Source organism: Pteronotus mesoamericanus, unplaced genomic scaffold (assembly GCF_021234165.1).
Source record: "Pteronotus mesoamericanus isolate MK-2021 breed Mesoamerican mustached bat unplaced genomic scaffold, CSHL_Meso_final contig_82, whole genome shotgun sequence".
Taxonomy (NCBI): Eukaryota; Metazoa; Chordata; class Mammalia; order Chiroptera; family Mormoopidae; genus Pteronotus; species Pteronotus mesoamericanus.
This window is the reverse complement of record NW_026555265.1, coordinates 1139284-1271980: the sequence shown is the minus strand read 5'-3', so window position 1 is coordinate 1271980 and position 132697 is coordinate 1139284. Positions and strand designations below refer to the sequence as shown.

Below are 132697 nucleotides of genomic sequence, written 5' to 3'. Positions count from 1 at the left end.
TTGTTTATTTCACAGACACATGCTCATGATTGTAGTTTTAGATGTACACATAAAATAAATTCCCATTTCCTACTAATAAATTGTTCTTGGTTTATGTGATAGAATTATGTACCACATGCCTTTGATAGTCTTTTTAAAAACATCTTGGTGGTCTACTAAGAAAATTATGGTTGTTGCCCTGACGGGTATGGCTCAGTTGGTTGAGTGTCATCCCATGAAGCAAAAGGTCATTGGTTCGATTCCTGGGCAGGGCACATGCTTGGGTTGCGGGTTCAGTCCCTGGTCAGGGAGTATATGAGAAGCAACCGATTGACCAGCATTTTTCTCTCATATCGATATTTCTCTTCCTCTCCGTAAAAATAAACAAATAAATAAAATCTTTTAAAAAAAATAAAATTATGACTCCCATGAGCCAGGATGCCTGGGTGACTTTGCAAACCATACTTCAAACACATTACACCCCTCTTCCACATGCACACACTAACACACATTTTTTTTTTGTTTTGCCTTTATCTGCATGCAATCTCCACATCCTGTTCTCTGACAAAGAATACCTGGGACTCCCCCACTCAAACAGTACATGAAGGCTTTCTGCCCTCTGTCCTGAGACCAAAAGAACTCCTTTAGTTCCTTTAGAAATCAATGAAGAAGAGAGAAACACCAGACATCGGAGAAAATTAGTTAAGAAAAAAACAGTAAGTGAAAGCTATAAGAGGGAAATATCACATTGAGAAGCAAGATGTTGGGAACACTTTAATTTACCCCAAGAAATGTTGGAAAGGTCATTAGTGATCATGCGATGTTAGCACCAAGTGCCTCAATCCATACAGAGAAAAGGGGAGGGAGCAAGATGTATTCTGTTTCTCCTTTCTTCCAGAAATTCTGCTAGATGATTTTAAATATTCTATTATTTCTCCTCAGAAACCTTAAAATCTCTTTTACAAATGATGAAACTGACACTCAGAGAGATCATATTTGATCAAATTCACCCATTTAGCAAGTGGCAGAGCCCAGATGGAAACCCAGGCCCACTGCCCACACCCACCAGGAACTCACGTACACACTTGCTGAACTGTCAGACTGCTCTGTGAGGCAGGAGTCATTACACCCATTTTTTGGATAGGGGACTGATAAGCAGAGGAGTGAGAGGGCCAGAACCAATAAGCAAAGGATAGTGATGGAGTTGAGACATGAAATGGGGTTTTCACTCCACGTTCACACAAGGGAGCACAGGTATAATTCAGTAGCCGTGAGAGAAGGCAGTGAATCTGGAGAGCAAGGGGGTGCAGTCTAACCCACTAAAGATCTTCGAATAATTAAAGGGCTTCTTCCAGACATAAGTCTGTAAAGCTATTACCATATTACCATATGGATTACCTCATTACCATTTACATTTGCAAGGTGTGCACATAGTTATAAATGAATGCTACCTGCATTCCAGCCAGAAATGTGTGGGTTGGAAAGGATAAAACATGGATCCTGTAATGAAAAATTACACCTTGTCATTGAAGTCAGTTTTAACACATAGGGAGGAAGAGGAAGGCCTTATTTAGCTTTTACATTCGACTGTGGCTGAGTCAACCCTGTCTGAACAGGCCCTGAGGTCAGTTTCCAGGTTCAAGATGAACATTCCTAAGTGAGAAGGTCCAGATGAAACCCAGATAAACGTACAAAGCAGTTACATTTTGGAGAAAGGAGGAAGAAAAGTCAGGAAAGATTTCAAAGGTGGTTCAAGTCAAAGGGCATATGAAATTCTCCTAACCAGAGTGCTACCCAGTGAAGAAAATTTCTCAGTCATTAAGCCAAAATGTTGATCTTTCTTGGCTGCCTAAAGGAGACCCTCCAGGGGCACTGAAGTCTATCCAAGTGGCTGGCCACACTTAGGAGGGACAGGCAGGCAAGAGGACAAATACAAAGTGGTTTTTCAATCTTTTCAATATTACAAACCCAGAGGATAAGGGGGCCCCTGTGAGCGGGTGGGGGAGATATAGGTTGAATGAGTCCTTGAGGAGGCTGATCCCCTCCTCCTGCACAGGCCTGCATTTCAGAAATGAAATGGGAGATTTGGGCACTTTGGTCGGGGCACGAATGCCCCTGAGTTTCTGAGAGCTAAGATGAGCCTGTAGGATGCCGCTGGGCTCCACACCATCCCAAATCTGGCTGAAATGAAACTCAGTATCCCAGGACCCAGGTATTGCTGCTGAGGAAAGGAAGCCTTTCCCTTGGTGTGAACCCTGAACAACTGCAGAGGGCAGGTAACCAGCTCCTCACTCCTCTCCCGCCACGCGGGCAGGCGGAGGCCGGGCATGCATTGACACAAATTCACAAAGATAAGGTAGCCCAGCCACCCCCCTTTCTCAAGTGTCATGTTTTTCTGTGCAGTAGAAATCACTTGCTCATTCACATATTCATTCATCCTTTGGTGACCACCTGCTAAGAAACAGGTGCTGTGTTTAGGGTTGGGTAATTGAGACAAGCATCTGAGAGGGCCCCTATTAGAGGAATTTGTCCTGTGGGCAAACACAGACATATGAACAATGTGAAATATGCTGTAATCAAGGGCATCACAGGGTATAGTGTATTGGGAGTCTCTCTGTGTCTTTTGGCTGATAGTTTTCAAACTACTATGAGATGTATCCCATGATTCCAAAATGTGAATGATCACTCCTCTAATGACTGTATAAGACCCCAGACCTGTCACCCACATCCCTCTTAGTCATGTCTCCTCCTGGCCCTAATATTCTAGAGTTTAGACACACATGAGCAATTGCTAGTCCCCGGACATGCTAGTTATTGCTAAGCCTCCACGTGTTTATGAATGCTGTACCCTCTGCCTAGAAGGCCCTTCCCTCCTTGCTGTGCCCATCAAAGTCCTAGTAACTGATCTTTCAAGGGCTGGCCCCCTCTCAGGTGTCTTCCTTGACCCTACCAGGAAGTACTCACTGCTCCTTCATTTGTACTCCCTGAACCCATTTACAGGCCTCTATTACGACACCTGTACACTGTATAATTGCTATTTGTTCCTGTGCCTTTCACTTACTTCCCACCAGACTGGGAGCTCTTCTGGGACAAGCCTTACAATGAGTACACTAGCCAGTCAACAAATGTTTATGGAAGTGGAAATGAAATGTACTGCTGTGTAAACTCCCATATGTCTTACCTTGATGAGGGCCTATTAAAAGTGATAGCCCTCCCTGGCCATGTAGCTCAGTTGGTTAGAGCATCATCCCAATATGCCAAGGTTGCTGGTTCAATTCCTGGCTAGGGTACGTATAAGAATCAATCAGTGAATGCATAAATGAGTGGAACAACAAATCGATATTTCTATCTCTCTCTCAAATGTTTCAAAAACATTTTTAAATAAAATAAATAAATAAAAGTGATAGCCCTGCCTCATCTAACAGGAGGAAAGAGACATTCATCTTCCATGGCCAAACTCTCTCATCCACCTAGTGCTGGGGGTGGGGGCAGGGGGCAGAAATACAGTATAAGAGAAGCCAATTTATAGGGGGTTTTTTAAGGCTATAATGTATATACTAAAATCTGATTGCCTAGGCAATAGAAAATATCTAGAATGATACACAATGGTTAATAGTGCAGGATTCTAGAGATTGGGCACAGGCTAGGAAGTGAGGTAGGGGATTTTATATTCCATTTCATATCTTTCTGTGATATTGAGTGTATTGTCATGAGTCTGTCACTTTTTGAATAATGAGACATGAAAGTGAATACTGTAACTGTATCTTAAATAAACCAATCAAATTAGGTTGTTGTTTTCCAAAAGATACATACTAGAATAGTCTCACTAGAATGTTCATAACAATGTCATTAATAATAGAAAAAACTAGAAACTGCCCTAATGTCCATTAACAGTAAAATGGATGAGTCAGTTGTCATATGTTCATACCATGGCATACTATACAGCAAAGAGAGTGAATGAAACACAGCTACACACTACAAACAGATGAGTCATCCAAACATAATTTTGAAGAAAAAAAGCCAGAGACAAAAGGGTAGACTGCATGATTCCATGTATACAAGGTACAGAAGCAAACAATATTGATCTGTGTTGTTAGAAACCAAGATAGTGGCTACCCTTGTGAGGAACAGGGAGGGGAAATTAGGGATGAGAAGCGGGGTTCGATAGGGTCTTTTGGAGGGGAGAGCTGGTAATGTTGTTTTATAATCCAGATGCCAGATGTACAGAAGTGCTTGCTTTATGAAAATTCAGCAAGTTCCACACTTGTGATTTGCATACTTTTCCATTAGGTATGTTAAACTTCAATAAAAAATTAAAACACACACACACACACACACACACACACAGGCCACAATTGAGATGCCTGAGCATTCCCTTATATCAAACAGATGATCCCCTTTCAGAGTCAGATGCTGACTTCTAGCCATCTAGATATCCAGCCCTGGGACAGTGGTGGCAGATGGGAGCTAAACTGTGGTCCCTCATGGTTAGGAGCCCCTGTGTCCTGCCCCCAGGCAGAGCCTACGTGCAGAGAGAAACAGACAGAGGACCTGAGAACACCTCCGCCGTGCTTTCCTGGGATGGGATGGTGTTCTCATAGTTCACATTTTTACCATGTAGTTTGGCTTCTTACTGGGAGAGAATTCAGAGAAAGATGAGGAGCAAAGATGAGGAGAGGTGTTTAGGTGGGCTCTGGTTTAAATGGAAGCTGAGTTATGCCCCAGAGGTAAGGGTCCAGAGAGAGATAATCGGTGAGGATCATGGTGTACAAAGGGCAGAAGACACCATCCGTGTGCTTGTAAACACTGTTTGGCTTCAAGGGGCAAAAGAAAGGAAGACTGTCTCTGGTCGGAAGGGCAGACAGATGCCCCATTTGACGCCTGTAGCCATGTGATGGAATCCACTGATGGAGCATTTCATCTGGGGACTCTGTTACCAGCTGGCCATGGTTGAGCTCCTCTCTGTCTAACTCAAGATAAATACAGTTTCCTCCACAGGCTTGGCAGAGCTGAAGCAGGGTGGGTGTTTACAACCTAAGTGAAGGGCTGAAAGAACTGCCCTCTTTACCACCACTCTCCAGCTGCCATGTTGAAGCAGGCCCACGAAAGAATCCACATTCCAGTCCCCACCTCCCACTCCAGGCCCTTAGCCTGCTCCTCCAGTGAAGCCGTCTGGCAATGCCAAAATGAGGCCTTTCACCACTCCAATTGGGCAAGTTCCGAGTTAGCCTGCAACTCAGACTTTGGGGGCTAAAGTCCGAACATGTCACAGCAAGCGTTAACCCCTGGCCATGCAAAACTCTCCACTAAAAGCATAGAAGGAAGCAAAAAGAGGACTCTGAATGGTCTAAATAGATTTTGCCAAGTCTACACATTCAAGTTCATTTACTTCCTCATTGGAGGGGGCCCTTTGGCTCTCAGGACCCATGGATTCTTCCTCTATGCCGATTTCAAACTCACTTGGTTTGCTGGTTTCCAATCCCGTGGTGGATCAGAGGCAGAAAATTACAGCAGACAGGAGGAGCTGCTGAAGAAACATGTTCTTAATATATCAAGAAATTCTGACTGACAACTTAATGTGGAAAAGAAGCAGGAAAACTCTAAAGATCAGACAAAGGATCCCCCCCAAAGCCCTGTAGCCTAAACTGTCTGCATGGGGGGAAAGGCAGTCCTTCATGGGCCGCCGAGGTAGAGCAGGATGCTGGCATCTGACTGGCTTGAGGAATAGGTGTCTCCGTCTTGCACGGCCAGACCAAAGGAGCCAGGAGGCTGGGGAGAGATGGCAGGGTTACCAGGGCACAGTGAAGATCCGGCTGCAGAGCTGGGCTGTGCTCTGAAGGCAATGGGAAGCCATGGGAAGTTTCCAAAGATTTCCACCCTATTGTTTTGTTTTTTTGTTGTTTTTTTTTTAAGGTTTGGGGCTTAAGGAAGAAAATGCCTCAACCGTTAGCAATCTAAACGTAACATGCACCACAAGGTTTTCTTGATAGTGGATGTTTTATGAAATCTAAGAATAGAAAGTCAGGAGAAAGAGGCTAGAGAGGACGTGCTCAAGCTCGGAAAAGGAGCCAGGAGCAGAATAAGGCCTCCCTAGGCCAGTGGGTCAGAGGGTTAAGAACATGCATTTGGTCAGTGGCCTGGTGTGCTCCTTCCTAACTGAAAACTCGGATATGTTTTTTAACCTCACTTTAACCCTCAGTTTAAACACTTGCAAATTGGGTATTATTACTACCTCTGAGAAGGATTCGGAGTATTAAATAAGACAATATATGTGAAGTGTCTAGCAGAGCCTGGCATATAGGGGATGCTCAGTAAAAGTAATTTCTTTTCTCTTTCTAAAGTGGTTTTAATGAAGACAAATTCTAGCTTCCCTAGATAATAATTCAGAAATCTGGCTGCTGTTGCTGGAGCACATTCCCAATGAAGCACTGCGATGCTCATGAGAAAGGCCGGTGCACAGCTAGAGCCCCAAAGGCAAGATGAGGGAAATCGATAGAGTGGGAGATTGCAGGAAACACATAGTAAAGTGTTTCAGAGCAAGAACTGTTCAAAATCTGCACTGGGCTCCTGACTCCAACTCTCATTAGCTGTGTGATCTTGAGCAAATTACCTAACCTCTCTGTGCCCCAGTTTCCTCATCTATAAAACAGGGATAATGATGGTATCTATATCACAGTGTTAGGAAGATCAGGTTGGTTAATAGAAGCAAGGCCCCAAAGGGCCTGGCACAATAAAGCACTCTTTCGGTGTTGGCTATTGTCATTAAGCACATGGGGTTTCCCTGGGGCTGAGGCAGCCCAGCAAAGTGGTTACTGGCCAGGCTCTGGTGAGGGCACCTTGGGGACAAGCTTCTTCTTACTGTGTGCTAGCCATGGGACCTGGAGCGATTTACATAGCCTTCCTGTACCTACATATTTTCATCTGGGAAAAGTGGCGGTGATAATAATAGTAGCTCCCTTAGAGGGCTATTGTTGGGACTGAATGTGCTAATACATATGAAGTGTTTAGAAAAGTGTCTGGCTCATATTTAGCACTTAAGTGAATGTCAGTTATTATTATTCCTTGGCTAAAGGACCCCTGAAGATGGTATGACCCCTATTTGTTTAAAAAGACATTGAATCTAAAAGACCTTCTTTTCTTTCCTCAGTTTTTAGGATATTTATTTCTGAATTTTAGAAAGGAAGGCATGCCAGCTAAATAGAATCCTTTCTCCCTTGAAGACAAGAAAAACATTTAGGTACCTTTCTGACACTGTCCTCATGTCCTTTCCTCCATAAGACATGAGAAAGGAAAAGGGTCCTCGGGGCTATGTAGCCCACACCTCAGCCTCCAGACAGAGCTGCGATCACCACAGGCACCAACGGCATTTCTAACAGAGGAACATGAGGCATTTTCCTAACAGGAGGACGAGGGAGCGATGCTGCTGCATTTCCCGCTGCCATTTTGGTGATCATCAGCTCAAAGAAGGGTTGCCTGCTTTACATTTTAACGTGCTTTGGGGATTTTAGGGGAGAACTTTCAACGTGTCTTCTAAAGGGAAACAGAAACTTTCAGACTTGGGGCAAGAGACTTGTTTTTCTCTCCTTCTATGTTGTTGCTCTGTAGACACACTGCATACTGAAGAACAAGGAGCTAGTTATCCTACTGTGATTAAATGGGTTTTACTACTGTTAGAGGACAAAGGCTAGATTGACTCTGGATGAATGCTTCCAAGGGCAGGTCTCTCTTTTTGTTATCTTTTCCAGTCCTGTTTCTCTCCTGGAGGAGAGGGAACGATACATTAGAACACGTGCTGAACAAAACCTCCAATGGCAAGGAATGTTCTTAGGGGGAAAGGCTCAATGTACTAGACAAAGAACTAAATACTGACACTTCCTCTTATGAAGGTAAAGGTAAGAAGAAGATGGGGAATGGAGTGGCACTGGGAGTAGGAAAAGTAAGTTACTAAGAAGGAAAATCAGAAGAAAAGAAGAAAGAGGCAGAAAGAGAAGACACCATAAACACTCAATAAGGAAGAAGCTGTGGGCCCAGCAGTCAGTCTAATAAGATCAGTCGTCATGAGTCATACCCACATATCTCAACACAGAGCCAAGGTGCCTGGGCCCGGGCCTGAACTCCCTGTCCAACATAAGCTCCAAAATTCTCTGAATCACAGACTCTTAGAGCTGGAGCAATCCTCTGAGTTCCTCTCTCCCACACTCTGCATTCTCTCTAAATCTTTTTGTGTAAATGCCTCCTGTGACAGGAGACTCATTACATTCACTCATCGAAGCACTCCAAACATTCCCAAATCCTTCCTGACACTACACTGAGAAAATCTGCCTCTCTGCGACTCCAATCAGTTTTGTCCTCTACTAGGCAGCTGGGGTTCAAATGATATTTTCAGGTGGTTTTCTGAGCAACAGAGGCATATGCTAAGATCTCCTGCCCTAGGGCTTTTTCAGGTTCAGCAAGCTGCAAGGCGTGTGACTATTGGCAAGTTACTTTATCTTTCTTTCTGTGCCTCAATTTCTTATCTATAAAATGCAGATAGTAATTGTAGAGACCACTTCAGCGCTGTTATTATGAGGATTAAATAAGATAACCTACAGAGAATTATATATGGCATGAACAGGTTGCATATTAAGTGCTCAGTAAACTTCAGCTGCTGAAGTTGTACAATAGATTGTGGGCTCCTCCAAGGCACAGGCTGTATCATATTCATCTCTAACTTTTTTGCCTAGTGCAGAGTGTGGCTGAATATTTGGTACCAAAAAAAAATGTTTACCAAATAACTAAATAATTAATTGGCAAGAGCTCTATTCTGATGTAAATCCTACATATGATTGTATGTTTTTGACAACCTTCTCATAAAAACCCATCTACCAACTCCTCCTGTGTCCCCCATCAAAGCCACTAATTATTGCCACTTGAACCAGAAATATCCAACTTCTCTTCTCAAGATGGGATGGGGAAACTTGGCTTGAGGCAAAATTCCTAAGAGTCACACTCCAGGCATCAAGTTCAACCCTCTGGAGAAAGTCCTACATTATATCTTTGTAGTTAGGGTTATAAAGTGTGGTTGATGTGCTATGACTTATGTGGTGAGGACATATGGCCCTGTGGGCTGCAGGTTTTCCCAAGGGCTAGAGCCTGAGACAGACTTCAGTGAAAAGGACTACCAAAGTTCTTTTGGAGAAACTAGATCAGAGAGTAGATAAGATGAGAAGGGATGGGGCAGGATGGGGAGCAGACAAGATCAGGAAAGACAGAGATAGGGCCTCCAGGATGCCAGCAACACGCTGAGAGTACAATGGGACCAGGGTAACTAACCCTTCCAGCCCACAAACAAAAATGGTGCTGAGGAATGAAAAGAAGCACTAAGGGAAAATTTCATTGGCAGTGGGGCCAGTAGCAAAATGCTCTAGTAGGACATTAGATATCGTGGAACTGCTTATTAAAAGTGCTGAGCACCTTTCCATCCACCAACTCATGCCCACCGCAGTCTCTCGCAAAGTCCATAGCTCACGCCTGGTCAGTGATGGGCCCAGGACTCAATTAGGGTATTCCAGGTTCCTTCCTTAGGTGCATACCCACCTTTCTTGGGCTATAACCACAAACCAGGTGCCTGCTTACTCGGTTTAAGATACACAAGAGTGGAAGCAGGAAATAAGGTGGGCAAATTCTGACTTCAAAAAATTTTTTTCCCTAAAAATCCACACTGTACACCTTATCATGAGTCAGGGAGCATCCCCAGAGTTCCCTACCCTGGGGACCCCTTTACTAGGGGCTCTCTCCTAACATTTGGCATCTTTCCATCCCACCACTAGCACACGGGGTGAATGGCAGGGCACACCGGCAGAACATAGCTCCCTCACAAGCCCCAGCATCCTAAGAGAGAGCACAGAGCTTCCCCGAGGTTTTCACAGGAGGGAGTACGGGAGTTGGGGAAGATGGGAGAGGATTGCTTATTTATTTGTTTCCTGGAACACCCTGTTAAGAATCTCAGCAATTGCAGTTAGTGCCCGATCGTTTGGCAAGCAGAGCAGCTTCTCATCGTTCCCAGCTGCACGAGATCTAATTCGCAAATGCACCATCTTGTATTCAACACTTAAATGGAAAACAAGCAGCCCCGCAAGGGAGGCAGGTGGTCTAACTCTGCAAGCCCTTTCCGGAGAAATTTATGTTTCTAGGTCGGTTGCCTGGTTGGTGCTGTCCCCAGAGGGGATTTCGTTGAGCGCCGACCCTCTCTCATCTCGGATCCAAAACACGCTCTGGCGAGGTTATAAACTGCAATTAAATATGGGGAGAAAACGGGATTTGGTTCGGCCTTAGGCCTTGCCAGTATAAAATAGTAACTAAAATCTGTTTGAGAGCTCAGATTTTAAAGGGAGATACTGCTTATTCTTCCCCGCTGGAAACCTGGCTAAAGGAAATTAAGGCCTCTCTTAAAGGTAACTAAGATTAGAGGGCTCGGTTTCCGTTTTCTGTTTCTGTGGGCCGAAAGCCCAGGTCGGTCAGCGAGTTTCTCTCTGGGTGGAATGATGAATTCCTCTCGCCTGAATTCTAAAATGATAACTTTGCTTGGTGCTGCAGCCGTGAACGTCTGTCGGCCAGCGGCGCAATCCTGACGGTGTCGTTGCTAGTGGGAAAAATGGGTGAATGGGTAAAGGGGGAAGAGCCGTGCTCCGATGAAAAGTTGGAAGAGCTACGAGGAGATAAGTAACCGCAGTTCCTCCGGGCCTCTGTCCCTTTAAGTGCTTCACTGACTCAGCTAAGCTTCCCCCTCAGGTCGCGTTTTTTATGAATGAAAAACGTCCTAACATTCATTATATAAACAGCCTATGCTGATTGGCCCGTGGCCCCCGGCGCATATATTATGTAAAACAGACCCCTGAGGGGTGGGGAGGGACGCCTTGTTGACCAATGTGAGCCGGAGTTGACGGGGCGGCTTGGCTGGATTTGCCCGCAGACAGGGTAAACAAGAGGAGATGGACAGCTGAGAGAGCAGTCTTGGACCAATGGAAACGCAGCTGGGCTAGGGCTGTGGGCCAATGGCGGCGGGCGGAGCAGCGGTCCGCCGGGGGCGGGCCAGCGCTCCAGCCTGGTTGGCAGCTGCGGCGCAGAGTCCAGTGGCTTGTGCGCGGAGCGGTTCACTGTCCTCAGAGCGGTTCGGCCCAGCCTTTTGCTTAGGCACCCAGGCCCGGTGCGCGCGTGCGTGAGCGCGCCTGCGCCCGGGGCCGCTGCAAGGGGAGGAGAGCCGCCGCCTCAGGTGAGGGGGCGTCGAGGGGGCAGGGGGGCATCTGAGAGGATGTCCAGAAACGGGTCCGAAGGGCCCGAGAGTTTAAGGGCTGATTCAGAATCTTCAGATGGGAGTGCACTTTTAATTTGGGCTGACCCCCCTCCAGGGGCTGATCGCCCCCTCCTCTCGCGGCCCGGTCCAGTCCGGTTCCTGGGAGGCGTCGGGCGAGGGTGGCTATAGGTTCCGAAGCGCATGAAGAGAGGTTCTCCGCACGTCGTGGGGGAGGATCTCCGAAGCGCGAAGTAAGGGGGCTCCCGGGCGGGGATGGGGAGCGCGGAGTTGCGGGGCTTTACAGTCTCTAGAGATCTGAGATCCCCGAGGGGACTTGGAGGCTCGCGAGAAGAGATGCTCGGTGGAGCTTTGCAGTGGGGAGGAGGGGGCCGAAAGCAGTTTAGGGGGGAATATTTGAGAGGTGATGCCCCCAGAGCACCAGGAGGGGTTAAGTGACATTAGGCATGTGCAGCCTGCGGGGTTGGGAGTCGGCCCGGAACTTATGCAGGCCTTGCAAGTTTCAGGTTGTGGAAAGTAGACACCCAAGCTCCCAGCGGACTGAGAGCGTCAGGCTGCACGGCGATTCTCGAGAAATCGGGGAGCATTGCCTGGAGATAGTTGGAGGAAAAAAAACGGGTGCAGAGGGGGGGATGGAGAGATGCTAGAGCCTCCCGCTGGATTAGGATTCTAACCGCATTTTCGGAGGAGAGGGGGCCTCTGGGGGGAACTGAACTCCTCGTTGAGGAGGGGTGCCAAGAAGAGATGTTTGGAAGGTCTTTTGGGGGGAGGGGGAGAAATTGGGGGCGGTTGGTTGCGCCCGGCGCCGCAGCTCGTTTTTATGAATGTGGGTGACTTTATGAATGAAGCGGGTTTCTTTCGTTGGCTCGCTGCTCCCTGCGGCTTTTTTTCCTTTCCTTTTTTTTTTTTTTTTGGTGAATGAAGCATTGAGCCTGCTTCCTAAAACGCTGGGGTGAGGGGCCTGCGTCGGAGGCTGGGCGTGCGTTGGGAGTGGGGGCGGGGGCGCATCTGAAGGAGTTTTCATGAATGGGGAAGGCTGGGAATTGGGTGGAAGTGTGTCTTGTTTTGTGAATGGGGCCCAGCGCGAGGGATCCAGTTACAGCCTCTACCTGATGTGGCGGCCGCGGCTTGCTCTCCCATTCATAAAACCGGGCCCGCTGTGCGCCGCGGGGGTGGGGCCTCTATCGCGCCGCTGCACTGTGTTAAAGTTTTCCTGGGGGCACCGGGAGGGGGGGTACAAAGGAAGTGATTTAAATTACTGGATGAGCTGGAGCCTTCCCTTCAGGCTTAAAAATATGTATATATATGTTTTGAACATGATTTTTCTAGCCCTTGAAATCTGAGGGCTGCTTTAAAGATCCTCAGTGCCTCTTTTGGATTCGCTTATGGCAGCTTCTTTCTTTTAATTTTTTTCTAAAAAACAGTTTTGCTTTTCATGGTGAAGTATTTTGCAACGTATTTCATTGCGAGACTCTGAAAATATCTCCTACTCCAATCTCCTACCCGTTGTCCTCTTCCCCCAAAAGACATTTACGGAATTTTTTAAGGCCACGATTTAATCGGACAAGTTTTTGAAAGGTACAGAAGACTTGTTTTCACGCCCCTCAACTCAGTGCTGGTGATTCTCAGACTTTGTATACTAGTTGGTGACATTTAAGAAAATGGCTTTATTCTGAGGACGACAAGTAAACAGGCTAGCGGGAGTGTTTTTCTAGGAAGTTATGAACTGTGTACAGTTTTGCTCCTCTCTCTCTTTCTCTTTGACTTTGAAAATATCTGATTACTTGGGCCAAAGTGCTGAGAGAGGAGGCTGCCTGTGAAGGGTTTCCTTGCATCCTGTTCATCAAAATTTGATACTCTACACACAGTGTGAAAAACAAATTGGATGGAATTGCCCCCTGAGAAAAAGTTCCCTACTTAAAATTTATATACAAGTTAAACAAAAGAATTATCCTTAAGCATTTTGCGTTGCTTAAAGCTGGAGTGAGTGAAATTGGTTTCCTCATTTTGTTTACTTAACTGAGTATTTTTAATACAGAGAATAAAACTGAGTGTTCAGGAAGATGGTACCTTCCTAAAATTGTTATTTTATTCCTCCCAAATTAGAAAAAATCCCCTCCTCTCTATTTTGATGCCCCAACCTCTATTTCTAGCCCTAAGACTTGACAATACTGAAACAAGTTTAATTTTTTGGCATGTTTGGGAAAAATTGACATCACTATAAGGAAAAAAACTGAATTTTCTTTTCATGCTCTTTCACTTTTAATACTTTTTAAAAAATATCTGTGGCAATGATGCATTTAAAATGTGTGCAATGGAATTTAGTTTATTTTCATAGCTAATTTATTCTTTTAGAAATTGGAGATGTCATAGGTATCTCTATAAGTTGGAGACTATTTGTTGCATTACAGATACTACACCTGTTTGGACAGAAGGTTTAGATTTTAAGAAAGACTGTAGATAAGTTATACCTCTGATTGATACATTCATGGAACTATATATAGTATTTTACCACTGACCTACAAAATACTTTTAGAAACACTATGTATGTCAGATTCTTAATTGCCAATAATTTGGAATGCTTAAACCCAGTTTTCTACTTCCTGTCACTGTACTGTCAAAATTAAATTATGTCAAAAAAAAAAAAAAGCCAAAAAACCAAAACCCTGCCACTGCAAATACCCTAGGAAAACCTTCTATTGGAGAGAACTTGAAATCACCCTTTTATAATGAAAATAAGTTCCCTCCCTTTTTTTAAAAAAAAAAAAGTCAGATAATAGCAAACCTGTATACTCTAATGAGAGAGGGAGAGAGAGAAGGATGAATAAGTAAATGGATTTGACACAAAGTAACACTATGAATCTTTGATGCCCTTAAACCCAGCCTCTGTCTGTAAAACTAACACCTTGAGTGGCCTTTAAGTACCTCAAAGAAAGTAGTGATTTGCACAGGCCCTAAAAAAAGAGCAGTATAAAATTATTTCATTTGTCTCCCCACCCTCAGTTAAAATCTCCCAAATTCATATTACAGGAGGACCCCGTACCCCCTAGAAATTACTCAATGCTGAAACCTTTCAAAGTGATATTAGAGACATTGGAAGCACCATGGATGGATTTTATGACCAGCAAGTCCCTTTTATGGTCCCAGGGGTAAGTTTACGTGGCTTTTGGTTTGTTTTGTCCTCCCTCTTCAAATTTGAGTCTTCTCCTTATTGATTTAGTGGTACCACCCCATTTCGGGACCCATTTATTGCACTTGCGTCTTCACTGTATGTTTGCCTTTTTCAGAAATCTAGATCCGAGGAGTGTAGAGGACGGCCTATGATTGACAGAAAGAGGAAGTTTTTGGACACAGATCTGGCTCATGATTCTGAAGGTAGTGAAGCTTTCCCCTCTGTGTTGTGGCTTCTTCAAATGGCTCCCAGTGAAAGCAATGCGTAGACTCTTCTCCCTAGCAGAGGAATTCTCATTCTGGTGTTTTCTGTTTTCAATTCCAGAGTTGTTTCAGGATCTCAGTCAACTCCAAGAGGCTTGGTTAGCTGAAGGCAAGTTTCTTGGCTGTCCCATTTTCCATATAAAACATTTTTACTGTGCTCTTTAATAAAACTGAAAGGTCTAAAATAAAAATCTCTTTTCCAGCACAAGTTCCTGATGATGAACAGTTTGTCCCAGATTTTCAGTCTGATAACTGTAAGTATCTTTCTGGTGGTGGATCATTTGTTCTGAAATTGTTTGTTCTTGGATTATACATGTCTAGATTGCTCTTTTCAGCTGAAGTCAGCATATTTGGACAATGGAATGCATTTTGTTTCTTTTAATAATTCAAGGTTAACAAACCATTTGTTTCATTCCTCATTGTAGTTAGTTGTAAAGTGCTTTTTATTCATTCTATTGCAGGTAAGATTTACTGAACATGATTTAACCCTGTTCGTTCCCCTGAGAATATTGCAAAGTATCAAGCTCAAAATTGTAAATTAGTTGACGTTGTATATAAGATATTGGACCAAACATCCATTAACCAGACATTATCTTACAGTGTTTTCTGTTTGTTTTACAAATTAAGTCCTTGACACAAATGATGAGCCTGACATTTTTTTTTCTTTTAAAGGTGCAGAAAATAGTTAATAGAAGATTCAGTTAATTGTGGCTTCACCTAACGTTATCCATTGCATTTCTACTTCTGAGTTGAAAAAGGGTGGTTACAGGATGATCTGATTTACTCCTATTTTGCATGTAGTTGTCAGGACTTCATCGTTCAGAGAAGAGTAAAAACTTTTAAAAATGTTCGCTAAGTGCTCCTGTCCTTGAGATAACAAATGCAATGGCAAGCTCAAAAGACAGCTAGCTCTCCAAGCTGGCAGGGTGTGGTTAGCTTTGCACTGATCTTTCAGAGCTGCCCTCAACAGGTTTTGGGAGCTTTTATGGTCCAGGCAGAGCTATCAAGGACAAAGCTGGCTGATGAAATTTGAGCAGTACAGGGCAGCTCTAGAGAGCATTAGTCACTGGTGAATGAGCAGGTTTAAGAGAGGCCTGGAGAAAATGCTGCCTCTCTTGAGAGTTGCATCATAGAGAAATTCATGTCTCTTAGTCATAGTTTATAATAGCAAGCACCTGAGCCAGGCAAGGATTCAGTTTCTCATTTTGTACCAACAAATTTTTCCCAGCTTTGTTTTATCAAGAGAGACAGACAGACGGGGACAGTAAGAGAGAGAGAAAAAAAATGCCCTGGAAGAGAAGGTGTCTTTAGTTCTCAATAAAAGCTGGGTGTTATAAATCATTAAATCAAAGATCAAAAGTACCAGCTAAACATTCTTTAATGATAGGTCTCATATTCAAGGTGCAATACCATGAAACTTTAAAGGGAGATAAACTGCAACCCACAGCTATACGGTCACCTTAACTTTGTCGCAGCTTGCTGTGGATGTTTTCTCAGGAAAGTAAATGATGTTAATTTTTGCCCTTTGATTGCTTTTAAGTGATTGGGAAGCTTGCCACTGAAAGACTAAATAAAGATAACCCAAAGTGTTCATGTGCGTGCATGCGTGCGTGCGTGTGTGTGTAAGATAAAAGGCAGGATTTTGTAATCCCACTCTGCTCTGTGTTGACAATTTGACACAGCCTTTCCAGTTCTTGCTCAGAGCAGCATAAACTGCAATCTGTTTGGGAGGTGGCTTTCTTGGCAGAGGTTCATTGAAACGCTTTTATGACACTTTGTTTGTTTTTCATCCTCACCCAAGGATATGTCCATTGGTTTTTAGACAGAGAGAGAGAAAGAAACATCCATGTGAGAAAAAAGCATTGATCGGTTGCCTCCCGTGCACACCCCAACCGGCCACCTAGGTGTGTGTCCCCTGAGCAGGAATCAAACCCGTGATCTTCTGGTGTACGGGGGACTATGCTCCAACCAACTGAGAGCCACACTGGCCAGGGCTTGTTTGTTTCTCTGAAACACAAAAGAATTAAAAGGGAGGTGAGATGACTGCTTCAAATTGATTTTGTGTGCTGAAGCAGAGATATGATCTTTAGAGAAAGATATAAGCACACAGGATTTATATTTGGAGAGATATTTATCTGCGGGAATAAGCTAAAGAAAAGAAATCAATAAATGTTTTGGCTCCTTGGAAGTAATTTCTGCTCGGCGAATAGAATGTGTTAAATTCTTTAATTAAATTGCCATATCTAAAATGGAGGTGCTTTGGGAGATACTTCTGCTTACCAAGTGTACTCTGTTTTTTACTTTGTTTGCTCTTTGCTTTAACTTCTTAAGGTTGAGCTTTTCTGTCTTTTAAGGATAAAACAGATGGTTGAGTAGCCTCAAAAAGTATTTTAATAATTCGTTCTCTGTCTCTGTTATTTCTGGAGATGGAGCTTTGAGAAGAATAGATTTAAATAGATCCACTTGCCTTAGAGGTTAGGGGAGATTATACAAATAAGGAATGATGTATCCTTCAACCATCGGTCCTTGTGGTTACCTGACTGGTTTGATTGTTGTTCAAACTGACAATGTAGACGTGTGAATGCTGGCAGAGCCCAGGGCCTGGCCCTCCCTTCTTTGTATCTCACAGCCTTGGGTTGAGGATCAGCTCCTACTCCTGTCACTTTCTGGAAGAATCTATGATTATGCCAGGGGAGGGAGAGACACTCATTCAGATTTAATGAAACCTTATAAATTGGCTTGAATCGATCAGTCCACGAACTATAAAACAAACTTGTGCTTGCCTGGTAAAGAAAACCTTTTCCCTACAGTAGCAGAAGCATTTGAAACAAATACTCTTCTGTGGCCTGCCACTTGTAATAGTCTACCTTTCCTGTATGAGAGAGAGAGAGAGAGAAAGAAATATTAAGCAATGTGGGTAATTGTTTTTATTTTAGCATGTCAGTTTTGAAGATTATGGCATACTTTTTTCAGTAAGCACTTACAAGGTCAACTTCTAGAGAGATTATATCTTGTAAGTGTTCCAGGTTTAGGTTCCTACCATAGGTATCCATCCATGAGTGTGATTTGAATAGATGAAACCATTGTTCTTATAAGTCACATAAATGCCCGGCTTACTTCTAGCTATATAGATTTCACCTCCCCTTGCAAATACTACAAACATTGATAAAGTGTCCCAATCTGGAAATTCTTTACATGTCAAATTCAAGAGAATAAAAAAGTGCAGCCTATAGCCTACAGGGATTTTGCCAGTGCCCTCCATTGTCCCTTGGTCCTGGGAAGTAGCCATGAAGATCCCAGATTGTTTGAGCTGGAACTCCCTTGCAGAGATAAGTCTTGTCCAGCCTCTTCATTTTACAGAGAGGATGATATAAGATTCAGAACTGGAGAGGCTGACTAGTGTGGTAGGGGCAAATAGAAGACGTTAGCCAAAGTGAGAAGAAATTATAAAATAATATCTTTAAAGAAACTCTCACAAAGCTACAGAGCCAGGGGTTACTGGCATGTTCAGGGGTCATCCCCCTCATTATTTCAAGTACCTTGAGACAGTCCTCAGGAGAGCTTTAGGGAGACGCTGGCTGCCCAGCTGAAAACCTTAGGTCTCTTCATTCTGTGGTCCTGAGAAACCTACTGAATATCTTGGTACTCTGAGTGTGTTCCACCTAGGACTTGAATGAGAGAGAGGAATTATAAAACAGAAAAATCATAAAACTGACATGTTTCCTAGAAGACATATTAGTGTGTGTACAGATAAGACTGTGTGTTGTATATCCTATTATAAATAAGTGTGTGCATATCTATATAAATGTATGTATAGCTAAATATGTGCGTTAACACATAGAGCCAGGGAATCTGTGTCAGTAGATAGGTGTGTACACATTTTCACAGAATTAACTACAAATCAAAACCATGAGTAAGAATGAACCTCAAAAGTCTCAGATTTGGGGTGAGGTGGGGGTTACATTCATTTTTCTGAACTGAGTGCCTGGGCCACTTTAGGGTATTACTAGATTTTAGCACATATAAATAGTTTGGTTTATTTTTTTTATTTAAATGTAGGTTCCAATTCTTTTTTAAAAATCTTATTTATTTCAATTATGATATTGTGAATGTTTACCAACATCTTGAATAACTAAAATATTTTATGCTGGGGAGAAGGCATGATAAAATCTTATTTTAAAACCATGGCCTCCATACCAAATATAATTTAGAGAATTGTTTTAAAATCCAGTAACCTTATTTTCCCCTTGAAGTGTTTTTAGATATGTGTTTCAAAAAGAATGGGTGGACTGGAGGAAGTACAAGTAATTTTCTAAGGACTGTCTAATTAACTGATGAAATTGACTTTTCATAAATACATTGCAATAGATGGCTGGGGAAATAGGATTAGCTGTTATGACAGCCCTTGAGCCTAAAACACATTGATCTTAATCCTGTTTCAATACGAGATTATTTAGTTGTATTTTTTTTCTTCTTTACAATGAATGAGGTTGATAGAGTAGAGGCAATGCCTTCCTTTTGGAGGGGACACATCATTGTAGACCCGGAGGTGGTGTAGTAAAACTCGAGGTGAACTTTACTTGCTCTGTGTTCTTCGGCCATTTCAATTTGAAAGGATCATTCTAAATTTTCTTTTTTGTTATGAAAGGTAAGAAAGAAAACAATAGGCACTTTAAAAATGATCGTGTTGAGAGAGTCTAGGCTGTCAGTTTATCCTTTTCAAGAGCCAGTAGTGGGAAGGTGGGGAGAAGAAAGAAGAGTGCTAAAGAACGCAGGGCGGTCGGGGGGTGCGGAGAGATGATTTCACTCAGGTTTACAGCTGCTGCTGAGTCTCTGTTAGCTCGCCCACTGCCTGACCACGGAGAGGGTGCTGAAGGATTTGAAATCCTTCCTGTTTTGATAGCCTACATGGTCCTTAGACCCAAGGCTCTTGAGAAACCAAGACCTAGAGATCCCATTTATCTAAAAGAGCCATATGTTTATACAAAATCTGTTTTCCTCTAACTTAAATTCAGTTAGACTCATTAAAAACAATGGATTTTCTCTGCCTCTTAGATATCTCTCTGCTCTTAGTTCTCTAATAAAACCTAGCAACCTTTCCAGTCCTTTCTGTTTGGTGAAAAAGACTTGGGATCGTCTGGTAGATCACTTAGAACAAAATCTTGACACCAGTCACGAGGTTACCATCTATCCCCTGTTTTTCACCTTTCTTCATTTTTACAAAATCAAGACAGGTAGCTTGATAAAGCTGAGAATTTGTACTATCTGCCATTTCTATCATCTAGCAGTATCACTGGTGGTGGGGTTAGATGGAGTGTGTGATTCTCTACCAAGAGACTGTTCCCGCCACGTGTGTCTCAAGTTTTAATGATGGCAAAGTACATCCAGGCTCAGGCCGACCATCCCTGTTGGGCACATGGTTGCCCTTGAGGCAGCTTGGGCCCCATCTGCGCCCTGGCACATCGCACTTCCCCACTTGGAATCCAAGGAGTGCAGTCTTGTCATGTTGCAGCTCCCAGCTCTTGGACAAGTGCCAGGCATGCTGATGCCAATACCGGATTAGGTTGCTTTTTTAAAAATTCATTTTGTGAACTCATCAAGCTCCTTTAACAGAGGCTTTGGTCATCAGCTTCTAACATTGTCGCATCCCTTTCAGAGGCTCAGCTTAAAGGAGGGGCAAAATAGTAGGCCTTAGTGTGTGTGTGTGTGTGTGTGTGTGTGTGTGTGTGTGTGTGTGTGTGTAACCCTAATGTAAGTACGCCTTTGGGCTTGGCAGCTCGATAATGGACTAGCAACTTTTCTTGGGGAGAAGAGCCCACACATAAAAAGACCCAGCACAGCAAATAAAGGAGGCTCCCCTGTGTAGAAGGAGGAAGCATCGAGGGGAAAGTTAAGGCAGAGGGTGCAAGGTGCCTAGGGAGCAGGGTAAGAGCTAGCTTCTAAAAGGCCAGGAGTTTGAAACCCATCTGCAGAACAGCCAAGAGGTAGAACCTGATTCTGTGGTCAGAAAGACTTCAGAGGGATGCTTCCCCAGTTACCGCCTGAGCTCACTGTGGGTGGGGGTGGCAGCAGCAAAAAGAAGAGGTAAGTATCAGACATTTGAAAATAGCCAAATATTTTACAAAAAGAGGAAACAACTAAAATTTATTTCATGGATTTAATTTTCACAAAGTGGTATGCTTTCCCTTGAAATAAAGTCTGGTTTTCAAACTGGCTTCATCATATCTCCCTTAGAGTGATTATAGAAGGTTTGAAAAAAATCTCCAAGAAACCAAACGAGTTTTTAGCCTTGTACTTTATTTACATTGTTCTTGGAGTAGATTTTACCCTGCATCTTCCCATTTGATATCTCATGGGCATAGAAGAGGGAATTGTAAGCCTTACAGGCTGGATGCAGATCCAGGAAAAGGAACTGTGAATCTGTTCATGAGCAGTAGCTTACCCCCTCCCCCTCTGCAGCCTGAGAATCTAGTAGTGTCTCCAGAGACCCTCTCCGTTGAGGGGGAAGCCAGGTGGCTCTCGACGTAGCAATTGGCAATGAATGCAAAAGCCAAGGAGTCTGGAAAGGCCGACTTACAGAAAAAGCTGTCCTCTAATGCAAACCAGCTCATCTCCGGGGCAGGAGAAATGCCATTGAAGTCTCTGTTCTCTCAGCTGGTAGCTACAGTCAGATTCTGAACCAGGCTGTACAAGATAAGTTTTCTTCTGCCTTTCCCCTTTTGCCAGAGGGCACTTGCGATCTCACTTCCAGCAGACTTGCACACCCCTGCAGATTTCAGCCCGAGTCTTGGCTATCTGAATCTTCAGGGAGGGCGTGGAGCAGGCAGGAGCCTGCACTGTCTGAATTTCTTACATAAACACAGCTCGCTGGGCGAGCTAGCATCCCTGCGGCGACAGCTGGGCTCTGCTCCGACTGCCCCAGCGAGCTGAGCGGCAGAGTCCCCCTCTTGTTGAATGGAGCATTCCAAATTAGTTGTGAATGGAGGGCGGGGCTCCCTTGCAGACTTTTTCAATGAATAACCAGACCCCATTGTATAGCCTGTGGAAAAACAACCAACTCAAACAACACTGGGACTGTTAGAAATATGCTTGTGATTGGCAGCTTGGAGAACCTCCAAAATTAGTTTCCTTTGGCTTCCCTGCTGCTCCCTGTGCTCCTGGCCTGGGCTTAATGGGGTTTGAGTTTTCTTTTAAGTGCTGACTTTAACCCTCCAAATGCCAGGCTGATGGCCTGGGTTTATGGGGAAGAGCTGTTTCTGACCAATCTGTCCCGCTTTCTTGGTCTCCCATTTTAGACTCTGGCTGTCTAAAGGGAGTGATAATAGGAGAGGGGTAGTTGAGCTTCCCTGGGGAGAGAGGTGTTGAGACTTGATCTGAGGATATTACCCTTTTATCTCCTGCTTCCCACGGGGCTGTGGCTTTAGCTTCCCATTGAAGCTGCTCTTCTATTGCAAGCTCCAGTCTTTACTCCAGGCCTGAAGAACGGGTGTTTGCTGCCACAATGCAGATATTTCTTGTGAAGGCTTACACTTTAACATGGGAGTGACAAAGCTGTAATTTCTCTACTCCTTGGCCTTCCCTCTTCTATGTAATTTCCCATTCTGGCCTGGTACGTGCCATTTTAAAATGACACTTCCCAGACTGGTACTCGGCTATGGGGGAGCCTCATTATGGGTGCAACCCTTCCAGTGGGTATCCTTCAAATGAACATCCCAGCAAGTACCAGAAGAACCCAGCCTCTGAGCAACTCCCAAAGCAGAGTGGCCTCACCCCAGAATGAGGCCAAGTTCTAGGGGTACACTTGTTTCAGCAGCACCCACCTAAATATCCTCCAGCATCTTGGCTAAGACCTCAGAGGCAGCCCGAACCAAAGGCGGTGTGGGCTAGGCCAGGGCCATATGGTAAGCCTAAGAAAGACAGTCAGTGAAAGAGCAAAACAAAAGGTAACCCTAATCCAGTGCAGTTTCCTCGGAGTTTTTTAAAGAGCCCTTCCTAGTGCCTACTCCTTATCCTCATAACCAAAAGGAGGCTGTTTGCATTTGTGTTTTGCTGTAAGGAGTTTTTTCCTGAAATATTTCCCTTGCTATAAATTGGCTCTTCCCTATTAAAAAAAGAAAAGGCCTGGGCAGATTGCCCTTCTGTGAGAGAGTCTGAAACCTCTCCGGAGGTAACCCTAGATATCAGCTGTGTAAGAGGATGCTGATATTTGTGCTTCTCCAGAGGGGCTGAGGAGGACTTCAGCTTACATAAACACTTTTCAGCCGAGTGCCTGGAAATGCTTTGTAATTGCCTGAAAGGGTACTTAATGAGGGTCTTTTATACTTTTCCCATAGAAAAGGTAGAATGGAAGCGGGGCATGTCTCCTACTATGTGGCTGCCCTCAGTAAAGACCAGATCCTGGAATGCCTACCCTAAGATTCCTAATCTGAATTTTGATAGAGAATAATTTAGTGGTGACAACTTCGCGGTGCTGAGGGGTACCTTGAGTCAGAACATTTCTGCCCTTCCTCAACTCCCTTTTTATTCCTTTCCTTCCCCACTGGCCATGGGATCTTAATTCTCAAGGAGTAAGGAGAAAGCAGCATAGGGCTTTACTGTTCAGTATTCTGTATTTTGATAAATGTTAAACTTAGTCCCTGCTTCCCAATTTCCATTCTGTTGAAACAAGAAACAATTTCTCTTTGGCTCTAAGTTTCTCCAAAAGCAGAGAACCGCTGCCTTATGTTTCTTTGTGTCTGTCTCAGCCATAGCACCATTCTCTGAATTCTCTGAACACAGCCAGTGCTCAGTGAATGTTGTTTTGCAACCTACCACATTCTCTGTTATGTTCCCTTCCCAGTCCCTCTTTCAACAGCCCCAACACCAGCCTCTAGCTGGTCGGGAAGTAACTCAGTAGAGAGTCTGAAGACCTGAGTTCTGCAGAGTCCTTGGGATGACCTCAGAAATAGAAAACAACTATTTTAGGGCTATTTTTCATTTTCTGATTCCTCTTTTAAGCACACACACTAGCCAAGTCTTCCTAGGCTGCATTTAGACTTTGTGTGGCTAATGCTATGTTTCCCAGTAAGAGCATCTGCTGGAGAACAAGCCAGCGTTTAGGTACCCTAGCCTAACGCTTGCTGGGTTTCTGCTTTTAGGAGGACATTAGACATAAAAAGAGTGGTTCTCGGGGGATGCCGATTTCTCCACTTTGGATTTTATCCTGTCACATTTTAAAGATGAATTTTAAATTTGAAGATACATTTTTCCACAGTGCTTAAATCCTATTTCAGATAGTGTTAACACTTCCTGTAATGCCAGTTTAAATGAGAATTATATAAATTGGGAGTAAATTACAGAAGGGATGTTAGAGAAGGTTTAGGTTTGCATTTTTTTTCCCATTCAGGAAAAATGCCCTGTTCCTCTCTTCCTGATGGTGTATTTCACAATGAGCAGCCATTTGTGGAAAGATCTACTGTGTTGGATGCAGAACCCATAGTAGAGGAATCCATCCTGTCTCTAATAAAATTCGAGGACAGAGCTCCCTTTAGACCTCTCTCTGACCTATGAAAATTAAACAAACAGTTGTCTATCATGTTGATAAAGATTTAATATTAAAATTTTTGAATAGCTAGCTGCCCCAGGAAAGTAGTTAGTATGAGTAACACTCCCATCTTCCCTTCAGCATAATCAGTCCACTCAGTCCACTTTTCACCTTACCAGTCTCTTAAGCTTGGATGTAACCAAATGCCCCAGGTGGAAAGAAGGCCTCCAAGCTGTAGGTCTAAAAAGATCTACCCTCTGGTCGTGGAGAGGGGGTGGTGCATTCAAAACCAGAAGAACCACTTATTTTTATCTTGACTGTCCTCACGGTCAGCTCTGTGCACTCGGACAAGCCTTTTACTTGGCTGTCAAATGCTTTGGTTTCTCCATAGCCCGCAGGTTCTGGGATATGACACTCAACGCAATTAGAAATACTCAGTCTGTACAAAATATTTTATGGAAGAGCCCCATATATATTCATATGCAAGCCCTACCTCCATCAGAGTTGGGCCAGTTCTTTTCTAAGCTCCTTTTCCTCCCTTTAATTTCTAGCTCTTACATTCAAGGCTTCTGGGTTTCCATTTTCAGAATTCTAAAGTAGCAATCTAAATTGTTAGGATAAACGAGTCCTTTGAAGAAAAGGGACCGCACAAATCCAAGATGTTGCAAAAATAATTCTGAAGTGTAGAGAGTGTGTACTTAAAGGAAGTAAATCTGAAACTAGTTTATCTGGTCAAAAAACAAAACCAAACCATAAACAACCTTCTCTACTACTGTTGGTAAATTATCTTCCTGAATTGATAACAGATTTTTGTTTGGAAATGACTATTTGAAAGATTTGCTGTTTTGTACCAAGAATAAGATGCAGCTCTTCTGTGATAGACACTCGCTTTTACCAGTTCGCCCTGATTTAGTGTGGGTGGGCTCCTCCTCGTAACATGACCACTTCTTTTAGGGGGAGGAGAGAAGGAAAATTAATACAAAGAATCTCCTTCTATATTAGCCAGACTTAGAAGAGAAATCTTTAAAAATCACCCCTGTCATTATTGTTAGACCTGCTAGAGGTAAAGAGAGGACAAGACCGTTATCCCAAATGCCATTTAGCAACAGTTGATGACCAAGGACATGACCAGCCGAATTCTTTACCCTGATAGACTTGCCCTTGGACCATAGGTCAGCCTGGAGGATTCTACTGCTCCTAAGGCCTACAGCAGGGCAGTCTGCCTCCCTGTGCATAGACCCATTTTTATCCTGAGCTCTTCCCATGGCCCTCTCAGCCTTTGGAGGGCGGGAGCAACCTCCAGTTCCTTGCAACTGAAGAGGTAAAAAGCCTTGAGGACCAGGTTTGTGCTTCCTATCCAAAGCGATCTCCTCACTGCCTTTTAGGACCTGGCTGTCATCCTTGAATGGGGCCACATTTTTTCCTCTCAGGAGGGAGAGTGAACAGGTAGGGGAATCCTTCAACCCACTTGAAGGGTAGGGCACCCTCCACATGCATTTCAAGTGGTCAGCCTGAGTGGTACTATCCCACCTCTTGGGTTGCAGTTGTACATTATACAGTGACCTCCCAAATAGACTTTCATGGGGGAAATTCAGCTTTTCATCTTCTGACCAATAGTATTTCAGGTGCTGATTTGATTTTGAGATACCATGTGCTAGTTCTGCCGACCAGCTGCTGCCATTGTGGAAAGAGGCAAAGAAAGGAGAAAATTTTTTGTGGGATGTTGTAATCATTTGGCTGGGACTAGCAGAAGCAAGCCTCCGTATTGCCTCCTTTCCTCCCCATAGTATGAAGCCTCTAGATGATGTAAACATTATAGTTCTGATGATATAATCCCAGCAGTGTAAAGAATGCCCCCAATAAAGCCCTGTAAAGTATAATCCCCCTTTGCCAAATCAATCCCCTTCTCACAGAGAAATTAAAATCCCTGTATAAGTGTAAAAATCATGATTTTCATCTTTTGCTTTAGCCAGAAGGGCTTTGTTTTGGGGTCTAATGGAAGCTTCAACCTGGGGACCCCTTAAGCTGGAACCACTCATGTGCTTTGGTATCTTTGGAACTGGATTTCTCCGTTGTTGACTATATCTTGTCTCATGTATTCCCCATTCCAGAGAGAGCAGTAAGGCCATAAAATACTCATACTCTAACACCAGCCCTATGGAAACAAAATTTACAAACACTTCATTCTCAAGCCAATGCGAACACTGCAGCAAGTTGTTATTGAAGCACCAATCCTATGTCAGGCAGCATTTCCCTCCGAGAAAGAGAAAATCTACAAGCCTGATATATTATCTGTGACTTTACCTAGACCCATGTAGAGTCCTTAGCAGAGATTTAAGGTTATCCGAGATAAACAGAAATAGAAGAGAGGCTTACAGAGCACAACCTCCTGGTTTTAACTTCTCCGTGGTATCCATTCTAATTTAAATTGTCTAATTTAAAACCCAGGTGGGAGAAACTCTATCAGTAACTCTAATTCCTGTATCCTGGGAGAAATTCCACTGCCTTTGCAGCGGCCCTTTAGAGATGTTTCAGATACCACTCTCTACTAATGCTATTTATACAGGGGTTTGCAAAAGTAGGTTTGTAGTTGTGAATATGCAAAGCACAGCGTTTAACCTTATATTATTATTTATTTATTCATTGCATTTATCTGTATTAATTGTCTTATTATTCTTGTTATTATTTTGTATCCTTACTAATAATTTATCTTTTAGGTAATGATGGCTGGTAATTTAACCTGCTTTTGCCTACCCCTGTGTATTGTCAAGGTCGGGCTGGGTTTTTTTCTAAGCTCCCTTTCCTCCCTTTAATTTCTAATGCTTATATCCAAGGCTTCTGGGTTTTCATGTTCAGAATACTGAAATAATCTTCTGATGACCCTGCTAACCCTGTTTTTCTACCATGCCCCTTGTGAATTGACAGAGGCCTCACTGGAGACACAGTCTCCACACTTTCCTTCAAGTACCTATCGCTTTTTAACAGGAGCTCACCAGCACTCTGCTCTTGGGCTTGTCCCAGTCACGTTCCAGCTCTTGAATTTCCAAATACTTGGTATAAACTCATCTACTCTTGTGTGCAAGGAAGATGTCTTCTCCCTTCACCTCTTACCCGACTCTACCGAGGCCTGGCTCTAGTCTCATGGTTATTATTTCGCTCTGGTATTCCCCAGTCGTTTTTATGAGGGTCATCGGGGCTAAATCTCATGCTTGGGTTGGTCCTGTTCCTGTACCAATGCAACCCTAACCCTCTTTGTTGGATCTGTCTTTTCCCTTAGCTTAGGACATAAGTTCAAAGTCTTTTTTTTTAAATGCTGATTATATTACCCCAAATTTCTAGCTCTAAATTATGAAAAATAGACTGTTTTCTTTGTCCACACACCAACTCCTAAAGCCTCTGTTCTGCTGACTGTAGATTTTCCCACTGCATAGGAGAAACCTGATTCCTGGAGCCAGATGTTCCAGGAACTAGCTTTATCAGTTGCTAATTTGGCTCTTTTGTTATTTATTGTGCAGATGATAATGACCACAAAGGAAGGACTTCTACAATTGTTAATTAATGAATTTTGCTACCTTAGGGGCCCTGAAATATACCACCAGGATGATAGTTGGTCTTTTGGTCCTTGCTGAGAAATAAGACAAGTAGGAAATAACCCGGAATAATCAATGCCATAACCCTGCCTCCACCCCCAGGCCCCACCCCCACCCCCAGTCCTCCACCACCACCACCACCGCAGCCACCACCACGAGTAATCAGATTAGTCACTGTTCTTAAATTCTGAGTACTGCTGCTGCGGCAATCCTGAAGAGATCATTTCCTATATTCACTGTTAGCCAATCCATGCCAGAACAGAAGCCTTGCTTTCTTGTAGGACTTTGCCCAGGATAACGCCCGCCATCCTTCCGTGCAGTCTGAGATTGCAGAATGAGCCTGCCCTGAAATCTGAGCCCCTGTATGTGCTTTGCTCACCCAGGTGTTGGCTGCACCGGGTGTTTGTCACATTTCCCCTGAGTTGCATGAAGAGCCTTATTTCTACACCAGAGTCCAACTACAATCCTTGATTCCCAGAATATTCTCCAATCCAATGTAATTTCTTTAACACAGTTTAGGTCTTCAGCTCCACGTTCCTTTCTGATCTCCTAGCTTGGTAAGCTAGGTTGGCCCAGTCGGAGCCCCTAGAAACTCATGTGTCATTTTTGCCAAAGGCTCAGAACACCAAAAGCCCAGGCCACCCCTTTCAAGCTTTTGGCCCTGGCTCTGCTCAGCCTTTACGGGCAGGAGGAGCCAGACCATCTGCTCTAAAGGGAAGAGCATGAAGGAGAACTCCAAGGAACAGAGCTTTAATTCTATTTAATTTTGCCAACCTTCACAGGTTGTAACGTCTTGAGGACTCTGGGGATGAAATCTAATGAGGTGTCTAGCTGTTCTGGTAATGTTCTAAACCTGCTGTGCATGTTCATAAGGAGTGGACCTTCTCCATTTTCTTTCCAAGAATGCTTTGTGGTCTTGAGTGGGACATATGTTTTAGTTCCTATTGTATGTATGTTATTATCTACATGGAATTACTGAGAGATTTTAGTTTTGTTAATATTTTGTATAATTGCTGTTGTTTTACCCAGGCAATGGTAGAGGTGACAGGGGGCAATAGTCATGGGGATAGGAGTAGTAGTTCTCCTTTGGCCTCCTCTAAGGTGTTCCCTTCTCCTTTCTAAGTGAACCAGGTCCCCCTCTATGTTCCTCCCCCCAAAATTGAGAACCACTGGCTTAAATGTTAGAGTGTAAGCAACATTTGTCCTTGTGTGATTTTAGATTCCTGGAGCTGTATAATCCAAATACATTAAAGATACAGGATAACCATGACACTGTCCTTGCAATTTGGAGATATGCCAGGAGTGACTTTCCTCATGTGTGAATGCATGGTTTTGAAGTATCTTGGAGATGGGAATGTTATATCTGCATCACCAAATTATTTTTAAACATATTGCTACATTTGCTGCATTTATCTGTGTATAGATTTTTTTCTTTCTAGACCATTTGAAAGCAAGTTCAGACATTTTGACATTTTACATCCAAATGCTTTCGTGTGCATCTCCAAAGATTAAGGACACTCCTCTACACAGCCTAAGACAATTAACTTTTATTCACTAACACTCAGAATCCCCCAGGTTTCCCCAAATGTCTTTTATAGCTGATACTGATGCTGTTTTTGACCGAGGATTCAGTTAAGAACCACACATTGCATTTGTTGTTATGCCTCTTTCATCTTCTTCAATCTATAACAGTCTGCCTAACATTTTTTTTCCAAAACATTGAGGGTTTTTTGAATTTTTTTAAAGAGGCCTGGTCAGTCGTTTTGCATTTATTGACTTCCTTAGGGTACATTTTTAAAGGATATGTAGAAATGCAAACAACCTACAGGAATGCTAATCTTAGATCTGGAAATCTCCTGTTGTCAGTTCTGTCATGTCTGATATCCATGTTATTGTGTTGACCTTGAAACACTGGTAAAAGGACAAGTGAGTCAGATGGAGACACTTGGGTCAAAGAGGCTGTGCATGTTTGAGGAGAAGGCTTTTGAGGGACTCAAAAAAATTTTTTAACACGGCTCACTGAAGAGCTGATTTTATTATTTATGGGTGATTTTTCACTATATCCAATTTCTTTAAGTGAAAGGGTTTTTAAAGATTTCATTTGTTTATTTTTAGAGAGAGGGGGGAAAAGGGAAAAAGAGAGGGAGAAGAAACGTTAATGTGAGAGAGAAACATGCATCCAATCCATTGCTTCTTGCACACCCTCAACTGGGGGCCTGGCCTGTAACCCAAGCATGTGCCCTGATAGAGAATGAAACTGGTGACCTCAGTTTGCAGGATGATGCCCAGCCCTCTAAGCCATACCAGTCAGGGTTCACTCTATTCAGTTTTTGAATATGTGCTTACAAATCTTAACTGTATCCGATATTTAAGAAAATGGTACGTTCCCCTACACCTTCTCCAGTTCTTTTAGAACTGTGCCCCCTAACTAAATTTGACAACACTTCAAATTTTTATTTTTGGTAACTGTTCCCAGGCAGAGTCAGTGTTAATCATTCAAACGGGTTTGAGCATGTCTGTTACTAGGTTTGGAAATCCAAAAGGCATCTCCTTTTCCAGATGTTCTTTTTTTCAGTTCCAGAACCACTTACTCTATCTCCCTTGAACCTCCGTGTTTCTCCGAAGAGGCTATCTTATCCTTGTCATTCACTAGGGCTGCTATAGCAATTTGCAAAGAATATTGAAATATTAGGAGAATATTTTATGCTTGAAATGAATTTCTAATCTTCTCATCCCTAGAATAAAAACATTATTTCTGACCTCTTCTGATAATATGGTACAACTTAAAAAATAAACTGCATACTATCTACCTAGCTATTTGAACTTTGTCTCAAAATGTGTCCCAAAAAGGGCCAGAGCTAAGGAAAGACTGCAGTGTGTTGGGAGGTAGGCCTTTTGGCTTTGTTGTACTCTTCAAATTGAAGAACCCGCGGGGCACTGCATCTGGTGACTTAAGCCCCTCTAATCTTCGGCAATGGGGTTCTCTGACAAGTTAGGGGTAAATCACAAAAGAAGACACAACTACCTTCCAGGTGGCTTCTTCGGTTCTGTTTTGCCGGTGTTATTTTTGTATTCGTATGTCCCACTGCTTGATCGTCTTTCCCTCTGCCATACCGCTGAACAGTATAGACAAATGTCTCGGGCTCCTTCATCCCCACGCTCTTAAACGAAACAGTACGTGTTTCTTAGTATGGAGTGAAGTAAATATGGGTGGTAATGGTCTAAGAGTCGAACAGTGAGCTAAAGCTGGCAGCAAGAGAGTGGTGAGCTTAGGGATAGACCTTCACTTAAGATTGCGGCTCCGGAATCCTGAGAGGTCTCTGACCACAACTGCATACGTTGCACATCATGTTTATTCACAAGTGCTGTGAGAGGCTTTGGAGACGTAGGCTGGCCACCTGAGACATGGCCTCATGGGCATGCCATTCTGATCAACTTCCGCATGAGACAGAACTTTCCATGTAAAGTAAGAAGAAGATCAGGGCCCTCGAGTGTGACCAAATAAGGTCCTCCCTGAGGTCAGGCCTGCACAGCTGATATGGGAAAGATGAGTCTGCACCAGATGAAGGTAGTGAAACTGAAGAAGGGAGGAGGAAAACCCCAAAACAGTCTGAAGTGCAACAGCCAACAACAAACAGTGGAAGGCAGGCAAAGCCTGGGTGTGAGGTGGGGAAATAAGGGTGGACTTAGTCTTTCTCCCCCTGAAACTTCAGTGTCACTGATTGGCAATTTCAACACTCAGGACCTGCATAAATGTATTCACAACAAAGTCTGTGACAAGTTGCAACTTTATTGATTATGAAACACCAAAGGAAAGGTTTATTAGATGAGGTGTATTTTGTCTTTCAAAATTTTTTTTTTCTTTTGATTTAAATTGTTGTTCATTGTAACATTCAACAGTGTTTTCCTTTGTTTTGATCCTTGGTGCCATAAGAATGACGTTCTCCACCAGCACTGGCATAGGGTAGCTCCCTTGGACAGATCGCACAGGCCTGTATTTGGGGGTAGGAAACAGATTTTGTCAGCAAAGGGAATAATTCTTTCTCTTGAATAGGCCAGTTTGTCTATTTTTCTTTTATTTTAAAACGATTGGATTATTTCTTTGAAAGACTGCTTCTATACCATCAAGGGAGAAAGATGAGCTAAAATTTTAGAAATCCTAGTAAGTATTAACTCAATGATACTGTTTGACCAGGACAGGGCTCCTTTAAAAAAAAAAAAGGAAGAAAGAAAGAAATCTAATTGAAATAATATATAGCAATCATAAGTGTACAGCTTGATAAATTTTCACAAACTGTATAAGCATTTAGATCCAGGCCCAGAACTTACCAGAATACAAGAAGACTCCTTGTGCCCCTTGAACAGGCACTACTACCCCCAGACTCTAGAGTAACTTCCATCCTGACTTTAAACATCATAGATTAGTCTTGTCTCCTTTTGAATGTTATATAAATGGACTCACATGGTATGTATTTGTGTCTAGCCTCTTTGGCTCAACATAATTATGAAATTCCATGTTGTTAAGTATAATTCAAATTTCATTCTCATTTCTTTGTCATGCTGAGATTTTGTTTAGGGTTACCTTGAACCTATAGATAAATTTGGGGAGAACTGATTTTTATAATATCAAGCCTTCCAACCCATAAACATGTTATATCCTTCTGTTTATTGAGAATTCCTTTAATTTTTCTTAGTGTTTTATGGTTTCCAATTTAGGTATCTTACATTTTTTATTGGATGTGTTCCTAGGTATTTGATGTTTGTTGCTATTGTAGATACATTTTTAAAATTTCACATTGTTTAAGTCACAATGTATAGAAATAGTTCTTTTTATATATTGGCCTAATGAATGATCTGGGTAAATTAGCTTACTGATTCTTATACTTTGTGGACACTTTTATTATTTTCTATGTACCCAGCCAAGCCATCTGTGAATAATAACCATGTATTTCTTCCTCCCGTCTTTTATTTATTTTACTTGAATTATTACCATGGCTAGAATCAAGCCTGATTTTTTATCAGTTTGTCAGATAGAAAAATCTCCCATGGAATTCCCTAGTAAGAAAAGCAATTATGAAGTTAGTTGATTTGTAAACATCATACTAGTGATGTTAGGGTGGTCTACAAAGCAGTACGTTGCACTTTGTATTGTGTACCCACAGATACGGACTTACAGCCTTGTCAGCCAGCCACCCTTGTCTTCCCTTTACCCCCGACAAGCAGAGAGTCTCATTTGTACTTGTGCATGGATTCTTAACATAGTTCTTGTAGTCGAATAGGGGTCCAGACAACTCACTGTAAGTGTTCTTGCCTCCTCAGTGGCATTAAGAGATATTGTCAAGAAGCAGTTTCAGGAGGGGCAGGGCATTTGGAGAAACGGTACACGTGGCAACAGTGTGGTGTCTGGCTGGTCAGTGACTGGCTGTAGGAGATACCAGGTCTACCAGAGGAGTTGTTTAAATGAGGAGAAGATTTTGGCCAGCTAGACTACAGGCCGGAGAATGAGATCTTTTAGATGGAACACTAAGACTGGAAGCAAGAATTGTAAGAAGTAAAAGCTATAGGAGTCAAGAGATGTTAGCTACCAGTGGGAGGAAGGAAGGGACCTTGGGCGTTGTGGAGGCCTAGAGATAGGGGAAGGGGTAAGTCCGTGCATGCATTCAGGTGAATCAGGTGTACCTCCAGCTAGGCAGTGCTAATTTAGTAAACATGAGGAGACAGACCCGAGAGGGGGCAAAAAGTATTCTTCCACTCCCTTTGGTGTTGTCTTCCTTTTTCATTTCTTTCTCTATTTCTTTTAATCCCTTTTCGATGTAGTGTTTTTCTCTCAGATTCCCTCTGGGAGGCAATATGACAGAATGAGTAAGAACTGTTTCAGTAGGAGTCCTGACCACTTACAGCTATGTGACCAGGACACATCACTTACCTTTTGAAGCCTTGGTTTTCCCATCTATAAAATGGAGACAGTGGAAGTAGCTTTCTTGCTGGGTTGGGAAGATCAAATTAAATGATGTGTGTAACAGCGACTCGGCACAAAGTAAATGCTGAGGGGTCTCTCTGGCTGTCGCTTTCATGGTCTTTCTACCTTTTTGTTTTCCAGAAATATTAGTTCTTATCTATTTTTCCCTTGTTCTGGAGCATTTTCTTTCAACTAGGTCGAACGTGGTGTTTTTGTTGCATTAGTTGAAAAAAGCTTTACATCCTCTATTTTTAATGTACAAAGTGGGGAAGAGAAATAGCCCCTGTTTCTGTCAATGTGGTAGATTACTGAAATGATAGCGGGGCGTTCTTGGTCCCTCTCCCTTCTAATAGCAGTAGTTCCAAGACCTTGAGCAATTCCTTTAACTCCTTTGGGCCTCAGGGTCTGTATCTGTAAAGGTAAGAGCCTAGACTAAGTGGACTGTGAGGCCCTAGTCCAACTCTAATTGTACCCTGAGAAGACGCTAAAAGTCAGATTCCTTACTGAATTATACCTGTCAAGAAGGAATGTGTCTGTTTCGCTTATCATCAAATCCCCCGCGCCTCCAGGGTGCCTGGCCCATGGAAGATGCTCAGCAAAAGAATGACTAAAATCTTGACAACAAGGAACATGGTTTATATTCAACCAGGAGTTGTTGTCACAGTTGTTGTCCTTAATTTTATGGGCTCACCTCCTATAACTCTGAACTTAAACTCAAAATTTCCAATTGTAGAAAATGTTTACCAACTCCAATGTCAACTTTTTTAGCGTTTCTTTTCAAACGTAGGAATTCAAACTTCATGAATATGTTAGGAGTTCATGATCCTTTCTCAATTTCAATTTCTGGCCATGCTGTATAGCCCTAGGTCTCTGCCATCATTTAGGAAGTGGCCTGTGTGAAGGTAAATACTCTATTTTTGAAAGCACAGTGTATAATTATACAACGTCATAGCACCATCTGCAAGGTGCTGTGCCATTTTCTTTATTTCTCAAGGCAGCATCACACTCCTCATTTTCCAAAGGAGGGAAGGGAACTCAAAGCAAGGCGCATTCTTGGGCTTCTGCATTCCCGCTTTGCTTTACATACCCATCGCTCTCTGACTGAGGCATGCCATCGGCAGCCCTTTACACATCCTCTGGCCCAGCGGTCCCTTTGGAGAGCTGAGCCCTCTTCCTTACCACTCACTGGGCCCTTAATGGCTTTCCTGTCAGTGATCTGTGAAACTTCCAATTCTCATTCCCGCTGTGTCCCATTCTCTTTTTTTCTCATTTAAATGGTTGTTCCTGGGGAAGAAATGTTTATGAGTATCATTGTGCCTAGCCTTGTAGGCTAGATGTGGTTAAGAATTAATTGGAAATACAGTTCATTTAGTCACATATTGTCTTAGTCCATTCGGGCTGCTATAACAAAATGCCATAGAGTGGGTGGCTTATAAACAACAGAAATTTATTTCTCACAGTTTTAGAGGCTGGAAGCCTGAGGTCAGTGTGCAGACATGGTCGAGTGAGGGCTCTCTCCTGGGCCTCGGACTTCTAGTTGGCGTCCTCATATGGCTCTGCCCTCTTTACCCAATTACCTCCCAAAGCTCCCCCATCACACCGGGCATCAAGATTTCAACGTATGGATTTGGGGGGGGACACAAACATTCAGAACATAGCACTCGTCAGTTATTTCTTGAATCATTCCTTATGTAGAGAACAGAAGATTCCAGGTATGAGACAATCTGGGGGTCGGAGAAGATATATAATTTAGAGCCGAAATGGTATGATACGCACTAAGAGTACTGTGTCGATTTAAAGAAATCAAGGTATCAGAAATAGCTGGCAGTTTAGATTCTCCTGCAAAATAGGTATATCTGTTCCTGAAGCCATTATAAAATTTTTCCTTTCAGGCAGCTTTGGTTTACCCTCTAGTTTCATTAGCAGAACTGGTAATTTTTCTAATAATGTGAAAATGCCAAGACATTTCTGAAACCGGAAATGAGAAAATTGAATAAAACCCTAATTGTTTACTTTCTAAACTTAAGGAAAACAGTGATTACAAATTATTTTGTTTCAATAAAGAAACGTAGAAAACTTTCAAAGACAGGGAACCTTTGTTTACATTGGGGCATAATCACCTGTACTTAGTATTTTGCCAAAACTTTTATGGCAGAATTGGTAAGAGAAGAGGCAAAGACAAAGGGGCCGTGCTGAGACCCACCAGAATTTCATTGGAGAAATGGTTTTCTGTGTCAAGTTGTCCTACTCTCCCTTCTCATTTACTAGCGTTTTAACAACAACAAGCTTAGCCATTTTCTGTGTCTCAATGTCTGAAAACATTTGATAACAATTGAGACTTGGCTGCCGTGATGTCACCATCAAAAAATCATGAGAGAGACTCTAATGACTTCTAAATATAATCTGCCAGTTCTGAACTTATTTCATGTATTCAGGAATAGCAGTTGGCATTATGTAGGAAAGAATTATGAAAACCTATCCTTTCCAGTCAGTCACTGGCAGGACTTTGCTTTATAAACTTGTCATCTGTGATAGACTCATCTATCTCATTTGTTCACTTCTGAGACCAGAAATCAGGGTTGGAGGAGGCACTGGAAAACCAGTTGCCCTGAAGATTGTTCAGTGTTATCAGACCAAAAAAGGATGATTGTTTAGCTGTAAGTCTACCTGGTTTAATCAGTAAGAATTAGCCAAGCTCCTGAAAATATTTTAGGAGTAAACATTGAGTCAAACAAAATTTTAGTGGGTTACCAGGGCACTGACTGTGGTCAGCTATTTAATGAGACCTTTTGATACACTGGAAAGTGGCTGGCACAAAAGCTTAACTCATTCTCCTCACCCACCCTCTGAGAGAGCTGGACAAAGTAGAAATTTTAACCTAGAACCAGAAGAAAACAGCCCTCTTACTGCAGCATCTTTAGAGTTTGTCCTTCTACTTTGGGTAAAATCCTCCCTCTAAAATGAGTTAGCTTCTAGGTAAGACAAAAAAGGCAAACCTGGTTTGGTTTGGTTTGGTTTGTCCACTGTAAGTCACCATGATTTGAAAAACTCTTGTCACTTTGCCCTCTCAGAATCACATATGGAATATGCAGTTTACTTCCAAACATAAAGCACCTGCTCTGTGTGCTATTTCATCAATTTAGGGAAAGTAATTGGCACCGTCTATGAAAGGATTAGTTATGAAAACCTGCCCTTCCTGGTTGGTCAGTAAAAAAGGCATACAGAAACACAAAGGTTTCCAGCATATTTCCTGCATATATGTAGCTTTTCCTAGGTTGTGGTTGGTCCTTTGTTGTGTTCCTTTGCTTTTAAACTGTTTTTTTAAAGATTTTATTTATTTATTTTTAGAGCGAGGGGAAGGAAGAGAGAGAGGAAGAGAAACACCGATATGTGAGAGAGAGATTAATCAGCTGCCCCTCTCACATCCCCAACTGGGGACCTGGCCCACAACCCAGGCCTGTGCCCTGACTGGGAGTCGAACCAGTGGCCCTTAGGTTTACAGGCCAGTAACCACTCCACTGAGCCACAGTACTCAGGGCTCCTTTGTTTTAAAACTTTTTGAAATGCCCCTAACATTGAATATCTCTTACTCAGACCTGATATTTAGAGTTGCTTGGAAAGGACTTTTAAAAAGTCATGTATTTAATTTGTAAATATGCCTCTATAATATGAAATGTATTTGCCAGAGAAATTTCAGGCCTTTGATAAGCTAATGTGTAATGTCTACCGGTAGATTTTTGGCTGTTTATTCTTTTTTGGATACAAAATTCTTCATGCCTGCAATTCTTGGTTTCCTATGACACTGCATTTGGGGGGCGGGTAGGGGGAGGACCATCACCTGCAAGATTTTTAAGGATTTTAGAGCCTGTGGGAAGCAGACCAACACCAAAAAAAATTCGGGAAAAAGACTTGGCTAATGAAAGTGTCAGATGATGGGTGATTTCTGAGTTTAAAGAACTTTTCATTGGTTTTAGATGGAAGAAGTCTCGATATTTAAGTGTTTGGCTTTCTCGGGCATGTGACTTGACATGAGTTCCAAGAACAGTCAGCTCGACACAGGGTCCGCAGAAGGAAGCATTGTGCTGCCTGCTAATCAGCTCTCCTCTCTCTGTGTTCCTCCCTCACCCCTCTTCTTGTTTCAGTGGTGCTTCATGCCCCACCTCCAACCAAGATCAAACGGGAGCTGCACAGCCCCTCCTCCGAGCTGTCATCCTGTAGCCACGAGCAGGCTCTCGGTGCTAACTATGGAGAAAAGTGCCTCTACAACTATTGGTAAGCGGAGCTGGAGAAGGCTGACCAGACAGTAGCCTTCGAGCTGTTTCAAATATTATTCAGCAAGACCCTCAGGAAAGCCCACCCCATCTCTCCCGGCGATGTCATCCTCTAGGTATAGGCCAGTTCAGATGGGGCCTTTGTGCTGAGCATAAAGTGTAAAACTGTTAAACCAGCTCTGGGGGTTGGGAGAACTGAGTTGATGGGGTACTGAGCCCCCTAAGGGGAAAAACCTTGAATACTGGGATATTTGATCTGTGGCTTCGAGGGAGGGAATATGTACTTCTTCATGTCTATCATATGTTAATGTGAACTTTAAGCACCAAAGAAGTAATCTTCAAATCAGAATATATGAAAAAGCCCTGATGCTTGTGCCCTTTACTTAAGAATATCCAGGCCCCAGGAATGAAGCTTTAATTTTAAATCATTCTTTGCTCTAGAAGTTAAACATAGATCTGCCTGAAAGGGGGGAGGAGAAGAGTTGTTAATTCAAGCAGTGTTACAGCAGAAATTTTTCTTTTACAAAGATTCTGACTAATTTCTGGGAACCCTGGAATACTTGGGAGAGGGGCTAGAAAACTCCTCCCAGCGCTTAATCCCCACCCCCTCCATCCAGCCACCTCTACACTCACATACATGGAGATTTCTGTTGGAAGGGGGAGAAAGGAAACCGGAAGCAGAGGCTAAAATTATCTTTGAGAAGAATCACTAGAAGTGTTAAATAAGTCCCTGTGACGCAGTGTGTTTGTCACTTTTCAGAGGTACAAATATTCCCTCAGGGCTGCCAGCAATTTAACTATGTTAATGCTGTCATTTCCTGGCAACCGAGGTCTGCAACATTCTGCTGGACCTGGTGACCAAGCTAATGGCTTCATTGCGGCTTAATGGTTCCTTCTCTTTTTCTGTTTACAGTGCCTATGATAGGAAGCCTCCCTCTGGGTTCAAGCCATTAACCCCTCCTACCACCCCCCTGTCACCCACCCATCAGAATTCCCTGTTTCCCCCACCTCAGACGACTCTGCCCACCTCCGTGCACCCTGCTGCCGCTGGCCCAGTACAAGGTGTGGGCCCTGCCCCCACCCCTCATTCGCTTCCAGACCCCGGACCACAGCAGCAAACCTTTGCGGTCCCCCGGCCACCACATCAGCCCCTGCAGATGCCAAAGATGATGCCTGAAAACCAGTATCCATCGGAACAGAGGTGGGTGCTGATCTGGGCTTCCTTTGTCCCCTCCCTGTTTCCTCTTGGCAGAGGGGAAGCAGTTAGTCATATTTACCAGGTATCTATAAAGTTCTCGTTCCACAGAGGCATCTTGTGTGGTAAGACTAATAATAATATGAATATCACCTATTTATATACATCACCCTGTTCCTGAGGTACTCCAAATGGTTTATAGACAGTGCGACATCCTGATGAAGCAGGAACAGCGACATAATTGGTCCGGTGCCCCCATTACAAAGCTAGAGAAAGAGTGACTTTCCCAGAATACGCAGTCTGGTGACCCTTACTCGGAGAGATTTCCTGGCTCCTCATTGGACGCCAGAATTGAACCGTGCTTCATGCCACCTGTAAATACTTCATTAACACTTTACTCACATATTACGGAAGATTGCTGAGTTTGGGGAGGTATCGTTACTCGTCTGATTTTAACACTTTAACAGTAGGAGATTAATTAAGGACCTTATTTATAACTCTCTACTTTTGAGATAGAAATCTCCTGGCTTCACTCTAGGTAGTTCTACATTTCTAATAAGGAAATTAAGGCACCAGGAGCAACTCACCCAGAGTCCCTTATTCATCAAACCAACTAATGTGTGAAGGGAACCTACTCTGCAAACACCAAACTTGGGCCCCATTCTTCTAAGCCTGTTATCTGCTGTGTCGTAAAATTTTGGATGCTTGTGGCCTTCCTATATGTAGGGTGTTTCTGAGGGCTTTTTTATTTTAAGCCTCCCTGGGATAAGGACATAGTGTAGGCACTTAGTTGTCAGTTATGTTACCAAGGGCTGCCAGATGGTGACCCTTGCGTTTCCATCCTATTTTTCTTGCTCTGCATTGGGTGGATGTGGGGGCGAGAGGCAGGAGAGGAAGGATGTTGGAGCACGCCTTCTCCAGGCCTAGTCCAACCCAAGTGCCTGCCAGTGTTTACTCAGAGGTCACGTTCTTTATTTCTAGATAAAATGCAGAAAAGCCATTAGCACTCTTAATCTGGTCCTACTCCCCTTACCCCCTTCCTGTGACCGTCACCATAAAGAACTACATAATTGGGCTGGTTAGTGTTTATTCCCTGGTGAGGCCAAATGCCACTAACACCAATGATACATAGGGCCAAAGGGGTGCGCGCTGACTGGGGGCTGGCTCACTAGTTGGCCTCCATCTGACGGAGAGCTCATCTAAGGGATGCAGCCACCACTGAGCTTCTGCCAGTTACTACCTTGTTAACAGCCTTGCACTTTTTCAGAAGAATTTGGAAATTTGGGTTTTTATGTAAAAATTCCAGGTTGCCTTTTTAAAAGTTGGCAAGTAATTCAACTTAAAAACAACAGTGACACTTTGCAGACTAAACAAGATCTCTCTGTGGGCAAAATTACCCTGTAGGCCTGCCAGTTTGCCAAGTCAGGCCTGGATGCCATTTTTATTCCAATAGTTTTTTGATTTTGTGTTTTTAAACAGCATCCTCCTGATTTTCTACAGGGATTATTAATTGAGGAGAAGGGATGGGGTGGGGCATATATTCCATATTTCAAATACTTAGTAAATTTTATATTTGTTATACCATGTGTAAAGGAAAATTACTTCATGGTAAGTCTCTTTCATTTTTATAGTCATGCACTGTTTAATCACAAATACATTCTGAGAAATTTGTTGGGCAATTCTGTCATTGTGCAAATACCATAGAGTACACTTACACAAACCTGGATGGTATGGCCTACTCCACACCTAGGCGGTATGGCGTGTAGCCTAGTGCGCCTATGCTACAAACCTGTACTGCACATTATTGTACTGAATACTATAGGCAATTGTAACATGATGGTATTTGTGTATATAACCATCTGAACCTAGAAAAGCTGCAGTAAAAATAAGATATTTCATTACCTTATTTAAAAAAAGGTGTAGCTGCCTGGGCACTTACGATGAATAGACCTTGCAGGACTGGGAGTTGCTCTGGGTGAGTCAGTGAGTGAGCGGTGAGTGACTGAAGGCCCGGGACACTGCCGTACATGACTGCGGACTTTACAGACACTCTGCACTTTAGCTACACAAAATGTATAAAACAACGTGACATTAAGTCCAAGCACAGGAGAAATGACACAATCAAGAGGCCCAGTAAACACGAGATGCATGAAGCTGCTGCTAGTGTTAACATGGCGTACTGTTCACGAAAAACTTTTTTTTTAATAAGTAGAAAGAGTACACTCTGAAGTAAGGATAAAATGTATAGTAAATATAGAAATCAGCAATAGTCACTTATTATCATTATCAGATAAACAGTGTGCATAATCGTCTGTGCTAGACTTTCACACGACTTGCAACGCGGTAGGTTTACACCAGCATCACCACAACATGTGAATAATATGTTGCACTGTGATATTACAATGGCTACAACATCACTAGATGATAGGAACTTTTCAGCATTATTATAATCTTATGTGATCACCATCTTTTGTGTGGCCACTACATTATTGACTGAAATCTTTACATGTCTTATGACTGTATTTCCCCCTCAGTCTCTGTTTCTTATATGATTATGCCAGTGGTTAACTGAACTGGGAGAAATATCCTAATTCTGCTGGAGGTTGTTTGCCCTCAGGCCGGCCTGGCAGACAGGGAGCTTTAGTCTCCACAGTGAAGTAGGTCTGTCTCCAGTGTGCACTGCCTTCTCCCAAAAGGGAGAGGTTTGATCCCAGAGATTTATGAGTTTCTGCCCTTATGTGTCCAAGGGAAAAGAGGCAGGAACTAAAAAGTAGGTTTTTCTTTTTGGAGGTTATTCCTCCCTGAAATTTGTCTGTCCATCTTGGACATCATTCCTCTTACCTCCTGCCATTCAGATGATGGGCCTGGAATAAAAACACCTCACGCACACACTGGAATGACACAGAGGTCCGTAAGAGACTTGGGGAGAAGGGTGAAGTCCTGAATCGAGAAATAAAAACAACCCCAGGGCGGTTAGGCTTATACACTAGAGCTCTGTAATCTCAAAGTTGAGAGTGTGCAGAAGTTCCTGTGGCGGCTTACTAAAAATGCAGATTTCTTGCTGCACCCCAGAGATTGATTTGGTGAGTCTGGAACAGGGCCTGGATATGTTATTGTCACACTTTGAGAAATCAGGATCCAGCCTTCTCTTTCAACCCCATCCCTACTCCAACCCACCTACTTTTTTTTTAATTAACAAGTACTCAGCACTCTGAATTTTATTCTTATTGCGCTTGTCTATTACTAATGAGATAATGTGATATCTGTGTGGTGCAAAATACATTGAAAAAACCAATGCCTTTGCTTATAGATACTGGAGAGCTCACAGAAAATAAGACAAACTGAAATCCTTGGTGTGATTTTGTAAAAGTAGTAGTAATTGTAGCCATGTATGATAACAAGCTTAATAAGCACGCATTTAATAACCTTTATGCCTGCCTTGAAAGTAGTGGGGAAGATTACTCCTGTTAGTAACTATAGTTTGTTCTTTGCTAATTTTTTATTTAAATTAGAGGGGATATTACTTGAAAAACTAACCTCCTTAATGAAAATATATGGTATTTTGAGGTATAGAAGGAAATACAGTCTCTTTTGAGCCTTTTAACAGCTCTGTAAACAAGACAGAGTGAAGAAAACCTATTTTACAGTTAAGAAAATCAGGCCTAGAGCAACTAAAGGACTTCCTAACTGTCACATAGCTGAAAGCAAGGTCTTATATTTTGAAACCAAAACATTACCTTTTGCCATCCAAATGTTTTGGTTATGAAGGGGGTGTTGAGAATGCTGCTAACATTCGCTAATGTCTACTAAAAACTAAGTGACCTTGAGAAATCATTCTAACTTTGAACTTTATCCATCTTCTTACCTCTTAAACTACCAGAATGTTAGCCATCTCTTAAACTCTAAAATCCTACTAAACTTCTTTATCACTGACTAAACCCACCTCATAACACATCTGCTTTGTTTTGCTCACTGTGTGCCTTGAGTGTAGTAAACCCTTTGAGATTTAAAAATCATGATTTAGACCCCCTCTTTAAGACCACATTTAGCGCAGTATCTTGTCTTCATTATGTTTATTGACGAAGTGATAGTCGATTGCTAAGATTATACTTCAAACAACTAAAATATAATCTAGTCAAAAGTACATTCTTAATGTTTTATACAATCTTAGTACATACTTCTTCACAACTCAAAATTTATTTTTAGAAGATAAGTACTTGTTTGCAAGCGTGATTTATATTCATGATTTCCTCCCCTCAAGGAGGGAAAAAAACATGCAATTTGGCATGTTCAGACGTGTCCCATTTATCCTTAAAGGCCACAGCTGCTGCTTGAAGAGGAGGAGTGCCTCTCGCTCAGCCATCCTGATCTCTGAAGTGTTTTCGTCATGCCATTTACCATGTTTACGTGGGCTAGGTGGTGGAACGTAGAAAATATTCTTACATTATGCCCATAATACTGGCCAGATATGTTTTTGCCGTTTACCGTACCATTTCTCATTACCTCTTGAGTCTCCACAAGTCAACTGGAGAGGCACCACTAAGAAATTTATCATCTAAAAATTTTAGAACATACTACTCTCCCACTCACTTGGTATCAAAAAACAAAAACTCAAGAAAAAACAAAATTTTTTAAAATACCACTGCTGGTGGAAAAATCCTCTGCTTCTTGGTGCACCCTGACAGCATTGATATCGTAATAGGCTATCCTACTGAAATTGATAGCCAGAATGCAGTGCCCCAGAGTCTGGAAAGAAGCATTTTCTGAGGGAGTGAATGGCCTAACCTGCTTACGTTCTCCCCCTCATTGGTTATGATCAAAGCTTCAAAGCTTAAAAGGGTGAGCTTAGTTTTTCTGAAATTGTGATTTAGTAGATCAGTCATTCTCTAAAGATACTAGATAGATTAAGAGAGTTAGTATGTTCAAGTTTTTCTCTCGGTTCTACTTCCTTTAAAATCCATCCATAATAAACTGCTGTTCATTTTTGATTTTGTAGCTTTTAGAGAGGGAAGGACTGACTGAGTCACATTTGTATCCTGGTCTGGAATGAAGTGAATGTGTCTAATGCATCTTTTCTCCATGTACGCTTGTTAATAGCATGTAATGTATGGCAGCACAAACTCACTTTGGGATCCGAAACTGAGTTTCATAGATGCTTAATGGAACCTTCTTTAACAGACTCAATAATGGACTTCTAATGGTCAGTGTGAGGGTTTTTTAGTTCTGAATCTTAAGAGAGCCTTTTTTCAGCATTTCACCATGTTTACTGTAGGTTTTTATCGTTGTTGTTACCTTTTATTCAAGGTAAAAGAAATTTCCTTTACTGAGAGTTTTTAATAGAGTTTTTAATTAAATTTGAATTTTGCCAAACACCTTTTCTCCCTCTGTTGAGATAATCAAAGGAATTTTCTCCTTTCTTTAATTTCTTACTGTGGAAAAGTAATTGATTTATATGGAACCAACCTTGTATTCTTGTGATAAACCGAACTTACCCGTTACGTATTATCTTTTGTCCATTACTGGACTTGGTTTTCCATATATATTTAGGACTTCTGCATCACTTAATTGAGAAGAATATATACGTTTTCTTGCATTGTGCTTGTTGGGTTTTAGCATTGAGGTGATACTCATTAAGTGAGAAGAGGTGTCCTCCTTTCTCTATATTCTGGAATAATTCATGTGAAACTGGCATTCGTTATTCCTTGAATTTTTGGAAGAATTTATCAGTAAAACTATTGTGGGAAGATGTTAATTACTGATTCATCATCTTCACTTTTTATAGTCTTGCTCTCAGATTTCTATTTAGTAGAGTGAATAAATTATTTTTTTTCCAGGAACTTTTCCATTTTGTGTGAGTTTTTAAATTAACTGGCATAAAGTTGTTTATAATGTTTTCTTTAAAAAGAAAACCTCTATAGCATCTGCAGTCATCCCCTTTTTCATGTTTGATATTTATCTATACCTTTTTTTTCTTTGTCTTGGCAGACAATATCATTCATCTTTACAACAAAATAACTTTGGCTTTACTCATCCTCTCTATTGGATGTTTTCTATTTCATTGATTCCTGCTAAAAAATATTTTAATTTTCTTTCAGTTTGTTTTTCTTTTTCTAACTTCTTTGGATGATTAGTTCATTAATTTATAGCTTTTTTCATTTATAATATGCATATAAACATATAACCAAATAAAACTTCTCCTAAGGCTGGATAACCATACATTTAGTTTTTCCCGGGTCACTTCTGGTTCATGTCTTGTCTAGATATAATTGCTAATAGCCTCCCCTTTTATTCCCAAAAACATCCTGGTTGGAGCAGTCAATTATTTCTCCCTGCCTAAATCCTGCTTAAGCTGTACTCCACAAGTTCTGATTTGTGGTATTTTAAAAATTCATTTCCAACTGTTTCCTATTATTTCTTTTAGTCTTGAAGTTCTTTAAAAATATATTTCTTTTTTAAAAGATTTTATTTATATATTTTTAGAGAGGGAGGAAGGAGGGAGAAAGAGAAGGAAAGAAACATCGATGTGTGGGTTGCCTCTCGCATACCCCCAAGTTGGAACCTGGCCTGAAACCGAGGCTCGTGCCCTGACTGGGAATTGAACCGTTACCCCTTTGGTTCACAGGACGGCACTGAGTCCACTGAGCAACACCAGCCAGAGCTAAAAATATACTTCTTAATTTCCAAACACACGAGAGTTTTCTAGTTGTACTATATGATCTTTATTTAAATGTCATCAAGGGAGTATTTAAAAACAATAATAGAAATAATTGTAGAAACAGTATAGGCCAGTGGCTCTGGAGTTGGACAAACAGACCTGGGATTGAATCCCAGCTCTGATACTTCCTATATGGATGGCCTCAGGCAGGCAGTTAACTTCTCGAAGTGTTTGTTGATTTCTTCGTCTTTGGCTGAAAATGGAAAATGGTAGATACCACATAGTGTCATTGGGTGGATTTAATGAAATCATATTGGCACAGGGAAGGTACTTATTGAATGTTAACTTCTATGGCAGTTTTGCTTTAAAAAAATATATTTCATAAAGCAAACTAAAGAAATCTTCCTAAAATGATAAATACCACAATTTTAGTATTTGCAAGTTTTGAAAATGTAAAAAGCACTCTTTAATCCTAATGATGTTTCTTTATCATCAGTCTTATTAATGTTGTAAATATAAAATTAATACTTTCACTATTTTATATTGGGGGCGTCTCATATTTACATCACCTTCCTTCTTCCTTATTTGATCTTGAGAAATCAGACAAGTTTCTAGGCCTTTAAAGTTTTATTACTGAGTGTTTTATCGCCGTTTAGATGGGCCAGTTTGAGTCTAAGCCGGGCTGGTAGGCCTCGCAGAGCCCTGAGAGCTGTTTCAGAGCTCGCTGGTGTACTTTTAGGGACGGAGTTTGGGTTCTGTTTTGCAGTGGTGTCTGGCTCTTGGTATATGGCTGGAAACATAAACATTAATGTACAGTTGGGTAGCACATTGCCACCCAGCATATAAATCAGCATTCTCAAGCCCTGGCCAGGTGTCTTAGTTTACTGAAGCATGTCCTGTACATCAAAAAGTTGTAGGTTCGATCCCTGGTCAGGGCGTGTACCAATCGATGATTCTTCCTTATATCAATGTTTCTCTTTTCTCAATCTCTCCCTCTTCCCCCTGCCCCGTCCCACCCTCCTCCTCTTTCTCTAAAGTCAATAAATGTATCCTCAGCTGAGGATTAAAAATATATATAAATAATAATAAATAAATCAGCATTCTCTTTCTGAGAAAGGGAACTGGATATTGGGTAGGCAACTAGTGGACTCTTACATTTTGTGTGTGTGGCGGTATTCTCCCACAGTTCCTTAAGACCTTTTCTTACATTTGCCTACCTTCTGAATTAGGCTTGTCGTGGGCTGGGGGAGGGGGAGGTACAGTTGATGGTGATGTTTGAAGGTAATGTGTATCAAGAACCTAACAGAGCCTGGGCCCTGTTCCATGCGTTATTTTATGTAATCTTTACAACAGACTTTTAGGCAGGTATGCTGGTTGTCCTTATTTTAGTGACCAGGAAACTGAGGCTCAGAGCAGTTACATAACTCACCCAAAGTCACACAGCTAGTAAGTGGTAAAGACTGGATTTCAGCCTACGATGTTCTGACTTCACAGCCAGAGCCTCTTACCCAGCTACGCTGCATCTCTATTTTCTGTCTGCTCTTAACCTTAACAGAAATATTAAGTACTTGGTTGTTGGTGTCTTAGCTGATCTTACGTATCCTCTCTCAGCTGGCCTCCGAACCGCCACTGCTTCACCTGGCACCCACAGCCACTGTGCAGCCGTCATGGAATCCGCCCTTTTCTCCTCTTTTCCTCTAAGCATTGTGTTTACTCTGTGTGTTGGCAGCAGAAACCGAAAAGGAAATGCAGAAAAAGCATCTAACGGTTTTCATAACGTAAACCAAATGTTGGTAGCGTGGGTGAGCTCTTGGGAGGAAAGGCGCTATATAAATCTGACAAATAAATAAATAACTGGTTCTTTAAATAAACTGGCACTGAAAAAGCCTTAATCTGTAATGTATTGAATTTAGGCTCCCTCGGTAGCCAGAAGTCTCCCGTTGCTCATCAACTGTGAGTTCACTATGGCCGGAGTTCTGTTGGGAAATGAGTGTGAGGGTGGGGGTTAGACAGTCGGGGGATGGGGAGGAGGTTTGTTAGGAACCAGGCTGCTCTTCCAGTGAAAACGATTGCCTGCCTTAGTAAACAAGAGGCATCTTTGTCATAACTGTATTGTGTATACAACACATTCTTAGACACTTCAAAAGGACTGTGGCAGGGGAAGGGAGTTCAAATGAAGGTCAGTGAGTAAAGTTCACAGAATGTATTTTGAGGAGAAGAACTAAATTACTTTACTAATCTCTGCAAATAAAAGCCATTATCAGCAGCAAGCTCTGAGAGAATCTTTCTTCCCAATATGCTGGTTTTGTGACCTACCCTTAAGATCCCCTTCGCCACTTCCGCACTCCCTCAAAACAAGCCAAGGCAGAACAATCCCAATTATAGAATCTGTCTGCGGATCCCAGGCCCCTAAGTTTCATGAGTCCTCAAAGTGACACTGAGAGGGGGGAACGGGGGTGTTGGCCGGTGCCCATATGGAAGTGCCTTTTCCTGGAGGGGCTGGACCAGGACAACTCTAGAGTTTCATTCTGGAAGGTGAGATGATGAGCACTGAACGGAAGTGGAGTGATTGGACCTGCCAGCTGCGGGGGCTCTGGTTACAGAGCTGAGTGGTCTGTGCCATCTCAGAGCTGTCAAAGGAAGTGATGTGTGGAGGTCACCTTTGAAGGTGCTAAGATGGTGGCAGAGGGGAAAGTTAGAGAACGGGACCCTTACTACCATTCCTTCCTGCTAGTATAAGGTTTGGGTACTTTATAAAAATAAAGCCTTAAGAGTATCTTCATCTTTCTTTTCGACCCACTTCAAAATTTTCTTCAAAAATTCAGGTTTGCTGCATGCTGCTGGTGCCTATATTCTAAATGTCAAGTCTGCCCCCAAGTTTGAGATTTACACTTCTTCAAAGACTACAACTTTTCCCTTAAATAACAGCATCCTAGAAAATCTCATTCCTATAAAGTTCCACTGTAATGCATTCAGTGAAAGGCTCTCAACCCACTCAGCCTTACATAGTTTAAAAAACGTATTTAATATATTGGCCAGGTAGATTCTGATGGTTTTAGTGTCTGGGATAAAAGGATAAATATATGTAAAGTTGTTTTGGTGATCTTTATGTTGTAAAGCAATCTTAGGGTCCTACTTCTGATAGAGGAGTAAAGACTCAGAGTGAGCCATGCTGTACCTTGCTCTAAACAGTGCTTTATCTACACCCAATCTCTTCAGTCTAAGATTTTAAATCTCAACATCCTAGAAATCTGTTGGCCACCTGTTGCCACAGACTGATTCAAATCAAACTATTAATAGGGTTCAAGCTAAAAGTAGAGAGTAAGTCCTTAACTATTACAGGATTATATTGTTGATTTAAAAAACATACTGAAATTAGCTGTTCTAAAATCCTTTATTTTTTTTTCCCTGAACCTTGGCTTGTATTTTCTACCTCAGGGCATATATTTACAAATGCTCTTCTATATACACGCAGATGAGTGCCTTATGCATACTTCATGAATTGAAGTCACACATAGAGGGTTACCATCTCTAACTCCTGCACCCACCTTCCTGATGTCTACCCCAGTCCATCAGTGATAGCAGCTGCGTCAGAAACCACACTTTTGTAGACATGATTCTATTTCATCATTCCAATCACATTTGTATGGATAATACATCCCCACGTTACAGAGGAGAAACTGAAACCAAAAAAATTTGCCCTCCATGACTCAGGACCTCAGGCTCTCCCCATACCACACTGCCTTCCCCGCAGGGCAGGGGCAGTGGTGCTCATCTGGATTTCTCCGACAGCTAAAGGATGTTAATGGTACTCGTTAAATAACAATATCAAAAGGCTTTTATTGTTCTGTCTTATGATAAAAATAATGCATATTTATGAAACCGTTGATGAACAAAGCAAGAAAATTACCAAAAATCATCACCACCCAAAGAAAAGCAGTGTGAACATTTAGGTGCAAATCTTTCCAGGATTTTATGTAACATCATAAATATTTGTGTTTTTTATTTTTGCAAAAATGTGACGGTGTTTATACTCTTTCACATTTCACAGTCTGCTTTAATATATCAAAAATACCTTTGCAGGTCCTTACATATTTGTATATTGCATCATATCTGATGATTCCTTTCAACTCAATGGCTATATTACCACATTCTTAGCCAGTTCCCTTGTTAGGCATTTGTACTGGCGACCATCTTGGTAGTTTTATCGAATCATACCTGTGATTTCAATTTTTTTATGTGCCACAGACTTATTAAGTGCCCGCGTGTCCTCTCTCTATGGTTACTAGTGAAGCTAAACGTTTTGTTTGTGACTGTCAGTGTTCCTTCTTTTGTGGTTTTTCTCAATTTATGTCCTTTACCCATGTTTTCTGTTGGGGTGTCATCTTTTATTGATTTTTTTAAAGCCCTCTGCGTCAACAGTATTAACAATGCTATATTTATTAGAGAATTTTTTTCCCAATTAGTTTAATTTTGGGGTTTGTTTCTGGTATTTTCTGACTGTTAACAGATTTTTCCCCATTTCTTGTTTCTCTGTTGGTTTTGTTTCTGTTGTTTTTTGATTTATAGATATTTATACAGTGAGGTATGTCATAGTTATCTTGATTTCTGCTGTTGGTACGATGTATAAAAAGGTTTTTTTTTCCTCCAGGGTTATATGTTTTCATATATATTCACTTTACTGTCATGGTTTCATATTAAATCTTTATTCCATATGAAATTTATTTAAGCATATGGTATAAGAGAAGTTCAGCCTTTCCCCCACTAATTTGAAATGCCTACCCTAACAAATAGTAAATTTTGGAATATATTTAACAGTTTTTTACTTTCCATTTAATTCTTTTAGCATGACTATCTTTCATTTCTTGTATTCTTATTTTAATTATTGTGGCTTTATAATATTTGTCAATATTGAATAGATCATTCTTTTCAAAAATTATATAATCTTTTAAATAAAGTTTAAGATCATTTTTTCAAGTTGGTTGGGAAGGCATTGCTTTTATAAAATAATTTATACTGAATCAACAGCTCCAAAGTCCTAAATATTTTTTTAAATTAGACTTCTCTCTTATTCCTTAGAAAACAGGTTTCCATTTTATTCATAAATGACATACACATTTCCTAATTATTCCTAAGGACTTTTTATTTTTGATATTGTATGTGAGATTTTTTAAAACTACATTTTCTAATTGGTTAATTTGTACTCCTTGGTCTTCGAAAATTTTATCTACCAGTGAGAGAATGGATGCAGTAGTGAACACATTCACATGTGTATATGAGGGCCATTTGCAAGTAATCGCTTTTATATATTCAGCTATATAATCTGACCCAATATACAGGTAGACCGTGTATGAAATAAACAGGCATGGAAAATAAGAGGCTCCCTTGTCATTGCTCTGATTGTTTTTTGCCTGTCGCTGACTCAAGGCGTGGGTGAAATGTGTGATATAATTTTGGAAAGAGGGTAAAATATTCAGAAATAAGTATTTTTTTTAAAAAAGAAATAAGTATTAATACTTTCATTAATCTGAACATCTAATCCTTAATATTAAATTATAGTAGGTATTAGTGATGTTCTTAATTAAACAATATAACTATTTTCTTCTTGCAGATTTCAGAGACAGCTGTCTGAACCCTGCCACCCCTTCCCTCCTCAGTCAGGAGTTCCTGGAGATAATCGCCCCAGTTACCACCGGCAAATGTCGGAACCTATTGTCCCTGCAGCTCCCCCACCCCCTCAGGGATTCAAACAAGAATACCATGACCCACTCTATGAACACGGGGTCCCAGGCATGCCGGGCCCCCCAGCACATGGATTTCAGTCACCAATGGGAATCAAGCAGGAGCCCCGAGATTACTGCGTTGATTCAGGTTAGTATGAAGTCATGCCTTTTCTTCATTTTCTCAATTCATCTTTCTGGGCATTATTGAATGTCTTCTACTTATAGGGCTTTGGGGAATAGTTTTATAAAATTTGCCCTCAAAGAACTTATGAGCTAGGAAAGCAGACATGTTTATGTGTAACTGAATACAAAACAAAACGTAAAGGCCGTGCAACTGGTTGGAGGTGCAGGAGGTGCAGAAGGCGAGAAGTGGTGCTGAGTCCACCTCCGAGGCCAAGCCTGAAGATTGCTGGGGGTCCACTCGTGGTGACGCTCTTTTTAAGACCTATTATCTTAGGGTCACAGGACACAGGGAATTTTATTTTTGCAGTTTAGTCCTGCCCCTAATTCCATGGCCTTCTTTTTGAATACAACAGACTCATATGCTTGCTATATAAGAATTGGAAGAGAACCCACATGTAGGATGGGATTCTTTCTATTCTTGAAATGAATGGTGTTCCGAGAAATCACCTAGTGTGTCATAGCTCTATGGGGTGCTGGGTACAGTATGGAAAAGGTGTCCAGTTGGTTGCTTCATGGGATTCGCTGCTCTATTGCATTGTTTTCATTTGGGAAAGTTACCGTGTCCTTCAGGACCTGCTGGTATACACGGGGAAAGGTACAACACATTAGAGCACCTTATTTGGTTATGGGTTACTCTTGTCTAGAACCTTGAGCATGTCAGGAGTTTAGGCTGTACTTGGGGGCCCTTCTATCCCCTTTCTCCACACATACACTCATTCACTGACTACATATCTTATGGGCCAGGTTTATTAAATGAAATTGTTGGGGGAAAGGAGAATTGGACTGTAGCTTGCACATTTAGAAACTGTTTCCTCCCCTTCATTTTTTCATACACGCATTCACTGACTACATAGCTTATGGGCCAGGTTTATTAAATGAGATCGTTGGGAGAACGGAGAGTTGGACTGTAGCTTGCACATTTAGAAACTGTTTTCTCCTCTTCATTTTCATTTTTCCATCTTTCAAAAATGACAAATTTTTTCACTTTTTTTTCAGTTGGTGCTAAAGGAATTTAAGGGTGGTGGGTAGGTTTTTCAGTCTTCCCTGGGCATGCTTTTCTTGAAGACCCTAGGGAGGGGTATCATAGTAGGTACTTGAATGGCTTTTGCAAATGGAATAGGATATAGAATTTACTCTTGACCTTTTGTGAGATAATGCATAGGTTGCTAAATTCAGGCAGAAATTGGTTATGGGAAACGCTGGGGAGGTAAGCAGAAGGGAGACATCTGTTGCTTTATGATAGAAAAATTACCAAGTGTAAGAATTGATAGCTTGTAAAATTTCCACTGGCATCCCTCCTGAAGGCTTTGATGTACTATTCTCAGGAGAAGGCATGACCAGCAACATTATTCCTTTGGGACTGGCATTTAGTCTGTCCTGGGGAGTTTTTTATACAGCCACACACTCAGCAGATGTTACCATATCTGTAATTCTTTGATCTGAGTGGTGCTCCTGGTGTGTAGTCTTGTCCTACATGGGCACAACTCAACTCACTGTCTTTTCTCTCAGTGGACACCTTGATAACATGATGCCAGAAGAGATCACTTATGCATGGGTTTCATCCTAACAGTTACAGCCTGGTGAAAATGTATTCACCAAACCCACTCCTGCCAGTACTTGTCCTAGCTTCACAGCTTCAGATCCCCTAATCTCTTTGGCCTAAAAATACCTTTACCTCTTGCAGCAGGATTGGATGTGACCATCAGCTATAAAGAAGAGCAAATTGGGAAGCTCTAAAGTGACCCCCCCACCCCCTCCAAACCCCAAAGCCGCGGAGTCATTATAGGCAGAAGGTCAACTGGGCCTTTTAAAAGCCAGTTTCTTCTACCATTAATTCTTTCACCAGGTTTGGTGTTAAACTAATTTCCAAAATGAGGAAGTTGTGAAAATGAGGCATCAGTTTTTTCTCTCAGTTCTCTTGATTAGGAGTCAAGAGTCCTACTTTCAGGTAGTGGTTTATATAGTGTTTTCTATGTTGCTTATTAGGGTGGTACCTCTTTCCCACGACAAGGCCAAAACCACATGACCTTGGAGCAGAAAAAGGTTTAGGGGCTTTACTGCAGAGCTGTAGTGCAACTGATGTGCTGATTCACTTGCAGAAACTATTGGTGGGAGTGAGTATGTCTGCGTTTCTCTTTCAGAAGTGCCTAACTGCCAGTCGTCCTACATGAGAGGGGGCTATTTCTCCAGCAGCCATGAAGGTCAGTAGCTTTAAAAAAAAAAAAGTATTCAGGGAAGCAGAAAATCGCTGTTTCCGGGCTAAGATTTGAGATCATAGGTTAAACCTTCCTTAGCTTATGAACATGAGAGCTAATTGATCATAATCTTCAGTTATTCAGCACACAGGGTTTGAGGCACGCTCCTGAGCACTGTGAGGGCTACCATCATTTTCACTGGCAATGATCCTAACTTTTAAGGGGTCAGGGAATAATATGAAGAAACAAACAAACAAACCTGGTTTCCACATTTCCATACAAGGAGGTCATGTAGCTGTATGTAACACTATCGGCCTAAGATGGAACTTAGGAATTACTTGAGATGGTAGGTTTAGGACTTCTCTTCTGAATGTTGAAATGCGGGAGGGTTTTTTCTTCGAACAGCTTCCCCAGAGTATGTTGTATTTCCTGTCATATTCATCTCTCCGTAACTATCTCAAGCAGTGATTCTCCAAACCCATGGCATCAGCTTCACCTGGAATTTGTTAGAAATGCAAATTCTCAGGACCCACCCCAGACCTACTGAATAAGAATATCCCAGCAATCCATATTTTAACAGGCCAGGTGATCAGATGCACACTCAAGTTTCAAGAACTCCTGCAGAGGGTCTCAGCTTTGGCTATACATTAGGACCATCTGGGGAGCTTTTAAAACATTTGGTGTCCAGGCTTCACCCGGAGCAATTAAATCAGAAATTCTGGGGTGGGACCAGGGGTTAGTAGTTTCTAAAGCTCCCAGGCGATTCTAATGTGCATCCAAAATTGACAACCACTGTTCTCTAGAGTTTTTAGAGGAAAGTTGAAAGAACTGATAAAACAGCACTGTAAAGCATTGGCTGGTTTTTGTAAGTGACCAGTTCAGGAGAGTGGTTTCAATGAGTCGTTGCTTCTCACCGACTTGGTTAGAGGGGAGACCAGGTGTTGTTGCCCTGAGTGCTAAGGATATTCCGAGGGTGTGTCCAGCCCTGGGAAGGAAGGCCTATCTCCTGGACTTCTGGCTGTTGTAGGCACAGCTGTGTGGGGCTTTCTTCCAGGTTCCCGAATGTTTCTACAGAAGCAGTTGATGTCTGTAGCAGGCAAACTAAGAGGGAGTGGGGGAAAAGAGGGAGGAAAACATTTTGCATAATTACAACATTTAGAAAGGAGCATACTCTTAAAGGAAATATTTTTAGTAAGGCATTGGGCTGCTTACTACACACAGTATTTGGCGAGTTTGTGTGTTCTTTTCCACCACTCTTTCCCATTCCTTCCCCTGCCCCCACACACAGCGAAATTCATTTCAAAGAGACCTGTAGTCTTACTTGCTCTAAATTACTCTGACATGGTTTTTCTCTCTGTATATAGGCTTGACCACAGATGCCAGTGAAACAGTTAGAGAAACAAGCGTTTCTGATTGGTATCTGTGATTACTAAGATAGCCATCTTGCATTAGCGTTCACCTGGAATCTTCACATAGTGTTTTGAATCTCTCATTTCTGCTTTGCTCCTCGAACAGGTCCTTCCTTCCTGCCACCTTTATTTGAGTGATTAGATAGTTGTGGCCACAACTGATGTAACTGCTGGCGCAAATTCAACTGACTTAAGTTTCACTTAAACCAACAGTATCTTCCAGATGTTTTAGAGAACCACATGTGGCAATAACTAGAAACCACAAAATACATCAAAATGATCCTCATGGTCAGGACTTCATCTGATTAGTTTGAAAACCAAACATAGAGCATAATCTAGATTTACATTTTGTCCCCTATATACTATGACTGTGTTATCTTTACCTTGGAGGAAGAAAAGCTCTAAAAATAACATGGCAAGTTTAACAGATGTATGTACTTTGAAGTAGTATACTTATTGTGACTATAATAAGGCCATTCAAACATCACTGGAGTTGTCAAAATCCATATGGAAAATCAGGAAATTTATAGTTTTCTGGCAGTCAAGGCAGAAAGCATAAAGCATGATGGATTATGTAATTCTTGTTGATGTAAAGTAGAACACTTTGTCATAAAAGTCAGTTTTCTAGTGTCAAATTGGAAAGTAAATGTATTATAGGAGTCACTGAATCTCTGGCTTAAAAGTTAGCATTGTATTCTTAAATCTTTTAATGGAGACTATACATTCTCTCATTTAAATATTTATTTAGCACTTATTATGTACTAGGCGCTGTGAGGATACTAAGATATTCAGAACACAGCCCTTATCCTCGAGGAATTTAGAATCCATGAGAGAGAGTATAATATAAAGCTCTCACATTATCCAGTTAATTTCTTAATAGTACTTATCACAATGTGCAATTAACTTTTTTTAACTATCATTTATTGCACATATCTACCAGGAGCTGTTTTTGGCACTTTGGTAGAAACATAAGTAGATCCATGGGACACAATAAATATCAACTCAATTAAATTCTCACAACCCTATAATGTAGGAATTATTATCTTCTCCAGTCTTCAGATGAGGAAACTGGAACACAGAGAAGTTAATTCATTTATTCAAGGTTACACTGCTAATCTAGGTCCGTCGGTCTGACTACATGATCCACACTTTTTTTTAGCCATTCTTTTTTTTAAATCCTCACCCAAGGATATGTTTATTGACTTCAGAGAGAGAAGAAGGGAAGGAGGGAGAGAGAAACGTCAATTGGTTGTCCCAAATGGAGATCGAACCTGCCCAAGTCATGGCCCACACTCTTTAATGTTTGATCCTACACTATGTCTCATTTTTTTCCCAGCTGTATTGTCTGTCTTCACCAGTTGGAATGCAAACTCCATGAGAGCAAGCCCTGAGTCCATATTTTTCTCATTGTCTACCCTCTTCTAGCACTGATCCTGGCAAAAATATTTATTGAATTAAATAATAAATGAAAATAAATATATATCCTTTAGGTAGTTAAACAAACAGAGAAATAATACTTGGAGTCAAGGAAGCAAAAATGAACGCTACAAACCTCAAAACAATCTCAGTTCCCTTTAAGTTGGGCAGTATTTTCCTCATCCCAAGCCTCTTAAAAATGGTGCTGGTCCTGCCAAGAACTTGATCTGGGCTGATCATGAAGAAAGAACAGCAGATTGTTTCTTGGCGCCTTTAACTGTGGACTTTTCAAGTTACAGCAAATCTCTCTCAAGATCTAATGATAGCCTTTCACTGCAGAGTGTCTTCCCCTGCCTGTCCCCGCTGCATACACCTGTCCTACACAACCAGATGAATGGATCAGAGAACTGAGCACAGGGAGCATCATTTGCCAGATAGGAGCTTCTGGTGCTTTCTCCTAAGAATGTGCTGCTAGGGGAGAGTGCGCTAGAGTGCTTACACCTGAAGCAGGGTAGACCACAGGGAAGGATGTGGTCCCATCAGGCCTGTCTGTTAACTGGCTTTGATTTGAACCACTGATCTTGTCAGGCCGCCTGGTGACATGGTGATCAGCACAGAATGCGTAGTTAGGGTTTGTGGACTGAGAATGTCAGGCCGTCCTTCCTTCTTCTTGACCTCTTCCACTTGTCACCTTAGCTTCCTTTCGTTTCTACTTACATGTGTTGTTGCACCAGTCAGTTCCCCTTTCTCAATCTCTGTTTTGTTATCTGTACCATGAATACGTTTTATTGCTAGAGAGTCTCTTCAGATTCCTTCCACTGTGTCTGGTAGTAAGAACCTGCCTTTAAAGTTACGGCTCATCGCAGACCTCCACAGGCCCAAGTCTTTACCCGTTTTGGCACCCTTATCTCTTCTCCAAGCTCTTTCATAATTGAATGAAGTATGTGGGCAGCCTGGCCAAGTTGTAAGAAAGGTTGAAAATGGCAAGACTATGCACAGATCAACGAAATCTGTGCAGCTAGGCCAACTGAAACAGATGAGATGTCTTTTCAGATATAAAGGTCTTAGTCACAGCAACACTGACCCATGCAGACATCATAAGCAAGATGTGAAGGAACTTACTGGTGACTCAGTGCTTCCCTGCAGTCTTAGTTCTAATAGCAGGAATCGATGCCACGCTGACTGAGGCTCAGGTGATTAGATGGGAATGCCAACGACTGAGTCCTTTTGAAGTCCCCCAAATTCATTCTGGCACAGATACTGCAGTAAAGAGGGCTTAAGACCCGAAATGATAGAATCCCACTTTAGTTTGTAAATCCAGAGTTTTAGTAGAACACAGAATTTGTTAAGCAACACGTTCTTTCTTTTTAAATTCTTCTTCAGGTTTTTCATATGAAAAAGATCCCCGGTTGTACTTTGATGACACTTGTGTTGTTCCTGAGAGACTGGAAGGTAAGTAGCCCTATCCAGTTTGTTGCTAAGCTGAAGGGTTAGAGATGTCAGAGCACCTCCGTCAGTCTTATTGACATCAAATTGGCATTAACTCTGTTTTGCCTGAATCACCTGAGAAACTTAAGACTAAAGTATTATGTATGTCTCTTCATCCCAATCAGGCAAAGTCAAACAAGAGCCCACCATGTATCGTGAGGGGCCCCCTTACCAGAGGCGAGGTTCCCTTCAGCTGTGGCAGTTTCTGGTTACCCTTCTTGATGACCCAGCCAATGCCCACTTCATTGCCTGGACAGGCCGAGGCATGGAATTCAAGCTGATAGAACCTGAGGAGGTGAGCACTGGATGCTGGACTTGCATGATTATTTTATTTGCTGATGATGATGAGGTTTGTTCTTGTTTAGTTCTCCATTGAGGCTTTTTACTGTGTTAATTATGCTCTTGCCATTCGGATTGTGGCCTGGTTAGTGGGCTTGGCAGTGCCCTTCCTATTAATAGGACAGTATACCGTCCATGCACAGGCAGAGTTCTTCACTGTACAACAGTATACACAAAAAGTAGCACTTCTGCAAAGTCTGGGGAGTGAGGCCATAAAGACATATCCAAATAGGGTCTGGTTTCCCTCTTGGAAAGTTTTTTCCAAGAGTTGTTTCAGTAATAAACTTGTTTTCGTGTTGCCCCTTATATGTCATAGCCTATATATGAGGCTACAGAACATTTGTATGAGACTCTGGTAATATATTACATGGTGAACTATCCCACTATGTATTTCAAATGCCTTTAACCTAAAGAAATAAAGAAGTAAAAATTATCAGAGATAGGTTAATCTTATGAGCTCAGATTTTTTTAAAGTGTATTATGTGACATCACAGTGATTGAGAGATAACACAAACCCTCATTATTTTCTTCATAGAAAAAGAAACATTGTTAACATTGTTACTGTCTGTTTGCCCAGAACTATTGACAAAAAGGCCTATGGACAGAACCAGTGCCATTTCTTCAATAGAGAAGGCACACATCGTAGAACCCCTTTCCTGAATATCACGTAACAAAATAAATTAAATTAGCTCTCAGTTCAACATACTCCGAAAGGGCTGATTTTTTAATTTCTATTTGATTTAGACTCTAGAGAGATTATAAATGAAGAATAGCCCTGAAAATCTGACATATGCTTCTTTTAGTAGCATGTACTTTGGTTTTATATATTAAACCAGCAGAGCAAATGGTATCTTTGGATTACATGTAATTGAAAATAGAAGATATTTGAGCAAGAACTGTAACTTTAAATGTCCCATTAATACCAAGGATCATGTAAGCACACTAAGGGGATAAGTTGGCATGAGGGTTAACAGCAGGAGGTAACAACCTAGCACTTGGTTTGGAAGAAGAAAATTGTCCGAAAGTTAAGAGGAAAATATGTGGAAAATATGTGGAGTTATAATAGGAGACATACATATGGTGTTCCTTATCTTGTATCGTTCATGAAACTGGAAATGTGTCAACATCCCATATTGTAAAGTTTCTGTTAAGACTCAACCTACCTTCAAAGCCAGAGTTTGGTGCTTTCTGAGCGTCTCTTTATGGCAAGGTCAGTGGAGGCGGAGCCACATCTTCAGCTTGCAGGCCTGCTGGAGAGCCATCGGCCCCACGGTCTCTCCCTCATTGCCGGCCTGGTTTATGTGAGGTTTTTGAAAAGCATGTCGCCTAGAACTCACGGAGGCTTTTTGAAAGTAAGGCTTTTTGAAAGTAAATCTGTCATGTGGGCTGCCCTTATTGATTTATCCCGTTTTACAAACAGGAGCTTTTATTACTTTATTGCTGTTGCCTGAGGCCTAAGCACAGGCTGTACAGCTGCAGGTAAACCTGGTTATGACCCTTTGTAAGGCTATTATTGAATCTTCTGCTCTCCTACCAGTGGTAAAGAAAATGATGAACAGATGGCAAAGGGCCCCTGCTTTTTTACTTAATAAAGAAATGAATATTAATCCAGAATGCTCATAAATGCCAAGTGTGCAAGTCACATGACAAGCCTGTGGTGGCCTTGAGCCTCCCTCAGCTGATTGGACCGCTTGGTTTCTTCAGGAAGTACTTCTTTCCACCCCACCTTGAAATCCCCACGCACTCCATGAACTGTGAATGTTCATTCTCCTCATCCAGGATGGTTCTGTTCCATCCATGCACTTAGCCTCGGGACATGCAGCATTTGTTGTCTTTTTCTTCCACTCGGTTCCTTGCGGGCCCTTGTCTTGGTAATGTCAGGAAGATACCAACTCCTCAAGTTCTAAGAAGTCGTCATTGCGGGGAGCTTGAAGGGTGCAGTGGAGGAGGAAGCTGTTTGGGACGTAATTGTAGGCAGCTGTGTGGCTGAGTAGTGCACTCTGGGTAATTATCCATAATATCCATTACACTGTGCATGGAAATTGTGGTTTTAGAACTGCGTTTTGGCAGGCTCCCTAATCAAATGTCTTTTGATAGTCATCCAGCTTAGCACCCTCTCAATTATGACTGACTCGGCTTTAATCTGGAGCCATTTTAACTGTGAATCTGCATTAATGAATATTTTGGGGGTAGGGTTGTTTGTTGAACATGTGGCCGATAACTGATGCCATGGGGAGGTGTAAAAGGATGGGCTGCAGAAAGAGCCGCTCCCTGTGCTGTGGCTGCTCTCTCTTGAGAAGAGAGGGAAAGATATGTGGATTTTTTTGTTTAACTCCTTCAGCCTCCATCCTCAAGAAACCTGCTATCAAAGTAACGATTGGGAAAGATGAAAGGCAGAAATAGTTGGTAACAAACCATTGCCTGCCCCTCTCACCCCAGAAATGAGGCAGCCCTCATTTCCAGCTGCTCTGCAGTTGTGCTGCATTATGCATTACTGTAGAAGGAGCAGCCCCAGTGAGGGCTACTGAATCATAGGGCCCTGGCCCACGAGGATGAGTCAGTAACTATGGCCACCACAGATGCTTTGAAGTCTGTGCATATACAAAACCTCTCCAGTAAGCTATTGCATAAGCAAGTGACAGCAATGAGAGGTTGTGGCCGAAGTGGAAGAATATTCAAGAATTGTTTTCCACCACTAAATATAGTAAAATGGCGAGGCTGGGTGTCTTTTAAGGGCCCTTGCCTCACTTGTAGCTGACAGTAGTTTAAGTCTAGTTTCATAGTGTCATTTCTTTTGAACAGAGTAGAAGGACACATAGTAGTTTAGCAGATTTCCCTTTATTACCATTATTTCCAAATGTAATTTTTGGGTAATTCTGCCCTTTTGGCTATTTCAAAGATGGAGTTGAATGGGAGTTTATGGAGAAAGGAGAAGACCCAGGGATATCGTATGTGCCATTGGGGCATGAAGTAAACAAATGGAAAGTTAACTTTCACACAGTGTCTTCCAAGGCAGAGTGGAATCATGGGCTATTAAATTATTCTAATGTAATTAGGATAGATGCATTCCTCCTTAGTTATCAGATCGTTTCTGGTATTTATTAAAGGTCATTTTAGAATCCTGAATTCAGATGTTGTTTTTATCGTGCCCAAATACTTAAAGCAAAATGCTGTTTTTATGATCTACTTTTCCACTTGCACTCTTCCTTCTTCCCTTTCCATAGTTAACATTTGGCTTTTAAAATATCAGAGGAATATAGTTGTTGTTGTTGTTGTTCTTAAGTTTCCAAAACTGACTTAAAATGTTCAAAACATGACCCCTGGTTTGCATACATTTAAAGACCTCAGAGGACTCACATTTCCAGGGTTTTTCCTTGACACAGTCATCTTATAGGTAGGATTTGGGTTGTTGAGGTACTTGAGAGCAGAAATTGCTTGGCTGTCCTGATAATTGGGAGAAATCTGCTAGGAAGTTTTCTGGCTATAAGGCTTCTTTACCCGAAGCTCCAATTACTTTTCCCCATCACTGCACCTCAGGTGGACTGGGTGGGTATAATGCGCTTCAGAACTCTTTGGGAAACACTGTTAATTTTTCATTAAGTGGATAATGGTGCTACATGTTTTAATGTCCATTCTGCAAGTCTGCTGGGAGCAGGGGATTGGATGGCAGCGGGCTAAAATGATCTGATTCCCCCTTATTCCATGAGCTGCAATAAGTAAACATCTCCCAGCCCCTCTCCAATCTTATTAGAATTGAACTTTTGCTCTGCCGGCCCATTAGCAACTCACTAGTGTGTTTCTAATATTTCAAGAATGACCATTCTAATTATTCCTTATTGACTGCTACAGAAACCATAGCACTTAATGGCAACATGTTAATGGTCTATGGGTATTGGTCAATAATTCATATGTGGAGAAACAGTAGAGAGCCTGCTTCCTCTGGGACATCAGCCAAGCCCTCTGTTATCTTACAGTACTAGGATTCTTCCACCTCTAGGTCTCACCTCTTAGCAGCTGTGACTGAATCATCACCTTTGTTAATGTTTAGTCTTAAGGGAATTAAATGCTTTTCCTTCCAGGTCAGGGAAATGGAACATTGACCAGGGCAGTCAGGTTGCAGAACTGGCTCTCCTGGGACTGGGAGAAAACTGCTAGGCCCAGAGAATGAGTTTCCATTGCTCTCCTGTCTCTTCAGGTTGCTCGGCGCTGGGGCATCCAGAAGAACCGGCCAGCCATGAACTACGACAAGCTCAGCCGTTCTCTACGCTATTACTATGAAAAGGGCATCATGCAGAAGGTAAGGTGAGCAGTTGCGAGACACATTTAGACCGCTCGGACCACTTTCAAAGAAAATGTCAAGGGCTTCTGTAATACGATTGTTTATAATGACTGACTAAAGAAAATGTTTAGTCTCATAAGTGATTCTGTGGTAGGAAGAAGTCTCGGAAAAGCAAACTTAAGACAAGAGTCAAATGAGATATAAAGAGTAACTTTAATGTTCTTCAATGCACGTGAAAACCAGAAGTTGTGGGTTGGAAAATTAGGCTCCTTTGCTTCACTTAAATTCCCTCTAAATATGAAAGTGTCCAGGCAATGGGGCCAACTATTATATCCATAAAGGAGCATGTATGGGAATCAACTTGAACACCTCTACTCTCAGAAGCGTTTCAATGAAGTCTTTACATCTAGACCACCAAATATGTTGGTTTAATATTCTCAAAAGTGTTAGAGGAGTAAGAAAATCTTATTTCTCTTTTAAAACCGATAGAAACTGGAACTCAAGTTAAAAACCCAAGGCTTGTACAATGACAACAGGATCACCTGGTCGCAGATTATAGAATAAAGGATGATGTGTACTTTGAGGAAAACAGTACAAAATCTTTATTTGAATAGAGATGAAGGACCACAATCTTAAAATTCTGTGAAGAGGCAAATGTGGGAATAGCAAATCTTTGACTGGCCTTTCTTAGCCACCTGATTCTACTCTGCACCCAGATTCTGGCATTTACACATTTAGACCGTCTACGTGGCGGTCGCTGCCAAGATGTACTTGGCAGAAGCATATGATTATTGCTTCTGAGAACTTGTCTACACTAAAGCCACGTTGACCTTTTTCATAGGTAGGTGGTAATGTGACCCCATATTCCTCTTAGCACCTTAAAAAATAAACAGCTTTTCATGGATGGTCTTCTGGATAAAATCCAGACTTTTAAGTGCTTTATATAGGCTCTAAGGCTGTTTCCAGTCTGGGCACCGTTTAACTCCCGTTTCCTCACTCACACTTGACTGCTTTCACTAGCATAACTGTCTTTCTCTGAATTACTGTAGTATTTATTTACCAAGGAATACATATCACATTCATGGGAGTTATTGCGTACTATAAAATTAAAAAAAAACACACACCTATTATACTACCATCCTACTTAAGAACTAGAACATTTCTAATGTCTTCATCGCCCGGCCAGCTTCTGCTTGCTTTCCGTTTGGGAAGCCACCTTTCACTCCGGGAGTCTGAGTCCTCGGGCCGCATTACATGCCCCGCTTCTGCTCCCATCAGCGCCTGCGCCCACCTCTATCACTGCCCTGCTCTCTGTGTTGTAAATTCCTCTGTCACTTGTTGCGTCTTGCACAGGAGAGTGTAAATGCCTTTGGGCCGAATTAGGGGGTTTAACTTCAGTGCTTGGCATAGAGTTAATAGATACCATAGGATGGGAGGTCACCCTTTTCCCTATATCCCCCTTGTTTTAAAGGAACGACTTAATGGTTTTTAGTATATTCATAGAGTTGTGTAGCCATCACCACAATCAATTTTAGAACATTTTATCACCCCATTAGTAGTCACTTCCCATTTTCCCTAACCGCCTCCCACCACCGACACATACCCCTTTTAGTGTTAATATTATCAGGTAGAATCCTAAATTCGGAGAGGGGGGCCATTATTTGTTTACTTTTCTCAACTCCAGCTCCAATCTGAGGGAATGTGACCAGGACACAATAACTTGAACTCACAGCAATGAGTTGTCCCTATGGCTAGTTCCTAGGTTTTCTAAGGAACCGGAAGAGAACTTTATTTCTGAGATTAAAGCAAGCAGAGTACAGGAAGGGACTGGAATAAGGCTTGGGTGGGTTCAGATCCTCCTACTCCCATTCATTAGTTGTATGCTTTGAGGAAAGTCACTTCACTGCCCGAAGCCTCTGTGTCCAATGCAAATGTACATAATAATCTCTGCTTTAATATCACAATCTAATATATTCCAGGAAAAAATAATGTGCTATCCAATGTAAGGGATTATTGTTATATTATATATCTATGACCTGGGAGTACTAAATAAAAAGTGAATGGCAGCATGCCGATGTGGGGAGGGACTTAGACAAGCTATGGCCCCATGCCCTCTGTTTTTGAAAGGGAAAATTGAGGTTTACAGATGTTAAAGACTCGTCAATGACCAATCTGAGCTGGAAGCCGTCCACTTCTGCTTTCTGATCTATTCATATTTCCACTGTGCTGTCCTGTCTCTCTCTTCCACCTGTGAACTGACTCTTGAAGTGAGGAACCAGAGATTTAATGTAAAACTGTGGCTTAGAAAAACTCCGTAGGGATGGTTGATTATATGTGTCTGCCACCCTTAAGACTTGCTTGGTGAAAATGCTAATCATCCAGTGCCCTACACACAGCCCAGGTTTGTAGTGTGTAAGTTTTAAAGAACACTGGTGCAGACCCCCTTCTTCTGGTGACTGCACATAGAGTGTCCCCACAAAGTCAGCTCTAAGACCTATTAGTGTAATTGTACCATTACCTCCACAACCTGCCGCTGTAACAACAGACTACTTAAACCCACGATTTGGAAGCAAAGCCATATTTCCACACTCAAAGATTTTAGAATAACAACAGAATGACTGAAGCACAGAATAAACTCAACATTTTGAATTGTTGAGTCTGAAATGTTTATCGGTGATTTTAGCCCCTTGCCCTTGCTGCTCTGCATTACCTGAGCAAAGCTGATGGCCAGGTTTGGTTTTCAGTGGCAGGTGTCCTCTTCTACTCATGCTAACCAGCCAGCAGAGAATGGGTTCCCCGTGACCTAGGTTGCTCATCAATACATCAGGAGGCCTTTTGGTGCTAATAATATTCTCATGCATAAAATCTATATAAGGGAAGCTCTCAGTCCCTCCGTGTAACAGAACCATGGAATGAGTGATTTAAAACTGCAGGTAAGCCAAGAGGTAATTCTCTTTGGCTTTGGAACAAACTTAAACTTTCCACATAGACGCTCTGGTCAAATTCCTAGCCCTGCAAAATAACAAAGCTTACTGCGGAGACTGTGAGCTGCGGAGGTGACTGAAATCTTGGTCTGGCTTCCGCATCACACCTTCCAAGCACCAGCTGAAGCGTATCCATTCTTTCTAAGCTGTGACTGTAAGACAGTGAGGATTTTCTTCTAAAAGAGCCTGTCTAGTATGAATTTGAAATTCAAATATCTCAACGGCTGAGCTATGGTGTCAACACAACACTTGCCAGGTAACAGGTCCCCAAGATTTATCAAAATAAATCTGAATGGTTTGGATAATCAGTTACTGATGAGCCTCCTTTGGTCCGTGGCTTCCTGAGAGCTTGGTGACTTACACATACCTCATCATTCTTCCCTTGGTCCCCACCATGCCCCACCAGCTGGGCCTTAGTAGATGTGTTTTCTCTCTCAGGTGGCCGGGGAGCGATATGTCTACAAATTTGTTTGCGACCCGGATGCACTTTTCTCCATGGCCTTCCCTGACAACCAGCGTCCGTTCCTGAAAGCAGAGTCCGAGTGCCACCTCAGCGAGGAGGATACCCTGCCACTGACCCACTTTGAAGACAGCCCTGCTTACCTCCTGGACATGGATCGCTGCAGCAGCCTACCCTATGCTGAAGGCTTTGCTTACTAAGTTTCTGAGTGGCTGAGCGGCCAAACCTTAGAGCTAGCAGTTCCCATTCAGGCAAATGAGGGCAGTGGTTTTGTTTGTGTTTTTGGCTGTTTCTAAAGCTTGCCCTTTGAGTATTATCTGGAGAACTCAAGCTGTCTCTGGATTGGCACCCTTAAAGACAGATACCTTGGCTGGGGAGTGGGAACAGGGAGGGGCAGAAAAACCACCAAAAGGCTGGTGCCTCAGCTCTGATCCTGACAAGGTTTCTGGGAAGAGACTGCAGTGGACCCCTCTTCCCGTGGACTATTTATGCAAAGCAATACCTTGTTCAGGTTAGTACCCATAAACCGGGACCGAGTGTGCGACAATCTGCATTGATCACGGACTACAAAATGCCTTTACATAGAAGGGCTCTGATTTGCACAATTTATTGGAAAAGAAATCACCAACCCATAGGTCGGTTAGGTAGGCTAAGTTGGGAAGGCTCAAACCATGAAGGGTTAAAAATATATCTTCAGAGAGATTGTTTAGCTCAAACTGAAATGTTTCCCCTTGGTCTAGAAAGAAGGGGGAGAGTCAGAACAGCTGTTACCCACTCCATGGTTCTCAAATAATAAACCATTGCTACCCCTGGGAGCCTTCTGGCCATGTGTCACCAAGTAGAACAAGCCCCCTTTTTCTTCCCAGTCACATGGCTGTGTGTGGATGGCTTTAATTTTAGGAGAAGGCTGATTAACACTTTTGACAGTATTTTGTTTTGCTTTGATTTGGGGGACTGTTTTGTTTTGGTGGTTGTTTTGGAAAAACAGTTTATAAACTGATTTTTGTAGTTTTGGTATTTAAAGCGAAAAACAATAAACCTTTTGGTAACTGCACTGCATCCCTTAGACGGGGTGGTGCCGACTTATGAAGACGCTGCAGCTTGAAAGGGGCTTTGTGGCGCTTCCCCTTGGCCGTGTACAAGCCCATTTTATTGCCTGCTTTGTGCTTTCTGCACCAGACAGCCTGACAGAACATTTGCACCTGAGTTGTACATTTTCAAGGTGTGTGGGGCAGCCTGGACACACTGCTTAGATTCTATGTGTATAGTTCCCCATGGTCTCTAATACGCCCTCCCTGGAAAGCAAATGTACATAATACATGTCATGTCCATTTGAAACCTGGTCACCTGGTGGAAACCCTGGGGATTCTTCCCTGGTTATGACTGATGACAATTTCCATTCATCGGTTCGTTTTCTTTTTCTTTTTCTTTAAGTCTTGGACTTGAAACCCTGAATATGATTCAGTAGGGTTTGAGACTTCTGTGTGACACTGACAGGTAAAACGATGCTAGCATTTTAGTTTCCTGCCACCTTAAAAAAAAAAAAAAAAACAACAGAAAAAGCTTATCTAATTGCTGTATTATATTGAAGAAGTTTTAAACAACCCAGCTAAAGCTATGTGAGAGTTGAGCTCCAAGTAGAGGAAAAGTTCCATGTAAAGTGACAGTACCTTGCTGCCTGATCTGTTGATAGCGTCCCCTGCTCCCTGTGACACCCGGCACATTGAGAATGGCTGTGCTGCTCTTCACACGTGAAGGACATTGCTGGCTCGGCGAGGGTACGACATGTGCTTTGAATTGTTTTTCTATCGATGGAGCATCTCATAGTTTCAAATGGTCCCCCTTCTGACCAGCAGCACATTTGTGAAGAGGTTCCCTGGGATAAGGGGTGTATTTTATAGCTACGGAAACATAAGATTTTCCTCTGTTGGACGCTAATTGGCCCACAAAGGTGTTGACCTGTAGCTTGGGCCGTAATTAGCATTGTAGTCTAATCAAAGGACTCTTTTCAAACCATATTTATAGCTTTCTAACCTACATATAGTCTATACATAGATGCATATTTTATCCCCAGCTGGCTAGAGATTTATTTGTTGTAAATGCTGTATAGGATTTGTTTTTCCTTTCTTTACTTACCCTGGTTTGGGTTTTTGAGTTTGTTGTGTTTTTTTTAATGGATTTATGCTATCTGACCAAGAATGAAAATAATCCTTGTAGCCTGAGATTCCCCCCCCCCCCCCCCCCCCCCCCCCGTAACTACCTGGCCTGTGTTGTCATGGGACACAGGACGGAGGCGTCACCGCCGCATTCCCATTGGACTCATGCACCTCCTGGATGGTTTTATTTTTTCGTGTGTTTGTTTTGTTTTGCTTCTTTTCCAGAGTGTGGAAAGTCTACAGTGCAGAAAGGCTTTAACCTGCCAGTTGATCTGAAATCCTTCACCCTGCGCAGGGCCGTATGCATCCTGCCAAGCTGCGTTATATTCTGTACTGTGTACAATAAAGAAGTTTGCTTTCAGTTTACCAAGTGCCCGAAACCGGCCTCTTTCTTGCCCTCGGGAGTCTGATTTTAAAGCAACCGCAAGCCACCCGGCTTTCCCTCTCTTTTTTTCTTTTCTCACTGTTGAGCCTCACCGAGGACTGTGGAGTTGAGAGTAGTTTGGGAGCTGTTACCTAGAAATGGAGAGCACAGCGGCTCTTCGGGCTCTCCTCTTAAACTCTGGCTGAAAATGGGATCCGAAGGATTGGAGGTAGAGAGGTCCTCTTCCCAGCCAGTGGTGAGCTGAAACCATTCCATCCCCTGTGCCCACCTACTTGCCAACACTTAAGTATTTTTTGAAGCATAATGCGTGTTTGGGCTCTGGGTTGTGTGAAAAGGTTATTGACTGGGCTAGGACTTGGAGTACCACAGTGATTCTAGCTCAGCCTCTTATATGGATACTTTGTAAACCAGTAAGAACTTAAGTAAAAATGTTACCCATAGTTGGTCCCTTGAGAAGAGCAGCAAAGTAGGAAGATCTTGCCTGTTTTGCTTTTTCTAACCATGAAGTGGTAAAAATCTTGCGCATTTGTCTCTTTCTCATGGGTGCACTTGGGGAAAAGTCAGGGCGAAAATAAAGTGTGTAGGGTTGTGTGCAGTATTAGGCCTTTTAGTGTTCTTATTTCATCCTTCTGCACCTTACCGTGGGCTTTTCAGGACTCCTATTTCAGTAGAGAAATAAGTAGAGCCTTCTTAAAAGCCCGTAACAGAAGGCTTTCTGTAAGTTTATCTACTATCTCTCTTTGACCATTTTACAAGCCCTTAAGTGTAAAAACATCTGAGACCGAATCGGTGCACAGCCGTTTGAATGGGAGCTTGTTAGGAATGAATGTCTGCCACACAAACCCATTAGCTGGGACAGATTAAGATGCTTGGGGAGAAGGCAGGGGAGCCCAGGACAAAGCGATCTCTGCCTCTCAGCTTCACCACGATAAGGCTTTGACAATCAGCGCCCCATTATTCACAGGCTCATTATCCAGCCTGGGCCCAGACCCAGATCGTTAACCCAACGCGGGAGGTCACCAAACACTGGGCCGCCCTTCTAGTGCCGGGCACTAGGATAAGGAAGCCCAGAAAATGTGAAGTTTACTCTTCATCGAGGTCCCTTTTCACGCGCCAAGCCAGGGAAACAATGCTTATTCAGTTGTTCAATGACAAAGAGGTAGTGTGAGGGCAAAAGAATGTGCTTTTGAGAGCCAGAGTATGTGCAGAATCTAAATTCTCATGCAGCTGGGACAAATGTAAACAAATGTGGAAGAAAAACACTCATGTTTCCAGTTGGTGGAAACCTCGGACAGACAGTTTGTTGCCCACTGGTATAGGTGACTGGAGCTTGGTGTGTGGCCTCTGGAAAACAAAAGGGGAAAAAAATCAGTTCTCACATACACGACGTATGCACTGATTTTATTCAGTGTGAGTATATTGTACTCAAAATAGGGGTAGGGGTGAGAGTGCCACACACATAAGCCACTGAGGCCTTTTGATCTGAGCAAATAACACTAGTGCCCCATTCGGAAGAGGCCTCTTGCACAACCAACCTTGCCTTAGCTCCTCCGGTTTAAGAGCTGGCTCTACACTCGGGCCTGGGTTTGTTGGTCTTGGCAGAGAACCTCACACAGCTAACCTTTGGATAGCACTTTACAGTTTACAGAGTACTTTTTCATTCCCATTATCTTTTGGCAGGCTTTTTAAAATGGTAACACTTTGTTGAAATCGAATATGAAAATACTCAGGGCTGTTAGCCTCCAAAATTACTTTCTTGGAGTGTTCGTAGCAGCTACTCTGGAAAGAGGACTAGACACTGGGAGGAGGGGCGTGGGTTCTGGGCCCAGCCCTGAGACTGACTGGGTTAACTAATGCCCTCAGAGGGCCATCCGGATCTGAGCTCCCGAGTGGAAAAGGGATTGTAGGGGAGCAAGACCAAGCAGCAGGCTGTAGGCAGTAATCCAGGTAAAGTGATAAAGTGGTTTGGTCCAGGACAAAAGGAGGTCATAATCTGGATATCTCTTCATGGGGGAGCCAATAGGTTTTCCATGTGTGGAGACAAAAGAAGCCAGTTGTGGCTCTAAGGTTTTTCACCTGAGCACAAGCAAGTGTTGAAATTGCCATTTACAGAGAAGAAAGACTGAGAAGGGAAAATGGGGGTGGGGGGGAAGAACATACATTCTGTTTGGGACATACTAACTTTCAGATGCCTATTGTAAATCCAAGTGGGAATGTCGATTTGGATATGCAAGCCTGAGTTCAGAGATAGCCTGAGGAGAGATCCAGGCTAGAAACAAATTAAGAGTCATCAATGTGTAAAAGACTATTTAAAGCTGAGACTGGATGAGATCACTAAGGGAATAATTATAAATTAAATTTAAAAAAAGTTTCCAGGCCTGAGCCCTGAAATAGGATAGAAGAACCACCGGAGGAGACTGGAAAAGAGTGGCTAATGAAGTAGGAATAACCAGGAGGCTATTCGCAGAAGAAGGGAGAGACCAACTATGACAGATGCTTCTGCTGAGTCGAGCAGGGGGAGGACTGGGGCTGAATTAGCAACATGGAGGTTGTGGATTACTTGCACAAGCCATTTCCATAGAGGGGGCAAGAGAACAGACAGAACTGATCAATCTACTGGAATCCAAAGGAGGTTTGAGTTTATTCTCATTGGGGGCAGGAGCCTTCTCTAAGGCTCTGTGGTTCCAAAATGGTGAGTTTGAGTTCAGCCCAGCCTCTCCTGCAAGCTCTTCCATTCTCACACTCTCAAAACCTGAAGGAGGCCCAGGAATACCCCCCTGCCAGGATCCTGCCCAGAAGGCACAGGGCGCATCGTTCGAGGATAAATGAGCGATGAAGTTACTCTTATTACCACTTTAACCATTGCTATGGGACTCTAGTCTTGTTTTTATGCTCAAAAAATTTTTTTTGAAGTGTTAAGTGTTTTCTAAATAACTTTTTCCCCATGTTACACAATTAGCATATGTTCTTTGTAGAAAAACAAAACAAAACAGAAAAGAAACCATAGCCCAAATTTAAAACTCTTCTGAAAACTCAACCTAGAGACCACAGTTAACACTTTACTGCACATCTTTCCAAATGGCTTTCTTTTCTATACTGTTTTTTAAATTTAAAAATGTGGTCATGTTTTTATCATACTTAGTTTAGCAATGTACTTTTTAAACAATGTATTGGAACCTCTTTCCATATGAAGAAGTATTCTCTTACAACACCTAACTGCACACTCTTCCAAAGTACATATATAATATAAGATATTTAAGGCACCCCCAATATATATCCAAAGCCAAGCCAAGTGACCTCCATCCCCCCAAATCAAAGAAACCAAAAAATAATAGTTTGAGACTTTTCTAACACCCCCAATGAGCACCCAACTCATTGATTTTACCTCCTAAATATCTCTCATATCCATCTCCCCCATCAGCACCGCAACCGACACCGCAACCGACCCACCACCACCTCCCACCTGGGCTATTGTGATCAGCCGGGCGGGCCCCACCACACCCACTCCAACCCCTCTCTGTATTGGAGACAGAGTGACTTTTTTTAAGCCCAAGTCATTCCCCCACTTGAGACTTCTCAATAATACCCACTGGAATACCTAAGATTAAAAGAAACTAACAATACCAAATGTTGGCAAAGGTGAAATGCTGGGGGAGTCTAAAATCGTACAACCACTTTGGAAAACTGTTTGGCAGTTTCTTATTAAGATAAACCTACAGCTATGCAATGACCCAGCAATTCCAATCTTAAGTGTTTACCTGAGAGTGGTATAAGCATGTGTTCACAAAAATACCTCTGCAAGAGCACTTATAAAAGCTCTATTCACAATTGCCACCACAAGCAACCCAAATGTCCATCAACAAAAGATCAAATAAACGAATTGTGGTGTCCACATAAGAGAGTACTATTCAGCAACAAAAAAGGAACAAATCGGTGCGATAAAATCAGAAAGCAGTAAGAGGGACGAGGGGGGTAGGACCTGGTTAGAAAACGGAAGAGGGAAGTTCAGGAATGATAGAAACATTCTACATTTTGCTTTGGGTGATTGTTACATGTATGTTTGTCAACATCTGTCGAACTAAACCCCTGAAATCTGTGTATTTTATTTTATGTTAATTATTTCTCCAAATAATATTTATAGTCATGTCTTGGGATAATACCAAAATCCTTCCTTCGGCCTTACAGGGTGAGTCCTTGCCTATCTCTTCAGCTTCATCTCTCCCCATTCTCTCCTTTTCGAACATAGGCGAGTATGTTCCGGCACCCCGCCTTCTCCTGGTGTCTCAACTGTACCTTGCCCCCTCCTGCTCCAGCCTCCACACAAACTGCTCCCTAGACCTGGACTGCAACACGGCCTCCTCGGAGGCCATGCCTAACTCCAGCCGGCTCGGCCCCACCCATCCTGTCAACCTGAATTCTAAGCCCCAAGGAAGACAATCAACTACTCTTGCAAATAAGTGAATTTCAATTTCCTGGCCTTCCTACATATGATCTTGTCTCCCATTGTATGAGTGCTCTTTTTCAGCACTCACTATCTTTTTTTTTTTTCATAGCACTTCTCACAATTTGTGATTATTCACTTATTTGCAAAGTTAGTTGATGGTCTTCTCCAATAGACTATAAATTCCACGAAACCAGGACCCTATCTCTTTTGCCAACTTCTTTATCTCCAATACCAAGTAGGTAATTAAGAAATATCTATTGGATGAATAAACATAGTAATGAGCATCTTTATTTATTTATGACTGTCAGGATAAATTTCCAGAAGATAGATTGTTTAGGCAAAGGGTAGGCATATTTTAAGGCCATTTATATGAACTGCAAAAGGCCCACCCAAAAGACTATTAATTTGTACCTGCATCCGTGGAATAGTACCCGGTTCCCACACCTCTGTCTAGACTGGGCATTATTTATATTTACACATCTCTTTGCCATTCCATCCTTCTTTACTTTGTTTATTCAAATGTTATATAATGAGCACCTATTAATACCATGTACCAAACCAGATGTTGAGAATTCAATAATTGTGAATTAAATTATTTTGTTTTTTCACAATCTCTTTTTTAACAGACTTTTATGCCACTCCTTTTTTTTACTGTGTTTTTATCGTTGGCACTGTTACAGAGGGCCCCATTTTCCCCCTTGGCCGGCCTCCACCCCTGCAGCCCCTGCCCCCCTAGGTCTCTCCTTTTTATCCTTGAATTGACATTTCCATGGGTACCCCAAAAAGAATTTTATCCAAATACAATATATTTTTGTTCTTGGACGTCTTTATCCTGGTCTTTATTTTACCCTAACATACTTATATACAACAAGTTACTTCAATAATTTCTTTTGATGATAAGGCTTTACAAGTTAAAAATTATTCTGTAGTGAGTGACTATTACAATTATTAGTTCATAATTAAGCAAAACAGCATCAATATATAACCAAATCTGATATGTAATTATTAAACATAAATAGTAAAAATTTGACAGAAATGAATCTCTCAGTGATCTTAATGGGATGGGAGTGTTATTGGGTTTTTCTCTAAGTTCACTATAAGAACAAGATAGAGCTTAGCATCACCTCTGTTCCCAATTTCAGATTTAAGCAAGGGCTAAGATATACCGTTTGACAGAATGCTAGCTGTTGACCAAATCCATTTTATTTTTCTCCCTTGGTCATAAGATTGTAGCCAGATGTGTGACTGCACACATCCCTTGCAGTAAAACTGTGCTGGTTATCAATATATTACTGCCTCTCTGCTCAAATTCGCCCTTTTTGTTTGCTCTGCGAAACAGATCTGGGCCCTTTAAATGTTTTTCCTTTGCTAGTTGGCACTGAAGCTTTGTCAGTAGAGGGAAAGACTTTGAAGGAGAAAAGGGTTTTACTTCCTCGTTCCTGAGTGCAGGTTCCTGAAATGACCACAGCTTCTCCCGCGTCAAGCACTGCAATGCCCAGCAGCCAGCAGCGTCCCTTGGCATTCTATGCTCCCAGACAATTTTGAAGGAAAGTGCCTTGAGCAGCATTTTTCTGTCCTTCAGTGAGCCATAGCCATGCCCTCTAGTACAGTAAAGGATTAACTTACTGTACTTACATTCTCCTACTCCTGCACATTCCAAAAAAAAAAAAAAAGAGGAGGAAAAAAAAAGACCTTTGCCTGATTCCTGAGAGAAAACTTTTAAGCCCTTGGAACATCCTGCCTGAGAAGTGTCTTTGTTTACCTAGGGTCTTGGGCCTATGCTATGTTAGTCTATGCTAACAACCTGATTTATAGTAGGGGGCCTTGGGCCACATGGTGTCAACTGACCTCTGGAGGGGCTGGAGACTAAGTGACTAAGGTCAGCCATGTGGTAGTAAGCCATGCCTACAGGCCCAGCCCTCAGCAGGAACTCTGGACATCAAGGCTCGGGTGAGCTTCCCGAGTTGGCAACACTTCATGAAAGTTTTCACACATCATTGCTGGAAAATTAAATGCTGCCATATGACTCCACTGCAAGAGGGCAACCGGACGCTTGCGGCTGGACTCTGGCCTGTGTGCCTTTTTGCTTTGCTGATCTTACTCTGTGTCCTTTCACTATAATACACCGTAACCCTGTGTATAACAGCTTTTCTGAGTTCGGTGTATCCTCACAAATCATCGAATCTGTGGGTGATCTTGGGAACCCTCAAACACATCTCCCCATAAAGTTTGAATCTCAGCCCTGAGGGGAGAAGAGAAAGTGGAGACTCTTCCTTAGGGACCTTATTCCAGCCCTAAGGGCAATAATATCCGTTTTCTACATCTGCTATTTCTTTATTTCGGAAGGGCTGACTCCTGGTTACACCAATCTCCTGTTACAGATAGTAATTCTTCAAACTTTCCCTACTCAAATTACTTCGTGAATTTTTCTCCCTATTGAACCCAGATAGATACAGTGGTCATGTTATTTAGTTCCCTCTAAACAGAAATAATGTACGCTTTTTCTGGGCTAGAGCTTTTAAGGAAGCAGGTGTACCACCTCCCTGCAGTCTTCCAATGGGATGTAGATGATGACAAGACCCTGAGGGTGGTGGAGTCACAAACCTGGGTCTCTGATTCACAACCTGCTAGGGAGCATCTGCCAACTGGGAAATAAACTGTGATTAGGTTTAAACCATGTTTGAGTCTGTAACAGCAATTTAACTTCCCCTAACTAAGATATCTTGTTCACTTAAACAAGTACTTAGGACTGGAAGGAGTGGTGTGTATGTGTTTCCAGATACAAAAGCCACTCCATTCTTGGAAGTCCTTCCAAGTTAAGTACCAAAAATCACATACTGATCTTTCATCAGATATTATTTTAAGTGATCTATTCATTGACAACTCTATTAGGTCCCCCTTCAATTGTGTGTGTGTGTGTGTGTGTATTTAACTTACAAAAACAGAAGTTACCAGATTAGAATCTAATAATTTTAGAATCTAATAATTTTCTCAATTTCTGAGTGTACTAAAAAGACTGTAACAAGTCTTAGCTACCAAATGACTCTATGCCAGTGGCTCTCGAAGTGTGGATTCCAGGCAAGCTGCAGCAGTAACATCCAGCAACATGTAAGAAATGAAAAATCTCAGGCCCTACTCGGACCTACGGAATCAGGAACTCTGGGGATAGAACCAGCAATCTGTGTTTTCTGAACACACTCGGTGATTCTGACGCACGCTCAAGGTTGAGAGTCACTGCTGTGCACTACGCCTGTAATTCTTTCACTTGGAGTTGTATTAGTCTGATAGTTTCCAAAAGGGTTAACATGAGTACGTACATCCCATCATCTTTGCCGTATTCTTTTAGTTAAAAGTAACCCCTAGAGTCTCCCCACTCTCAGGGTGAGGGGACGACACAAAGGCAAGGATACCGGGAGGCGGGGTCATCGGGACCACCTTAGACTCTATCTGCCACATCACTAAGTAATTTGTTTAGATGCCTTTGTTTTATCGCATGTTTTAACTCTATTTTATCAAAACTTCAGAGGTTCCATTTAGAGCATTCAATAATAAACATTCTGAAAATGTTTTCTAGGACGTTTTTGGCAAAGCTGGGCCTCATGTTCAAACCAATTGGCCAAAACAACTAACTTACTTTATGTTAGAAAGAGTCCGATGTTATTTTTCAATTCAAATAAATATTTTAGTATAAAGAATAATACAAAGAAACCTGAAATAATGTATTTGCAGCATACTATGTAGGAAAGATTACTAAAAGCAGTCAGGCCAAGATCCAACTGATGCAGATCTAAGACAATTCATCACATTCTAGTTACCAAAACAAGATGATAGTGGTAGCCTTCATTATTTTATAATTACCTAATGTGATGTGTGGCTAAAGTTACCAATTATTATTAATGTGATGAGGTACTGCTTCAGTAAATGTGTGTCCATGTGGGCAGTGAACTCCAGTGAACAGCTTTTGGGGATAATGCATTTAAAAGGCCAAAATAGCTCCATTAATTTCATTAGACATTATGATTAAATTTCCCATGTATTTAATGAAAAAGAAAGGTATATACTGCTAAAACTAATTGGTCCAGCAGCTAGCATATAATTTTATTTTTTGTTAATAGGAACTGGAAAATCTTATTATAAGTTGAAATAAGATGAGTATTGACTATAATTGTAATGCACATTTCATAATATGATTTGACAGAATAGGTTTGAACTATTTTATTGAACGATGCGCAACAAATTCAAAAGCACATGAGATTTTTTTGTAGTGTGTATTTTGTGTGCTTGTATGAAGGATAGTTTGTTTACAGATTTTTGTTTGAATTTTAAATTTATAAAAGGTTAAAAGAATAATATATTGAACACATGTAAACATTTCACTTAAATTCATCTATCCTCCTATCTACGTATATACTTTTTAATGAAAAGTATAAAAAATGCAGCTCCTAAGTGCAAAGACATTTCTCCAAGGCTATTGTCTAGTAGAATGTCTCAGAAGTTGAATTTATCTGATATTTTCCCATGATTGGATTCAGATTAAACATTTTTGGCAAGAATACAACTTAAAAGTTACTGTGTACCTCCTAGTTCATCACTTCAAGAGGAACCTAACATCAGTTTGCCCCAGTACTGCTGATGCTGAGTTTGATCGCTCCGTTAAGGTGGTGATGCTAGTTCTTTCTATTACAGAAGTACTTTTCCCCTCATGTCATTAAGAAGTAACCTGTTCCCCAACTAAATTTCACCCAGTTGTTATCACTCTCTGATGATCTTTCCTGAATAAGTAAATATACACATTGGCGGTTACCCAATGCTGATTTTTTGGTACGTCTTCAAAGGTGAATCAATCCAGAAAACTGTACAGATACAGTTAGGATCAACACCCTTCATCTGCATTGCTTCAGTTGTTAGGGAGGCCACTCTCTTCAGTGAGTGACAGCTCCTGGGGAGGAGTGATGAGAATAGATGAAAAGAATTCCTTCCTTCTCAGGTCAGATTCCCCAGAAGCAGAGCCTGCGATTGGGGTTCTGCTCAAGTGATTTCTCGGAAAATATTCTCAGGAGAGGGGAAATAAAGGTAGCAAGAAAGCGCAAGAAGGAAAAGCTAAGCAAGAAGACTGTAGAACACAGTCCCACTTTGAGAAAAGAAGATTGGCCTTTTTTATCCCATGCCACCCAGTCACTGGCAGAGTCTGGAGTGGTTGGGGTCATGGCCTCCCTTGCAGGGAGGGTCTGGTGCGGGCAGCAGCAACTCCCTGACGGAGGCAGCCGCTAAGAACTGTTATCAGCCAACACTCACAGCAAACAGTCAAATTCAAAATATTTTTAAACATTGAACTAACTGAACAAAAGACATCTGAAAAGCAAGTTTCTCTCATTTATGACCCTTGGAATAGATAAATAGGTCAATGGAAAAGATTAAAAGAATGAGTTTATATGAGAATTTTCCATATAATAAAAATATTTCAAGTCAGTGGATTTCTTTTCAGTTAGGGGTCTTTTGATAGAAGCTAAAAAACCCAAGTATATGTGGGTGTGTGTGTGAGAGAGAGAGAGAGAGAGAGAGTGTGTGTGTGTGTGTGTGTGTGTTACAGGGCATATGTGTGTATGCATATATAGATACACACATACTCATGCATACCTACAGGGGTGGGCAAAAGTAGGTTTACAGTTGTGTGTATGGAAAAAGACATGTAGGTTATGATCATTACAAGAGCTTTATTAACTCAAAAGAATGTCACGATGACACAATGCACTTAGATACAATCTTGTTAAATGTTCAGGTTGCCACCTTCATTATTTACACATTCTTATAGTCTACTTGCTATACTCAAGTACACTTTGTGCTATACTCAAGTACACAAAGTTCTTTATAAACCTGTTTTTGCTCATACCTGTGTAAACACACACACACACACACACACACACACACACACACAGACTCACATCACTGAAAACAGGAGTAAGATACAGTTGGATCCAAAGACTCAGATGATTTCATTGATACGTTAGTGTCTTTCCATCACACAAGACTTTCCTTATCATTGTATTTGTTTCATTCTTGAGCTACACGTGGTGGTGGTGGTCTCTGGGAGCCGAAGCTTACACTCTTCTAACTTCAAGCCCAATAGAAAAAAAAACTATCTTCTGTGAAATAATAGCAATAAAAGTCTTAGAGCTGAGTCTTCTTGACTCTGATTGCCTTAGCTTCCGTCATGCCCCATCCCTGAACCAACGGCTATAGCCAGGGAGATGATACTAAAGTTTATTTATACACCCAACCCTGGAGCAGGAGCGAGTAGTGTCAGTTCCAAAAAAAACACATATGGACAGAAGGGTGGCTACCCAAGGAAAATAGAGGGACTGTTATTAAGAGAAGAGGCAAAGGATTCTGGGCAGGAGGCAAAAACAACAGATGTCTCCTATAACTGATTATTCAATAAAGATGTTTAGACATCTAATAAGCCAACTGAAAAAACAAAGGTTGGACAGCAGAGAGTGAAGCTGGGCACCTACACACTCTTTACATCAAAATAAATTCCAGATGATTTAAAACTTTTATGTAAAAAACAAAACCACAAAAGTTCTGGAAGAAAGCATGACTGAATAATTTTAAAAGCTGGAAGTAGAGCTGGCCTCGTTAAACACGACACAAAATACAGAAACCATAAAGGATAATATTGATAAACTTTGACCACATAAAATCTTAAAAGCTTTTCTACATCAAAAATACCATACTGAATGAGATAAGGAAGATCAACAATGAAGATATAATAGTTATGAAAATCTATACAGCAAGTAATGTAACAATGACCATCATATAGCATAAATTATAAAACATATGAGAAGAAAGAGACACAAATACATTAGCAAGAGACTTTAATTCACCTCCTTTAGTCTGTGATAGGCCAAGTGGATAAACAATGAGGGAGAAGATCTTATAAAGATAATTCTTAGTAAGGAAGTTCTGATAGATAAAATTTCAACTCTGTACCCTGAAAAAAAAAAAAAGAATACATGCCCAATGGGTGCATGAAACATTCACAAAACTTGACCATATATTAGACCATAAAAAAGCATTCTCAGATAAATATGCAATAAAACCAGTAATAACAAAATCAGAAAGTAAAAAGACTCTTGTACCTTCAGAAAATAAAAAGAATGTTAAGATTATGCCTCAAACATTTCTTGGATTTAAGGTAAAATAACTGTAAGTTGTAGTCAATCTAGAAATAATAATAATGAAAACAAAGGACAGTGTTCAGAAGCACTTCCATATCTTTATAGTGATTTTAAAAATAGAAGAAAAACCTTAATTATCTGGCTCCAAAATTAGAAAAAGAACAACAAATAAATTATAGGAAAATAGGAAAAAAGAAAAAATAAGTTAATGTGCTATAAAACAGTAGAAGTAAGAATAAATAAGAACAACGAATAAATTAAGGAAAAAATAATGCAATATAAAATATATATTTATATGTTTTATTAAATTAAATAAGAGCGTGCATGAATGTAAATGTGGTAAAGTGTAAACATTTGGGAAATCTGGGTAAAAAGTATGTGGCAATTCTTTATACTATTCTTATAATTTTTTAAACAACTTTTATTGTGATGAAGGAGAGATAAGTTGGCCAAAGGTGGGTTGTTTTTTTAATGACAGAAACTTGAGCATACTTAAATACCTATGGTAAGTTGGTAAGTTGCCAATAGAGGGGAGAAGGTGAAGAATGGGGGAGAGAGAGGCCAAGAATGAGAGAGAACTGAAAGAATGAGGACATGCTTGTGACTATAAAACAATATCTGTTCAATTTAGAAAATTGGGGAAATATAGAAAGGTATATATTGAAGAATACAAATCACACATAACATCAAGACCTAATACGAAAGTTCATTGCTAGAGCATGTCAGGTGCAAGCAGGCCTGTGGGAGGCCTGGAGCACAAAGGCACAGAAGAGACCTCAGAGGCCCTCTGGATTTGCTTACTCATTTCACAGACGGTGAAACTAAGGTTTAGAGATACAGAAGTATTTTCTTTAGACTACAGAGCTAGTTAAGGGCAAACATCATTTTCTAACTCCTGATCCAATGCCCTTTCCAGTTTATAGGACCTGTCACTGAAGTTCCCAGTGGTTGTCAGCCAGGGGAGATACTGTCCCTGGAAGCAATGGCAGGTGTGTGAGAGCCTTTTTGGTCATCATAAGATAAGGGGATGCTATTGCCACCTAGCTGATGAGGAGCAGAGACGATAAACTTGCTACAGGGATCCAGGGAGTCCAGAACAATGGAGACTGTACTGTTCATAATACCAACTGCTCCTCTGTTAGGAAATCTTACAGGAGCTTTGCCTAGAGAAAGGCTTCTGGGATCAAGATCCAACCCACCATTATTGAGCTATGAGACTGGGCAAGTCACCAATCCTCCTATTTCATTTGGAAAACCAGCATTTTATACCAGATGGGAACTCCCATCCTTCATCCTTTGACTTGCCCAGATTCTGTCATCACATTTGGTTGGCCCTTCAAAGGAGGCCAACAGTGGTCCGAGCTAATGCTGCCAATGACACACAGGTGCATGCAGAGTAAATCCCCAGACCGTTCCCTTTGTCAGTTCCTTGGGCTCAGCTGGTTCACGACTTACAAAGCCAGACATCTTAGATGATAACAATGCTCTTATTTGTAAAACTCTTTCGAGTTACAAAGCATTTTCTCCTGCGTTACTTCATTGTTCTCCCATTAGCCCCATGAAATAGTTATTACAACTCCAGTATTATGAATGAGAGAAACTAGATTCAGAATACAAATGACTTGCCTCAGACAACTGGGTCAGTAATTGAAAGATGGAGCTGGGATGAAGGCCTGTCTTCTGAGGCCCAATCCAAAGCTCTTTTCAGCCCCTCTCTATTGTCCTCAGGGCAAATGCCAGTTTTGTACCTGCTCCCTTTCGTCCAGGCTGGGCAACAATTTCCACTTCCCCATCTTCCTCCTCTCAGGCCACTCTTTTCACTTGGATTAGATTAACTACAGTCTTTACTGGTGTAGCTCAGTGGATTGAGTGCCAGCCTGAGAATCAAAGGGTTGCCGGTTCAATTCCCAGTCAGGACAGAAGCCTGGATTGCAGGCCAAGTCCCCAGTAGGGGAGCACGCAAGAGGCAGCCACACATTGATGCTTCTCTTCCTCTCTTTGTCCCTCCCTTCCCCTCTCTCTAAAATAAATAAATAAAATCTTTAAAAAGAGGGAAAAAAATTAACTAAAGAGCAAGCAAGAGGACCACGAGCTTGCTCTTAGCTTCCTTAGGAAACAGCTTTCTAACACCAACAATGGACTGTTAATTGGCTTAAAAGACGGTGAGCTCTCTGTCACTAAAGGTGTTTACTAAGACAGTGGATGACTATCTGGTAGAGATGTGGTAGAAGAGATTCCTAATTTGCAGACTCAAAAGCTCTCTGAGGTCCCATCCAAGTTTGAGAGCAGAGGACCCTGCGCTTAGGGAGACAGCATGGTTCAGAAGCTGACTGGGCGGAGGCCCAGGCTGTGGAACAGAGACAAGTCTGAAGAAGGAAAGAAAGAAAAAAAGTCTTAAAGTAATTGCGAAGACTAAGACAGATTCTTTTCTTCCAAGAAAGAGACTGGAGCCCCAACAAGGATGGGGAGACAAACTGGGTTGATGCCTAAAGAGGAAGTTAGGGGAAATGTCAGTATTTCTCAAATAGCCTTGCCCAGAAAATGTGTCAACAAACACCCAGCCAAACTTTCCTGACTACAAACTCAGCCATCACAGACAAGAACAGAGGAGCGGTCTCTGGAGAGAAAAGCGCTTGAATTGAGTTAAAAATATATTAAATTCACAATCAGTCAAAAGTGCTAAAGGCCCAGAGAATATCTTTAGACCAAACTTCTTCCATTTCTCTGAAAGTGGGATTTTTAAAAAAGGCATTATCTGAATCAATGTTTGGGGGTAGAAGGTGGGAAGGACTGGCCTTGCAGCGGGAAATCGGCATTTCATCTTTTAGCCGGACAAGATTTTGAATGCAATTCTAAAGGGAATTCTGGGGACTCTGCTTTCCTTACAAAGAAAACCAGGTCCAGAACATATCTTTGCAGCCTGGCATCCTGATGTAATAAACAGTTTCAGGTGGAAAAGGGATTCACATTTACGGTAGTCAACTGAATGCCTTTTTTCCCCCACAAAATCCTTTTAAAATCTCATTTAACCTTTCTTTTTTCCTTTTTTTAAAGATTTTATTTATTTAGTTTTAGAGAGAGTGGAAGGGAGGGAGAGGAAAATGGTAGAGAAACATCAATGTTGTGAGAAACATTGATGTTGTGAGAAAGAAACGTCTATTAGCTGGTTGCTTCTCGCATACCCCCAACTGGGGACCTGGTACGCAAACTGGGCATGTGCCCTGGCCGGGAATCGAACCAGTAATCTTTCAGTTTGCAGGGTGATGCCCAACCCACTGAGCAACACCAGTCAGGGCAATCCCTCTTTTCAGCCATGGGTACACTTAGCATGTTTAGGAAAAATGGTTTTAAACTAATTCCTTTTCTTATACACATAAAACATAGAGAAAATATACATGTAGCAATAACAGGAAACAAATATTACATATTTCTCCACCACCCCAAAACAAGCATTTTTAATGGATCTACTAGGTTTTTTGAAATTTAATTTTAGATTTTCAAATGGTTCAAAAGTGGAATTAAGAAGATATTCTTTGAGATACATTGTCTCCACTTGACCCCCATCTATCATGTTTCCTACCCACTCCCAGATGACAAACCCTAAAGTCACTTTCACAAGACTACTGTCTTATTCATGAGGCCCCACACTACTCTCTAACTTAAATGGACCCTTTGTCTGCCTCAGAAAACTGTCTGAGACCCAATTCATCTGTCAAGACCCAATCCAGATAGCCTGTCCTCTGTGGAGCCTTCCCTGATCCCTCAAGAAAGAATATGTTTCTCCTGGAGATTTTTATGGCCCAAGAACACCTGTCACTTTCTGTAATTATCTACTTACTTTCCTATTTTCTCTCTCTTTCTGCACTGTAGGTTCCTTGAAGTTGGGGACTTATTATCACCAGCTACACCCAGTAAAATTCCTAACTCATAGATATTCTTACTGAAATGTTTATCAAATGAATTACTAGTACCATGTGCTTAGCAAAATAACAAATACAACAACTGAAGTCACATTATTGGCAAAGAAGTGCTTTTAGCAGAGCCCTGGGGCCAGCAACCAGTTTCAGGAAAGGTTCAGTTGTCTTGACCCATGAGGTCGGCCAGCTTTTTCTTGTGTCCTTATTTTGTCACTTTTTCTTGTCCCCGACTATCGAAGACTTCATTCCTGAGTGTTTTGGCTTCTTTAGGCAGCCAAAGGACACCAGGGCCTCCCCAGGGCTGAAAATGTTTATAACTGGGGGGACTTTTTAAAGTAAAATATAGAAAATCATGAACATCAAATTAGGGATAAAATAATAATTATTTCAACCAAGAAAAAAGAAATCAGCAAACTATAAATTTATAAACTGACCAATATCACAAAATCCCTCGCTGCCTGATGTACTTCTCTAATACTTTTTAAATTTTTCATTTGGAGAAAAAGTGTATGTTAATCTGAAATTAAGGAATACACAAGAACGATTCAAATACATTTTTAGATGGCTACAGTCTGGGGCAAGAACTATGCACGAGGAGTCTTAGCATGTTGTAGCACCAGGAAGGAAGGAAGGAAGCGCTAAAAAACTGATGACCACATGTCAGAGGGACACAGGAGCCAACTGAGAGAACTCTCAATGGCCAAAGCGAGAAAGATTTGAGCAAAAAAGTAAGGAAGTGTTGGATTATAACCTAAAGTATAAAACAAGTATCCAGACTCCATACTCATAGAAATACCAGTAAATGATTGAGAGGAAGGAAGGAAGGAAGGAAGGAAGGAAGGAAGGAAGGAAGGAAGGAAGGAAGGAAGGAAGGAAGGAAGGAAGGAAGGAAAGAGGGAGGGAGGGAGGGAGAGAGGGAGGAAGGAAGGAAGTCGGTCTTCCAAATAGAGGGTTACATAACTTCCCATTCCTTAAGTGTGGGCTGCACACAGTGATTTCCTTCCAAAGACTACAGTAGAGAAAGGGTGGAGTGGGAACAGTAAGCGTACAGTGGAGAAACCTGACTGACACTGTCTCAGCCAGATGCTCAAAGTCAACATCGACAGTACATACCCTTTATATGACGTGATGAAAGTGGCACTTTACCTCTATGGCCTTCCTCCCCAAAACCCAAAACTCCAGTCTAATCATGAGAAAAACAGACACATTTCAATGAAAGGGTATTCTACTTAACTTGACAAGTACTCCTCAAAACTGCAAAGTCCTCAATAAAATGAAAATGTGAGAAACTGTCGTAACCAAGAAAAGTATACCAATACCCTGGCTGGGTCGCTCAGTTGGTTGAAACGTCATCAAGTTCCACACCAAAAGCTTGTGTGTTTGATCCCTGATCCCAGTCAGGACATAAATCTAGCTTGTGAGTTCAATCCCCAGTCAGGGCATGTACAGGGATGGAGGAAAGGGCAGATGAATGTTTCCCTCTCACATCAATGTTTCTCACTCTCTCTCCACCCCCTGCCCCTGCCCTACCTTCTTCTCTCTCTAAAAATCAGTGAACATATCCTGAGGTGAGGATTTTTTTAAAAGTGTAAGAATTCATGACAACTAAGTATAAAGTGCTGTCCTGGATAGGATCCTGAAACAGAAAAAGGACACTAGGTAAAAATGGGAAATATGAATAAATACATATTTTAGTTAATGAGAATGTATCAATACTGGTTCATTAATTTTAACAAAGGTACCCTACTAGTGTAAGATATTAATGGTAGGAGGAAACTGGGTGCAGGGTGGGTGAGAGCTCCATACTGTCTTCACAACCTTTCTGTAGATCTAAAACTGTTCTTAAAAAAGAAAGTCTGCTACAAAAAAAATGGCTATAATGTTGTATTGAATTCCATAAACGTGTAATGAAATTATTCCTAAACTACAAAATTTAACTTTTTAATGAACATGTGTTGGGGTTTTAACATGAGAACTTGTTCTCAGGCCTTTTGGTTGCATCAGGAGAAGCTCTCCCTGTTCGTGTGTCTAGAACCACCAAACTTCATCAGTAAACAAGGGGTTTCCACATCTTACCTGGGAGTAAATATTTAAAAATTAACAGATAAAAGTGAGAGCTCCGGCTGAAGCACTGACGGGGGCCTGGAGCCCAGAGAAGCGGCCCTCCTCTCCCGACCCTCTAAAGCATCTGGGGAACTGCCCAGCGCTCTGGGAAGTGAGTTTGATCATTCATTCAACAAATACTTGTGTTGCTAGGAGACACAGTGGTAAACAAGACAGGCAACATCTGTGTCTTCAGTAGAAGGTGGTCTGAAAAACCTGGGCTGGTTCTCGGTTCTAGCTGGACGTTAGAATCACCTGTGGAGCTCTTCCAAAAAAAATTCCAAAGCGGGGCTTCTCTCCACAACCTCCAAGGAAGGGACCCAGCAACCTGTAAAGCTTCCCAAGAGAGTCTAAAGATTGAGGAACATTGACTAAGGACGTCTCCACTCTAAATGGGTGCTCGGTGATCTCTGTAGTTATGGACAAGGAAGAGAGAAGGGCTAATGTCAAGACCTTGGGGAGAGTCCCCCGCCCATACAGAGTCTGGGAGGAAGCAGCAGGGGTGCCAGAGGCCCCCAGCTGAAGGCAGCGCTGGCGTGGGTGGAAGTGGAGGCGGGAGGCGGGTGCTGAGGAGCGAGGTGCGGAGCAACCCACGCACTTGCTCGTTTTAGAACACATCAGCTCTTCTTAGACATGTGTACTGAAGAAGCCTCCTCCTGGAATTTTCCAGGGAGAGCTGAGGACTACTCCCAGCATTAAAGCATCAAAGCCAGATCCTGCTTATCTTGATACAAAGAATGTCAAGGCTGGAAGGCCCTTAGGGGGTCACCAACCTCTCTCTCACACACACATACCTCAACACTGTTAGTGCTATGAGCTGTAGGTTTCAGAGCAAGTTTTGGTGATGCGTCTGAACATGCCATGTAGCTATTTGATTTGTCTTTTGGTGTTTTTACAACTGCAAACAAGAACTCAAGAACTTAAACAAGAAGCTTAAGGAGAGCCTGAAAAACATAGTTAAGGGCTAAAGAAAAGGAAGCAGGGAGTCCTGGTGGCCTAGAGTTGAACAACTTCCATTGGTTTATAACCTTATAAGGAAGGTAAGACCCTCCCCACTTTATGGAGAGGGAAGCTGTGCCTTAAAGGGTCAAAAGTCTTCCCCCAGGTCACTTAGCTAGCCTGCAGCAGAGCTAGGATTTACTTCTTCACGCAACTCTGTGAGGTCGGTGCTGTCATCCCGGTTTTCAGATGCGGAAACGGAGGCAGGAAGATAGTGGATAGCAGGACTGTACTTGAATATTGGTCTCTTGCTCCAGGGTCAGAGCTGCCTCCAAGGTATCACAGCTGCCTGTTGATCTGGGAGCCACTGCCTGCCCCTCCCCTTCCCCAGGAAAGGATCTGGAGGACTTTCTGTGCTAACTTCACAACTTTTCTGTATATGTAAAATTATTCCAAAATAAAAAGTTTATTTTAAAACAGCAAATATTCAACAGCATTGCTCTCACACTCTTGGTACACCATAAGTAAACAAGATAAAATGACTTTTTAAACATTCATTTTTTTTGGTCATCATTACACATTTTAAAATATCTATTTCTGTGTAGGTTTTAAAATGTGCAAAACATATCAGTACAGTAGCACATATACACGTTGTAATACTTTCTAAGGCTGCTGGAACAAGGTGCCACAAACTACATGGCTTGAAACAACAGGCGTTTGTGGTCTCACAGTTCCGAAGTCCGGCAGTCCGAAGTTAATGTGTCCTCAGGGCCGGGCTCCCTCTGACGGCTCCAGGGACGATTCTGTTCCATGCCTTTCTCTTTGCTTCCGGTATTATCAGCAGTCCTTGGTGTTCCTTAACTTCCTGACATGTCTTTCCAATCTCTGCCATGTTTGTCACAGTGTCTTTTCCCTGTGTGTCTCTGTGTATCTTCTCTTCTTATAAAGACATCAGTCGTATTGGATTATCTGCCCACCCTACTCCAATACAACCTTATCTTAACTACATCTGCAGCGACCCTATTTCCAAGTAAGGTCAAAGTCCCCAAAATTCACATCTGCCCCATCTACAGAATATATTCACCTGATCTCAATATCCCCAAAGGTTTTAAGTCATTCCAGGGTCAACTCTGAGTCCAAAATTTCATTTAAATGTCATCAACTCACGAAGGCCCACATCTCATCATCTAAATCATTTTTGGGTCACACTTGAGGCATGATACATCCTGGAACCAAAGTCCTCCTTACCTGTGGGCCTGTGAAGCCTGAAAACAACGTATCTGCTTCCACAATACAATGGTGGAACAGGCATGGGGTAGGTATTCCCAGTCCCAAATTGAGATGGAAGAAGAAAAAAGGGGTCCTTGGTTCCTAGCCAGTCTGAAACCCAGTGCCCGAGTCTAGGTGACAGTCGAAGTTTATTGGTCTAGTCTTGCTATTTTCATATTTGTTTAAATTTTTCCATAATAAAAAAAATGTAAAGGAAATAGGTCATTTTTTCCTAATATAAGAAGTGCAGGCTTATTGCAGAAAAAAAATACAGATAATAAGTATCACTCCTGATTCCATGACCAGAAGTCACTCACTGTTCATATTTGGTATAATTCTACAGATACTTTGAATTTATTTTTCATGTTTTATCATTTTTCTACACTATACCTGTACTGTACATGTGAAAAAAAGGACAATAATATATATTATATCTATAGGGTTCTGACTGCTTTCTCTGCCAAAGAGCTCTGCCAAGCTCTTTGTGTCCCATGCCGCATCTTTCCCAGCCATTGGTACAAACAGCAATGTTGGAGGAGGCAGTTGCCGATTTTCAGTGACATCTGCCACCAGCCGACTGCCACTAATGAGACATAATGAGATATTTATAAAAATAGAATGAAATGTTACCTTTTCAGATGAGGTCCTGGGTCTGTTGTTGTTTTTTTTTCCCGGCTTCTAGTAAACCATTTATATTCTTTCTTTTCTTCTTTAGCTGACTATGATGGAGATTCTAATTATAGTCTCCATTATAGAGATTAAAGAAATTAATCTGCAAAATATATTTTCACTGTAGTTTGTGAAGGAAGATGATCACTGAAATAATTCTTTGAGCTAAGATATACACAGCTGTCAGAATCTGTAGAGATGTTGATGTTTGTTTTTAAGTATTGACTAAAATTTTAGAACTATGCCTCAATTCTGAAAGGAATATTACTCCAACAAAGAAGTTGAACTAAAAAGAAACATCCTTAGTTATGACTAGGGACAAACTGGATTTGTTGTTAAATTGGTCGATAATACAATGTTGAAAATTACTCAAGATACTTCAGTAAATACCATCTATCTATTTATGTCTCCAGATACTTGCTCAATAAATTCACGGTTTTGAGTTAGGATTTAGTAATCATGTGTAAGCTCAACTATTTAATAAAATGTTTTGTTTCTATTTAAAAATAATATCACAGTTAAATGCAACAATTCCAGCAACACAGCATCAGTCAGATCCCCTTCCGTCAGACCATGCATCCTCCGCCCACGGCTGTTTTTATTAACTGGGATTCCGTCCATCTCCGTGTAAGTTTATGAAATGTGTTTTGGCTTGGAGCACAGAAAATCCATTTAGACATTAATAGTCTAGTTGCAAGTTATGTTATTCATTCACAAGAGTAACAACAGTGTGCTGTGATTTTTTTCCAGCATTTTTCCCTTAATTTTATTGGCTAATAAAATCCAAACACAGGAACCTTTTGCCCAGAAAGTGGCGCCAAAGGAAAGCAGCTGCCCACAAGACCCCCAGGGGTTCTCCAAGTAGGACCTGAGTCTTGAGGGGGGCCCAGATGAGAGAGGAAGACTTGCTCTCCAACTGCTAGGCCTCCCCGCAGGGTCAGCCAGAGGTTGTCCTTATGTCTTCCTAACAGAACACAGAGAACTCAGGTCTCTCTCTAATTGCAAAAAGTTAAAATGGTGGTATCACTGTGGTGTGTTTGCTCATTTAGTTCTTTCACTCATTCTTTTTCTAACAAACCTTAACAAGCAATTTTGAACAAATGTTGTGTACCAGATTCTATGTAAGGTGATGGGTGTATAGAAAGGAGCTCACAGCTCAATAGCAAAGAGAGAGACAGGTAAACCAATCTCTGTAGCCCAACCTGATGACCTGATGAGCACCATAATGAGGCAGGAACAAAGGGCGCGGAGGCCCAGGTAAGTCTGGTACAAACTCAGTTAAGCTGAGATTTAAAAAGAGAAACAACTGATCTGTATATTTGTAAAAATAATTCCCAAAGAGCTATTATTATATAAAAGTGGGTAAAATATATATAGGAACATTACCTCAACTCCATTAGACACATGGTCAGAGATATCAATAGGCAATTAACAATTAAAAAAGCAATAAACAAGCAGTTTTAACAGATCATCTATTTTATTAGTCTCCTAAGACAAAAATTAAAACAATGAGAACAAAAGCTTATAAAATCCAGTTCTCAGGAGTTTACAGAATAATTGAAACTCCATTTAACCTAGTATTAATGCAAATTTATACAAAGCTCTAGGAAGACAATTGGACAATATAACACAAGTCAAAATAATAATTAGCCTTTTAAACCCAATAGTCCTACTTCAGAATACAGAATTTATCCTAAGGAAATAATTGTAATGAAGAAAAAAACTATATGTATGAAGATATTTGTCACTGTTATTTATATTGTTATTTTATATTACTGTCACTGTTATTTATCACAGTGATAGACTGGATCTATCACGCATACTAATACAAGGGAAATGTTTCAGTAGATTACAAAAAATAATTTTAAAGGCTTTGTAGCAACATGAGAAATGGTTTACCTCTTCTTTTATATTGATTTGAGAGAGAGAGAGGAAGGGAGAGGGAGAGAGAGAGGGACAGAGAGAGAGAGAGAGAAATCGACTTGGTGTTCCACTTTTTGATGCACTCGTTGCTTGATTCTTGCATGTGCCCTGCCCTGGGATGGGACCCGCAACCCTGGTGCATCAGGGCAACATTCTAACCAACTGAGCTACCTCCAGGGCCAGTTTATATAAAATTTTAATATAAAATTCTTAATATAAAATTTTATAAAAGGAAAATACAAACTGTCCGTAGTAATAAATATAACTCTATTCCCCAGATCCAGTTGAGACCCCAGCATTGGAAACTCTCTTCTAGAATGGGTTTCAAAGTGATTTAGGAAACTTTAGGCTAGATAATTCCATAGTCAGAGTTTTCATCAGCCTTTTTCTTTTATGCTTCCTTTTCCCAAGCCACCTCCCATTCAAGTCATCCTGTTTTATTCATTCCATTTTAGGATTCTTTACCTCTCTGTCTTCCCTCCTTTGAATGTAGACACTATGTCCTCATTGTTGTAACCACCTGCCCCTTTGCCAGCCACTAACAAATTCAGTGAAATCATGAGTATTTATTACTTAACAAGGTACAAATAGGTATGAGAACAAGGGCAAAGAAGTGAGGATAATTTTGTTAAGCTGGTGGAAAGGAGAGAGTATTTAACATTTTTTTAATTTATATTTTATTTTACTTTTCATTTTACAATTTTTTTTGCCGTTTTTGGGGGGGTTTTTTGGTTGTTTTTTTTTTTTTACGGTAGTACCAGTTGCCTGGAGAGGATTTCACCATGGTATCTGAAACCAGGCTCTGGGCATTTATGTCCCATAATAGTAAGCAAGTTTATCTGGAAAAATAAATTTGTAAACTTAAAAGACAAGCCAAGACATTTTTGGAAAAAGTAAGGAAAGAGCCCTTATTCTATAGCTATTATAACTTCTTTTAAAACTATGATAATCATGTGAGTGAGAAAGAAGCCAACAATCCAGACACCTGTCTAAGTGTGAATGTGTTGTTTTATTATCCCTGGAACATCTGACTTCAGAAGCTAGTATATCCAAGTATTCAACAGTGCTGGACAGTCACACAGCTTTCATTGGGAGCTATGATGAGTCTGAAAGACGGCACTTGGCGGAATAGCACAGGATCTACCTTGGACATGACTCAAGTTCATAGGGAAGCATCACTTATTTTCTTTTTCCTCTTGTCAGTAATTCTCCAAAAGGCTCCAGTTCTATGATGACTTTCAAAGGAATTAAACTTGAATAGTACAAAATTGTATAATTATGTTACAGTTTAGTGGCAATCATTAACAGATCCATTATTATGAAGTAATAATGATGATTATAATAATAATGATAGCTCACATTCACAGTCGGTTTACCACGTGCCAGATACAGTGCTAAACAATTAGCAAGATGATTAGGCCTACCAGCCTGCTAGTCCAAGTGTGCTAGTTATTTAGCATTTAAAAAATTCTAAGAATTTCAGGTGAGCCGCAGTCCAGAGGCAGATGAGTCACACTGCGCTCCCAGAATACATATTGGATGCACAGGTCCTTGAGCAGGGCCCACATCCCCACATGGCAACAAGGGGCAGGCGCTGAATTTCTAAGGTTCCCTTCAGACAGGACAAGCACGTCTGCATTCACCACAGCCCCAGCTGCTCCCTGATGGGCTTATACCCAGCCTTCTTCATTTAGATAGTTTGCTGCCTCCTATACATTTGAGTTTTTGACCCCACCCCCTACACCTAGACATTATGACTGCAAGCCAGGCATCTGCCAATAATTGTGCAATGCCAATAGGCAAACAAAAACTAGAAGGGACATTGGCAATCATATAGCCTGATAGTTTTTCCAGCCTTTTTATAACGATGAAGCATGTCTTCTAACAAAATCTTACACAAAGGCCTGATCTCTAAAGACAGAAGAGGAGTTGTTGTGGCTGAGAGTGGGGAAACCCCAAGAAGCACCCAAACTTTTTGGCTCCTTTTACTCCCCTTGCTTCTCATTTCCACCCCTAGTGGGGACCCCTTGACAATCTAAGGGTGCTGGCAACAGTCGAGTCTCCTCATTCCAAAGCAGAGGGCGCAAGCAAGTGAAGTCATCTGTCCTCAGTGTCACAGCTAGTTAGTGGTGAGAACCGAGGTCTCTGACAGATGATTCAGTGTTTGACAGTTTCTTCCATTAAAGTTGTTGATTTTGTAGAAAGGAAAGAAGAAAGAAAAGGATGAAGGGAGGGAGGGAGGGAGGAAGGAAGGAAGGAAGACAGGGAGGGAGAGAAAGAGATTCTTTTTTCAAGCCCTCTTGTTATTCCATGTCACATACCAGCAAATACCTTTATTAGAAAAGTTTTAAACTAAATAGTCAAACATAGAATTATGAAAGCACATGGTATTACAGCTGAAAGGAACATTGAAAGGTTTTTTCATCCCACCCATTCATTTTACAGACCAGATCAGTGCTCAAAATCAATTCCCCCTCTTAAATGTTCCAAGTTACCATCCTGTTCAATACGTCAAGTACTGTTACATCTTGACTTGATGGTCAGAAGCCAGAACTTTCTATTTTAACCAGTTTCTTTATGAAAATCACGAAGTTAAGATATAAATTAAAGTTGTGATTTCTTTCTGTTTGTCATTTTCCTTAATCTTTGAAAGGCACTCTCCCAGCTGGGCAATCAAACATCTCCTCACTCCAGAAAGTGCATTTACAAACTTATAGGAAGATCATTTCAGACTGAACTTTTCCAAGAGAATTCACATCAAACTATTTGTGGTCAAAGAGCTTTTATTTTAAAATTTTCAATTCATTGTGTAGACCCATAATTTATACAATGCAATGACATCCATTAATAGACAAATTAAATTTTAAAGGGACTCACAAAATATAAACTCATTTCTCATTTTTTATTATTATATTCTAAACAAACAAAAAAAATTACCATATCAAATTGCCCCAGCAGTTTCTAAATGCCCACTTTCCATTCCTGCCCTATCGTGAATCAGTCACAGATTCTTCGTGGACCAATACTGGAGCTATGCTGAGTAGCTCCAGGGTAAAGCACCACTGAGGTTGTTGGTGTAGACACACATTATGTCAGTAAGGTTGCTTGTGTGAACCAGGGGATGCTTCCTGTTTAATCCCAGGCCCAGTCAGCTGTTTTGGGACTATGGCTGTGGTCCCCAAAGGTCTGGTGCATGGTCCCTTTATGGTTCAGGGGAAAGAGAAACAAGCAGGGCAGGGTTCAGATCATGGAGGGTTTGCAAAATAGGCTAAGGAATTTGGGGACTTCGTTCTAAAAGTAGTGGGAAGGTGTTAAAACACTTGAATCATGTCGGGGCATGGAAAAGATAGGAATGCCCACAATGTGGAGCATGGTTTAGAGGGCAAGAACACCCATTAGGAGGATGCTGTAATAGTTTTGGAAAGAGATAATATGGCCTGAACTCAGGTAGTAGCAATCCGGTTTCCAGAGCAATGTAGAGGGCTTGACTATTGATTGAATGGAGGTGATAAAGGGCAGGAAGGAGTCAACAATGATGCCCAGGCTATGGCTTGAATGACTAGATGGCTAGTGGTGCTATTCAATAAGATGGAAACCCAGAAGGAGGAGGGGGGTGAAAATAATGAGTTCTATTTCTGGCAGGCCATGTTTGACCTTTCCTGACCCTGCGCTATGGCTCATGGTGGTCTCTAAACTGGAATGCCCTACCTTTATAGTCACTCATTAAATCCAACCATAAAAAGACTTTGCAACCATAAAAGAGCTTATTAAGAACATTAAAGCAACATGGGAAAATATTTATTAAGTAATATTAGGTAAAGTAATAAAAATGCAAATTAAAACAAAGTAAAGTTCTTCCCCTATTAAATTGGCAAAAAAAAAAAATTTTTTTTTAATTAAAATGTCCCAAACTGCCAAGTATGTGGAAAAACTGGCATTCTCACACGTGGCTGGTGGTAATGTAAATTGGTACAAACCTTTTGGAAGACATTTGGCAAAATACATCTAGAACCATAAAAGAGTTTGTATCCTGTGACCCTGTAATTCCACTTCTGGAAATCTACTCTAAGGAAATAACTCAAAATGTAAGGGAAAGCACTTTATACACAAAGATGTTTATTACAGCAGAAAGTGGAAACAACCAAAATGTCCAATAAGAGAAGATTGATTAAATAAGCCATAATAAATGCTTGTTTGCCTTTTGTGAATAATGAAACTGTTCAGTAATGAATAAGAATGTTTGTGCTAGAATGTAAAGCATATATGTATAATGTATGTCTGCTATTGTTCTAATGTGTAATTAACTTCCATAGGAAAAAAGACTGGAAGGAAATTATCATAATGATTAGGTTATGGTGGTGAGTCTATAGATAGCTCCTAAAATTTTAAAAAATAAATTTCCCTAAAGTCATTGTAAATGGCCAGATGCATTAATAAAAAACATAGCATGACATTGACTGGTGTGGCTCAGTGGATTGGGTGTCATTCTGCAAACTGAAGTGTTGCTAGTTCAATTCCTGGTCAGGGCACATGCCTGGATTGCTGGCCAGGTCTCCTGTTGGGGGCATGCGAGAAGCAACTAGTCGATGCTTCTCTTACACATCAATGTTTCTCTCCCTCTTCCTTCCTCTCTGCCCCTCTCTCTTAGAATAGCTAAATAAAATCTTTTTTTTTAAGAAAAAGTAGTGTATAGGAAGAAAACTGTTCAGTGAAAAAAGTAAAATAAAAAATTTTATCTGTGTTAGTACCAAAAAATATGTATGTTTTTTCATGGACCAAGAATGAGAAAAATGATAGGTAAAAGCAAACAGTTGATTTGTTTGGGTAAAGGATTTTTTAAAATTCTTTATTGTAATTACATTATGTGTGAACTTATATTCATTTCAAGCGATCCACCCAATCATAAAAACCCATCTTTAAGACCTCATCTTTTCTTAAAGCTCTCCTCATCCTCTGATTAACCATTATTGCTTCTTTTTTGAACCACCATGGCATTTGGTTTTAGTTCTTATATAACTGTGGTCCAATAGTTCTTAAACTTTAGTGTGCACAGAAAACCTGGTGCTCATTGCTGGGCCTCATCTTTAGAGTTTGTGATTCCAGAGATCTTGCAAGGGGGTGGGTCTAAGAATTTGCATTTCTGACAATTTATCTGGGATACACATACTGCAAGTCCAGGAACCACACTTTAAATATCGTGGTAGGAATAGATGCAGATGCAATAGGATACCCATCTTCAGGAGCAATGTCTATTCTGTTCCTATTTCAACCCATCCTGATTAGTCCGAGATGATAGACAAGTAACCCAGGTTGTGCCATTCAGAATACAGCCTGCCCCTGGGCACATAATTGGTCCAAAGTGCAGACCAGCTGTTTATTCCATACCAATCAGAGCTATTCCCCATGATTTTTCAAACATAGAACCATTCAGATGTATGTCGGTAGCCCTCCTGTAGAAGATAGCCAGTATTATAGAGAAGCCCAGAGGAAATACAGAGTCCTGATGGTGTTTATCTTAGCCTATGAAAACGTGGATGCTTTTCGGTGAAAGTAGTAGACATTGAACTCAAACCATGAATAAAATGAGAAATTTAAAATACTGTCTCACATAAGATGAGATAAGATGAGCCCTATGTCTGGCTGATATAGCTGCTGAGCGATGTCACCAGAGACCTGGATTTTTTCCATCACTCTGCTCTTACTATTTGGATATCATAATTAGCCTAGTCTAATCATTGGAGATCTAACAAAGATCTCCACTGAATCTAAGAGTTAACCTGCTAGAAAATGTGTTGTTAAACTCTATTTGATCCTGTGGCCTCTACCCCTGTATTATTATTATTATTGTTATTATTATTATTTATCATCATCATCATTATTATTACCATTTTTTCCTTTACTTGCTTTGGGTTGCAGTTCGTGGCTATCAGAGCCCTAACTGTTATTTTAGTCTACCTTAAAGTATCTTATTGTTGTCACCACGTCCCATTCAACCTTTCAGGTAACCACAACTTTATTCCCCTCTCTAACCTACAGCTTATGGCTTCAGCCGTGGTCCCACTCTTGTCTCAAAGATGCAGCATGTTACCTAGACAAAGGCTCATCAGTGCATCACTTCCTCTCCCCTACCTACACTGGGCTGAGAAATGGGCATGGGACCTGTTGACAGCCAGTGATGCATGTGAGAATTTTGCTAATAATCCTGGGAAAAGAAGGTTTTCTCTATTTCCCATTGGACATGAGCCAGATTGGTAGCCCCAGCAGCTGCTAGGAACCATCTTGCAACCACAAGGTTAAAGCTGGTCTGAGAATGAAGTCAACCCCAAAAGAGCAAACTAGACCTTGAGCCCCTGGCAACTGTTGGGCCTATTCTCTTTCTTTGCTTAAGTCAGAGGGAAGCAACACTGTCATCACTTGCAAACAAAGCACTAACTGACAAGCCCTATTCCTCACTCTTCCTGCTGCAATTGGTGTGAAAGAAGAGACTAGATCTCACCTGCAGCTGTGTCTCTGACAGCATGTTAGTGTCTGGCACACAGTAGGCTCCAAAACAGAGTCTCCTGGATGAGCTTGAGAGTCTTTGTCCATTCCCCAGGCAGGTCAGTTACTAATGCAAGGCCAGGACCTCTCCTGAGTCATCAGCAGAGATGCCCAGGTTTTGGTCAAAAGGGGAGCTGCAGTGCGGGTGCTGACTGAATGGTCAACTTGGAGGTACCACTTGGAACCATCTCATTGCCCATTCCCACCCAAATGCAGCAGTTTGCACAAGAGCTTTTTATTTGGTAACTAAGTTGAAGGCCCTTCATATATATTTTGTATGAGGACTGAATATTAAACCTGAGGTCAGGGACCTGAGGACTGCCAGGCATCTAAAGAAAGTAGCTTCTTTCATTTAGCTTCTCCTGTTGTTTCCCAGAACCTATCAGGATTCCCGCATTCCAGCAGACCCAACTTCCTGGCAGAGCCTGGGGCAAAGAGCAAAGAGAGAATTATTGGAACCAGGTTAAATCCTTCTCAGAGGCTGACGAACAATATCACAGCCCACTCCTTTGGGCTCTGACCTAAGAGTCCTCCAGCCTGTTTCCAGGAGGCTAGGGGCCTCTCAATTTCCAGTGCTCCCTGACCCTTCTGAAATGCTTGATACTTGGAAAACCTGACTTTCTGAGAGGACACTAGTCCAGAAGGGAATGCCCAGACCGTACTTTCAGAGAAGGGATGTTTCGGTGTTTTCCAGAGAGAAGTACATGCTTTGCTTCTCAGCACTGTGGGGCCCTGGGTAGTTTTAAATCCTACCCCTGCTGCTAGGAGGAGGGTCAGCTTGATTGTACCAATGTGGGAACTGAGAAGATGAAAGCAGAAGTGATGAACCTCCTACAGTTTTCCTAGTTGATAGTAGAGCTGACTGAGCCCCAGGTCCCCAGTTCCCCAGTTCTGCAGATCCCACTGTTGGTAGGAGATCAAGAAAACATACAAGTGTCACCATTTAGACCCTCCATGACCTGGACCCTTGCCTCTCTCCAGGACCCACCTCCTAACTAATACTCCATTGATAATCTTCTTGGAGTAGATCGTTTAAAGAGCAGGCAAAGGGACCAGCCTGGCAAAGGCTCATTGGCTGGAAGGTACAGGAACATCAGTGAGTGAGCATGTGTCTAGAAGGATGAGCTGAGGACAGAGGGTAGTTTGGGGCCTGCTTGTTGGGGGCCTTGAGCACTATGCTAAAGGTGAGACTTTTATTTGATAAGCACTGGAAGGTCTCGAATGTGTTTAAGCAGAGGAACAAAAACTGGCAGCAGTGTTTAAGATGAGCAAGACGGACTAGAAAGTATCATTGTCACTGGTGAGTATGGTGAGGACCAGGACAGGGGACCATGCCAGAGAAGGAGAGGAAGGGATGGCTTGAGACTTGAGAGATGTTGTGGGGGTGGAATCACAAGGAGCCAAGCCTGTTCGGCATCCTGAATCCCTCCAAATCCTTTTTACACTCCCCCATCACACACACACACTGCTCCCCTCTCTCCAGCTCCACGGCACATCCATCTTCCCTCCTTGGCTGTTAAATTCTAAGGCAAGGAGATTCCAAATGCTGACTACATCTTCCTTGGCCCATCTCAGCTTTTGGCAAATAAGTTGGTGCCGTTCCCCAGAAAGCTTTTCTTGAACTTCATAAAGTTAGCAAAGAGGAGAAGTGTTAACAGTATGATCTGTTGAGTCTCAAATTCTAATCCCAGCCCTAACAGTAACCCAGCTTTTTCACTCCCTGAAGTTCTGCCAAAATCAAAAGAGAAGGTCTGTGCCAGACACAAGTAATTTCAGCTGAACAAGCACTCCCGGGTCACAGTGCTGCTGTGCTCGCAGAACGCTCTGCCGCTTCAGGACAGGCTTCGGGCGGCTGGTGGTGGGGCGTGGGGTGAAAGAGTCAAAAGGAACAGGAAAAGTATTTTTCTTTGGTAAATAAATATTGCACTGTTGATGTTTAATTAAAGCAGAAGCTCCAAGAAGACAGGTGCCATATAGTTATTAAAAGAAAGAAGAGAGAAGGCACGATTCCAGACTGCCTTCTAGCGAAAGACAAAAATGATGTTCCTGGCACCTTGAGAAAAGTCAAGACTTGGGAAGCAGGCTAAGCATATTATTTAGTGTCTCTTATGCATCTAATTCTTTAAAGACACTACTGCATTTAATCCCCACAATGGCCTATGGAACAGATGGTATTATGCCCATTTCATAGATGAGGGAGCTGAGGCTTAGAAAGATGAGTCATGTGCCCAAGGGAATCTGTAAGCAAACTTTGTTAGAGTGAGGTACAGACTGTATAAAAATATTCTTACTTTGGGAAACAAGAGGAAAATGATGTTGATTCCCTTACATTTGTATAGGACTCTAGAGTGTGCAAGGCATGCTCACATACCTTATTCTCACATCGTACTGAGCAAGGCCCTGTGAGAAGGGCGGTAATTTCCCATTGTAGAGACGGGGGAACTGAGAGTCAGGGAGAAGAAGGGATTTGACAGCTGGGCACTGGGACTTGAACATAGAACTTGAGTCTGGACCCAGCTTCTTTCCTGTAGAGGGGAGGCTCTGAGGAAGGCATAGCATTTGCTAGGAAAGAGAAGGGCATTCCCAGGAGACAGAGAACTAGAGAAAAAGGTCCTCAGGGAGGGTTTAGGGTGTACAGTAGACAATCTCGAATCCACATGGCCAAGTTTTATTGACCTGCAATGGTGTTTTTGTCATATGTGTCAGAACCGGCCACACGACTAGAATTTGAATGCAGATTGTGCCACTTAGCCCACCTGTGCCTCAGTGTTCTCGTCCGTAAGTGGTCATAGAAACAGTACCTCCTTCACAGAAAATACTGTGAAGAGTAAACATAGGAGAAGCACTTAGAAGAGAGCCTGGGGCATAAATAATCTTAATGAAGTTTTGCTATTATTACTATTACTTCTACCACTGGCGAGTCCTGGGGAATGAGACTGGATGGAAGAGCAAAGGCTTGGAATCTCATGTTGTAAAGTTTGAACCTTGTCTTTGTCCAGTCTTCTGTAGCAAAGTACCGTAGACTGGGTGGCTTATAAACAACACATATTTATTGCTCACAGTTCTGGCGGCTGGAAGTCTGAGATCACGGTGCCAGCATGGTCGGGTTCTGGTGAGGACTCTCTTCTGCGTTGCAGTCTGCTGTCTTACTGTGTCCTCATAGGGCAGAAAGAGGCAAAAGAGCTCTCTGGAGCCTCTTTTATAAGCACACTAATCCCATTTCTGAGCCTTCACCTTCATGCCTAATCATCTTTGAAAGGCCTTACCTCCTAATACTATCACACTGGGGGTTAAGATTTCAATATATGAATTTGGGGGAGGTGGGGGGACAGATTCAGTTCATTGAAAACCTAAAGGAGCAAAAGTTGTAGGAGGCCAATTTTTGTTGAAACGGGATAAGAGTGTTGTTTTATGATGATGAGTCTGGCAGGAGTATGCAGGCCTCCCCTAACACCTTCGCCCATCTGGACTGGGCCCCACCTGAGGGCTTCCCTAGCAGCCTGTGCTTCATCCATCACCACACTCACCCCAAGACACTGTAATTGCCTGATAATGATCTGCATCCCCACTGGACCATGTTCATCTCATTCACTGGTGCATCTGGTATGTAGTACGCTGTCTGGCACTTAGTGGGAACTCAATAAATGTTCTTCTGATGAATGAGTGAATAAATGGATGGAGTGGAATGATAGTTTGGAGAGGAAAAAGTGTATGGGGATACCAGCCAAGAGGCAGATGCAAGACTCTGGGATAGGATAGGGGCAAAGGTAATGAGACAGTAAGAAATATAAGAGGCGTGTGGAAGAAAGGACAGATAGGACTTTGTGGAGGACAGCCATGGGAGTCCATAGGAAAGGAAGGGTCAATGCTGACTCCAACCCTGGGCTCCTGGACACTGGCAACAGCCTCAGTAAAAATGGTAAGAAAGAGAGAAGTTGGTTTTCCCAGGTCTCTCTCCTATGAGAGCAAAAGAAAGATTTGCCCATGATTTTGCCCTTGTTCAGCTTCACAGAAGATGCTGGTGATGATAAGGAGTAACACAGGGCAGTATTGGGGGTGGGGTGAGGTGCTGGCTGAAGATGGGGATTTAAGAAGAACCAATTTGGTAACCTTCAATAAGTGCCTGTTCTCCTGGGAAAGGGGCAAGCACCAGGAGGGCAGTGGACCGACCAGTCTGAGGAGGCTTAGAGCAGAGAGGAGACAGAGAGGTCAAGAGAACTTGGATATAACAATAATGGAACCATCATTCCCAAACTGTCAGTGTTGCCTCAGGCAGCCCGATCCTTCTGGCAGAGATGGATTTAAAACTAACCCTTGGCCCTCCTCAGACATCCTCTTTCCGTCTACCTCCTCACCCTGCCCTTCTCTGTTCTTCCCTTCCCTTCAATGGTCACCCCATCTTTTCTCTGTTTCACTCACATACAAAACCCACACAATTAAAATATAAGCAAGAGGAAGGCATATTCACCAAGTGTCCTAAAAGATGAAAAGCAGTTCTTAGCTCTTGGGACAATTTGCCCCCCTCTATCTTTCTTTCTCTATCCACACTTTGCTAAAGAACTGCCAGGGGAAGAACTGAATCAGAAAGGGATGTCGTTATAGCCCTGGATGGTGTGGCCCAGTGGACTGAGCGCCGGCCTGTGAACCAACGGGTCGCTGGTTTGATTCCCAGTCAGGGCACATGCCTGGGTTGCAGGCCAGGTCCCCAGTAAGTGGTGTGCGAGAGCCAACCACACATTGATGGTTCTCTCCCTCTCTTTTCTCTCCTTTCCGATCTCTCTAAAAATAAATAAATAAAATCTTTATTTTTAAAAAGAAAGGAATGTCATTCCATGTCAGAAAGACAATTTAACTTTAGCACAAAGAGAAAGCCATTTCATTTTTGTTTTGTTTTCTTAAAACATTTTATTACAGTCATGACTTCTCTGAACCCACAACTTCTTGGGTCTTCGTTTCTGCAGGGACACCGCCGCTGCTGGGGTTCTGAGGGGATTGAGAGCACAGGGCCATTTCTGCACCTTCTGTCTCCCCCTGGCAGGTGGAAAATCAGGGAAACAGACACTAATGGTCCTCCACACTACGGGACAGTGCGGGGAAATGGCTTTGGAGTGAAATGATCTCAGGTGTGCTCTGCCATCAGCGGGCTGACTCGTTACTTTCAGAGCTTTTCCTTTATTGATCAAGCAGAGCTGACAATGACTTGTACCTCCAGAGATGACAGGATGATGAAATGCCACGGTCAAGCACTCTGCACCATGGGGATGCGCCCTGAGGACTGGCTCCTGGTGGTCCTTGCTCTGTCTCAGATGAACCTCCCAGGCTCTGCTACCTGCGGGCCTCTAGGAAAAGGAACCACAGGGGAGGGTCAGGCCCACGCCCCCCATGCCCAGGGGAGCTTTCCATCTAATGGTTGCCAACAATTTTCACTTTATTGCACTTTCTTTTATGTTTCTGGCTGATTTAACTGAAATGTCAAGAAGCCTCTCATATCTTGGGTGGCCAGAGCAGAAGACCTCCCTAAGCCGATCACACGCTGTGGGCCCAAATTTAACACCATCTCCAAACAGAATGTCTATTTCTGGCCAAAAAAAGGCCCCGGAAAGACTGAACTGTCTACCTCATCAAGTGATGCACTTGCTTGGAAGGGATCCAAGTGTTGGAGTCCTGGCCAGCCAAAAGCACCCAAGCAGCTTTGGAAGGGAGCAAGCGGAAGTGAGGGCTCTGATTTTCATGTTAAATCCCCATTTGGCCTCAGAAATGTTAAAAATAAACTTTCACCTGCATCTGATTTTCCTCTTTGTCATTGCAACCATTGTCTGTTTGAACAAAGAGGTAGCAAGAGCCTTTTGGAGCGCTTCACAGAGTTCAAGCCAGAGCCCAGATTGGTGGGACACAGATGTTAATGAACAAGGGAGACAAGCAAGTGTACTACTGGGAATCAAAAAGCTTCCCAGGATCGACAGACCCCGCTCTGCTCTCATAGGAGAGAGACCTGGGAAATGCCTGTGTGTTTCCCCCTCTGCAAATTGATAGTAGAGTGAGTGGTTGAGTCCCCCGCTCCCATTATGCTCTCTCTTCCCACTTGCTTGCATTTTGGAGGCACCAATTGGATTTGGGGGTGGGTGGAGTCGGTTACTATAGGACAAGAAATCACAAATTAGTCACCGCAGAATTTACTGATTACCTTGGAAACAGTTGTTGTTATAGAAATGTTGTCAGAGAAAGAGCCTAGGCTTGGGACCTGGATTAACCTGGGTTCAAGTTGATTCATTTTCAGTTGTGTGATCTTGGGCAAATTATTTGGCCTGAGTCTCAATTTGCTTCTCTCTAAATGGGCATAAAAACACCATATTGGTTACAGCAATGCCAGCTGCTTTAATAAACACGCAAAAAAGTTAATTGGCCCTAACATTATGGAAATTTATTTCTGATTTGCCTGAGGTCCAGAACACATGTTCCTAATCTGCGGCTGCTCTTCTCCAAGAGGGGAGTTAAGTGCCTGGGTGCTTTCTTTGTCTGGCTTCACCATTTTCTAAACATGGCTTTCAAGTTTATCCAGCTTGTAGATGGCGATTGAAAAGTAGGGAGGGGAGAAGATGACGGAGTGTGGCAAGTGGAAGAGTTTGGTCCTAGGCCTAGAAATGGCACGCATCACTTCTGCTCACACGCTAGTGTCTAGATCACAGTTACATGGCTGCAATTAATCGCAAAGAACACTTAGAAATGAGTTCCAGCTGTGTGCCCAAGAAGACGAGGAAACAAGTTTGGTAAACATCTCACTGCTCTGCCACATACACCAAATTTTTAGAGAGATAATAAGGCTTACGTGAAATGATAACTATGAAAAAGGACAGCTTTCAGCAAACGCTGGTTCCTTTCTTCTTTCTCTTCCCCCATGGCCCAATTTCTGCTAGAGGCAATGAGGGAACGCTTCATCTGGAATGACATACAAATTGGAGCGGCTGCTGCCAATCAGCTCGTCCACCCCTCAGCCCTCACCCAACATTCTCCCCATTTCCAAAGCAGGGAACCCTGATACTTGTTCTTGCTCTTTCTCATCATGATCAAGCCCTCCACCCACAGTCCTTAAAGGCCCATCATGTCCCTACCCTTCCACAAAATTGGAAGGTTAGCTATTATACACTAGGATCAGAAAACCATCCTTTTAGGAACAGCTGAGGCAATTTATGTTTGATGTCACTGTATTTCTGTTACATTTTAACTCAATACCTGTAGGGGTCGTGCAATCTCTTATTGCCATTGTCCCCACCATTCCCTGTTGTGTTATATCTGGCCTGCTTCATTCAATTATCTGCCTGGCTCTTGAAAACATTTAGATTTAATGCCCTGACGACCTCCTGTGGGCTCCCAGGTTTCCGTACAGGGCTTCTTTATACGCAACCCACTACCTCTATCCTGGGTGCATTCACAGTCAGCCATTCAGACCCCACGGCTTGTGCTCTGAGGCACACCTTGGCTCCACTTTCTTCTTCTGTATCCATACATGGCTTGTTCTCCTTGTGACTTGCCCACAGACTGCCCTGTCCTCACCCCAACATCAGTTTCGTTATTCTCTGTGTGTGCATCTGGGAGAAAGGGCTTGCAGGGAACATGTTTGCAGGAAACATCTTACTGAAAGTTGTGTTTTCACAGCATATGAGTAGATGCGATTTCACCAGTTTTTGGAGGGTTGATCTTTTTATTTCATTGATTGATTTTAGAGAGAGAGAGAGGAAAGGGGGGGATGGAGAGAGAGAGAAAAAAACATCGATTTGTTGCTCTACTTACTGATACATTCACTGGTTGATTCTTGTATCTTCCCTGACCAGAGATCAAACTTGCAACCTTTGGTGTATCAGGGCAATGCTCTAACCAACTTAGCTATCCAACCAGGACTGGAGGGTTGATCTTTATGCAGGTTGGTGTCTCATCTCTACAGTGTTTCTAAGAGATAATATGTCTCAAATTCCAAACAACTAAATTTGGAATGAATTTGATGACCCAACTCTTTTCATAACTTGAGAATTGCACTAATCAAAATTCCGATATGTTGGAAAGCTCACTTTGGAGGTATATAGATTTGAATATAAATTCTGGCTTTGTCACCTACTAATTAGGTGACTTTGGGCAAATTACTGAATTCTCTGAAGCATGCATGTTTCTTTATCTGTAATGAGGACATAATCTTGTTTACAGTGTTGGTACAAAGACTTAGTGAAAGTTTCTACATACATCTCCTGTCATGGTGTTGGTACACAGCAAACATTCATAAATAATTATTATAATTGCCATGACATAGGGAAAAATTAGGACAAAATATGATATTTGTTTAATTGTAAAGGTAACTTTTTTACATAAATTTCAACATCTAATTGACATATTTTCATTATGGAGAACTGCAGGAAAGGGGAAACTTAATAGGAGAAAATAGAAATCAACCAAAATCTCATCTTGGTGCTTTTTCTCTCAATATTTCACTATGTACATGTATAATTTACACAATTGGAATTAAACCAGATATAATGGTATTTTACCTCCAACATTTTTCACTTAAAATACAATAAGCTTTTTCTTTCCATAAAAATTCTTTAACAGGTGCTAGTTTTAAAGAATTTAAAATTTAAGGAAATTTTATAACTACTCTGTAATTTAATTATCCATTCCTTTAACGAAGAACATTTAGCTTATTTCCTTTTTTTTTTTTTTCTCCTCTCATGAATGATACTTTCATATAAAATCCCGGAAATTTTATTTTTATCTATATTTGTGTTTTTTCCTTAAAATAGCTTCCTTTAAATTTCTTAAAATTTAAGAAAATTTTAAGGTAGTATTGTTAAGTCAAAGGGTGCTCACAGTTTTAATTCTCTTGCAACCGACAGCCAAGTAGCCCATGTGAAATGCTATAAAGCCTTATCCTCTGGGGTATATTCAAAGTAGTGCTGTTCGCTTCTGCGAGGAGTCCAGAAGTTGACTCCTTTGCCAAAGAACGGCTGCTTGGAGAGTGGACGCTGGGGCCTGTCCAGCGTGCACTTCCTTTTCCTAACAGTGCCCTGAATTCCTTTTGGGGACTTTGTCGCTGCCCCTTGTGCAGCCTTGATGGGACTCCCAAGTTGGAAGGGTCCCCTGGGCAGAAGAACTGACGAGGACGGCGGAGAGGCAGCGGCAGGAGCGCCCACCCCCAGGCTCTGCGCCTGACCGCGGGCTATCGAGCAGTGTGCTCCGTGCCCCTGGGGCTGGCGCCTGGGGGTCCTGTTTCCACAGTAGGCTCGCCGTTGGCCAGGGGGATGGGCCGGGGGCGGGGAGGGGGTCTTTCTGCAGTGGGTTGGATCGGTGCTGGAGCTTTTTAATAATACCTCGTATCTTCTCCTTTCATTAATCCCTAATTAGGCACACAGAAGGCACGGAATCCCGCAGTGCCGCCGGGCACAGGGAAGGTGCCCAGCACATGTTCGTTGAAGCGACCCTGCAGGGTGAGTGAGACAGCCTGAAAGAGGGAGACTGAAGAGCTGTAATATGCGCAATGTTACTGTCTCCTGAGCCTCATTCTGGAAGAAAGCCCCCGGAGAAATCTACCAGGGATGAAGGGCGAGTAACCCTTCCTCATGCTATGTTTGTCCTGCCATCTAGTGGCGGGCACAGGAAGACAGGCCGCGACGAGGCCCCCAGCAGAGGGCAGTCAGGGCACGAGGAACCGGCAGTGCCCGCGGGCGAGCAGAGGAGGTAGGAAAGACCTGGAGCAGCCCACGGGCGCCTCGGAGGTCAGGGTGCTGTGTGAAGGCAGCAAGGGCAGGAATTATTCTCAATATCACTTACAGCTACTGTTTACTGAGCACTTACTATCTCCCAAAGACTGTCCAAAGTGCTTTTCATACTTTCAATCTTTTAGTCCTTCTAGCAGTTCCTTGTGAGGATGGGGAAATGGAAGACTACAGACGTCGAGCAACTGGCCCAGGTTCACACAACTAGTCAGAGGCAGGGCAGGAAGCACATCAAGCATGATCTGACCTCATAGCTTGGGTTTCCAGGAACATTTCCAGAATCACAGAGACATCTCTTCCTGCATCGTTCCTTTTCCATCGCCCCCACCCCCAACCAACCCACTCCGGGGCAACAGAGGGTGGCTTTGTTCACTGCAGTTCACAGCCCCATTTCCACTTTCTATGCCTCTCTTGAGTCCCCATGTGTCTACTCTGAGAAACTCCAAAAGGAAGCTTTACCCTCCCTGGGCCTGGAGATTGTCAGAGGTGGGAGAAGAGGGTGATGAAGCCCAATGTCTACAGTCAACAAATATGAAATATTTTTGACTAATATTTCCTGTTCTTTCCCCTTTTTGGTCAAGTGAGATGGGGATGCAAACCAGGCCCTTTAAAAGACACAGTCACCTTTCAAATGGGCCACTGTAAAGTTCACTTCTAAATTCAGGTGGAGCTTCTTGTGCTTCGTAGGAACAATGGCAGGGTTGGCCCAGGGCTACCACTGCCTTGTTTCAAAAGCAGAAAAAACCAGCCAGCCATCCAGCCAACACATAAGGAGGCCAGGTGACCTGCTGTGTTGGTCACAAGGTTCTGGCCTGAGACCAACCCCACATTTAGGGGATGCTGAGGTTTACTTAGGAAACAGCAGCCCTTCCTCCTGCCTGGCCGATCCGGGCAAGTAATAAATCGCCTATTTTTAGTTTAGGGTTTTGTTTTGCTTTTCTCTTTTTATGAATTTATCCAGACCTGTTTCCCAGGGTTGAGAGCTTGAGTTGCATTGAATTTACTGCATGGAGGATACAAAAAGGAGAGCAGTCTTCAAATGCATTTGGTCTGCCATTTCCTCCCAGGAATCAAAATTTGTCTGCAATAACATCAACATATTTCATTTAACACAACGTACCACTGGATGCCTCAAAAGACCAAAAAGACTGATATTTGGCATCTCCAAGGCTCCTTCTCCTCCGAGTCAGATCTTTGGCCACTGTGTCTTCTCACCCCGGGACCACTGTGCCACCCTTGCTCAGCTGCTCCCAGCCCCGTTCACTGCCTGCCTGCCTCTCCCAGAAGTGGAGAACCTCCTGCCCTTGAATACCAGTTGCTGGTTCTTAACACTCTCCACTCTAGGGGCCTGTTCATTTCCCTTTTCTTGCAATGATATGATCAAGTAACTTTACTCACTCATTTAGACAACCAACATTTATTGATCAACTCTCATGTGCCAAACACCAGGATAAAGAGGAATACAAGTCACTCACAGCCAAGATGAAGACTAGTAAATGAGGCAATGACTATACAATGTAGAAAATGCTAAGCCAGAGATATACGAAGATACTATGGGGACCCTTCCTTCACCTCCTCTTTCTACTTCCTTGCCTTCTCCCAGCCCCTTCCTCAAGCTCCCGCCTCCATCTACTGCAGAGCCACTGGGTTTAGCTTGCAGCTAAGTGGTTAGATGGCCCCCTTGCCCTAGCAGGCATGAAGCCAACCACAAACTGAAAAGGAGCCATGGCAGCCTTTGAAGCGTGAACCACTACGATAAGAAAACATGTGGGAGGGGAGAGAAGTTTGCATATGCACCATTAGTACTGGTGCTAAAAATAAAGTTTGTGAAATGCCTAAATGAAGAACAGGAGAATAAATTGATGAATAACTGAATGATTCAATAGATGATTTAATGAATGAATCACAGAGTAAACTGTCAACCTTGAAGAAAAACTGAAGTTTAGAGTCTCTAACACTTGTGCTTGTTCATTGAATGCCGTGTTCCCCAGAAGGTTCCCTACAACGACTTTTATTTTAAGAAATTAAGATTACTTAAAAGTTCATTGAGAAAGTGATAATGCGCTTAAGAAACACCTGGAGCTGCCAAGGGGCTTTTCAGAGCCAGGACTCAAGACCATTTAGGTAGGAGAAAGCTGAGTGGCCGCCCCCCGTGCACGTTAGGGAAGAAGCTCCAAGTTCCTCAGGCCAGAGCCTTGTGAGGCTGCTTGACTGCTGGGGACACAGAGTTACAAAAGGTTCCAGGTTTCTTACTTAACCAAACAGGTGTACCATCCTATCAATAGCTGGAAAGTTGTATGGGAATCAAATCACTGCATTCCATCACCATTTCCATGTTTCCTACTTAAGAGAGAACTTTAGGAAAGCCTTTGGTGTTGCAAACAACTGCATTCTAACTTTTCTGTTCTGTAAATGGACATGTGCTGTAAAGAGGACCAGAATGAGGAGGACATTTGTGTGGTCAGGGGCCTGTTTGAAAGCTTAAATGCCCTTCAAGGCTTCCTTGTTCTCTGAGATAAACTGGCTGAAGCTTTTGACTTTGGGGTTTAGTCGGTGGGTGAGCTTGACATCACGGTCTGGCTTCATGTGATAGAAACGAAACATCTCGGCCATTTCCTTCACTCCAGGAAATCCCAGCTTCTCGTAAGCTTCCATGGTGATCTTTTAAGAACAAGTTAAACACTATATATTATTTTTTTTAAAAAAAAAGAAATGCTTTAGCTCTCTCTTAAAATACTTTGAGAACAAATTATTCACCTTAATGATAATGTAGTTCCACAGTTCTTTAGCCTAACACCAAAACCCAAGAAACTCTCAAGTTTTTTAAATAAGCAATTTGACAGCAAACTGACTTTTCTGGACTAATTCTGATCTGAACTTATGTGATGCTATTTATGACCTTTAATTATGCCATTTAGTGGAAATAGTCATATATATTTCTGCAGAGATATTGATGTGTTTGATTGCAGGTTCCTGTCCCCCCTCCCCCAAATGGTGATGTTACATGATGCACATAGAACGTAACCTATCTAAAAGCTGAAAGCTCCTGAAAGCTGAATGGCTTCTGGCCCCAAGCATTTTGGATAGGGTACTATGGATCTGTGCCCCCTTCATCGGACCAGCTTTCATATCCCTTTCTTCAAGGGATTCCTTCAGCAGCCCTCGCAGTCTACCCACCCAGCCCTCCATGCGGCGTCCAGGCCCCCACACACCCTGGCATCAGGCTCTCTGTCCTTTCCTCCTGGCTGATGTCCCTTCATCATTATCCTCCTTGATTAGAAATGAGCAACTTGACGTCAACCATCCCAGACTTTGCCAGGCCCAGGCTCAAACAAACGCTGCCCATCACACATTTACTGAGCTGCCTTCTGTCACCTTCCACAAAACCCACCTCTTGGGTCCCTCTGACACTAACTAGATCAACAGCCCCCCTCACTTGAATTAGCAAAACCCATTTCTGACTATTGGATCCAATGTAATCTGTCTTTGACCCCCAGAGATAAACTCTAACCTTGCTCTTCTACTTGGCCTCAGAACAATGTAACACACAAACAATTCATATAAAACAATGATTATCATGTGTCACTTATAACAATAAAAAAATCAAGAATAACTTGCATGTGCAAAAAAAGGAGAGACAATAAATTATAGTACATCTACTTTAAGAATATTATGCAGTTATTAAAATTAATGTTTTTGAAGAACTTTAGCAAAACAGAAAGTGCTCATAATACAATTAAATAAAAAAGCTAGATATAAACATATATATACTTGGAAAAGACTAGAAGAAAATGTGGCAAGTCTTAACAGTTCCTATCTCTGATAAGCTAAAATATGTGATTTTTATTTTCTTTTTTATAATTTTCTGTATGTTCTGAAATAAGCATTTGGTATTTTAAAATCAGAAAATAGAAGCTTTCAGTAAGAAGACTACATGAGAAGCGTGGAAGATGACTTAAAAAATGTCTGTCTCCTTGAGTTGCTCCTTCATCCTATAACGATAATTAATATCCCTTAGTAAAATAAAAGATTCTTTTCTGCAGATTTTTGAAGGCAAGAGATCTGTTTTTGTTGTGTCTCACTTTGTGAGAAAACGATATTCTTTTGGGGGTTCGACAGACATTTTCAGCCAGACCAGAGTTCCAGATGGGAGTTTTTTCAGGGTCATGGACTCAACGGAAGCACTTCCGCAGCCTCCTTCCGACCAGACTTGGGAGGGAAAGTCAGACTGCTGAGGCTGGAGCGCCACCTTGTGGCCATATGCATCCTTTCCCAGAGTAGCATGGAGTCTAAGCATTTCCCTGCTTAGGAGCACTGCGCAGTGACATCAGTTAGGCTGGTTACTAAGAACTGCACTAATCATTCTGTAGAACTTCCAGCTTCTAATGCCCTAGAACTTTTCGTGCCAGAGAAGTTTCTCAGGAATTGTGAAATGATTTGATGTACCAAGAATAGTCAAGGATCAGGCATGTGACCAAGAGATGCTTGGAAGGTCCTGAGCCATCCAAAATATCTAGGGTCCACAACAGGTGGCAGCATACGTAAACACAGCTCGCCTCCTCACAAAACCACATTAAAATTACAGCTGAATTATGTAACAGCCATCACTCAGAACCATCAGAAATCGAGCTGAATGGAAGTCTGACAACTATGGAATTAAAGAAACCTCCACAGAGGGCGGAGGTTGGTGTTCAGTGGTCACATCCAGTCCTTGCAGCTGACTGGCCTGGGTAAATCCCTCCCATTGACCTGCCAACAGCAACCAAGTCTCAACTACAAAAGGAGGGTGTACTCAGCACACATGAAGGGCAGACCTTATGTACCCAGTTTGGGTGATGGAGGAGGATGTGCCACTGGACCCTACAGGACACCTACTACCTTAGGCCACACTACCAAGACATGGAGTTAAAGCAACTCTACCTAATTCATAGGAACAAACACAAGGAGGCTACAAAAAGCAAACAAGGAGACAAAGAAACATGGCCCAAATGAAAGAACAGATCAAAACTCCAGAAAAAGAACTAAACAAAATGGAGGTAAGCAATCTATCAGATGCAGAGTTCAAAACACTAGTTGTAAGGAAGCTCCAGGAACTTAGGACCTCAACAGCATAAAAAAGGTCTAGTCAGAAACAAAGGATACACAAATTGAAATAAAGAATAATTTACAGGGAAACAAGAGTGGAGTGAATAAAGCTGAGAATCAAATCAATGATTTGGAACATAAGAAGGCAAAAAACAACAATCAGAACAACAAGAATAAAAAAGAATACAAAAAAACAAGGATAGAGTAAGCAGCCTCTAGGACAACTTATAGCAATCCAACATGTGCATCATAGGGGTGCCAGAAGGAGAAGAGAAAGAGCAAGAAATTGGAAATCTATTTGAAAAAATAATGAAAGAAAAATTCCCTAATTTGGTGAAGGAAATAGACATGCAAGTCCAAGAAGCACAGAGAGTCCCAAACAAGATGGATGCAAAGAAGCCCACCCCAAGACATATCATAATTAAACTGCTGAATGTTAAAGATAAAGAGAGAATCTTAAAAGCAGCGAGAGAAAAGCCGATAGTTACCTACAGAGGAGTTCCCAAAAGACTGTCAGCTGATTTCTCAAAAGAAACTTTGCAGGCTAGAAGGGTTTTGGCAAGAAGTATTCAAAGTCATGAAAAGCAGGGACCTACAGCCAACATTGCTCTACCCAGCAAAGTTATCATTTAGAATTGAAGAGCAGATAAAGATCTTCCTAGACAAGGAAAAAAAAGCCTGCCCAGTCCTCTAAGAATGAACACACATACCATATGCCCACACCCCTTTGCCTTTCTCCCCATCTTCCTTACAGATTTAAAACCCCATGAAACAAAAGGAATATAAGACCCAAATGTGTATGCCCTGGTAGAAGGGTCAGTCCCTGAGAAGTGTATTTACACCCAGGTACAAGTGGCTTTGCAGATCCTCTCATGAGTCCATCTTTTAAGTGATTGGCTGTCTTCTTGGGTTTGGAGGTAACTTATTTTCTTCATTAAAGACACCTGAAATAGTTTTCAATTTTTTTTTCTTAGCCTCACAGCTCCAGTTCCTGATGAGGAATTGGAATTGAGGTACCCCCTTAAGACTCAAGACTCACTGAACCAAGAGTTGCAGATAAAAACAACAACCAACTTTCTGTCTCGAACTCTAGGAAATATTCTAGAGCAGGGGTCAACAAAGTTTTTCCTAAAGGGCCAGACAGAAATATTTAAGGTTTTACAGGTCATAGGAGCTCTGTCACAACTACTCAACTCTGTCATTGTACTATGAAAACAGCTGTAGACAGTACATAAACAATGGTGCAGCTGTGTACCAATAAATCTTTATGTAAAAAAGCAGGTGGTGAGCCCTAGTTTGCAGACCCCTGCTCTAGAGAGATGTTGGTGCTGGGTAGGACCTTAGAAATCATCCAAACAAAATTCTCATTTCACAGCTGGGGGGGCTGCAGCCAAGAGAGGCAAAGAGCTGGTTACTTAAGGCCTACCAGCTCGAAAGAAGCATGGGTCCTCCTCCCAGCTCTGCGGGGCACACACAAACATGCACTTCCTTCTCAGAAGCCCTGTTCTCCTTCCTTTTATCAACACTTGCTTTGGAGAAATGGTTGGTAATGTGTATTGTCATCAGTTTCTCTCACTTTTCTGTAAAAGATTTGTCCTAGCCATGTTCTAGTCAGGCCATGCCCACCTGATTTGTACCATGATCAGTTATTGAGGGTTTACTAATTATCAAGTGCTTGCCATTTATACCTCATTTCATCCTCACAACAATCCCGCTAGAGTATAATAACTTTTTTAGCATATGAAGAAACTGGGGCTGGAGAGGTTAAGTAACATGCCAAGATTCCACAGATAGGTAAGGGCAGAGTCAGGATTTTGCTTACTTCCCTTCACCATACTGTCTGTCTCTGGTTCATTCATGTGGATCTAGCCAGGTGAGAATTTGAAGTTCTAGAATTTAGCCAGGACGGTCCTTTTGTTCCCTCCTAGACAGTCTTGCCCATCCTCAAGCATCACCTCAAAGCCACTTTTTCCATGAAGCCTTCTCCTACCCTTCTAAGCACCTATAGTGTTTCCGTCTTGTACTGATCTCTGTGATGTCATGTGCATTAACATTTTCACCCCAACTTTGCTATAAACTCTTCAAACATAGCACCAGGTACATAAGAGGTACTTGATAGATACCAATTGATACTTGATATATGTGCCAAATCCTATGCTAAGCCCCTTAAATATATTCTCTCTAGTTTTCACTAGAACATCCTGAGGTAGATGCTATTATGTTACTGCACAGATGAGGAAGCTAAGGCGCAGAGAGACTAAGTAACTTGCCCGATACCAGCGAGCTCTGGCAGACTAGAGTGATCAGCAATGAGTGCTTATGAGAGGAGAGTTGGGTAGTATATATGAAAAACTTGTACCTCAGTCTTCAGATACTAAGCTCTTGCCACCCAATGGAGATTTTATTCTAACAAGCTGGTTAACCTTAAGCCAAAGAAATAAAGCCGTAAGTGTGAGATTGAGAAGCACTAACACAAGAGAGATTTGAGGAACTGAAATCCTCCTCAATTTCTTCCAATAGCCTAAGCTGAAGCCTGCCTAAATTCATGGAAAGTCTACCAGAATTTGTAAGTCAGTGGGGTGTGACCCATGGTGGACTTTTGTGATCATATATATGACTCCTAAGAACTCACCTTTGCATCTCGGACTTCTTTCCCCAAGGCCTTGGACAAAACATCAGCATATTGCTGTATTGTTAGTGCTTCTGCACTCAGGCCCACGGCCTTGCCTAAAAACTCTGCCGGAGAATTAAAAATACTAGAGACGACTGCTCCAACATCAGCAACAGAGATCCCGTCCATCGGTACGTCCCCCATAGGCAGTGCTAGTTAAAAAAAAAAAAAAAAAAAAAAAAAAAAAAAGGATAAAAATAGCTAATTACATCACATCCTTGGTAGGTCCCACCAACTTGAATTAATCAACCACTTAAAAGGTATAGGAAAGCAATGTATACTGAATGGCCATAATCCATGCAGTATTAAGTTCAAGGTTTTGTTTGAGAAAATACCATAATACCTGAGTATTGACTTTTTTTTAAAAAGTGCCCATTTACTAAACATCTGCTGTGTGCAAAGTATGATTAGTTATATCTCCAACCAAGGCATCACTGCTGACTTCCAGACTCTATTTGTCCAACTTCCTACTCAACATCCTTACGTGACTAATAACCATTAAATTCAATGTGCTCCAGTATGAATTCCTCTATCCCCAAACAACTTTCTCCCCCTACAGACTTCTCCATCTCAGCTAATGGCAACTCTATCATTCCAGTTTCTCAAGTCAAGAATCTTGGAGTCAGCTTGACACTTCTCTCAAACCCCGTATCTTTTGGGGGGTTTCCAGAAGTCCTATTCATAGTGTGTCCAGAATCTGACCACTTCCCACTATCTTCACTGCTACCACCTTGGTCCAAGCCACCTTGGACCATCATCTTTGACTTAGATTATTACAGAGTTGGTCTCCTTGTTTCCACTCTTGCCTTTTCGTGATCTCTGTGAGCCTGTAAAACTAACGTCAGCTCACATCATATCTGCCCATAACCTCCAATGGCTCTCTGTCCCTCAAAAGACAAGCCAGTGCCTTACAGGATCAGACCTCTGTTAACTCTGGCTTCACCTCCTGCTACTCTCCTTTCCTTGCTCTGTTCTGGCCACAGTAGTTGTTCCTTCTTCCCAAAATGTTCTTACCCTGAGTACCCAAAAGCCCACCACCTAGCTCTATCAGAAAGTGCTCAAATGTTGCCTTCTCAAAGAGGCCCACTGACCACCTTGTTTAAATTTCACGTGCCATCTCCTTACTGCTAGCATTCCACATATGCCTTACCCTGCCCAATTTTTTTGTGGTACTTACCTCTTAACATGCAATATGCCTTACTTATCTATTATGTTTATTATCTATCTCCTTCACCCCAATAGATGTTTATTATCTATTTCCTTCACCCAAATAGGAGCTTCACAAGGGCAGAGCTGTTTGTTTTGAACTGTTTACTACTGATTCCCCAGTAAATGACTGGCACATAGGAAGCTCTCAAGTACTCATTGAATGGATAAAGGAATGAACGAACAAATATATTAGCTGGTTTAATCTTAAAAATAACCTTGAAACATAGGAATATCAAGTACTTGCGAGAAGTGGGTTCAAATCCTTACATGTCACTCCAAAGACTGTGTCCCTCCTACAGTGCGATACAGCCTCTCACAGATTCCCAGAATCCCAGAATCCTGAGGCTCGAACCCAAAGTAGACACTGTCTAGTCCCAGAACTCTTGTTTGTTAAATGAAAAAACAAAGTCTATTGACTTGCCTGCTGCCTCACAGCCAGGAAGCAACAGGTCAGGACAAGAATCAAGGTCTCTGAACTTCAATCCAGTGTAAAAGTGACTTCGGGCTTAGCGGTCAGGGACTAAATATCATATTTAGTCTTTTGTAGCTAACGTAGCTTCGTGCCTCAATTTCTTTATCGGCCAGTTGCCTGCTCAGATTAAATTATGATTGTATTTTATATTGGTAAAGCAGTTTGCACTTTTTGAGGCACTCAGAGCTAAGCTGTTCTGACTTTGAGGTTTGTTTTTATTTGGGAGTTGAGAGTCTTGTGATGAGATTAAAAGCAGCTATGGGACAGTGGGAAGGACTATGGCTCTGGAGTCAGACTGCCAGGGTCCATGTCCTGGCGCTGCCTTATTAATGATCTTTGGAAAGTTACTTACTCTGTCTTGCCTCAGTCTCCTAATCTGTAAAATGAAGGTAAATAGCGCAATGCCAGGCCCTTAGTAAGTGTTTAGTAAGTGTTAGCTATTTCTATGTGGAGAATGATTCCTGAGCCTCAGAAATACCTAAAACTGGGTTTTACAGACTTTGGGGCTCCACATGGAAATGGGCACCAGAAGTAATTCAGGGCATCACCTCTTCACCCAGGCCAATCTAACTGATAGACTACAATGCCTTAGTTCAGGACCTGGGAAATGTCAGACAGCTGGCTTCTGAAATCTGGTAAGGGCATAGGAAGAAAGGAGGTGGGAGTAAAAAGTGCTGTATCACGTTTATACATTTAACTAGTCACTTGTTAAACTATTACTCAGGTCATCTGTTGCATGGCAGGTGCTCCAGGTTGACTTTGACTGTCACTAGTTATACCTCTGATAAGTCTCACTTATGTGCTGAGAAAAAAAAGACTGAATTGCTGCTGTTGATACTTCCATAGTCCCTCCACCCCATGCAGCCACCTTGGACTCTGGACAAATTCCAGTGGACTGGAAGCATTGGAATGACTAGGAATCCCTGTTGAAACTGTAATCTTCCGGGCCCCAGTCCAGACCTACAGAATCAGACTCTTTCTCTGGGGATCCCCAGTTCCCTCTAGATATTCTGACCATGGGACCCAGGTCAAGAGAAGAATGTCTTTCCTATTACCACAGAAGCTCAGATGGATGAGCTAGAAGGGACCTTAGAAGTCACCTTGTCCAAACTTTTTCATTAGACATGAGGAAACTAAGGCTTGAGGTCATGTAGCTCACAACTTATATAAGGAGCATCAGATTGTTAAGAGTGGAAGTGAAATCCTTTGTGTTTCCAGTCCAAGAACCAGTTCTCTGTGAAGTCTAAAACAAAGCCGTATCCCTCTCAGCACTTCACATGGAGGTTAAGCACATAGGAGGCACTCAAATGATATATGTCCACTGAAATGAGGGAGGAAGGGCAAGAGGGAGGGGGAGGGGAGGACAGCAGGTGTCTGTTTAACTTTCACTGCAAACTTCCACTTACCCATGGTGTAGTAATCTCCATCAGAGGCTTTCGTAGGCTTCCATATGGTGAGAAAGTTTTCAAAGTAAGCTGCCAAGCGCACGCTGGTCATGGGAACACCAATGGACCAGAAATACTCTTCTACCTCTCCCTTTCCAGAAAAGTGCTCAACTTCCAACTTCCCACCTGTCAGGCGCTTGACGTTCTCCAGGCCACTGAATACCACGTGCTTCAGACCCAGGCGCTTGGCCATATCTGCCACCAGCTTGCCCTGAGAAACAAACATCAATTCTTTATATAGATTTCTCTATATGAATATGGACAAGAGGGCAGGTGTTGGTTTCCCTTACCCCTCCTTTTCCTATTGTCCTCCTTTGAGAGGAAGTTCTTCCAGAACCAAAATATACTCAAGCTACTATCTGAGAGGCCACCAGTATTAGTGGCTCCGCCATGTCAAAATGCTGAACTCCATCAGAAGCTAAGAGGTAGCTTGGTGGGAACAGTCAGAAACATTTGATCCCTTCCTCTAGGCTATCACTATTTTTGTGATCAACTGCCACATTTATTTATATAAGAGGCTCAGGAATACCTGAGACAACACATAGTATAATAATGTTTTCTGGTAATGAATTATATCCGCACACCATTTCAAACTTGAGGGCATAATGAAGACACACTCACACATTCTCTTTTCTGTGTTTAAGTTCCAAATTTCTCAAAGCACCTTCAAGGGAAGGCAGAGCAGCCAGGGAGGGTAAGAAGAAAGGCTCAGAGGTGTCCCCACCTGACACACTTCTTTCTCTTTGCTGAGATGGTCCCAGAAGTTGGTCACCACGAAGGCCCCATAGGCATCTTTTAAGACAGCCTCCACTGATGCTTCATCATTCAGGTCCCCTTTTACCACTTCGGCACCAAGGTCCCGGAGCGCCAGTGCTTTCGGTTGAGTCACATCCCTGGTCAGAGCTCTCACAGCAAACTGTTTGCTCTCCAAAATGGCCCTGGCCACAGAGCCACCCTGAGCTCCTGCAGGATTGGGGAAGAAGAAATAGAGGAAGAAATCAGGAAGGATGTTCACTGCAGAACAGTTGGTCAGGGAAGTCCCATCATTCAGAGTGCAGCGGTTATAACTATTTCAGGCAGCATCCCCACAGCTTGCAACCGTGGTTTTCAAACCAGGTTTCCTGCAGCCTGGTCAGAGGCACCTCCAGAGAATCTGTGGTGCAGAGAAAGAATGGGAGAGGCCTGGCAACCACGAGGCCAAAGGAGCGGGAAGCCAGACCTGCCACCCAGGTTCAACGGGGAAATCTACTTTTATCTGACTATAGATTTTATTTTGAGGTTCTTCACACAATTTTATTTTCAAAAGAGCTTCTTATTTTATATTTTTTTAAAAATTGGAAAACCTGCTAACTTTCTTTTTATGGCATTCAAAGCCGTTGATGACATGATCATTATTTGCCTAATTTATTTACTAATATTTACTGAATGCCCTGTGATATGTGCCAGGTACTGTGCTGATTTACTGACATTTGGGATCCTCTATCAAATTAGTTGGATACCTGTCCTGAATATGTTTCTTGTGCCTTCAGATCTACCTTCACCTGCTTAGTGCCCTGGGAGGCTGACGTATATGGACTCCATCAATGGGCTCTCTTGCTCTCAGATTGGGTCTGGCCAATGAGAGACATCAGCAGGAGACCCAAGGGCAGGAGAAGAAGTGACCATTTCCATGTTGCTACTCTCCCTGAATTGTGGCCATCTCTCTTGCCCTCTGCTCCTTCCTCCTTTTGCTTACTTATTTATTATGGGCCTCTTCCCTTTCCACCTTTATTTTTCCCTTGCCTTCTCTGAAAGAGTGCAGCACTTGTTTCCTGTGGAATCCCAACTGCTTCACCACTGAGAACCCTATAGGATCTGCTGTTCAATGAGCTCCGCTTTCACACAAGGAGTTTCAGCCGAAGTGTAGTGATCTAGTAGTAAATATGAGCAGAGAGCCAAAGGTCACCAGATGTTTGAAGAAAGCCTCCAACAAAACCAATATAAATAAACTGACAAAATGAAACAGAAACAATGCATTGAAGAGAAATTTTAAAGAATTAATATTTTCAGAGACTGGAGAAGATTTTGCTTTCAGAAGACTACCTCTACATACTGCACCAATAAAAAGGGAGGAGACAGTAGAGAAGGAGAGAGAGCATTCAGAAGAGAAGATGAAGCTCTCAGAAATTTAAAATGTTATAGCAGAAATAAATTTTCAGCAGAAAAAGTTGGAGAAATCTCTTAGAGTTACAAGGGGAAAAAACACAAAGGAATGGAAACTAGTAAAGAGATCATAGATCAAGCCAGGGGAACTCCACAGTGAGAGAATAGAGAAAACGGATATATGGAATTATCAAAGAAAATAATCTCCCAAAGTTTAAGGATTACAAGTGAGCTTCCAGAGTAAGGGGCACTGAGTACCCACATAATAAATAAATAAAGTTCTACATTATTTGCATTAATTGTGAAATTTCAGAACACTGGTGATAAAAAATATTATGAACTTTGATGAAAGTGTGGTTAATTCAAAGGTGGGGAATAAAAATAGTGCCAGATTTCTTTATAACACTGAAACCAATGGAGTCATGCCATTTAGGGGGGAAATTAATTTCTATTTAGAATTTTAAACCTAGCCAAATGATCAACTGAGTCTAAACATTCTACATGAAGACCTTTTCAGACATTCAAGATCTCAAAAATTTAACTCCTGTGTATTCTTTCTCAGTAAGCTGTTGGAGGATGGGCTCCAGCAAAATGACAAAGTAAAGCAAGCAAGAGGAACCCAGGAGAAAGGCCAAGAGAATTATTAGAATAATGGGGAAGAGCATCCTAGAAAGACTGAAATAGGAAAAGGCAGCATTCCAGGAAGAAGGTCTCCATGGAGAGAAAAAAACAGAATAGATTAAAGGGGAAAAAATGAGCCATAGGTACAAAGAAAGATAAATAAAAAATAAAAGCAATTATTAATTTCAGGGAAAACAAGAAACTATATGAGAAAAGAAAGTGCATACTACATGAGTCAAATATGAACAATAATTACATAGTTATAGTAAGAGTCCATATTAGTTCATCATTTATATGAAAAATACAAGTTGTTATAAATTGTATGCAAAGGATGAGAAAAAGGATGTGCATGGGGATTGGGATATGAGAGAACTAAAGACAATGAATAATATCTAAAACTGAGAAGTCAATAAAGAGCACATTACATTTTCAGAAATATGGAGACAAACACCAGTACAAAGAGAAGAGTTAAATGTGGAAAGGGGAAGGGCAGGATCTGTTGGGTTTCTTTGTAAGAATTGTGGGTAGACTTTTAAAACTATTATATTCACATCTATAAAAATAAAATTCAGTATAAAATATTTGTTCACTCTATTAGTTTGTTAATCCTGCCATAACAAAATTCCACAGATTGAGGCTTAAACAATTGAAATATATTTTCTCACAGTTCTGGAGGCTAGAAGTCCAAGATCAAGGTGTTGCTAATGCTTGGTTTCTCCTGAGATGTCTCCCCTTGGCTTGTAGATGGAGAGCCTTCTAACTGTATCCTCATTTGGTCTTTGCTTTGCGCACTTTAGCCCTTCCTGTCTGTCTCTCTGTGTGTGAAAATTTCCTCTTCCTAAAAGGACTTCAGTCCAATAGGATTAGGGACCCTTATCATGGTCTTACGTTAGTATAATTACCTTAGTAAAGGCCTTATCTGCATATACAGTCAAATTCAGAGGTACTAGAAATTAGGGCTACAACATATGAATTATTTTGCGGGGAGACACACTTCAGCCCATATCATCAACTATTGTAATTGTTTTTGTATAACCCTCCTACTAAACTAGGCCCTCCTTGAGGACAGAAACTGTTTACTCTTCATCCCTGTTTCCCAATCATGTGCTGAGACTATTCTCTGGCAAACTGCAAGTTCTCCACATCTGTATGTTGAACTGTGGGCAAAAAGGGGCCACATACAAAACCTCACAAGTTTAGGGGAGGAATGAATGAATGAATGAATGAATGAATGAAATGAAATGAAAAAACTGAAACCTCTGTGCTCTCAACTCTTAGTTTTGGAGGTGAACAGTTCTGCCTGGACCTGTATGAAAGAATAAGAGTAGGACTGGCTTTGTAATCACTCCCACTTTGAATGTTTTACTAAGACCCAAACCAGGTGAAGAATTCATCCATCTTTGCCCTGTTCCTTTAAATTAGCAAGGCATAACATAAACCTATGAGCCCGAAAAAGCAGCCCCCAGAGTGTCCATTCTAGACATACTCAGTTGTTCTAGACCTTCCTCGCTTATTCTGGATTGTTCCCTCTTGGACCCAGCTCCCTACCAGGTGATTCCATGTTGCAGACAGTGTCAACATAAGAAATGTCAAAAGCTGTAGAGAATTTTTGTAAGAGTTTGAGTGCTCACTTTGGCAGCATATGCAATAAAATTATTTGAGCCTCCCTGGCTGATATGGCTCACTGGGTCGAGTGCTGGCCTGCAAACCGAAAAGTCGCCGGTTCAATTCCCAGCCAAGACACATGCCTGGTTTTCCAGCCAGGTCCCCAGCTGGGGGCGGTGTGAGAAGCAACCTATCAATGTATCTATCGCTCAAGGATATTTCTCTTCCTCTCTTTCTCCCTCCTTTCCTCTCTCTAAAATAAATAAATAAATAAATACAACCTTCTTAAAAATAAATAAAGGAAAAAAGAAAAAAATTATTCACGCCAATTGATGACATACGCCAGGGAGCAAGATCTCAAATACTCCACAGAATAACAGTTTTGCAGTTACTTTTATGCATTTGAAATTAAGAAAGGAACATAAGGAAGATATAGGAAGGTGGCAGAAAGCAAAGCAAGGATTGGATTACAGGATAGTTAACAAGATTATGTGCTCTCTTGAGGGTGGTTAAGGCTTATTTCAAAGGTGTGTTAACCTAGATGCACAGAAGCAATGGATAGGACCAGCTTTAGGCAAAGATAAGATTTTTACAAAGAAGTTATATGCCTGGGCATGCCTACCTACCATGACCTTACCAGTTAGAAATTTATGGTCAGATCACCCTGTGAGGGTGCTTTCATAGAACCCCCTTTCTGTCTACAGTTGCACTTGAATGGCAGGCACTGTTTAGAGTTTGATGTGCAAACACATGCAAGGTAAGGGTTAACACATGTCCCTGTCAAATTTAACTAGGCATCTTATATTTTTATCTGCTAAATCGGGCAAAATCGGGCAAACCTAACTCAAACACCCAAACACACCCAGAATGCCACGGTAACTGAACTAGGGACAAGCCCTGGGCAATAATGTAATCTGTCCACTCCCCACTCAGCACATTCTCCTTACCCTCACCCGCTCCACCCTCTCAGAAGCGCTGGGGAATTGGTCAGGCGCGAGACACCTCCTGCACACCCTTGGGCCTCTCGCACTTGCTCCTTTTACTTGTCAGGGAGTGCGTGGAGAAAAGTCTCCAGAGTATATTTCTATGAAAATGAAAGATACCAACAGGTCAGCACACAATTGAGAAAGAGAGAATATGTCAGTTGTCCTTGGCCCACTGAGATCATTTCTGACAAATAAAATCAAATCCCCCAGCCCCTTTGCCACATCAGAAACTCAAGCAACAGGACACTTTTCTTAATTTCCTCCAGAGGTCTCTCTGTTCAGCCCATGCCGGCAGGCTCTGACTTTAAAACAAGACAGGAAAGTAAGCCAAGTCAGCATGCACTTTGAAGTAAGGGGTTTTCTTACCTGTTGCTCCAAAAACTGCAATTACTTTCTTGCTGGTCATGTTACTGGACAAAGAAATAGTGCAGTAGCCCAATTTTCCTCCGAGTAGTGACAGCAGCTGAATGAGTTTCTCTTTAAGTATGTGAGTTGTAAGCCACATCACATTACCACACCCCTCCTTTGTGTAATTTTTGGCCCCTCCTTTGTAAAATTTTTGTAGTTACCAGTGAGCTTGCTCACTATGACACTGCAATTTTCCAAACAGGATTCATTTATTCCTTCACTTATGGGTTCAGTAAATGTGGATGAGTGCCTTTGGTATACCAGACATTGAACTAGAGGTCCTGATGATCCAGATCTTGTAAGGGAGATAAACTAGTAAATAAAAGTACAGTAGAGAGAAATGGCAGAGGGGACACAGGTTATCGGGGAATGACATAAAAGCCACATTGCAGGTGTTAGGGAAGGTTTTTCAGAGGAGAGGATGCTGACGCTGGCCTGAAGACCCAGTGAGAGAGTACCCCAGGCAGGAGGAAACACACATAACCAAGTTCAAAGGCATGGCAATTATGACACAGGGCTCGCGATGGCTGCAACAATAGTAGTGAGAGGTGAGACTGGGAAGGATGCAGGGGACAGAACACAGAGGGCCTGATGGCCATCGCAAGGAGCTTGGATTTATCCTGAGAGCCACAGCAGTTTTTATGTGATCCTTTGGCAGCAGGGTGGAGGCTGGGTGGAAAGAAGGCCATGCTGGAAATACGGCTACTCCTAAGGGGACTAAAGAAATGATACGAGGAAGAAATAACAAAGGCTAGAACAGAGGCAGTGTTTGGGGGTGAATTGTGTCCCCCCAAAATTCATATGTGGACATCCTAATCTCTAATACAGCAGAGTGTGACCTCATTTGGAGATAGGGTCTTCACAGAGGTAACCAAGTTTAAGTGAGGCCGTTCAAGTGGACCTAATCCAGTATGACTGGTGTCGTTGGAAAAAGAGAAAATTTGAACACGGAAATATGTACAAAGGGAAGATGATGTGAAGAGACAGGGAGACCACCATGTGATCACGAAGACGGCCGCCTATAAGTCAAGGAAAGAAAGGTCTGGGCACAAATCCTTCCCTCGCAACCCTCAGAAGGAACCAGCCCCACCAACATCTTGATTTTGGACTTCTGGCCTCCAGGACTGTGAGACAATAAATGTGTTTTTTAATCAACCCACTGTGTGGTACTTTGTTATGGCAGCCCTACTAAACCAATATAGGCAGTGACAAGGAGGGTAAAGTGAAAGATGTTTAGGAGGTATACTGATCCAATCTTTGACTGGAAGTGGCAAAAGGGAAGGCAAGGAAGAGAAAGGACCAAAAATAACTGCCAACTGGATGGGCAGTGGAGGAGCAGGAGCAGACCTCAGGGTTAAATGAGATCGGAATTGAACCTCTTGGGTTTGAGGCTGCAACTTTTGTGTGATTGGGAGATGAGGAAGTAAGAAGAGCAAGTGTAGCTCTCTCATTTAAGGAACCTTGCTGTAAAGGAAGTGAGAGGAACTATGGTTATAAGATAAAATGGAATTTTATTTCACAAGGAAAGACTTAAACATGTTTGCGGGTTAAAAGTGCCTCTCTCCATCCCTCACACTCTGTTTATTTTTCTTTATAACACTTATGACTTGATATATCACAGGTATATTTCTTCGCTCATATGTTTATTTCCAACTTCTCCCAACTAGACTGTGCGCTCCATGAGGACAGTGACTTTGTTCACTTGTGTATAGCTTCAGAGACTATAGCTATATCTGGCATATAATAGGTACACAGTAAATTTTTGTTGAATGAATGTAACTAGGTTTCTAAGGAAGCTGAAAGGCATGGACTGTGCAGCACAAAGGAAGGGATGCTGAAAATAGCAGCTATCGCAGGGATACCTGGAACCCTCTGCCAAACAGTTACAAAGACATATCAAAAATGGGACAAATCATGACTCTGCAGCCCGGCTGTCCCTTGCCTTTCCCTCCACCCTCCTGCTCATATCGCCTGCTCCTGCCTGACTATCCTTGCAAGAGGAAGCAATTCTCCTGACTGCCCCCCTCTACAGTGTAACCCATAATGCAACTGAGAGAGAGGCTCTGTAGTTGGTACAGATTGGCAGAGTTGGTCATGAACAACTGTGCATTTCTTGGGGGCAAACGTAAAGAGACTAAGCAGGACAAGCTAAATCCAGAGGGTCCAGAAAGTGGAGAACTATATGTTCTCATTTCTAAGATAAAGATATTAGTGGAACAAAGTCAGCTATGTTGCAAGAAAGATATGTAGTGCCCCTGCTCCCCTAACTACATACAATATTACTCTAGCCATGTGGAGAGTTCTCAGTAACATTCCAAGCAAACATGCAAAAGAGACGAAGATTTACATTCAAATAGTTTATCCATAGCATTATTTACATGGAAAAGAACTAGAGGCTATCTAAATGTGAAATAAATGTTGGCACAGCCATAAAACAGAAGGGTATATCTCCATTAGAAATTACATTTTGTAAAAATTTTCATAAAATGGGAAAATGCTCATAATATAAAGTTATATGAAATCAACAGACTAAAGAACTACATATATAGTGTAATTTTGAGGTTGCAAAGAAAAAAATTATACACACACATGCGTACACACACATAGACTAAGCAGTTGAGTGATACTCTACAGCATGCTGGTGGAAGAGCCCGAGGACTGGGCATGACTTGACATTATTGTTCTCACACTTTGATTACAGCATAGTGCTATGTCATGCCCATATCCTAAGAGCTGACTGGAGAAAAAAAAAAGTTAAAAGGCTGGGAGGATAGAGCAGCACTGTTAATAGGAGCCTAGAGTTGGAAACAACATGAACATCCATCTAGAGTAGAATGGATAATGTGTGGCATACTCACACAATGACATACACACAGCGACAAGAACGAATAATCCAAATTCCACGTGCAAAACAACTGGGAAAAACCTCACAAATAAAATGTTGATTGAAAGAGTAAAGGAATGTCTAGCATACAATCAAATTTCTATAACATTAAAAAGCAGGAAAAACTAACCTATGGTGACAGACATGAGCAGTGGTTACTTTGGGGGGCAGTGATTGGAAGGAGCATAGGGGGCTTCGGTAGCAGCTGCTGCAGGGCTGTAATATCCTTTGTCTTATCTGCATGTTGATAGCCCGTGTGAGTTCATTTTGTGAAAATTTATCAAGCTGTACAATTAAGATCTATGCAATTTTCTCTGTATTTCATTAAAAAGTCTACTTTAAAAAATAATCTATAGAAAAAAAACAAGAAGTGGCTGAACAGGAAAAGCTAAAATGGGCAGGTACCAGCCTGTAAATGTTTATACTGTATGGAAGCAAAAAACTTCAGCTTTTTAACTAGGCAAATGACTACCAGGGCAAGTAGGAACATGGTAACTGTTCAATCATTTCTCAATATTATTATAGTAAAATTTAAGCTCAATTATTGGTGTTCTGAATAGGGGAAGATTACTTGTCACTGGGAGAGAGTCTGGATAAAGGAACAAAATCAAGAAAGGCCAGGTATTCTAGCTTAGATAGGAATTAAAGTTGTTGGGGTGGGTGAGGAAGATATTTCTAGTAAAGGTAAAAGCTTTATAAGTCCATGACTATTTTAAGCACACAAAGGTTTAGATGAAGCTATTTGCTTTTGTTTTGTTTCTCATATTTTAATTGATTTTTTTCTTTATCAAATAATTAATTCCCATGATGAAAATAGGGACTATTCTGTGAAGTGCAAAGAACTAGGAACCTTTTTCTCATACTATCACTACTGTGAGGGAACCACACTTTGCATATTTGGTTTCATATTGTTAATGCCTTTTTTCTTTACACCATCAAGATAATTCTTTATGAACAATTTGGCATCTATTGAGAAAAATAAAGATGAACAAAGATAAAGGTAAATAAAGCAACAAAAACATGTTAGTATGTTCAAGATTTTGTTAAGATTCTTTTTTTGCAAACAACAGAAACTGATTATGGAAATTATTCAAAAGATATGGGGCAATCTCAGAATCTTCAGAAATGCTGAGAACAAAGCTTAGAGAGGTTGATCAACCAGGACACATATCAAAATGATATCCTAGAACTGGTCTGGCAAAGATAGCATAGCTGCTGCCACTGAGCACAGCAATCGCACTGCCAACGCAACTGATTCAGAACAATTAGATCTACTACCCGCTGCTGTGGTCTCTACCCATTTTTGAAATGTATTCTCTACAGTATTGTTCCTTTGCACCACTAACTTCTGATTCTAAGACTTACTAACCTCTGATTCTAAGACTTTTTTTTTTTTGGCTTTAAATTGTTTTATTAAAAACTGTACCAATTGAGGAAAGGAAGACACACACACATACACACACACACAGGCATGTAAAGAACAGAAAGTCAAATACACTGTACGGGTTAAAAAACAATGGGTCCTCATTCTCCTCCCTCTTTCCCTGTCTCTCTCCCAGAGGCAGAGAGCCTAGAACCCAGGGAAAATGATCCAGGATGGACAAAATGCTACATTCTCACTGGGTCTCCAGGGATGGGGTCCCGCTGGGCAATCCTCACAGAGCAGGCAGAGGTGCTGGCCGCCTGTGCAGAGAGAGGGGCCGCGTGAACCTGGAAGCCTGCACAGGCTCTGAGCACTTTCAGCGGTGCATCTCTGGAAGCACTGGGCTTTCCCTGACATTCCCTCAAGGCTCCAAGTCCTCACTAGCCCTGAGTGGCCTCCCCACTGCCCAGTGTTCCTAGGAGGCTTCACAGGCTGATAAGTTAATCCTTTCCTGGGACAATTCTGGCCTACGTGGCCTGCCACCAGTGTCCCTGATTACACACAGAGGGGCTCTAAACTGCCTCCAACCTGGGCGGTAGCACTGATTCACAGAAGCCCGGAGAACAGTGGCTGTGGAGAGAGGCCAAGTATCTGGGATCCGTGATTTCTATAACAGCATTGGACTCTGCTGCACGTGGAGATGCTCCCAAACCACAGGAAAGGAATTCGGATGCTAAGTTACCATAAGAGACACAAATTTCTATCACAGTCTACCCCTTTGGCTCCCCAAAATGAACATATATGTTTCTTCCCACAGGTATACTACTTTTAAAACAATGACATCTAACATAATACAACTACTTCTTACATATTTAACCCTTCTTAAAAGTAGTTAAAACCAAAATCTCAATTATTGCACCCTTGAGATGAGGATCATCTCAAGATGAGTCTCATCTGTCTTTTAATCCTCTTAGAGTCCATACTGAAAATCTGTCCACTATCCTTTAAATTGTAAAATTAACAAGCATCTTTTTCTATATAAAATATTAAGGGAAAGGGAGAACAAGGAGAAAAATTAGTCTAAAATATACAGATATGTACATGAAAATGATAGAGGATGTTCAAGTCCTCATTTGTGCCACTGAATCCAAGGCCATAATTGGTATTTATAACTTGCCTTCTCAAGTCCTGATTGCTATCTTTGTGTATAGCCAGCAGCAAGCACCTCAGCTGATCCAACCTTTATTCTAAGACTTGAGTTCTTAAAAGAATTAAATTACATCTTAAAATTACACTTGCCTATGTAAGGTTACTCTAGGTTTTCATGAAGTTTTACCACCAGACTTTGCAGTGCTGGCCAACAACCCATCATGAATTATACCTTTTTCTTAGTAGTACAACCATTGGTCCTTCCATTTGGAGAGAAACCAGTTGGTCCCAGAAATGACACACCATTATAATTTTATGGGAGTCTTCTCCCACCCTCTGGCATAATTGTTTTTTATAAAGGCATCTAGGGCAACTGTTTCCAGGCATTGCATCCTAATGTCATCAATGTAGTAGAGTAGTGTGAACTGATGAAACCATAAAGGCCCACGTAGCACAGAGCCAGACAGTTAGCTTAATCTTGATGGCAGACAATGAAGTGGTACTGCTGTCCCCCTAGGAAGAAGATACCCTCAGTGTGTTGGAATCAAGAATAAATATAATTTGTTAGATCAATAGCTACATATCAGTTATCAGGACTTGTTTATTTCTCCCAAAAAGGAGACACTATCTGGAACAGCATATTCAATTGGGATCATCACCTAATTAACTTTAAAATAAATAATCCACTGTCGTTCTCTAACACTCATTTGCCTTTTGCACTTGTCAAACCTGTGAGTTAAATGGATCTAGATTGGGATAAACATCTGTGTGTCTCAGAAGTCTTTGATGTTGGCACTCATGTCTGTGGCTCTACAGAATTTCACTCTGTTGATAGGAAAGAAGGGTTCCAGGGGCTTCCACTTGGCTTACCTACCATAATAACTCTTACTCTCTGGGTCAGAAAGACAGTACAGGGATTATGCCACTGATCACACACGTTAAGATTCTACGGTAAAACTCCAACAAAACACAGTAAGTCCAAAACATCAATTGCCAAAAATGCAGGAACATGTTATTGAGAAGTTAATAAAATGCTTGGGGTAAGCCAAGCTGGTAAGGATCCATAGATCCAGATCCAGTGCTTTCCAAGCATATCTACTCTGGCTCAGGTATGGCACCACCTGGTGGAAATGATCTGATCTCATTTAAATGTAAATAGGGCTGATTCTGAGTCCTGTAGATGGCCACGACTTCCAGAACAACTACAATGATTCCAGGAATATCTTGACTAGTCGGCATTTGTTAAATTGGTCCAAATTAAGACTGTTAGGCTGACCTTTACCTTATATTAGCCACAGAAACTTTCTACTGGCAAAGGACAGTCTCTGTGGGTCAATTTTCTAAGTTGGTGTTCATTTCATGACAGTATTTCTCAAGTGTTTTAGTGAGAGTAGCATCTCCTCGGTCCTTCCAGGACATAGCTAGAGCATAGATGGACAGATTGCAAAAGAGAAATCCACTACAATGTTCCCATTTCTTTAAATCTTTATATTCCTCCTTCTACCTTATATCAAGTAATAACAAAAAATAGAGGTATAAAAATTGGAAATAAAGAGATAAAAATTATCATGATTTACAAATGAATGTATTACCTGTCTAGAAACAGCAATGGAATATAGATACAAACTATTGTAACTAATAAGTTCAGTATATAAAATTAACATACAAAAAATAGCATTTTTCACACCATCAGTAAACAACTAAAAATATCATTTAAAATAAAATGCTGTTTATAATTACCAATATATGTAAAGTATTTGTGCATTAATGTCTTGTGAAAAAAAACCTTTTATGAAGAACATAGAAGTTGATCTGAATAAGTGTAGAGCCATACTTTTGGAATGAATGGCAATATTATAAAGATCTCAGTTCCTTCCAAGTTAACCAATAAATTTGATGCAATCAAAAATCAAAATTTCACATAGATTTTTTGAGGAACTCAATAAATGTCTCTATAATTTATTTAGAGAATAAAGATTTACAAATAACTAAATCAATCTTCTTTTAAAAAAGCACAAAGAGAATACGTCAGAAGTAAACCAAAGGAGAAAACAGAACTAGTAGATGTGTGTACGTGCGCGCGCGCGTGCGCGTGTGTGTGTGTGTGTGTGTGTGTGTGTGTGTAAATTTATTACAAGAATTTTGCTCATATGATTGTGGGGCTGCCTAGGCAGATCTGAAATCTTAGAGCAGGTTGTCAGTAAAAGCAGGCAGGAGCTTTCAGGCACAGCCTCAAACTGCAATCCACAGGAAAAATTTCATCTTTAGGGAAACCTCAGCTCTGCTTTTAATGCCTTTAAACTGATTGTATCAGGCCTACTCAGCTTATCTAAGATCATTTTCCTTACAAAGTCAACATACTAAAGAAATTTAATCACATCTACAAAATACCTGTACAGCAACACCTGGGTTAGTTTTGATTGAATAATCAGCCAGTTGACATATCAAAATCATAAAGGAGGACTTGTCCTGCCAGTTTTAAAGACTTACTCTAAAGCCTTAGTAATAATTTTTTTTAAAAAAAGCAGCATTGTTGCAAACACAATCAGATAAGCCCGTGAAACAAGATATAACTCAGAGATAGACCTGTGTATGTGGGAATTTAATAAACAATAAAAGCGGCATCACAAAGTTATTGAGTAAATAAAAGTCTTTTTTTACATTATTTAATATCTAATACAGTCATGTGTTGTTTAATGATGGGGATATGTTCTGAAAATGGGTCATTGGAGGATTTTGTAATGTGTGAACACTTAGGGGTTACAATGAACAAAACCACGTGCAATTAAATAAAGCACAAGAAAACATTGATGCAATCAATAGATATGAGATATATGAAGTTGACGCTGGCACAGCTTGACATACTGATTTACAGCAAACTTTCTAATCAGCAGAAAGAGAACACACTAAAATAATGACAGTACAGTAAATACATAAACTAGTAATGTATTCACTTATTATAAACTATTATATACTGTATATAATTGTATGTGCTATACTTTT

The 132697-nt window shown here is 41.8% G+C and overlaps 2 protein-coding genes across 2 annotated transcripts; one reads left to right on the top strand and one right to left on the bottom strand.

The window, feature by feature from the left end:
* Window positions 1-11084: 11084 nt before the first annotated feature.
* On the top strand, window positions 11085-68616 carry ETV5 (ETS variant transcription factor 5). The gene is made up of 13 exons (XM_054585078.1): window positions 11085-11230; window positions 14300-14418; window positions 14557-14644; window positions 14766-14813; window positions 14908-14958; window positions 37919-38048; window positions 38961-39248; window positions 51509-51768; window positions 53945-54004; window positions 58207-58275; window positions 58437-58606; window positions 62846-62947; window positions 66352-68616. Exons 2-13 carry the CDS (start codon window positions 14374-14376, stop codon window positions 66571-66573), a joined length of 1533 nt encoding a protein of 510 aa, XP_054441053.1. The 5' UTR covers window positions 11085-11230; window positions 14300-14373; the 3' UTR covers window positions 66574-68616.
* Window positions 68617-110050: 41434 nt separating this feature from the next.
* On the bottom strand, window positions 110051-124323 carry LOC129079969 (nmrA-like family domain-containing protein 1). Its single transcript, XM_054585256.1, has 5 exons — window positions 124257-124323; window positions 119261-119499; window positions 118498-118747; window positions 115372-115562; window positions 110051-110315 (listed from the first exon to the last, which is right to left on the bottom strand). The coding sequence occupies exons 1-5, from the start codon at window positions 124294-124296 to the stop codon at window positions 110136-110138; spliced, it is 900 nt and encodes a 299-aa protein (XP_054441231.1). The 5' UTR covers window positions 124297-124323; the 3' UTR covers window positions 110051-110135.
* Between the last annotated feature and the right edge of the window lie 8374 nt (window positions 124324-132697).

Coding starts and splice junctions, on each gene's coding strand:
- LOC129079969 (XM_054585256.1), bottom strand. CDS start 124,296: ATGACCAGCAAGAAAGTAATTGCAGTTTTTGGAGCAACAG. Junction 119,500..124,256: donor TGCAGTTTTTGGAGCAACAG/GTAAGAAAACCC, acceptor CCAATCCTGCAG/GAGCTCAGGGTGGCTCTGTG. Junction 115,563..118,497: donor TGGAGATTACTACACCATGG/GTAAGTGGAAGT, acceptor TTTTTTAACTAG/CACTGCCTATGGGGGACGTA.
- ETV5 (XM_054585078.1), top strand. CDS start 14,374: ATGGATGGATTTTATGACCAGCAAGTCCCTTTTATGGTCCCAGGG. Junction 14,814..14,907: donor AGAGGCTTGGTTAGCTGAAG/GCAAGTTTCTTG, acceptor TCTCTTTTCCAG/CACAAGTTCCTGATGATGAA. Junction 62,948..66,351: donor AAAAGGGCATCATGCAGAAG/GTAAGGTGAGCA, acceptor TTTCTCTCTCAG/GTGGCCGGGGAGCGATATGT.